Source organism: Balaenoptera borealis (assembly GCF_965194805.1).
Source record: "Balaenoptera borealis genome assembly, chromosome: 14".
In the NCBI taxonomy this organism is placed as follows: Eukaryota; Metazoa; Chordata; class Mammalia; order Artiodactyla; family Balaenopteridae; genus Balaenoptera; species Balaenoptera borealis.
The window spans coordinates 40,723,409-40,867,587 of record NC_138875.1 but is presented as its reverse complement, the minus strand read 5'-3'; the positions used below and the strand labels follow the sequence as shown (position 1 = coordinate 40,867,587).

At 38.1% G+C, this 144,179-nt stretch overlaps 3 protein-coding genes across 7 annotated transcripts; 2 read left to right on the top strand and 1 right to left on the bottom strand.

The window, feature by feature from the left end:
- The first annotated feature begins 28,562 nt into the window (after positions 1–28,562).
- Positions 28,563–29,951, top strand: LOC309611063 (heterogeneous nuclear ribonucleoprotein A1). Its single transcript, XM_082354917.1, has one exon. It carries the CDS (start codon positions 28,627–28,629, stop codon positions 29,587–29,589), a length of 963 nt encoding a protein of 320 aa, XP_082211043.1. The 5' UTR covers positions 28,563–28,626; the 3' UTR covers positions 29,590–29,951.
- A 6,344-nt stretch (positions 29,952–36,295) lies between these two features.
- RMP24 (ribonuclease MRP subunit p24) lies at positions 36,296–43,510 on the top strand. 4 transcript variants are annotated; one of them, XM_082354096.1, is made up of 6 exons: positions 36,371–36,459; positions 36,544–36,566; positions 38,272–38,354; positions 38,815–39,014; positions 40,590–40,789; positions 43,092–43,510. In XM_082354096.1, exons 3-6 carry the CDS (start codon positions 38,327–38,329, stop codon positions 43,243–43,245), a joined length of 582 nt encoding a protein of 193 aa, XP_082210222.1. In that variant the 5' UTR covers positions 36,371–36,459; positions 36,544–36,566; positions 38,272–38,326; the 3' UTR covers positions 43,246–43,510. The 4 variants fall into 4 exon arrangements, with proteins under 4 accessions (XP_082210221.1, XP_082210223.1, XP_082210220.1 ...); XM_082354095.1 differs by lacking the exon at positions 38,272–38,354 and having other exon boundaries at positions 36,296–36,459; positions 43,097–43,510; XM_082354094.1 differs by lacking the exon at positions 38,272–38,354 and having other exon boundaries at positions 36,297–36,459.
- Positions 43,511–63,695: 20,185 nt separating this feature from the next.
- Positions 63,696–136,218, bottom strand: RPRD1A (regulation of nuclear pre-mRNA domain containing 1A). Of its 2 annotated transcripts, none has more exons than XM_082354092.1 (7): positions 135,891–136,216; positions 104,001–104,130; positions 100,936–101,042; positions 100,759–100,856; positions 97,543–97,669; positions 97,258–97,433; positions 63,696–67,207 (listed from the first exon to the last, which is right to left on the bottom strand). In XM_082354092.1, the coding sequence occupies exons 1-7, from the start codon at positions 136,039–136,041 to the stop codon at positions 67,058–67,060; spliced, it is 939 nt and encodes a 312-aa protein (XP_082210218.1). In that variant the 5' UTR covers positions 136,042–136,216; the 3' UTR covers positions 63,696–67,057. The 2 variants fall into 2 exon arrangements, with proteins under 2 accessions (XP_082210218.1, XP_082210219.1); XM_082354093.1 differs by lacking the exon at positions 63,696–67,207 and adding an exon at positions 75,657–95,933 and having other exon boundaries at positions 135,891–136,218.
- Positions 136,219–144,179: the final 7,961 nt, after the last annotated feature.

The following is a 144,179-nucleotide window of genomic DNA, read 5'->3' as shown; positions in this document are numbered from 1 at the left end:
ACTGTTTAACAGGGGGCTCATAAAATGCCTGAATATTTAACAACTGCAAAGGTTCTAGCACACCACTGGAAGGCAACCTGAAAGGGTACATAAAATGCATCAAGGTAACATAAGCAAAAAGTAGGTGAAAAGGAAGGAATGAAACAAGCATAAAGGAGTAAAATGGAGCCAGGAATTAGTAAACATGAAAATGTATACTACAAAGCCCTATACACAGGTTGAAAACTCACATTTGGCTTTAAGAAACTTCCAACACTGTGAGAAGCTTACCTGATTCACAGTGTCCTTAAGATAAAAATAAGTCTCATGCTGAGAAGTGCCAGTTTCCTGTTCTTCAAGTAGGTCACATTTCTCCGGAGGGTGCCCATAAAGCAAAGACTGTGTCACATAGTGAATTCCCTCATCAACATCAGGGTGATAGGCTGACCTTGAGACTCCAGTTAGGTGAAAGCAACTCTGCAGGATGCTGGGCACAGTCAGGGTCCAGGACCAGCATTCCCACGTTCCCAGTTTAATCCCTGGCAGGTGGAGCTGCGGCTGCATTCCGCAGCCTTTGAGTAATCTTCCAGGCTTTTGCTAAAGACAGAGCGTGCTAAGTTTGAAACTGCTCTCCCAGCCAGATCTCCCTATCCAAGGGTCTTTCTAGAAATTCCAATGTTCACAATATTCATATGATGGGGCTTCTGCCTCTGGGGCATGATGAACAAGGCCCTGATCTTGGGTTGGGTCCCAAGAACCAGAGCTTCAACAAAGAGTCAGGTCATGTCCCAGCCTGATCAATCCAGAGCTATCTGCAACCCTTGGCACTGTAGTTTGAATGGTTGACCACTCCCTTTGAGGGTGAGCCCTCTATGTGGTCTGGTCTCCAGCCCCGACCTGCCCTTCCCAGTCCTCCCCTTGTCCTCCCTGGCACTCCTTGGCTAAGCTCAAGCAAGCACCCGCACAAACCTCCACCAACTGGCTCCACTTTGGGGGGGATTTGCCTTTGTTAACATGGGCCCGCAGCAATGTTTCTCAGGGCAAGAAACAGTCCCGTTCGCTCGGTTGTCTTGTGCCATCACCCAAAACACACTGGATTCAACAAAGGGCCTTTTCAAGTTCCTCATTTCTGCTTTTTTAGGTAGAAGTGAAGATGGGTGGGGAGAGGTGTTAAGCAGCTGACAGTAATTACTGAAGGGATGACAACAACACCTAGATTACATGCACCGATGCTGTTATATAGAGAGCCCTGGGCCACCTTGGCCTGGTTTTCCTCACTGAGGACAAAGCCACCAAGATTCATACTTCACTACAAGCCCCAGTGAGACTCAAGTACCCTGGCCTCACCCGGCAGCGAACAGGCTCTCAGGACACCTGGGTACAGAAATGGCACAGCTTGTCTGCTGGGGCAGGTTCCATCCTCCCCCAGCCAATATGCCCGTCCTTCTACCCTGGGTCATTTTACTCTCGGAACCAAAAGTATGTATGCCTGTGCTGCAGCATATGGCCAAGCCACAGCTCTGCAAGGGAACTTGAAAGCCACAGTGCTCATCCAAGAAAAGGCCTTTGACAGGGGCCATTGTCCTACCCTTAGTCCAGCAATGAAAAAGATGCTGGATGTAAAGGAAACAGTCATTTGTGAGTCAGGGTGTATGTGTACCTGCGTGTGCACTCATGGGGTTTCTTCTTTTCCGTAAATTCTGATGGTTCTCTATGAAATGCTTACTTCAGACATAAATTATAATCAGATATAGCAAAATATAGGAACTGGGAAAGAAAACGGTTACTTCTAAAAAGAAGTGAAATATTCCTTGGTTAATTAAGAGGAAAAGAATCCAGAACCCTTTTGAGCCCTCTTTGCAGAAGTGTATTAATTCCTCTAAGGATTTTTCTCCTATAAAGCAATTGGTGGACACGTTGAGCCAAGCACCAGTCTGCTCCCTGGGCACATGGAACCCGCCTCTCCTTCTCTGATGCACTAAACTCACATCTCAAATCCGCTATCAACTGGTTGATGGACCCTACAAAACTGCAAATGTCTGGTAGAGAAATGTTACCTATAAGGAATATAATTGCAGGAAGCTTTCCACCTGCCCCAATCTAGAGGCACTGCAAGACAAATTCTTTCTGGAGGCCAACAAAAGAGTGAGAGAGTTTTGATAGAATTTACAAGACCTGCCAAGGCACAATCTGGTATTGTTCATCCCAAAGAAATGCATATGCACACAGTTTTATAGTAGCGCTCCTCACAGTAGGTCCAAGTCCTTCCCTTGTTCTCTTTTCATCGGCCCTGTCAGATGGAGTGAGCAATAAACCTCCCTCTCTCTCTTCCACTCCACCCCACCCTACCATGCAGCCCCTGGGGAGTTTGTGTGGGGTCACAGCTGCAGGTAGGACCTGACTAGTCCAGCCCAATCAGAGCACCCCTATTCCTCTGCTGCAGTGTTTGGTTCAGGAATAGTCTCGCACAGAGTGTGGCCCAATCAGAGTAAAGCACAGGGCCCTCATCAGAGGCAGCTGGCAGCCCCTACCCCTACTGAATGAAGCCAGCCTCAAGAAAAAGCCAACACAGAGGCGAGCAATCTAGGAGAAACTAAGAGAAATAGATCCATAGGCAGAACCCTGATCAAACCGTGCCTGAAACCCATCAAGCACTTGGGTCACAAGACTCAGTGAATCTCCTCTAATGTTCAAGCCTGTGAAATAGATGGGATTTTCAGTAACCTGCAACCCAAAACATCCTAACTAAAATGTCATGTGTCTTCTGAATTATTAAACGATTAATAGATTGGAAACTACCACATCTTGTGTAACAGGCTTCAGAAATTCTGGCTTTGAAAGGTGCTATAATCAGGAAGACCAAACAACCAACAGTGACCGTATATTTTAATGGGGGCAATTCTAATAATTCACGCATCACTTTCTACTTATGCACTGCCTCTAGCAGGATTTGAGTCCACTTACAATACAAAGACCTATATAGGACTTCCCTGGTGGCGCAGTGGTTAAGAATTCACCTGCCAATGCAGGGGACATGGGTTCAAGCCCTGGTTCGGGAAGATCCTACATGCCATGGAGCAACTAAGTCCGTGCACCACAACTACTGAGCCTGCACTCTAGAGCCCATGAGCCACAACTACTGAACCCACAAGCCACAACTACTGAAGCCCGCATGCCTAAAGTCCATGCTCTACAAGAGAAGCCACCACAATGAGAAGACCGTGCACCACAACAAAGAGTAGCCCCCGCTCACCGCAACTAGAGAAAGCCCACACACAGCAATGAAGACACAACACAGCCAAAAATAAATAAATAAATAAATTTATAAAAAAAAAACGACCTATATATTAGGACAATTAAAATAAGAATTAAATATCCAGTGGAAAAGATAGATATATCAGAAAACAACAGTGAAGTATAAATTTTTATACTGGAACATACAATTTAACTCAGAGCATCATAGCAACCAAAGTTAAAAAAAAAAAAGTAGCTTAATTTTTACATAACTCTTATTATCTGAAAAAGAAAAACATCCCTGTTTGCCAGAAGATACCACAGTTTTTCCTAGCAGAAAGTAAGATCTAGAATGGTTGTAGTCAATTTGGAAAGTTTAGGCCCCTGAAAGCTGACATTAGCCAAACCACTTCACCTTATCTGTCTTTAGAAGGTCAACAAAAGTGTCGACACTAATCTAAGTCCTGGAAGTATTAGAATGTTACCAGATTCTGGCAGAGAAACATTTACATCAGCACTTGCAAGAAAGTACAGCGAGTTGCAGTGAATTTTTGAAGAAATTACAATGTGACACTAGCCCCACAGGGGTGCAGCCAGCAGCACCAGGAGGGCATGCTGAGGGCTTGAGCTTTGCAGCCCTTCTGTATCCAAACGACGAAGATGGCAGAAAAGTAGAGAAGTGGAAGGATGGAAAAGGAGAAAGGGGACCATGTCGGAGTCCTTGGAGAGGCAGCTAAGCTGCAAGACCCTGAGGTATGCGGCAGGAGACAGAAGGCGTGCTTCATCAGCGTGTGCTGACACAGGTCTCCACATTTCCCCGAGAGAAATATGGAAGCACAGAGAAGTTGTGCTCACCTTGAAAGAGAAAAGGGAACTCTGGACACAATTTCGACTAGGAGACTGTTGTTGGGTAACGATAGCTAATCTTTACTGAGCACAATACTCCATGAGGTACCGTAATAGGGAAGAACAAATCTGACTCCATATTAGATTTGTTTCTTTTAGTTTAACCTTTGTATTCTTATAGCATTTGCTTTGAGTTAAGAATGTTGCCTATAGCCTGAAATATACAGGATAGCCCATTCTCAAGGCTCTGACCTTTAAGGGTATAATAATACTTTTCCATTCATGTAGAGATAAAAAGTGGCAGAACAGAGAATAACATCTGTCTTGTGGGAGGTTTACAGGAACATCATGACCTGACCTACCTGGACAGCTGCAAGAAAAAGGATTCCTACACCAAGGAGGTAGCAACCAGCCACGCCCCTCCCTCATCTTGCCTTTAAAAATGCTTTGCTGAAACACTTGGAGGAGCTTGGGGTTTTCTGGGGCATGAGCCACCCATTCTCCTTGCATGGCCCTGCAATAAACCTTTCTTTGCTCCAAACTCCTAGGTTTCATTTTGTTGGGCCTCACTGTGTGTCAGGCACATGGACTTGCTTTCGGTAACGGTACTATTATTATCCCCAAGAGGATAATAATATCCGATGATGAAAGTGATGTTTGGTTTTTTGACCAAGATCTCACAGCTAATCATCGATGGAGCCAGGGATCTGATCTGAGGTGGTCTGGCTGCAAAGCGAGCCGCTCACCTCTGGTTACGATGTCCATCACATTCATCCCCCCTAATTGGAGGCGCAGCTGCAGGGGACGGTTTCACGTGAGCTGTGACAGGCCCTCCAGCTTATGCCGCATCTTTCCGCTTTCCCACACCATCCCACTCTACCTGCAGCCCAGAGATGCAAGGCAGGGAAGAGGCCCAGGGAGCCTTCAACCAATGGGCAACAGGAGCCAGTGGAGAAATGCTCTGGGCTCTGGACCTCGGTAGACAACTCTGAGAGGTGTTCAGACAGAACTGAGCCCTCTACCCAGAGAGAGAACCCCCGCTCCTCTCTGACTCACTCTCCCCTCTCCCAGAATCACCTCCCAAATGAACTGTCTGCAGCAAAGCCCTTGTCTCAGGCTCTGCTAGAAAGCAGCCTTAACCAGGAGAAGGCATCAGCATCTAGGACATCAGAGACTGGAAAGGACAATGCATCAAATTCTTAGCAGGTTCAGCCTCTCACTGTGAAAGCCATTGGCCACTGCCCTACTCTGGAGAGAGAGGTTTTCAGGGAAAAATCAGCTCAGTGCTCAGCCAAAGGCAAAGATTTCAATGGACAAGTATGTCTGACTGCACTATATATTTTCTGAAGATTGACTTGTCCATTTCAAAGTGAGTCATGACAGGAATCATCAGACCATGGAGTTGGTGGACAATGTGAGGCATTCTCAGATAAATGCATTTCAAAGTACTCTTTCTCTTGGGCAGTTGTACAAGGCTGATGAAATGGGTCTTTGTAGTGTCACTTGCCAGTTTTCTCATAAGTGGAGCATGTGCCCCTGATTTGAAACAGAGTAAAAAATGACACATTGACTTTTTTGCATATTCTTATGCTACAGGCACCCATTTAAAAAAAAAAAAAGAAAGAGAAGAAAAGAAACTTTGGTGCCTGGGAAGAAATCTAATCTCCAGGTTCTCAAAGGTGCCACATTTTTGCCAGCTGTTTGCAAAGCTTGAACAAATGCACGAGAAAGTGACCTTTCATGACTGCATTCAATTTATTCGACTGTATCCAATGGTTACTGCAGAACCAGGGGTTTGCCTGAAGACAGTAAACGAGTCTACTGCTAGACAAGACATGGGGCCCCCCCTGAGCAAGGAAAAAGTCTGAGCTTTTTTTTTTTTTTTCTATCCATCACTCTTACCTCAGTGATTCAACTTATGGTCCAAGCCATTATTCAGAATATCATTTCATGAGACATTTCATGCCAAAGTTCTCCAGCAAGGGAAGGCAAGTTTCCTCAGACACAAGAGGGCAAGAGCTGCTTCCACTGATGCTGGTGTTTCTGAGCTGCTCAGAGAAGTATGAGATCCAGACCTGGGACCCAAAACTCTGAGAAAGGGGCTCTGACCAGTTGGTGCTGGCATCTCTGAGCTTGGATGGAGGTCCCAGTGTGCCTGGAGCCCAGATCTCCAGGAGGAGACACTGGTTCTCACAGAGGAGCATAATGAGTGTAGCTTTGCAAGTGTTGGAAAAACTACAAACAGGATCCATCAGGATCCAGCTGCCTCTGTGGGAGGAACTGCCACCTCCAGGGTGACCAACCATTGTTGGAGTAATGTTCACAGGAGCCACAAGCCAAGAGAAGAGGGCTAGAGCATGTCCCTTCCTCCTGCAGCTTGCCCTTTCCATCTAGCACCCCCTATTGGCAGAGCCTGAGTGTCAGCAGGAAAAGCAAAAATGAGGTTTGCAGAGCCCCTGTACCAGCATCCAACCCAGGATGGGTTTGCAGCTAAGAGGCGACAGCTTAATGACTGGCACAGCACTCTATAAGACTTTCAGCCTCAGAATACTAAAGCCCTAGCTTTCAAATATTTCCTGTGCTTGGAATTCAGTGAAAAAAATAAAATATCGCGGAAGCTGTGGAGGAACTGTAGTCCTGTGTTTTGTCGGCAAAAGTGCGCTCAGCTGGGAAGGTGAGCTCTGGATAAAACCTGAAGATGGCGAGGGATGTCTCTCCTGCATGTTTTAGCCACTTCAATATGAGTGAGGTAGGCTGAAGAGTTGCGTTGTGTTAGAGGCATAAACAAGAGACAACGTTTGGGATACCAGTAGAAAATCAAAGGATGTGGATAATGGCAGAGAAAAAGGAAAAGGTAGAGTTTTCTGGCATTTAAGAAAGTGTTGGGCTTCCCTGGTGGCGCAGTGGTTAAGAATCCGCCTGCCAATGCAGGGGACACGGGTTCGAGCCCTGGTCCAGGAAGATCTCACATGCCGTGGAGCAACTAAGCCCGTGCGCCACAACTACTGAGCCTGCACTCTAGAGCTTGCAAGCCACAACTACTGAGCCCATGTGCCACAATTACTGAAGCCCGCGCACCTAGAGCCCGTGCTCCGCAACAAGAGAAGCCACCGCAGTGAGAAGCCAGCGCAACGCAATGAAGAGTAGCCCCCGCTCGCCGCAACTAGAGAAAGCCTGCGCGCAGCAACAAAGACCCAACACAGCCATTAATTAATTAATTAATTAATTAAAAGTGGTGCTGGGAATTCCCTGGCTGTCCAGTGGTTAGGACTCCATGCTCTCATTGCCGGGGTCCCAGGTTCAATCCCTGGTCAGGGAACTAGGATCCCACAATCCACGCGGCGCAGGCAAAAAAAAAAAAAAAAAAAGTGTTGTCCATTGTGGGGAAAGACTGCTTCTGCTTGTAACACATTACTTTTTGAAGGAAGGGGCCTCATTAAATTGCGTCCAGGTCTGCAGCCCCACACTTGCCTTTGCTTTTCTGTGAGGAGGCAAAGTGGAAAGCAGGCCAATGCTTGGAGCTCTTCTGAGCCCATCGATGCTCCTTCCCAAGGAATTAACCCACAGCAGTTGCTGGGGTCACTCCTCATCCCCTCAAAACAAAGCAGTCCATTCAGCTGAGTAAGGACAAAACATGCGTTTTGTTTCTGGAATGATTTCTGTTCAAAGGCACAGAATACGTGGATGTAAAGGATTGACATTTGTTAATCCAGGAAAGTCGTGTTCAAAGACCCTGGAGAGTCAAGGTGTTACTGACAGTTGAGAAGAGAATGTCGGCAAATCCTAGAGAAATGTACTCAGTGAGAAGAGTCAGGCTCACAGCCAATGCCTGAGAGGGTGAGGACTTTTTGAAAACCTCAGGATGGAAATCAAGGCCCCTCCATGGAGAGAAGGACCCTCCCACCACCTCCCAGCCTCCTTTCCCGGCCTCGTGGCTGTACCAGACCCAGACTCACTCACGGTCACAAGAGGGGTTCCTGGCCTCTGGTGCAGGTGCCCTGCAAGGCCTTTTCCTATCAAATGATGATAAAGAGGACGTTTAGGTTTAGGACAGGAAAACATGACAAAAGTATGGAATAAATGTACAAGAATGCCCTGAGGGTAAATGCATTATGCACCTTCTAAGAAGGACCCACAGCTCTAAATGCCTATGATGATAGTTCTGCATTCTGTTTGTTTTTGTCAGGTTTAACTCTGGCCACTTACTTCTGTGCAGGGTGGATGTTTTTCAAGTTCAAAGTGAAAACTCTGCCTTTTATCTTTCTTATAAGATTTTTCTAATCTTCACCTGGCATTCATGTGCTCTGGCAACAGACACTTCTATCCCCTGCCTCCTTACGGTTCCACTGTGACTCAAGTCAACTAAGTAAATGCTTTCAATGCTTTGTGGGAGCTTTAATTAGCTTTGGGGGGGGAAAGTAATTATTAATAGCTCCTCATGATCTTTCTGATCATGAGAAAGACTCAAACCCTGAGTCTTCAGGGTTCAGCCAGTTCCTTCCAAACGACACAGAAGCCAACGGTTGGTCTGCAGACCCATGTTCCCTGGGAGAAATATTCTGGGGAATAATTGGCTTCATCTAACACAACCCTTGACCTCATATACAAAATCCCCTTGAGCTGTGGGTGGGAAGGAGTTCTCAGGAAAGGACACTGACTCCTACATAAAGTCAGAAAGACAGAGAAAAACAGAAAGGGGTCTTAAGGGCAACTGTCTTAGATGGAAGTGGGTAAAAAAGGGGGGTAGGGTCTCTGACCTGTTGGGCACCTCTCATCCATGCCCAGGCTGAGCTTCCTGGCAGCAATCCCTACCCTAAGGCCAGCCCCAATACCTGCTATTTATATAAGGATACACACACACACAAACCACCACCACCTTCGCCTACCACCTTCTGAGGCCTGCCAGCTCTTGCAGACACTTTTATTCATTCCATCAGCCAACACTTTCCAACAGGCCCGGTTATGTGCCAGGCACTATACTAGGCTTTGGGGGTCAAAGTTAAGTAAGCACGGAGTCTGAAAAGATGGCAAACAGACAACCACATGGAGGTCATGGTGCAGCCCTGCAAGTGCTATCACCAAAGCAAGACTAGGGTCCTGGCAATGCACAGCTCCAGGGGCACAATCGTGGGAGCCTCTGGGAATCTCACTCCTCCCCCCATTGTCCATTCACCAGGTGAACGTGGCCCCTGGAGTTGTGCTACCCAGAGGCCCTGGATGTGACCCAGGGACACACAGGTAGGTGGAGGAGGTGCTAACGGTAGGCGTCACCATCCTACTGTGATAATGGCAGCTGCCCAGAGGATGGGAATCTACCCTCTGTCCACCACAGATCTGGTGCCTGCACTGCCTGCTCTGTCCTACTCCAGCCTTTGAAAGGCCACCACATTTAAACTTATTAACCACACGGGCAAAGGATATGAACAACCAACCCACATGCCTGTAATGAGCTACCCAGGGCCACTAGCTGTAAAAACAATGCAAATTAAAGCAATACCAGCAGATGGGAAAATGTTTTAAAGACTGCTAACATCCAGCACTGATGAGGATGTGGGGAAATGCACTTCTCATATATTGCTGGTGAGGGAATGAATTTTTACAATCTTTTGGAAGATATTCTGGCAATATCCAATAAAATTGGAAACTCATGCCACCTTTGACCCAAGAGTCACACTTCAGGGAATTTATCCTATAAGAATAAAAGCACCAGCATTGTTCATAATAGAAAAGGAAAATAAAACTGGAAACATCCTAAATATCCATCCTAAAACTAGAGGAATGGCTAAATTATAATATCCATACCAAGGAATATTGCACAGCCATGAAGAAAAAAAGTCACATTTATACATATTTCGCTAGACATATACCAGTGGTGAATTGGCTAGACATATACCAGGGGATAAAATAAAATTATGGAGAAATGTATATAGAAACTTCTTCTTGAACAAAAATATAAGGAAGAAACCCACGTACATTTCCATAAACACACACACAAACACACACACACACACATCTGAGGAGAGAGAAAGATGCAGAAGGTTACAAATCAAGCTGTTTAGATCAGTTACCTCAAAGGATACAATTAGAGGCAAAGAGATGATTATTGAGTTTTTCTTAATATCTCTGCTTTGTAACACTTGCTACAATGGACGTGATTTTTTCAGTAATTAAAAAAATTCTAGTCAAGAAAATGAGAAAACAAGCCACAGACTGAGAGAAAATATTTGCCAAAGATATACCTGATATAGAACTGTTAGAGAACACTTAAAACTCAACAATAAGAAAACAAACAACCTGATTTAAAAATAAGCAAAACATGTGGACAGATAACGCACCAAAAAGTTATTGAGATGGCAATTAAGCTTATGAAAAGATGCTCAACTTCATTTCTTGTTAGGGAATTGCAAATTAAAACAACAACAATAAGATACCACTACATACTCATTAGAATGGCCAAAATTCAAAACACTGACAACAGCAAATATTGGCAAGGGTGTGGAGCAACAGGAACTCTCATTCATTGCTTGTGGGAATGCAAAACGGTACAGCCACTTTGGAAGACAGTTTGGCAGTTTTTTACAAAACTAAACATACCCTCACCAAATGATGTAGCACTCCTTGGTATTTTACCCAAATGAATTGAAGATTTAAATTGTGCGCTGTTCTGAGTGGCGTGATGAAATCTTGTGTCTTCCTGCTCTGTGCCTCCAGGGACATGAATCATCCCTTGGACCAGTGTATCCACGCTGCATATGCTACCCATCCATCAGTATTGGAGAGAACTTAGTATATATAGGGTTTGACACTATTCAAGATTTCAGGTGTTCACTGGGGGTCTTGGAGCGTAACTCCTACAGATAAGGGGAACTGCTGTTTCCTGCAGATAAGGGGAACTGCTGTATATGACATTCTGGAAAAGGCAAAAACTACGAAGACTGTAAAAAGATCAGTGGTGACCAGGGATTGGAGGGTGGGGGAAATGACTAGGTCGAGCACAGAGCATTTTTAGGGCAGTGAAACTATTCTGTATGATACTATGGTGGTGGATACATGTCATTATACATTTGTCAAAACCCACAGATGTACAAGACCAAGAATGAACCTTAGTGTAAACTACAAACTTCGGGTGATAATGACATGTCAGTGTAGGTTCATCGATGGTAATAAATGTTCCACTCTGGGCATGTTGATAATGCGGGTGGGTGGGCAATGGAGGGGGGCAGGGGTTATAAGGGAAATCTCAGCACTTTCTGCTCAATTTTGCTACGACTCTAAAACTGCTATAAAAAAATAAGGTCTATTAAAGATTGTTTTAATAACCCTTAAAAAATTCTAGTTAAGTATTTAGTTTTAGATACAGCCTATTTGGAAATGGTCATCATATAGCATTGGTCCCTCACGGTCCTGCCATTGAAGGGTATACTGAGGAGCCATTATTAAGAATGAAACGGGACTTCCCTGGTGGTGCAGTGGGTAAGCCTCCACACTCCCAACGCAAGGGGCCTGGGTTCGATCCCTGGTCGGGGAACTAGATCCAGCATGCGGCAACTGAGACCCGGCAAAGCCAAAATAAATAAATTAACGAATAAATAAATAAAATATTGGGCTTCCCTGGTGGCGCACTGGTTGAGAGTCTGCCTGCCAATGCAGGGGACACGGGTTCGAGCCCTGGTCTGGGAGGATCCCACGTGCCGCGGAGCAACTGGGCCCGTGTGCCACAACTACTGAGCCTGCGCGTCTGGAGCCTGTGCTCCGCAACAAGAGAGGCCGCGATAGTGAGAGGCCCGCGCACCGCGATGAAGAGTGGCCCTCGCTCGCCGCAACTGGAGAAAGCCCTCGCACAGAAACGAAGACCCAACACAGCCATAAATAAATAAATAAAATTTAAAAAAAAGAATGAAACGGAGCTATATATGCTGCAGTGGAAACACATTCCAGGATTAGAGATAAGTTAAAAAAAAAAAAAAGATGTCATAACAATACATACAGCATGACACCATTTGTGTTAAAATAGAAACAAATCACACATGTGTATGTTTGTTAATGCACAGAAAATTGCTAATTGGAGAATGAGAGACTCTTAGTGGTTGCCTAGCTATGGGGGATGGGAGGGAGGTCTTATACCCTCCTGAGCTGTCTGAAATTTATAAGAGTAGATTAGCTTATAAATAAGTTAGAAACTAATTGTTTTAGGAAAAGCAGTTTTTCTTCCTTGCCTCATATCAATATAGTGCACTAAGATGTGAGTGTATACTCTGCCCGGTTACAGAGCCCATGTCAGCCTCAAGCTCACAAAATCAATCATCAGTTTCTACGTGTGGTACTACCTGACCCTCAGGTATTATAAAAAGACATGTCATAACCAAGTAAAGGTGTGCCCAGCTTAAAGAATGATACTGATACTTACATTCATATAGTGCTTCACGATCTAGGAAAGGCAAAAAGTCCTCCATGAGGAATTTGTCTATATGAAAGTAATATATAATGCAAGCAGTAAGTTTAAAGGTCTATCACAAGCAGAATGGCAAGCCTGTCCTCACTGTAAACAGCCACAAAAAATATCAAAAAACACATCAACAACCTGTAACATCCCTGCCTATAGCTATTACATAAGCAATTATGAGAAAATTCACTTTACAATATTTTTAAAACCCTCCCCACATGGAAGATCACACTTACCTTTGGTTAAGGCACAGCCTAAAACAAATTCAAAGTGTGTCTTCAAGAGCACCCAGACGTGACTGGTTTTTCTCTCAAGCTGCCTTTGTCCCAAAAGAGTAGTCTAAGTCCCACCCAAAAGCAGCATTGGGGGATCATGTAACACAGAACACAGAGGAACAAACACCCCATACTTCTAACCTCCTCACTTACCCCCGACAGAGCAAAACCAGGTACATATATTATGGAGAAACTTTGGGTTACCTTTGGTATATAATTAGATACTGTTCCTCTCAATTCATGATTTTGAAAAAAGTTTTGCAGTATTTTAAAAGAAGCTTTTAAATGTAGTAACAGCATTGAAAATAAACTTTTCAGTGGAAAAGGATTCTTGTTTTATGACAGACATCTATGGGAAGACATCATTTGATGAATAGCTAACTTTTCAAGATCATCAATTCCGCAAAGGGAGCACACAGTTGCTTATGTAAGTTAAAATAAAATAACAGTAATGGCTGCCATTTATTGAGCACACACTAGTATTCACATGCACTCTCTCTTTAATTTTCACAACAACCTTATAAATTGGGTACCATTGGCCCCATTTCACAGATGGGAAAACTGAGGCAGAACAATAAAGCCTGCTCAAGATCACACAGCCAGAAAGGGGGTGTAGCCAGGACTTGATCCAGTTCTTCCAGAGCTCAAGGGCCACGGCCTTCTCCTGACAGGGCTGGCTGGATAAGGGATAGAGGGATCAGGGGAAGGGATGTACAGCCAATCCAGAGCACAGCACTGACTGTGCAGTGGCCTGGCTGGATGGAGATCTGATTCGATCAGATCTCCTGTCTGAGAACAGGAGCCAGGCAGCCTGACAGCAGTGAGGAGCTGCCAGCTCACAATGTGCACAGAGAGGGGGTTGAGGCAGCCTGAGGTCACGCAGGACAGAAGCTTTGGAACAGAGGAAGAGGGTCGAGGCCAAACACAGAAGCACGGCCCACGTGCCAAAGTCTGAGAGTAATGATCCCATAGGACCTTGCTCCTGAGGTCCCATAGGTGCCTTTTCTGTTTCAAGCTGCCACCAGGTAACTGGCGGCTATGGACAACTGTTCCCCCCACCCAACCCCACCTGGGATAGCCATCCTCTTCCTCTATAATAACAGACTTCTACCACTTCCAATGCAGCCAAGGACCCAACTAATGAACCTCACTTCTTGGCCATCCTGGCATTTGGAGGCAGGGGGCCAACTGATTGTGTTTCAGCACAATTCAGCAATGATTATTATTTTTGACAATTCTGTAGGATGGCAGGGCTTAGCTGGGTGGTTCTTGTGTTCCACGTGGTATCTATCCACTGGAGCTCAGCTGGTGCTGGTACAACGAAGATGACTTAATGCACATGATTGATACCTCAGCTGGGGTAGCTGGAATAGCTGGGGACTGGCTGCGCCTCCCTTCAAATGGTTGCTCATTATTAAGTAGTCTAGTCCAAGTCTCTTTACATGGCAGCTAGATCCCAAGAGGGTAAAAACAGAAAAAACAAGGCCTAGTAAGGCCTTCCAATGCATTCTATTGGTCAAAGCAAGTCACAGGGCCAGCCGCCACACAACGAGAAAAGAAACAGACTCCACTCCTTGATGGGAAAAGTGACATGAGCATACAAGAATTATTGGCAGCCATCTATGTGGACAATATACCACAAAATATATCAAGGCAAGGTACTCATCACTAAATAGTGGAAGTTGTTAAATCTTACTCAGCTACCAGGTGCCCTCTGCCCTTCTCCCTTTCTTCTTTGCTCCCACCTAGAATTTGGGTGTGATGACTGGAACTTCAGCAGTCACCTTGCAACCATGAGGCAACCTGGAAGATGGACGCTACACACTGAGGATAACAGAAAGGAAGAAGGTTCCTGGTCAGATACAGGAGCTGCTACACCAGCCAAGGACTGCCTACTTCCAGAGTACTTACACATTTAAAAAAGATAGACCTTTATCTTACCTAAGCTATGATTATTTGGATTTTCCAGTGGGCAGCAGCTCAAATGTGAACAACCAACAGAAGGAATCACATAGCCCACAACACAACATTTCTTATTAAAAAAAATATAAATATATATGTGTATATATATATATATATATAACTAATAGCACATATCCTGATTAATCACTAAGTTCCATTAGAGCCATATAAAATATACTAAAGCAAAGGTAAATGTTTAGTGGCAAGTACCTTGTGCCTCTACGGTACTAGGCATCAGACCCTGGGGGCTTATGAGAAAATGTTAAGAGGTTCCTTAATACTTCCATGTAAACCGTGCCTGAGAAAAATATTTTTAATGTCTTTCAGCCAAAACGAAGCTTGAGTGCCTATTCTAAACTCCTCCCCATTTAGGAAGAAATAGTATGTAAAGTTCAAATGGGGTCATCATATCCTACCCCAAACCCCTAATTTCTCATTTCCCATTCAGTCAAATGATCCCTTCTCCAATAATTGAGGCTGATTTATGAGCCTTTCCTCCCCACTCCAAATTTTCTTAAATGTCAAGCAAACAGGCAAGTTTTAAAACACAAGAATGGGATTTTTTTTATTTTAACAGATGTGTATAGGAGGACCCTAGGACCGGTAAATTGAGAAGTGGGAAGGACAGTCAAGTAGTGCAGGCCTAACTGGGGCACACAGACCGAATCTGCAGTAACAAATAGCCCCAACCCTCAGATACAAAGACAGGGGAAATGGCTGCATCGTAGCATAATACATCTCTTCTGATAAGTAGCTGAACTTGGCTATGTTATTATTTCACTCATTTTCGTGTAGGGTTTGGCAAATGTTTTATTTGATGTTTGCATATATTTCAAATGATTGGAATATTTTAGATTCCTGTCTATTTAAAACTAGTAATTAGCTATCTTAAAAAAGGACACATTCTTGAAATATTTTTTTAAACATAATTAGAGTACTACTGCTGCTACATGAAGTATTATTAAGACCTAGAGTAATAAAATAAAAATTTGTTGTGCTGTTTTGCAACACTTTAATCCTACAGTCTAATTATTTACACGAAAGGCTTTTCCAGAGATTCCTCTTTGAGTGTTCATCAGGGTGTAGAAAAACAAAGCATCTGGCAATTTATCTCCTAATCCAATTAAATGTGTACACCTTATCATTTGACCATTTGTCAGAAGAAAACTTGCTGACATGGTGCACACGTTTCTATCCCTACCATGATAACCTTAAAATACCAGCGATAACCAGTGGGTTCTGAAACAATGACCTCCTTCCTCTGACTCCAACAATCTGTTTAGGGTCTGGCTCTCGACAGACAGACATCAACCCGGACGCACTCCTGCTGCTAACCTGGGCGCCTCACCGAGCTGCGGGGTCCACCCGGCTGTTTCCACGCGGTTCCTTTTCTTGACTTCCCATATCTTTGCTTCTGATCTTTCTGTTCTTTGCTTTCCGTCTCCAATCTCTCTCGCTGCTTCAGCACCCACTGACTTCCCATCTTAAAGATCTCGAAAGTGGTGGCTGTTTCTTTCCAGCCGCAGCTCATCATTTGCCCACGCATTTACTCTGGGGCACAGACCCAGGCTCTACGACTGGTCACCAGATACAGAGTTTAGCCCAGATCCTGGAGGGAATAGTTAACATTCAGCGCTAATAAAATAACCACTCTCCCGCCCCTTCCACACACAGCATCTCAGGAGCATGGTTTATTTTTAAGGCTAATACTGTGAACACACTTGGCAGGAGAATGTCCTTTCCAATCTCCTGATCCCCGCCCTGGAAGACACAATTGTGCAGGCCGGTATCTTGAATTACCAGCCGGCTTCGCTGTGCACTTCAACCCATTTTGCCCTCTGACTGCTTGAGTCCTATGACCCGACTCTGACCGGGACCCTAGAGTCGCTGCACGCGGGCTCACCTGGTCACCGGCGGACACGGGCGTACGCTCACCTGGCTCCCACTCGGACTCGGGCGCGGGCTCACCTGGTCACCCACGGAGCGGCGCGCGGCGCCACCTGGGTGCCCCTCCTGCCCGCGCCTCTGCGGCCGCTCTGGAGCAGGCTTTGCGCTGCTGCAGCCCTGCACGCAGGGATGAGCGGTCAGCAGGGAGTTCCAGCCAACTTATCCCGTGTGCCTGGAAAGACAGGGCTGCTGGGACTATGTATATTCTGTTTCGCGGGTCCTTGCGTTCCGAGTGACGGCTCTAGGCCAGTTCCCTCCGTACACTGACCGAGATCTCCCCGGAGCTCTTCCCTTCTTTCCCTTTGGTTAGGGAATTAGCTGCAAGGCTCCGGGATCCATCGGAAACAGAAAACTACTTTTTCCCCCTGCTGGTGACTGTCAGGAACTGCATGTGGTGGATTAAACCCGCAAACAAGGTTTCCTAACCTCCTAGCAGTTAAGATTAGGGTTCTTGCCCACCCCCAACGCCTGCCATATCAAAACTTTTGAAAACTTTCCTTTTTATTCATTTTACTGTATTTTAAGTGCCATATTAAGGGAAGGCAACTCATTTTTAGCCTTCAAATTAGTGAGAATTAGGAAAATTAAGACATCCTGTGCAATCCATTTTTATTTCCTTTTTCTGTAGTTATAGAAAATTGCTGGGCTTCCCTGATGGCGCAGTGGTTAAGAATCCGCCTGCCAATTCAGGGGACACAGGTTCGAGCCCTGGTGAGGGAAGATCCCACATGCCCAACTAAGGCCCTGCGCCACAACTACTGAAGCCTGCGCACCTAGAGCCTGTGCTCTGCAACAAGAGAAGCTACCGCAATGAGAAGCCCGCGCACCTCAACGGAGAGTAGCCCCCACTCGCTGCAACTAGAGAAAGCCCACACGCAGCAATGAAGACCCAACGCAGCCAAAAATAAATAAATAAAATAAATAAATTTATTTTTAAAAAAAAGAAAATTGCAAACATAAAAGTATGCAGAAGAGTATAATAGAGTCTAGCTTTTGGTAATGGTGGACTAATCTTCATGCAGATAAAATTTCTAAAATCTGAGCAAAACATTAAAAAAAATTATTTGAAGGCCTTGGAGATTGACCAAAAGAAGGTAGAAGCTGGAGGGGAAACCATCCTTGAAAGATGAATGGAAATTGTTGAGATTTGTGAGCTTGTGGATTTTTATCTGAGGGCAACCCCCAATCCATGAGCAGCTCCAGCTGAAGAGAGCCACAGCCTGACTGGCTTGAAGGAGACACAAGGCCAGTAGAAGAATGGGAAAGTTAGTGGGAAAATGCACGGAGGAATCTATGGAAAGGATGAACTCCAAAATATGTGTTGTATTAGTTTTCTATTGCTGCCACAACAAATTACCACAAGCTTAGTGAATTAAAAACAACACAGATGTATTATCTTACAGTCCTGGAGGTCAGAAGTCCTGTGCAGGTCTCACTGGACCAAAATCAATGTGTTGACAGGCTACACTCCTTTCTAGAGGATGTAGGGGAGAATTCGTTTCTGAATCATTCAGGTTTTTGACAGAATTCAGCTCCTCGCAGTTGTAGGACTGAGTTTCCTGCCTTGTTGCTGGCTGTCAGCTGAGGGTCATTCCCAGTTCCTACAGGCCTCTGCCACATTCCTTGACTTGAGCCTCCTTCCTCCTTCTTCAAAGCCTACAACTTCAGGTTCAATCCCTTTCACACTCTTCACTGTCTCATCTCTCTGACCCAGCCCAAAAAGTTTCTCTGCTTCTAAAGAATCATGTAATTAGATTGGGCACACCCAGATTATGCAGGATAATCTTCCCGTTTCAAGGTCAGTAAACTTAATCCCGTCCGTGAAATCCCTCTTACCATGTAAAGTAACATATGGACATGTTCTGGGGATTAGGGCATGGACATCTTCAAGGGGCCATTATGCTGCCTATGACAGTCTGCCCTGTGATCTCTCAAAGATGTCACATCTTAATATCAATAATTACATTAAATATAAATACACTAGGCATGCCAATTAAATGACAGAGATTGTAAGATTGGATTAAAAACTAAAGAAGACAAGACCCAATTGTATACTACCTACCAAAAAAAAGGACTTTAACTACAAAGACACACATAGATTGAAAGTAAAAGGATGGAAAAAGATACACCATGTAAACAGAAAGAATAAGAAATCTGAAGCGGAAAGTAAAAGGATGGAAAGAGATATGCCATGCAAACAGAAAGAATAAGAAATCTGAAATGGCCAGTGAGCACATACATGAAATGATGCTCAATATCACTAATAATAAGAGAAATGAAAGTCAAAACTGCAGTGAGATATCATCTCACATCCATTAAGATGGTCACTATTAAAAAACAAACAAAAAAACAGACAATGACAAGTGTTGGTAAAGATGTGGAGAAATTGGAACCCTTGTGTACTGTTTGTAGGACTATAAAATGGTGCAACTGTATGGAAAACAGTGTGGAGGTACCTCAAAAAACTAAAAGTAGAATTACCATAGGATCCAGCAATCTCACTTCTTGGTATATATCCAAAAGAATTCAAAGCAAGATCTCAAAGAGATATTTGCACACCCATGTTCATTGCAGGATTATTTAAAGTAGCCAAGTGGTAGAAGCAACCCAAGTGTCCATCGACAGACAAATGGTTAAAGAAAACCTGGTATATACATATGGTGGAATATTATGCAGCCTTTAAAAATAAGGAAATCCTGTAACATGCTGTCACATGGATGAAACTCAAGGACATTATGCTAACTGAAATAAGCCAGTCACAAAAGGGCAAAATACTGTATAACTGCACTCATACAAAATATCTAAAGCAGTCAAAGCTCATAGAAACGGAAAGTAGATAGGTGGTTTCCAAGGGCTAAGGAGAGGGGGAGGGGAAATTAGTGTTTAATGGGTATAGGGTTTCAGTTTTGCAAGATGAAACAGTTCTAGAGATCTGTAGCACAATATGAATATACTTAACACTACTGAACTTAAAAGTTGTTAAGATGATAAATTTAATGTTATGTGTTTTTACATCCCCCCCGCAAAAAAAAAAGAAATCAGAAGTGGCTATATTAATATTTGACAAAATAGACTTTAAGACAGAATATTATTAGAGATAAAAAGGGAAATTTCATAATTGTAAAATGGTCAATCCAGACAGAGAAAGACAAATACTGTATGATATCACTTATATGTGGAATCTAAAAAATACATACTGAATATAACAAAAAATAAACAGATTCACAGATACAGAGAACAAACTAGTAGGGAGAGGGAAGGGGGAGGGGCAATACAAGAAATTAAGAGATAACAAACAATTATGTATAAAATAAGCTACAAGGATATGTCGTACAACACAGGGAATATAGTCAATATTTTATAATAACTATAAATGGAGTATAACCTTTAAAAATTGTGAATCACTATATTGTACACTTGTAACTTATATAATATTGTACATCAACTAAACTTCCATTTTAAAAAGGGGTTAATCCATCAGGAAAACTTAACAATTATAAGTTTTTATGCACCTAATGTCAGAGCTTCGAAATAACCTTAAGCAAAACTAACAGAACTGAAGGGAGAAATAAGCAAACCCACAATCACAGTGCAAGATTTTAAGACCCTGCTTTTGATAATTGATTGAATTAGACACAAAAACTCAGTAAATATATAGAATATCTTCAAAACACTATAGTCCAGGGATTGGTGAACTATGGTCTCTGACCAAATCCCATGAATAAAGTTTTATTGGAAAATAGCTACATCCATTTGTTTATGTACTGTTTATGGCTATCTATGGCTGTTTTCATAGAACTGAGCAGATGAAACAGATCCAAATGGTTTGCAAAGCCTAAAAATATTTACTACCTAGTCCTTCATGGGAAATTTTGCTGTCTTTCTACTTTTCAAGAGTGTTCATGATTGCTTGTTGGAGCATTTGTACTATAGGTACTTTAAAGTCTTTGTCAGATAATTCCAACATCTGTGTCAATCTCAGCTTTGATGTCTGTTGATTTCTTGGCCATGTGAGTTGAGATTTTCCTCGTTTTTTTTAATATACCAAGAAATTTTTTATTGTCTCCTGGAAAATTTTAATACTGTGTAATGAGACTCTAGGTCTTGTTTAAATTCTATGGAGAATGGACATATTTTTGTCTTAGGCAATAGACTTGCTTAGGTTTGGGCTACAAGTTCACTCTGCCTTCCGTGGCTTGTGGGTTCAAATGTAAATTCAGTTTTCAAAGCCCTTGCAGTACCGTTTGGATAGATCCTGAACATGTGACACTCAGTCATCTGGAACCTGGTCGATTGTTAGTTCAGTTTTCAAAGTCACAGCTATGCTGATCAGACCCATATGTGCAGAGCCTAGTGGTGAACCCAGAAATTCATGTACAACTTTATGAGATTTTCCTATAAAATTAAGAAAGAGCACCTCTTTCTACACAATCTCCCCAGTACTGTGCAGTTTTCTACAATTCCCCCTTTTGATTCTATGGCCAGAAATTTACTTCACTCTACGTACTCCTGTGACTGCTCCCATCTTTGGCCAAGTGGCAGAAGACAGAAAGAGAGGGTAAAGAAGCAATAGGGATTGGTCAAATTGGGGAGGAATGTTCCCCTTCCTCAGAGTTTTGGCTCCTGCTGGTTCTTGTTGTGGCCTTTGCTGCTGTCACCACAGGAAGGCTTGGGGGCTGGGGCCCCAGAAAATTGGGAGAAGAAAAAACATGGAGAATTCCACACACACTCTCTCTGAGTGTTAGGAGTTTCCTGATAATCAGCCAGAACTAAAGGGCCTCCCCTGGAGCTCCCTCTACATGCATCCCAGGCTACATTGCATTCAGGCTAGTAAATACCAAAGGAACAAAAGTGATAAACTCACATCTAGCTCACTGGTACTTGAAGTTGTCTTCCCATTTAGCCTGCTACTATTCACTTTCAGTCTTCCTGTAGATGCCCTATGCATTCTGTCCAGGTTTTACAGTTACATTCAGTGGAGGGACAGAATGGCGTGTGCTCACTCAATCCTTACCCAGAACCACAATATCAAAGATTAAAGCGAGGCTATCACTACAGATTTTACAGACATGAAAAAGATAATAAGTTAGTATTATAAATAATTTTATGCCAATAAAGTTGACAGTTTAGATGAAATAGACAAATTGCTTAAAATAAAGCTTACCAAAACTAACACAAAAAGAAATGGAATATCTGAATAGCCTTATATATTTTTTTTTATTAAAGTATAATTAACTTCCAATATTAGTTTCAGGTGTACAACATAGTGATTCGATATTTTTATGCTTACTAAATGAGCACCACTATAAGTCTAATTACCATCTGTTACCAAAGTTGTCACAATATTATCAACTATATTCCTTATGCTGTACATTATATGCCCATGATTTATTTTATAACTAGAAGTTTGTTACTCTCTTAGAACCCTTGCCCTATTTCACCCATCTCCCCATTCCTTCCCCTCTGGCAACCATCAGTTTGTTCTCTGTATCTATGAGTCTGTTTCTGTTTTATCTTTGTTCAATTGTTGTTTTTTAGATTCCATATAAGTGAAATCATAAGATATTTGTCTTTCTCTGTCTGACTTATTTCATTTAGCATAATACCCTCTAGGTCCATCCATGTTGTCACAAATGGCAAGATTTCATTCTTTTTATGGCTCAGTAATGTTCCACTGTGTGTGTGTGTGTGTGTGTGTGTGTGTGTGTGTGTACCACATCTTCTTTATCCATTAATCTATCGATAGACACTTAGTCTGCTTACATATCTTGGCTATTGTAAATAATGCTATAATGAACATTGGGGTGCATTTATTTTTTTCCAATCAGTGTTTTTGTTTTCTTTGGATAAATACCCTTAAGTGGAATTGCTGGATCATATAGTAGTTCTATTTTTAATTTTTTGAGGAAACTCCATATTTTTTTTCCACAGAGGATGTACCAAATTACATTTCTACCAACAGTGCACAAGGGTTCCCTTTTATCCACATCCTCACCAACATTTGTTACTTATCTTTTGGATAGTAGCCATTCTGACAGGTGTGAGATGATACCTCACTGTGGTTTTTATTTGCATTTGCCTGATGACTAGTAATGTTGAGCCTCTTTTCATATACCTGTTAGCCATCTGTATGTCTCCTTCAGAAATATGTCTATTTAGATCCTCTGCCCATTTTTTAACTTGCTTGGGTTTTTTTAGGTTGTTGTTGTTGAGTTGTATGAGTTCTTTATATATTTTGGATATTAACCCCTTATTAGACATATCATTTGCAAATATCTTCTCCCATTCAGTAGGTTGTCATAGATTAATATAAGCGTGGGTTCACTTTGGGCTCTCTATTCTGTTTCATTTATCTGTGTCTGTTTTTGTGCTGTACCATAATGTTTTGATTATTAAAGCTTGGCAGTATAGTTTGAAATCAAGGAGCATAACACCTCCAGCTTTGTTCTTCTTTCTCAAAATTGCTTAGGCTATTTGGCGTCTGTTTTGGTTTCATATAAATTTTAGGATTATTCGGTCTAGATCTGTTGAAAAATGCCTTTGGTATTTTGATAGGGATTGCACTGAATCTGTAGATGCCTTGGGTAATATGGTCATTTTAACAATATTAATGCTTCCAATGCATGAGCCTTGTATATCTTTCCATCTGTTTGCATCATCTTCAAATTCTTTCATCAGTGTCTTATAGTTTTCTGAGTACACATCTTTACCTCCTTGGGTAGGTATTCTGTTCTTTTTACTGCAATTGTAAATGGGACTATTTTCTAATTTCTCCTTCTGATATTTTGTTATTAGTGTATAGAAATGCAACAGATTTCTGTATGTTAATTTTGTATGCTGCAACTTTACTGAATTAATTTATTATTTCTAATAGTTTTTTGGTGGAGTCTTTAGGGTTTCTATATATAGGATCATCATCTGCAAACAGTGACAATTTTACTTCTTCCTTTCTTATTTGGATGGTTTTTATTTCTTTTTCTTCTCTGATTGCTGTGTCCAGGACTTCCAATCCTATGTTGAATAAAAGTGTTAAGAGTGGGCTTCCTTGTCTTGTTCCTCATCTTAGAGGAAATGATTTCCATTTTTGACCATTGAGTATGATGTGTGCTGTGGTTTTGTCATAAATGGCCTCTATTATTTTGAGATATGTTCCCTCTATTCCCACTTTGTTGAGAGTTTTTACCATAAGTGGATGTTGAATTTTGTCAAATGATTTTTCTGCATTTATTGAAATAATCATATGATTTTTATCATCTCATTAATGTGGTGTATCACACTGATTGATTTGCAGATATGGAACCATCCTTTCAGCCCTGGAATAAATTCCACTTGGTCATGGAGTATGATCCTTTTAATGTATTATTGAATTCAGTTTGCTAATATTTTTTTAAGGATTTTTGCATCTATGTTCATTAGGGATATTGTCCTGTAATTTTCTTTTTTTGTAGTGTCTTTGTCTGGCTTTGGCAATGCTGGCCTTGTAGAATGAGTTCAGAAGCATTCCTTCTTCTTCAATTTTTTGTAGTAGTTTGAGAAAGATAGGTGTTGTCTCTTCTTTAAATGTTTAGTAGAATTCACCTGTGAAGCCATCTGATCCTGGGCTTTTTTTTGTTGGGAGTTTTTGGATTACTGATTCAATTTCATTACTTGTTTTTTTGTTTGTTCGTTTTTTGTTTTTAATTTATTTATTTAATTTATTTATTTTTGGCTGCATTGGGTCTTTGTTGCTGGGCGCAGGCTTTCTCTAGTTGCAGAGAGCGGGGGCTACCCTTCGTTGTGGTGTGCGGGCTTCTTATTGTGTTGGTTTCTCTTGTTGCAGAGCACAGGCTCTAGGCGCAGGCTTCAGTAGTTGTGGCTCACAGGCTCAGTAGTTGTGGCTCACAGGCTCAGTAGTTGTGGCTCGTGGGATCTAGAGTGCAGGCTCAGTAGTTGTGGCACATGGGCTTAGTTGCTCCACGGCATGTGGGATCTTCCCTGACCAGGTTTGAACCTGTGTCCCCTTCATTGGCAGGTAGACTCTTAACCACTGCGCCACCAGGAAAGTCCCAATTTCATTACTTGTAATTGGTCTGTTCAGATTTTCAATTTCTTCCTGATTCAGTCTTGGAAGATTGTATGTTTCTAGGAATTTAGCTTTCTTCTTGATTGTCCAATTTGTTGGCATGTAATTGCTTATAGTAGTCCCATGATTCTTTGTATTTCTGTAGTATCAGTTGTAACAGTTCTGAATCTATTTAAGCCCTCTCTCTCTCTCTCTTTTGATAAGTGTGGCTAAAAGTTTATCTTTATTTTTTAATCTTTTCAAAGAACCAGCTCTTAGTTTCATATATCTTTTCTATTATTTTTTAGTCTCTATTTCTGATCTTCATTATTGCTTTCATTCTACTAATTTTGCAGCTTTGTTTCTTCTTTTTCTATTCCTTTAGGTGTAAAGTCCAGTTGTTTATTCGATATTTTTCTTGTTTCTTGAGGTAGGTCTGTATCACTAGGAACTTCCATCTGAGAACTGCTTTTGCTGTGTCCCATAGATTTTGGAAAAGTGTGTTTCCATTTTTATTTATCACAAGGTATTTTTTATTTCCCCTTTGATTTCTTCATTGATTCATTGGTTGCTTAGCAGCATGTTATTTAGTCTCCACATATTTGTGGGTTTTACAGTTTTCTTCTTGTAATTGATTTCCAGTTTGATATCATTGTGGTCAGAAAAGATGCTTGATATGATTTCAATCTTCTTAAATTTTTTGAGATTTGTTTTGTGGCCTAACATGTGTTCTATCCTGGAGAACATTTCATGTGCACTTGAAAAGAATGTGTATTCAGCAGTTTTGGAATGGAATGTTCTGTATATTCCATCTAGTATAATGTGTCATTTAAGGACAATTTTCCTTATTGGATGAGTAGATGATCTCTCCATTGATGTAAGTGAGGTGTTAAAACTCCCTTACTATTATTGTATTATTGTCAATTTCTCTCTTTATGTTTGTTAATATCTGCTGTATATATTTAGGTGCTCCTGTCTTAGGTGCATATATGTTTACAAATATTATATCCCCTTCTTGTATTGATCCTTTATTATTATATAATGTCCTTCTTTGTCTTTTATTGTAGGCTTTGTTTTAAAGTCTACCTTGTCTGAAATGAGTATTGCTACCCCAACTTTCTGTTCATTTCCACTTGCATGGAATATCTTTTTCCAACTCCTCACTTTCAGTCTCTGTGTGTCTTTAAATGTGAAGAGAGTCTCTTGTAGGGAGCATATAGATGGGTCTGCTTTTTTTATTCATTCAGCCACCCTATGTCTTTTGATTGGAACATTCAGTCCATTTACATTTAAAGTGATTATTGATAGGCGTGTACTTTTTGCCATCTTGTTAACTGTTTTCTGGTAGTTTTTGTAGTTCTTCCCTGTTATTTTCTTCTCTTGGTCTCTTCCCTTTCTATTTGATGGTTTTCTTTATTGTTATTTTTGGGTTCCTGTCTCTTCATTTTTGTGTATCTATTGTAGGTTTTTGGTTTGTGGTTACCATGAAGTTCCTAAATACTGACTTATACGTATAGTTGTTTATTTTAAGCTGATAGTCCTTAACTTTGAATGCATTCTAAAAGCACCTAAAGTTTTACTCCATCACCGCCACAATGTTTTGTGTTCTTGATATCTTATTTTATATCTTTTAATTTTGAGTATCCCTTAACTACTTACTGTAGTTATAGTTGATTTTAGTACTTTTGTCATTTAACCTTCAAACTAGCTTTTTAAGTGGCTGGTCCATTTCCTTTACTGTATACTTGCCTTTACCAGTGAGATTTTTTCTTTCATATATTTTCTTTTTTTTTTAACATCTTTATTGTAATATAATTCATATATTTTCTTATTTCTACTTATGGCCTTGTCTTTTTTACTTAAAGAAGACCCTTTAACAAATAGCTTAAAAATACAACTTACCAAAACTAACACAAAAAGTAGAATATCTGAGTAACTTTATATTTATTAATGAAATTGAATTTATTACCAAAAACTCTCAGAGAAAACCTAAGCCTAAGATGGTTTCACTAGTAAATTCTATCAAACATTTAAGGAAGAAATAATATCAATCTTAAACTCTTTCAGAACACAAAGGATAAAGGCACACTTTCCAACTTGTTTTATGAGATCAGCATAACCCTGATACCAAAGACCTTATAAGATATGAATACAAAAATTATTCACAAAATATCAGTAAATCAAATAAATACATAAATCCGTCATGAAAAAGTACGGTTTAATCCTAGGAATACAAAGTTTGTTTAGCATTCAGAGACCAATCAGTGTAACCCACTATATTTAGGTAATAAAGAAAAACATATGACTATCTCAACTGATGCAAAGAAAGCATCTGACAAAATTCAATACCTATTCATTATGAAAAAAAATGTTTTTAACTCTCAGTAAACTGGGAACAAAAGAGAGTTTGTTTAATTCAATTGCAGGTATCTGTGAAAAACCTACAACTAATTAATTCTTAATGGTGAAACACTAAACACATTTTCCCTAATAATAGAAAGAAAGTAAGGTTTTCTGCTCTTGCCAATTCTATTGTATTGGAGGTCTTTGCCAGTTCAATAAGGGAAGAAAAAGAAACAGAAGGCACGTAGATTGAAAAAGAAGAACTATATATACCCCTATTTGCAGGTGGCATGATCATTTGTATAGAAAATCCTAAGGAATCAACTATAGGAACAAACCTTCTAGATCTAATACATGAGTTTAACTAGGTTACTCGTAAACTAATGCGTGAGCTTAACTAAGTCAATATATTAAAATCAATAGTATGTCTATATTGGGAAAGTGGAATTAAAAAATAATCTTGGGGACTTCCCTGGTGGTCCAGTGGCTAAGACTCTGTGCTCCCAATGCAGGGGGCCCGGGTTGAATCCCTGGTCAGGGAACTAGATCCCACATGCTGCAACTAAAGATCCCACATGTCACAATGAAGATCCCACATGCTGCAATGAAGATCCAGCGTGCTGCAATGAAGATCCAGCATGCCACAACTAAGACCCTGTGCAGCCAAATAAATGAGTAAATAAATAAATAAATAAATAATAAAAAAATAATCTCATTTACAATACCGTCAAAAGCATAAAATATTTGGAATGAATTTCATAAAAGACATGTAAGCCCTGTACACTGAAAACAACAAAACATTGCAAAGATAAATTAATGAAAACCTAAATAAATGGAGATATATACTACATTTGTGGATTTAAATTCAACATTTTTTAGATGTCAATTCTCCCCACAATGGTCTCCCTACAATTCAATGTCAATAGGCTCCATTTAGAAATTGGCAGGAAAATTCTAAAATGCATATGGAAAGGCAAAGGATCTGGAATAGCCAAAGTAATCTTGGGAAAGTAGAACAAAGCTGGAGCACTTATACTACCTGACTTCAAGGTTTATTACAGAATTATAGTAATTAAGACAGTATGGTATCTACATAAAGGTAGACAAATAGATCCATACAACAGACTAGAAAGTCCATAAATAGACCCACAGTTAAGTGATCAATTGGTTTTGACAAAGGTGTTAAATAAATTCAATGGCGAAAGGCTAGTCTTTACAACAAATGTTGCTGGAACTACTAACACCCTGCCCTCACACCACACAAAAATTAATTTGAGATGTCTCATTGACCTAAACATAAAAACAAAATTACCAAGCTTTTAGAAGACAATATAGGAGAATATCTTACAATCTGGGGCTAGATGAGCAATAACCATACAAGAAAAATAACAAAAATCAACAAATTAGATTTCATCAAAATTAAAACTTCTGCTCATCAAAAGACACCATTAAGAAAATGGGTAGTCAAGACTTTTATTAAGAATATATAATGGGCTTTCTGCCCGTGGACGCCGCCGAGTAAGCATCGTTGACGTCTCTCCCCCTCCACTGCCGTCATGTCTAAGTCAGAGTCACCCAAAGAGCCCGAACAGCTGCGGAAGCTCTTCATCGGAGGTTTGAGCTTTGAAACAACCGATGAGAGTCTGAGGAGCCATTTTGAGCAGTGGGGAACGCTCACAGATTGTGTGGTAATGAGGGATCCAAACACCAAACGCTCCAGAGGCTTCGGGTTTGTCACATATGCCACTGTGGAGGAGGTGGATGCGGCCATGAATGCAAGGCCACACAAGGTGGATGGAAGAGTGGTGGAACCAAAGAGGGCCGTCTCAAGAGAAGATTCTCAAAGACCTGGTGCCCACTTAACTGTGAAGAAGATTTTTGTTGGTGGCATTAAAGAAGACACTGAGGAACATCATCTAAGAGATTATTTTGAACAGTATGGGAAAATTGAAGTGATTGAAATCATGACTGATCGAGGCAGTGGCAAAAAGAGAGGCTTTGCTTTTGTAACCTTTGATGACCATGACTCTGTAGACAAGATTGTCATTCAGAAATACCACACTGTGAATGGCCACAACTGTGAAGTAAGGAAAGCCCTATCTAAGCAAGAGATGGCTAGTGCCTCATCCAGCCAAAGAGGTCGAAGTGGTTCTGGAAACTTTGGTGGTGGTCGTGGAGGTGGTTTCGGTGGGAATGACAACTTTGGTCGTGGAGGAAACTTCAGTGGTCGAGGTGGCTTTGGTGGCAGCCGCGGTGGTGGTGGATATGGTGGCAGTGGGGATGGCTATAACGGATTTGGTAATGATGGAAGCAATTTTGGAGGTGGTGGAAGCTACAATGATTTTGGCAGTTACAACAATCAATCTTCAAATTTTGGACCCATGAAAGGAGGAAACTTTGGAGGCAGAAGTTCTGGCCCCTATGGTGGTGGAGGCCAATACTTTGCCAAACCCCGAAACCAAGGTGGCTATGGTGGTTCCAGCAGCAGCAGTAGCTATGGCAGTGGCAGAAGGTTTTGATTACTGCCAGGAAACAAAGCTTAGCAGGAGAGGAGAGCCAGAGAAGTGACAGGGAAGCTACAGGTTACAACAGATTTGTGAACTCAGCCAAGCACAGTGGTGGCAGGGCCTAGCTGCTACAAAGAAGACATGTTTTAGACAATACTCATGTGTATGGGCAAAAAAACTCGAGGACTGTATTTGTGACTAATTGTATAACAGGTTATTTTAGTTTCTGTTCTGTGGAAAGTGTAAAGCATTCCAACAAAGGGTTTTAATGTAGATTTTTTTTTTTTTTTTTTTTTTTTTTTTGCACCCATGCTGTTGATTGCTAAATGTAATAGTCTGATCATGACGCTGAATAAATGTGTCTTTTTTTTAAATGTGCTGTGTAAAGTTAGTCTACTCTGAAGCCATTTTGGTAAACTACCCCAACAGTGTGAAGTTAGTATTCCTTCAGGGTGATGCCAGGTTCCATTCAAAATTTATTTACAACCTGCTTTGGTGGAGAAGCTATTGTCTTCCGAAACCTTGGTGTAGTTGAACTGACAGTTACTGCGTTGTGACCTGGAGTTCACCGTGAAAAGGGTCACCCAAGCAAATTCATGGAGTTTTTTGATTATTAATATGATTGTTGGCACATTCTATGCAATATATCTAAATTGGATTATGGTACCAGATATAGATGGGAATGAAGCTTGTGTATCATCCATTATCATGTGTAATAAATAAACAATTTAATACCCTCTTGAAACAAAAAAAAAAAAAAAAAAAAGAATATATAATGGGAAATTCCCTGGTGGTCCAGTGGTTAGGACTCCACACACTCACTGCCAAGGGCCCAGGTTTAATATCTGGTCAGGGAACTAAGATTCCATAAGCTGCATGGTGCAGCAAAATGAAATGAAATAAAATAAAATAAAATAAAATAATCTCCTACAATTTGATAATAAAAACAAACACAATTTTTTAAACGCGCAAAAGACTTGAATAGACATTTCACAGTGGAAGTCACACAAATGGCCAATAAGCACATGAAAAAGTGCTCAATATCATTATTCACCAGTCAAGTGAATATTGAAACCAAAAAGAGATATCACTCCATACTATTACAATGGTTCAAAAGTTAAAAGACTGACAACACCAAATATTAGCAAAAATGTGGAGCAACTGGAACTCTCATACACTCTTGATGAGAATCCAAAGTGGTCCAAATACCTTGGAAAAATATTTGCCCATTTCTTATAAAGTTAAACATGCTCATTTGACCAAGAAGTTCTACTCTTATTCACCCAAGAAAAGTGAAAATATAGGTTACAAAAAGACTTGTGTAAGAAGGTTAATCACAGCTCTATTTAAAATAGACAAAAACTGGAAACAGTCCAAATGTTCATCAACAGGTGAATGAATAAACAAAATGTAGTATAACCATAAAATGGAATGCCACCCAGCAATAAAAACTGTAAAAGAAGTACATACTATTTCAATCCATTAATGTGAAGTTCTAGAAAGTCATAACTAATTTATGTGAAAAGTGTATATCATATAATTCCATTTGTATGAAATTCTGGACAGGTGAAACTAATGTATGATAGAAGAAAAAGAAGAAGAAGAAGAAGAAGGAGGGGGAAGAGGAGGAGGGGGAGGGGGAGGAGGAGAGAAGGAGGAAGGAGAAGAAAAGTGGTGCCTCTTTGAGGGGCAGGTGACTGGGAAAGATCACTACGGGGACTTATGGGATGAGGAAAATCTTGATAGAGTGTGGTTCTTCTTCCAGGGGGTTGGAAATGTGCTATATCTTGATAGGAGTATACTCACTTTTTAAATTGTACATTTAAGATTTGTACATTTTGGGGCTTCCCTGGTGGCGCAGTGGTTGAGAATCTGCCTGCCAATGCAGGGGACACGGGTTCGAGCCCTGGTCTGGGAAGATCCCACATGCTGCGGAGCAACTAGGCCCGTGAGCCACAACTACTGAGCCTGCGCGTCTGGAGCCTGTGCTCCGCAACAAGAGAGGCCGCGATAGTGAGAGGCCTGCGCACCGCGATGAAGAGTGGCCCCCGCTTGCCGCAGCTGGAGAAAGCCCTCGCACAGAAACGAAGACCAAACACAGCCAAAAATAAATAAATAAAGAATTAAAAAAAAAGATTTGTACATTTCAACATAGGTACATTTTTCCTTAAAAATATTTACAATTGTTATTATAATTGAAGGGGAGTAGGGAGAGTTAGAGATGAAACAAGAATGCCAGGATGCTGAGAGTTGCTGTGTGATGTATATGTGAAGGTTCATTATATTATGGTGATTATTTTGTATATGTTTGAGATTTTTCATAATAAAAAGTTTAAAATAAATAAATAAACATAACAAATTCACTGCCAACAACTGTCAACTCATGGCCAATCTAGTTTTATTTTCAACCCCTTCAATTTCCTTTCCTTCCAGTATGATTTTGCAGCTCCTTATTGAGCCCCTGCTCTGTTGCCAGGCCCTGGGCTGGGGTCCACGTAAAGAGCAACAAAAAGGACAGACCAAGTCCTGCTGCCAAGGCATTCAGGAGGAGAACAGGTAAACCATGAATGAATAAGGCAATTTCAGATAGTGAGGTTACTATGACAACAATAAAAACTAGTTATGGCAGAGAGTGACTTGGTGGGTGGGCCAGGAGCAGTTCTTTATTGGGTGGTCAAGGAATGCCTCTCTGAGAGAGTGATATTTGAGCCAAGATTGAATGAGGAGGAAAAGTAGCCACGGAAAGGATCCTCATTCAAAGCCAAGGCCCTGGGGTGGGTCTGAGCTGGATATGTTGAGTGACAGAGAGAAGGCTGGCAAGGCAGGAGCAGTATGAGTATAGGTAGGTGAGACAAGGTGAGGTCTGCGGTGGGGCAGTGACCAGCCACACGGGGCCCTAGAGAGCAGGGCGAGGAGCTTGTGTTCCAAGCGCAATGAGGAGCTTGCAGAGGACACTCCATGTCCCCCCAAATGATTTACATTTTAAGAATGCCACTTTGTCTGCCCTGTGAAGAATGGACTGGGAGAAAGGAAGCAGGAAAAGAATGTAGGGGCCAAGGTAGGGATGCAGGCAAAAGAAGAGAGGATGGCCAAGGTGTGAGAAGAAGTGGGCAGAGTCGTGATTTGCCTCTGATTGGGAGCCCGCAGAGCCTGTGGGTGGAGTGGCTACAAGGGGTGGGAAGAAGAAGCAGCAATGGCTCTTTGGTGGGGGAAGCCAAGGGTGCTATCTGGGCCCCACGGTGCCTGAGAAAACAAGTTGTGATGCAAGCAGTGGTGCTGACGAGGCATCTGGATGTAGGAGTGCAGTGTTCAGAGCAGATAGAAGGAAACAGGTGAAGGAAAGTGTGCTGGGGGCCAGGGGAGTATGTACACATGTGCATACAGTGCGTTTCTTCTCATCTGCTTTACCGGCTAGTGAAACAGATAAAAAATCTAGAAGCAGATGCAACTTTATTTTAAAAAAAACTTATATAGATAAACTGACATTTCACCTATGCCACGGGGTTGTGAGGATGACGTGAATTAATATAAGTAAGACGCTTTAAAAAGTGCCTGGCACATATGCAGTATTCAGTGCATATTTTTTTAAACTTCAATTCCAGCAGAAAAAGACTAGGTTAGCTAGTAAGGGATCTTTGCATAACTTGCTGTCCATCTGGAAAAAATTCCAGTTATATGTTCTACCTCATACTTAAGTGTAAATATGGTTTAAAGATGTATATGGAAGAGGGACTTCCCTGGTGGCGCAGTGGTTGAGAATCCACCTGCCAATGCAGGGTACACGGGTTCAAGCCCTGGTCCAGGAGGATCCCACATGTCGCGGAGCAACTAAGCCCCACGACTACCGAGCCTGTGCTCTAGAGGCCATGAGCCACAACTACTGAGCCCACGGGCCACAACTACTGAGGCCTGTGCACCTAGAACCCGTGCTCAGCAACAAGAGAAGCCACCACATTGAGAAGACCGTGCACTGCAACGAAGAGTAGCCCCTGCTCGCCGCAACTAGAGAAAGCCCACACACAGTAACAAAGACCCAACACAGCCAAAAATAAATAAATAAATAAATAAAATTTATTTAAAAATAAAGATGTATATGGAAGAAACCAAACTAGAAAAGTATGAGAAAAACATTTGAATGAATAGTCAGTTGTCTAGCTAGCTTCAGCATAAACGAGGCCCTTTAACACTATACAGAAAACCCAGACCCAATCATGCAGATTTTGACCACATACAAAATCTTGTGTGGCAAAAATGCTATAAACCTTGCCAAGGATAAGAGCTAAGTAAGGAAACATTGCGTCATAAATGACAAGCAGAGGATGAATTTCACCAAAATACAAAGATTCCTAGAAATTGATAAACAACCCAGTGAAGATTTCTTTTCACAAAAGAAAATGCAAACCATCAAGAAATAAATGAAAAGAGGCTTTATCTCACTGGTATTTAAGTGAACAAATGACCTTCGCCTTTTCACTCATCCAATTTGACCCAGCTCTTTCAGATATTGATGCTGGGAGTGTGAATTGCTACAACCTTTTTTGGATGATCTAGCAAATTAAAATATGGATATCATTCCACTCAGTAATTTCTCTTTTAGGAATTCAGACAAAATAAATAAAAAGCATTAGCATATACAAGATATTTGCTGGTGTACTAGTTGAACTAGCAAAGCACTGAAAAAAAATTGAATGTTCATCAATAGGAAAATGGTTAAATTATGGTTCATTACATTTTGTAATATCGTCAGCTATTAAAAAGTACATGTGGGCTTCCCTGGTGGCGCAGTGGTTGAGAATCTGCCTGCCAATGCAGCGGACACAGGTTCGAGCCCTGGTCTGGGAAGATCCCACATGCCGCGGAGCAACTAGGCCCGTGCGCCACAACTACTGAGCCTGTGCGTCTGGAGCCTGTGCTCCGCAACAAGAGAGGCTGCGATAGTGAGAGGCCCACGCACCGCGATGAAGAGTGGCCCCCACTTGCCACAACTAGAGAAAGCCCTCGCACAGAAACGAAGACCCAACACAGCTAAAAATAAAATAAATAAATTTATAAAAAAACAAAACAAAACAACAAAAACTGTAAGTTTAAAAAAAAAAAAGTACATGTGAGAACTGTATATACTGGAGAGATGTTTGTGGCCTGTTGTTAAGGAAAAAGGCAAGTTATGTAGTAAAGGACTAACATTCTATTTTTGTTTTTTGTATATGTCTTGGTTTTTTGTTGTTGTTTGTGTGGTGATGGCGATTGGGGATATTTATACATTCATACAAGTGCTTACATGTGTAAGGTCATAGAAGGAGAAGAGACCCAACTGCTAATGTTGATCACCTCACAGAAGCAGGATGGAAAGGTGGGAAGAGCAGACGTAATAACTTTTCTTCTGAAAAATTAAAATATGTCTATACAGCGGTAAATATATAGTTTCTCTTTACAAACTTTTGCATCATTTGACTCCTTCATGAACTTAAAAATGAAGGATAAATAAGGGTCTAGTATCCAGAATATATTTTTTAAAAACTCTAACAACTCAACAACAAAAGGCAAATAATCCAATTTAAACATGGGCAAAGAAGTGGAACAGACATTTTTTCAAAGATATACAAATTGCCAACAACACATGAAAAGATGCTTAACATCATTAGCCATTAGACAAATGCAAATCAAAACCACAAAGAGATGCTACTTCACACTTACTAGGATGGTTAGAATTTTTTTTAAAAAACCCAGAAAATGAGTGTTGGTGAGGATGTGGAGAAACTGGAATCCTTGTTAAAAATGGAATTACAGTATGACCCAGAATTTCACTGCTAGGTATAAATCCAAAAGAATAGAAAACAGATACAGTAGCAAATACATGTTCAAGATCATAGCAGCATTATTCACAATAGCCAAAAGGTAGAAACAACTCACAGGTCTATCAACGGATGAATGGATAAACAATACATGGTACATACATACAACATAATATTACTCAGCCATAAAAAGGAATGAAGTTCTGATATATGCTGCAAAGTGGATGAACCTCAAAAACATTATACTAAATGGAAGAAGCCTCACACAAGAGATTTCATGTATGATTCCATTTATATGATATGTCCAGAATAGGTAAATCCATAGAGACAAAAAGCAGACTAGTGGTTGCCAGGGGCTGAGAGGGAGGGAAGAATGGGGAGTAACTGCTAATGGGGTACCGGTAGGCTGATAGAAATGTTTCCAAACTAGTAACAGTGGTGTTTGCACAACACTGCAATTGTACTAAACATCGCTGAGTCGTTCACCTAAAATTGGTTAACGTTATGTCATGTGAATTTCAGTTGAAGGAAGGGAAGGAAGGAAGGAAGCTCGAGGCCTCGCTTCTCCCAGCTGCCCCGCTGTGGACCGCGCTTCCGGCCGCCGCGGCCCAAGTCAGTACCCCAGCCCGCAAATTTAGAGGGCGACGGGGGCTGATGAAATGACAACAGGGGTATGGTAAAGGAGGCTACCAGACAAAGACGGAGAGGCGGGCGGCACCCTCGGCTCCTGACGCTGCCACCCCTGCCCAGTCAAGCTGCTCCGCCCAGACTATCGTCTGAGGTGATCGCCACCTTGCCCGCGGGGACGGGGCGGGACCCGGGGGCGGGGCCAACGGCGCGGGGAGGGCCGCCTGCGCGCCGGACCGGACGCGAAGGTACCGGAACCCTTGAGCTGAGGGCACCTGTTTCCGGAGGGAGCTCTTATCCCGACGTCAAAGTCCGCCACGTTGGGAAGCCGGTTTCCGGAGTCTTTTTTGTCCCCGGGTCTCAGCGGTGTGGAGGTGGCGGTGGCTATGAGGCAGAAGCACTACCTTGAGGCTGCGGCGCGGAAACTACAAGATAGCTGCCCGGGCCAGGCCCGCTATCTCCTGTAAGAGAGGGAGGGAGGGGGAGCGGGAGGCTAGCCGCTAGGGGGTGTTTCCTCATCCCTTATGAGTCTCTTTCTCTTTTGCAGCTGGGCCTACAGTTCGTCACACGGTAGGGAGGACGCCCGTTGGTTGTGGGTCAGGCTGTCGTCGCCCCGCTCGCCTTCATTCCCCACAACGCTCAGGATGATCCAAAAAATCGGATCGACCCACTGCCATAATAAACCCCCTCTAGAGGCTTCTCAGTTTCGTAAAATATCCAAATTCCTTAACGTGCCTTATCTTGCCTGACCTGTTAGCGGCGTTTGACGCATTGATCAGTCTACTCGAAATAGTTTCCTCACTTGGCTTCCGGACCATCACAAAGTTCACCTTCTACCTCTTTGGCCAGTACTTCTGTTTTGCTGGTTTCTCTTAATTTCCCCAACTTACAAATGTTGGAGTGTCCCAGGACTCATCCCTTGGACGTCTTTTCTAGCTACACTCAATTCCTTGGTGACAGTTTTTCATCTACTCTCATGGCCTTTAAATTCTGCATACTGAGGACTTGCAAATTTATATCCCCAGTCCAGACCACTCCCCCGAATCCTAGACTCATCCAGATACGTTGACAACTTTTTTTGAATATTATGTTAGGCGAAAATTCAAGCTTTATCCCCCAACACGACAACCCGCCTCCTCCAGTTATTCCTATTTCAGTAAACGGTAACCCCATCCTTAAGAATTAGCCCCAAAACCTAGGAGCCACTCTTGACTCACTAACAGCCTTCCTCCCCAAGCCAGTAGGCCAGCAAATCCCATTGGCTTTCAAATATATCCACTATCTAGCCACTTCTTTCCACATCCAACTTACCACCCTGGTCCAAGCCATCAGTTTCTCTCCTGGATTATTGGCAATAGCTCCCATGCATTTCTACAGTCCAGTCTCAATCCAGCAGCCAACGTGAGCCTAATAGAAACCTAAGCTAGACCATGTCACTTCTCTGCTACCAACTCTGAAATAACTGCCCATCTCAGAGTAAAAGTGAAAATCTTTTAAAGGAACTTCATGGCCCTATGTCATAGGTCTGCATTACCTCTCTGACCTGCTCTCCCTTTTGTTCACTGAACTCCAACCACTGCCAGGCCCCCGTGCTGTTTCACGGCCTTTGCACCTGCCCTTCCTTCTACCTGGAAATCTTACCTCACATATCTCCTTGGATTCTTCCCTCACTTCCTGCTGGTCTCTTGCAAATGTCACCCCACAAAGCCTTCCCTGGCTGCCCTATTTAAGATTATAGCAGCTCCATCGCTACGCCCCATTCCCCTCTTCCTGTATTTCTTTTTTCTCCCCAGCACTTAACATTTGGCATTGTTGTATTCATTGTCTCTCTGCATGAATTGTCCTTTGTTCACTGTGGTATTTCCCACACCCTGAACAGTGCCTGGCACTTAACTGTCACTCAGTAATTATGAATGAATTTTACATTTGGCAGAGCTGAGTTACGAACATGGTCTTTAGCTTTACACAGGGCTCACCAATAAATATTTATTGAATAACAGATAGTGTGCCCACCTTCCTTTTCAGCAGCATCACCTTCACACCTCACCTTTCCCTAAATAACCACGCTTGCTTTTTCACTGTACTTGTACCTGAAAGCCCATTACCAATAATAGATGCCATTTCGAAATACAGATAAGAGTTTACAGTCACCTGTGATGACTTGTCAAGCCTGTTTGAAGTGTTTCTGGCTAGTCTATGCAGAGTTTAATAATTTTCAGGGCATTTTAATCATATTCTGTTGCAGTTTTTACCAATCTTATCTTTATTTGCTTAGGGCTCCCCAAGAGCCTGAGTTCTATAAAGATAGCAACTCCTTTACTTCCATATTTATGTCTCCACAGCCTAGCCTGGTAGACGGTCAGTGAATGCTTTCTTGATTGCATAAAGGTCCTGGGGCAAGTCTGTTGTCCTGTTACCTTGTACTGCAGACAAAGCCCAGCTCACAATCACAAAATTGTGCTAATTGTTTAAAAACGAAAAGTCACAGTATAATTTGTTATTTTGTGATAAATGTGTTTGTAAAATTGCTGAGACATACAGCCTTTTTTACTTGGTAGCAAGTAAAGAACAATGTAGCAAAGGGTGGGGACTTACCTATCTGTTGCTAAAAGGAGTGAATGGATAGAATTATAGTGTTTTGTAAAATAAATTATTGCTGATTTATCTTTTTGTAAATTCTCATATTTTGAGTTTGCTTAAGGAAAATGTATATTTGCTTGTATTAAATAATATACTCTTTTGCATTTATAATATTGATAGTTTGCAGTAACAAAATATTCTGTTTGCTGACTCGTGAGTTTCATTTGTATAATTTTAGATGATAAAAGCACTTTTGAAGGAGCATGTCCATACTGTTTCCAGTTGCTGGTTCAGGATAAGTCTCGAGTACGTCTCAAACCCAAACCCAAACTGACACCCAAAATACAGAAACTTCTTAATCGAGAAGCAAGAAATTATACACTCAGTTTTAAAGAAGCAAAAATTTTGAAAAAGTACAAAGACTCCAAAAGTGTATTGGTAAGATTTCAATTCCAGTATGTATAAATAAACCAGAATTTTCTTTTCTTTCACTTAAGATGAGGTTAAGAATTAGCCTGAATATAACTCAGAGGTTTGTAGTAGTATATTTAGATTGTCAAAATATATACATAGGATTTCTTTCTAGTGATTACTGTGTCATCAAGAGTACAGCTTATTTTTGTTTTTCACAATTACCTAAAACCAAACATCATGAACTCTCAATTGCCCAGATCTTATTGCTGAGCACAATTATTTTCACAAAGTTGAGAATTTCTTGAGCTCACCAGTGTGACTTCACCTGAACTGCAGTCACCACTAAATTATTTTTTCAGCTAATGGTTCTTTTCTTCGAACAGCAGTATGTATTAGGTATACATAAGGCTCTTGCCTTATGTATTAGGTACCAGTGTTACTTCTTCAGTCACCTCGGCTCCATGTCAGAGTATGTATTTAAGTTTATGCCCAACAAAGGTAAGTGCATCTTATGTTCATTCATCAAACATTTACTGAGGATCTATCTTATGCCAGACAGTGCTGTGTATTGGGGATGTTAAGTGCAATAAAACAACCAAAAGCAAATTACTCTGGTTTACTATATAGAGACCAGTATCAGATACACTTTATCTGCATGTTCTGTGTTAACATTTATTAACTATTTGAGTGCCTGCTTACTACCAGGCACTGTGCTGGGCATTCTGGACATTATGAGAGATATGTCTGGCCCAAGACTACAGTCGGTAATGACTTAGATTGGAACTGCCATATTTAGGAGTTTACCATAATTGGACAGGTAAATGAATTTTGCTTTGTCATAAAATTGTTTGTATAAAGCACAGAACAACTTAAATAGACCTCTGTAAATGCATTTTTACCTGCTCATGAACATCAGAGTACTTCTCAGCTAAACTAGTTTCTGTTAATTTTGTTGAGGCCTGGGCTGAATCCTGTGCCTTGTGAGTCAGATATATAGAAGAAAAGCATTTAGCTATAAAATGAACCATGTCTTGAAAAATGAATCCTGAAAAGAAAGTCAACCTCTATCGCTAATGAAGTGAAGTATGAGAATGTGAGGATTCATTTGATTGGTTTTATAAATTGCTTTAGACCTGTATTTACAGAATCACTAAAGGTTTGAAGGAGTCAATTAAATTTTCAGTGATATTTTGCCATGTTTTATTGGGAAAAGCCTTGGAGTTTGTCTGCAAAAAAATGCTAAATGTCTACTATTATAAAGAACAACTTTCCAGATGTTAAGGGATATCATTCCCAGTCTCCTCCATTCCCCCCCGAACACGGTTTTACATTGAGAAAGTAAAGACTTTATCATCTTTAAAAAGGTGTTTTAAATTATATACAAATGTTTAGCCATTAACTTTTTATTGAAGATTTTCTTTTAAATTTGTGTCTTATCTGATTCCTGCTGCTAGTTTACAAGCTTGCTGAGGGCAGCCTTTGTTACTCACCCTGTAGTACCTGGTTTAGTCCCTTATGTATATGAATTTAATGAGCATGCAGTTTATTGGATTAAATTATAAGAGAAATCAGACCCACTATTTCTTCTTTTTATGGCAGTTGATTACTTGTAAAACATGCAACAGAGCAGTTAAACATCATGGTAAAAGTAGAAGCTTTCTATCAACATTGAAGAGCAATCCTACCACTCCTGCGAGTAAACTCAGCCTAAAGACCCCAGAGAGAAAGACTCTAAGTTCTGCAAAGCTAAATCATGATATGTCTGGTTCCAAAGCCAAGAGCCCAGCATTGATTTTCAGGTATCTTAATCCATTAAGCTATTTAAATTACCAGTGTTAACCCATGAGTTCTAATTTCTCTGTTAATACACTCCCTGAAATTGCCATGCAGTTGAGGAAGTCATCACTGCACTGACTTCCAGGTGTGTTCCTCTACTTCCAGTCTCTCCCTGGGCCTGTTCCCAGCTGCCTATTAAATATATCCACTTCCCACCCCTACATGTCCCCACAGGTAACTACTCAAACTTGCCCATCCTCCTAAGTTCCTTATTCTGTAAATGAACATGCCCTTCTAGACATTCTGACCTGAAATGGTGAGTATAGTTGACAATCCTACTCCCTCAGTCTTGGTTCAGTTAATCACCAGTTTCTATCCATCCTGCTTCCAAGGTGTCTGCAGCTATTCTTTCCTTTTTCTCCCTGCTGCTGCTATCTGTTCAGGTCATTATTCACTCTTTGCCAGGACTACTACAATAATTCCCTGAGTCTTCCTGCTCCTAGTTTCAAGCCCTTCTAGTCTGATATTTTTTATTTTTATTTTTTATAAATTTATTTATTTATTTCCTTATCTTTCACTGCATTGGGTCTTCGTTGCTGCATGCAGGCTTTCTCTAGTTTTGGCAAGCAGGGACTACTCTTCGTTGTGGTGCATGGGCTTCTCCTTGCAGTGGCTTCTCTTGTTGTGGAGCATGGGCTCTAGGCTTACGGGGTTGCTTCTCTTGTTGCGGAGCACAGGTGCTGGGCGTGAGGGCTTCAGTAGTTGTGGCACGCGGGCTCAGTAGTTGTGGCTCATGGGCTGTAGAGTGCAGGCTCAGTAGTTGTGGCATGTGGGCTCAGTAGTTGTGGCGCACAGGCTTAGTTGCTCCACGGCATGTGGGATCTTCCTGGACCAGGGCACAAATCTGTGACCCCTGCATTGGCAGGTGGATTCTTAACCACCATGCCACCAGGAAGTCCGAGTCTGATATTTTTTAAAAGCACAGTTCTGATTAGAAGCTTTAGCACCTCAGTCTGTAGCATATGGAACAAATACTCCAGCATGGATTTCCAGCCCCCACTACCTGGCACCAATCTGTCTGCCTCTCTTACTTGTCTTAATTCATCTTATGTGTCAGCAAAACTGAACCACTCACAGTTTACTTTCCTGCTCTAAACTTTTGTTCTTGCTGTTTCCTGTATCAGAAATTCCTGTGGAAATCTAACTGAATAGGGATTTGTGAAATGATACTAAGTTAGCTGTGTGACTGGGCACATGTTTTATTTTTAGTAATCCTCAGTACAATATTCACTATGCTAATCAATAAATTTAACTCCATAGAAACTGTGAAAGGAATTTTTAAACAAACATTTTGTTACAAAAGAGTCTGGTAGTTTCTTGAACATCAGTAACAAAATTCAGCAAGGACTGGATTATTTGTTTTTACTGAATTGAGGATTTTTATATTGGGTTTGACATTTAAAATTTCAAGTCCAGTTTTCTGTATATTCCTAATTATTTCGATGTTTGGTACAGTAGGAATTCATCATGGAAGTTTCTACGTTATTGGACACGTGCAGATAAAAGAACATTTGGCATATTTAAAATAATTCAATTCAGTTGCATTTAGACCAGACTCCTTCTTAGATATATGCAGGAAAGAGAAAGCTATTTCACATTTATCATGGATGGGGAGTCAGGAGAAGGATGAGACTGACAAACCCCAAATATTGTTTGGGGGGATGAATACAATTAGAAGGAAGGAAATAGAACGAGGCATAAATACACACATACCAGATGGGGAATCATCTATTCAGTTGATATTTTTAGAGGGCCTCCTCTATGCTTGGCACTGTTAAAAAGCACTGGAATATAGAGTTAGTCGTACAAAGTGTCTGCCCCATGGAGCTTATATTGTAGGGGCGAAAATACAATGGAATGGTACCTGTATGTGTAGGTTGATATTCTTCACTTTTGAGAAAGAAGTGGTCTTGAGCTGTGAAGAAAAAATATGTTTTTAAAGTCCTTGCTTAGAACTATCATGAATCTTGGTGTCAGACTTACAAGGAACTCAGACCTGATGATACTTTGCCTTTAGCTTTCTCTTTCAGGTGGTGATAGAAGCTTCCAGAACCACCCATTATACCTCCTAAATGTTGTCTGTAGCCTGTTTAGTGAGGAGATTTTTTAATAAAATGGGAATGACTTTGCTGGGTACAGCCACTGCTCATATATCACCATAATTATGGAAGAGTAGAAAATGATTCTAGTAGCAGGTATCTAGGCTAAGAAGGAAGAACTGTTGTTTGTCAGTATACCTAAGTGTGGCTTTATGTTTCTTTTCAGAACAGCTACATCTGGACAGTCAACACCCATTTGCTCCTCAAAGAATGTGAGCAAAACAAAGAAGCACTTCTCTCAACTAAAAATGTTGCTTAGTCAGAGTGAATCTGAAAAGAATCCAAAGGTGGACTTCAGAAATTTCTTATCTTCTTTGTAAAGGATGGACTATGAAAACAAGAAATGTTTAATGTAATTTCTGAAACTAAAGTTAGTCAGAAAACCTGCTTTTTAAAGAACTTATTTATCCTTAAAATACATGGAAACTAGGGTTCAAGACCAACTTTTCTTGGCTTTCTTCAGTGTTTGTTTATGGAGAAAATACCTCGTTAGAATGAAAAACTGAAACCTGCCTACCTCACCAGGTGATTGTGAGGATCAAAAATTATGAAAGGTCCTTGTAAGTAGTAAAGATATATATGGAATTGAGTGGTTATATTATTATTTTCTCCTCCCTTAAGTTTTCATTATTTATGTCATTTTCTTTCATAAGGAAATTGAGACGTTTATGAGAGGTGTGCTTACTCCTTTCTAGGTGTCTGTAACCTTATTGATAATTCAGAAAAAGTATAAAGTATAATATTTCACAAGTGGCATTTCATTTGCTCTGGTGAAGACTTATTTTTAGGTCCAAAACTTACATCAGAACATAACATGGGGAGGCAGAGTCAAGATGGCGGAGTAGGAGGACGCAGAGTTCGCATCTCCTCACAACTAGGGCACCTACCAGATGCTGGTGGGGGACCTCGGCACCCAAGGGTATGGGAGGAACCCCCAAAAGACAAGGTAGAACATGGGAGGGGGAGCGAGGGGCGAGGAGAAGTGGAGGTGGAATGGGACTGGCACCCCTGAGGGGTGGCGGTAGGGAAGGGGTTCCCACGCCTCGAGAGGCCCACTCACTGCAAGGGGATCAACAGGGATGGGGAGAGACCCTCGGGGGTTCAGAGGATTGGAAGGGAGCACAGCTAGCATTTCCCCTGCCCACTTGGGCCCCAGGGAGCCTGCTGGGGTCACGGGCCTGGTCCTCAACCCTCTGGGGCCCCCTCTGGCTGTGTGGGGGCGTTGGAGGATGGGGGAGGAAGAGTAGAGGTAAACGGGGAGGGATCCTCGGGGGTATGAGGATTGGGGGGGAACGTAGCTAGCGTTTCCCCCACCCACTTGGGCCCTGGCGAGCCTGCTGAGGTTCTGGCCCCGATACTCTGCACTCTGAGGCCAGAGGCACTCCAGGGCCCCATCCAGCTGTGCTGAGCCTAAGCCCCGCCCCCCACTTGGGCTTTTTCTGACCTCCTGGGTCCTGAGCATAGGCCCCAGCCCCCTGCCTAAACCCCAGCCTTGCCTAAGCCCCACACCCTCCCTAAGCCAAGGCCTTTAATTACTTTTTTTTTTTTTTTGCTATTGTGGTTCTGTTTTATCTTCCGGTTGTTTCATTTATACTTTTTTTTTTTTTAAAGATTTATTTATTTAATTGATTGATTGGTTGCTATGTTGGGTCTTCGTTTCTGTGCTAGGGCTTTCTCTAGTTGCGGCAAGCGGGGGCTACTCTTCATCGCGGTGCGCGGGCCTCTCAGTATCGCGGCCTCTCTTGTTGCGGAGCACAGGCTCCAGACGCGCAGGCTCAGTACTTGTGGCTCACGGGCCCAGTCGCTCCACGGCATGTGGGATCTTCCCAGACCAGGGCTCGAACCCGTGTCCCCTGCATTCGCAGGCAGATTCTCAACCACTGCGCCACCAGGGAAGCCCTCATTTATACTTTTATTGTTTCTAATATATCTGTTAGTTTTCTAATTTTATTTTATTTCTTATTCTTTGTTATTGTTCTGCGCCATGTTGTTTTTTTTCTTTTGCCATGTGGCTTGCGGGATCTTGGTTCACGGGCCAGGGGTCAGGCCTGAGCTCCTGTGGTGGGAGTACTGAGTCTGAACTGCTGGACTAACAGACAACCTCAGACCCCAGGGAATATTCCTTGGAGTGAGGTCTCCCAGAGTTCCTCATCTGTGCACCAAGACCCAGCTCTACCCAACTGCCTGCAAACTCCAGTGCTGGAAGCCTCAGGCCAAACAACCAGTAAGATAGGAACACAGTCCCACCCATCAAAAAAAATGAGACGACAAAAAAATATACTACAGATGAAGAAGCAAGGTTAAAAACCTACAAGACCAAATAAATGAAGAGGAAATAGGCAAACTACCTGAAAAAGAATTCAGAGTAATGATAGGAAAGATGATCCAAAATCTCAGAAACAGAATGGAGGCACATATTGAGAAAATACAAGAAATGTTTAACAAAGACCTAGAAGAACTAAAGAACAAACAAATAGAGATGAACAACACAATAATTGAAATGAAAAACACACTAGAAGGAATCAGTAGGATAATAACAGGCAGAAGAACAAATAAGTGAGCTGGAAAATAGAATGGTGGAAATAACTGCCAAGAAGCAGAGTAAAGAAAAAAGAATGAAAAGAATTCAAAACAGTCTCAGAGACCTCTGGGACAACACTAAACACACCAACATTCAAATTACAGGGGTCCCAGAAGAAGAAGAGAAATAGAAAGGGTCTGAGAAAATATTCAAAGAGATTATAGTTGAAAACTTCCCTAAATTGGGAAAGGAAATAGCCACCCAAGTCCAGGAAGCACAGAGAGTCCCATAAAGGATAAACCCTAGGAGAAACACACCAAGACACATATTAATCAAACTAACAAAAATTAAATTCAAAGAAAAAATATTAAAAGCAGCAAGGGAAAAGCAAAATATAACATACAAGGGAATCCCCATAAGGTTATCAGCTGATTTTTCAGCAGAAACTCTGCAAGCCAAGAGGGAGGGGCAGGACATATTTAAAGTGATGAAAGGGAAAAACCTACAACCAAGATTACTCTACCCAGCAAGGATCTCATTCAGATTCGATAGAGAAATCAAAAGCTTTACAGATAGATAGGCAAAAGCTAAGAGAATTCAGCACCACCAAACCAGCTCTACAACAAATGCTAAAGGAACTTCTCTAGGCAGGAAACACAAGAGAAGAAAAAGAACCACAAAAACAAACCCAAGACAATTAAGAAAATGGTAATAGGAACATACATATAGATAATTACCTCATGTAAATGGCTTAAATGCTCCAACCAAAAGACACAGACTGGCTGAATGGATACAAAAACAAGACCCATATATATGCTGTGTACAAGAGACCCAGTTCAGACCTAGGGACACATACATACTGAAAGTGAGGGGATGGAAAAAGATATTCCATGCAAACGGGAATCACAAGAAAGCTGGAGTAGCAATACTCATATCAGATAAAATAGACTTTAAAATAAGCCTGTTACAAGAGATAAGGAAGGACACTACCTAATGATCAAGGGATCCATCCAAAAGAAGATATAACAATTATAAATATTTATGCACCCAAAATAGGTCCACCTCAATACATAAGGAAAGTGCTAACAGCTATAAAAGGGGAAATCGACAGTAACACAATAATAGTGGGGGACCTTAACATCCCACTTACACCAATAGACAGATCATCCAGACAGAAAATTAATAAGGAAACACAAGCTTGAAATGACACAATAGACCAGATAGATTTAATTGATATTTATAAGACATTCCACCCGAAAGTGGCAGAATACACTTTCTTCTCAAGTGCACACAGCACATTCTCCAGGATAGATCACATCTTGGGTCACAAATCAATCCTTGGAAAATTTAAGAAAATTGAAATCATATCAAATATCTTTTCTGACCACAATGCTATGAGATTAGAAATCAATTACAGGCAAAAAACTGTAAAAAAAACCCACAAACACATGGAGGCTAGACAGTGTGCTGCTAAATAACCAAGAGATCACTGAAGAAATCAAAGAGGAAATTAAAAAATGCCTAGAAACAAATGACAGTGAAAACACAACAACCCAAAACCTATGGGATGCAGCAAAAGCAGTTCTAAGAGGGAAGTTTATAGCAATTCAATCTCACCTCAAGAAACAAGAAAAATCTCAAGCAGTCTGATCTTACACCTAAAGCACCTAGAAAAAGAACAAAAACAAAAAACCCCGAAGTCAGTAGAAGGAAAGAAACCATAAAGATCAGAGCAGAAATAAATGAAATAGAAATGAAGAAAAAAATAGCAAAGATCAATAAAACTAAAAGCTGATTCTTTGAGAAGATAACAAAATTGGTAAATCTTTGGCCAGACTCATCAAGAAAAAAAGGGAGAGGACACAAATCAATAAAATTAGAAATGAGAAAGGAGAAATTACAACTGACACAGCAGAAATACAAAGGATCATAAGAGACTACTACAAGCAACTATATGCCAATAAAATGGACAACCTGGAAGAAACTGACAAATTCTTAGAAAGGTACAACTTTCTAAGACTGAATCAGGAAGAATTAGAAAATATAAACAGACAAATCACAAGTAATGAAATTGAAACTGTGATTAAAAATCTTCCAACAAACAAAAGTCCAGGACCAGATGGCTTTACAGGAGAATTCTATCAAACATTTAGAGAAGAGCTAACACCTATCCTTCTGAAACTCTTCCGGAAAAACTGCAGAGGGAGGAACACTCCCACTTTCATTTTACGAGGCCACCATCACCTGATACCGATACCACAGAAAAAGAAAATTACAGACCAATAACACTGATGAACATAGACACAAAAATAATCAACAAAATACTAGCAAACAGAATCCAACAACACATTAAAAGGATCATACACCATGATCAAGTGGGATTTATCCCAGGGATGCAAGGATTCTTCAATACACACAAATCAATTAATATGATACAGCATGTTAACAAATTGAAGAATAAAAACCATATGATCATCTCAATAGATGCAGAAAAAGCTTTTAATAAAATTCAACACCCATTTATGATAAAAACTCTCCAGACAGTGGGCATAGAGGGAACCTACCTCAACATAATAAAGGCCATATATGACAAACCCACAGCAAACATCATTCTCAATGGTGAAAAACTGAAAGCATTTCCTCTAAGATCAGGAATAAGACAAGGATATCTACCCTCCACTATAACTCAACATAGTTTTGGAAGTCCGAGCCATGGCAATCAGAGAAGAAAAATGAATAAAAGGAATCCAAATTGGAAAAGAAGTAAAGCTGTCGCTGTTTGCAGATGACATGATACTATACATAGAAAATCCTAAAGATGCCACCAGAAAACTACTAGAGCTAATCAATGAATTTGGTAAAGTTGCAGGATACAAAATTAATGCACAGAAATCTCTTGCAGTCCTATACACTAACAATGAAAGATCAGAAAGAGAAATTAAGGAAACACTCCCATTTACCACTGCAACAAAAAGAATAAAAAAAAAAAAAAGAATAAAATACCTAGAAATAAACCTACCTAAGGAGGCAAAAGACCCATACTCAGAAAACTATATACTGTATAGCACAGGGAACTCTACTCAGTGCTCTGTGGTGACCTAAATGAGAAGGAAATCCAAAAAAGAGGGGATATATGTATATGTTTAGCTGATTCACTTTGCTGTACATTATAAACTAACAAACACAATATTGTAAAGCAACTATACTCCAATTAAATAAAAAAGAAAACTATAAAATACCAATGAAAGAAGTCAAAGATGACACAAACAGATGGAAAAATATACCATGTTCTTGGACTGGAAGAATCAATATTGTGAAAATGACTATACTACCCAAAGCAATCTACAGATTCAATGCAATCCCTATCAAACTACCCATGGCATTCTTCACAGAATTAGAACAAAAAGTTTTACAATTTGTATGGAGACACAGAAGACCCCAAATAGCCAAAGCAGTCTTGAGAAAGAAAAACGGATCTCGAGAAATCAGGCTCCCCAACTTCAAACTATTATACAAAGCTACAGTAATCAAGACAGTATGTACTGGCAAAAAACAGAAATACAGATCAATGGTACAGGATAGAAAGTCCAGGGATAAACCCACATACCTATGGTCACCAAATCTATGACAAAGGAGGCAAGAACATACAATGGAGAAAAGACAGCCTCTTTGGTAAGTGGTGCTGGGAAAACTGGACAACTACATGTAAAAGAATGAAATTAGAACACTCCCTAACACCATACACAAAAATAAACTCAAAATGGATTAAAGACCTAAATGTAAGATCAGATACTATAAAACTCTTAGAGGAAAACATAGGAAAAACACTCTTTTACATAAACCAGGGCAAGATCTTTTTTGACCCACCTCCTAGAGTAATGAAAATAAAAACAAAAATAAACAAATGGGACTTAAAAGCTTTTGCACAGCAAAGGAAACCATAAACAAGACGAAAAGACAACCCTCAGAATGGGAGAAAATATTTGCAAAGAAAGCAACGGACAAAGGATTAATCTCCAAAATATACAAACAGCTCATGGAGCTCAATATCAAAAAAACAAAAAACCCAATCAAAAAATGGGCAGAAGATCTAAACAGACATTTCTCTAAAGAAGACATACAGATGGCCAAGAGGGACATGAAAAGATGCTCAACATCACTAATTATTAGAGAAATGAAATCAAAACTACAACAAGGTATCACCTCACACTGGTCAGAATGGCCATCATCAAAATATCTATAAACAATAAGTGCTGGAGAGGGTGTGGAGAAAGGGAACCCTCTTGCACTCTTGGTGGCAATATAAATTGATACAGCCACTGTGGAGAACAGTATGGAGGTTCCTTAAAAAACTAAAAATAGAATTACCATATGACCCAGCAATCCCACTACTGGGCATATACCCTGAGAAAGCCATAATTCAAAAGGACATGTGCCCCAGTGTTCATTTCAGCACTATTTACAAGAGCCGGGATATGGAAACAACCTAAATGTCCAATGACAGATGAATGGAAAAAGAAGAGGTGGTACATATAAACAATGGAATATTACTCAGCCATAAAAAGGAACGAAATTGGGTTATTTGTAGAGATGTGGATGCACCTAGAGTCTGTCATACAGAGTGAAGTAAGTCAGAAAGAGAAAAACAAATATCGTATATTAATGCGTATATATGGAATCTAGAAAAATGGTACAGATGAACCTATTCCAGGGCAGGAATAGAGACGCAGATGTAGAGAACAAACATGTGGACACAGTCGGGGAAGGGGAGGGTGGGACCAACTGGGAGATTGGTATTGACATATATACACTACCATGTGTAAAATAGCTAGCTAGTGGGAACCTGCTATAAAGCACAGGAAGCTCAGCTCTATGCTCTGTGATGACCTAGATGCGTGGGGTGGGAGGGAGGTCCAAGAGGGAGGTATGTATACATATAGCTGATTCACTTCATTGTACAGCAGAAACTAACACAACATTGTAAAGCAATTATACTCCAATTTAAAAAAAAATAACATAGTAACAGTTTAACTATCTTAAGTCTTTCCTGGAACATAGATAGACTTTTTTTAAATGATAGGCTAGGATTGTATTCAACCCTTTAAAAGCTCTTTAAATAAGCAGTTTGATACTTTAAACTACAATACGTTTCCAAGCCTCTTTGCTGCTTAAAAGTTTAAAACTTAAATTTTCTTAAGAACATACAATGAAGAAAGGTTAGTTTCTTCAATAAATGGTGCTAGGAAAACTGGACAACCACATGCAAAAAAATGAAACTACCACGATCACACCATACATAAAAATGAACTCAAAATGGATTAAAGACTTGAATGTTAAGACCTGAAACCATAAAACTCCTAGAAGTTATCATAGGCAATATGCTCTTTGACATCAGTCTTAGCATTATCTTTCTAGATATGTCTCCTCAGGCAAAGGAAACAAAAGCAAAAATAAATGGGATTACATCGAACTAAGAAGCTTCTACACAGCAAGGGAAACCACCAATAAAATGAAAAAACCGGAATGGGAGAAGATATTTGCAAATGATATATCTGATAAGCGGTTAATATATAAAGGACTCATATAACTCAACAACAACAGCAAAAATAACCTGTTAAAAAAATGGGCAGAGAAGCTGAATAGACATTTTTCCAAAGAAGACATACAGATGGTCAACAGACACATGAAAAGATGTTCAACATCACTAATTATTAGGGAAATGCAAATCAAAACCACAATGAGATATCACTTCACACCTGTCAGAACTGTGAGTATCAAAAAAGGCAACAAAGTGTTGGCAAGGATGTGGAGAAAAGGAAAGACTTGTACACTGTTAGTAGGAATGTAAATTGGTGTAGACACTGTGGAAGACAGTATAGAGATCTCTCCAAAAATTAAGAATAGAATTACCACAAGATCTACCTATCCCACTTCTTGGTATTTATCCTAAGTATACAAAAACACTAATCTGAAAAGATGCCTGTACCCGCCATGTTCATCGCAGCATTATTTACAACAGCCAAGATATGGAAACAACCTAAGTGCCCATATCAACAGATGAAGATAAAAAAGATGTGGTAAAGCTGTTATTTAAAAACTGAAAATTAAAAATTACCTAGAAATATTACAGCGTATGTTGGCGGCAATGTAAATTGGTGCAGCCAGTATATAGAAAAGGGTATGTAGGTTCCTTAAAAAACTAAAAACAGAACTACCATATGATCCAGCAATTCCACTCCTGGGTATCTTCTGGAAAAAATGAAAACACTAATTTGAAAAGATACATGCATCCCAATGTTCATAGCAGCACTATTTACAATAGCCAAGACATGGAAGTAACCTAAGTGCCCATCAACAGATGACTGGATTAATAAGACATATATACACATACATATACATACAATGGAATATTAGTCATAGAAAAGAATGAAATACTGCTATTTACAGCAACATAGATAGACCTAGAGAATATTATGCTTTGTGAAATAAGTCACAGAAAGACAAATAATGTATGATATCACTTATATGTAGAATCTAAAAAATAATATAAATGAATGTATATGCAAAACAGACTCACAGATACAGAAAACAAACTTATGGTTACCAAAGTGGAGAGGAAAGGGGAAAGGGACAAATTAGGGGTATGGGATTAACAGACACAAACTACTCTACATAAAATAGATAAGCAACAAGGATATACTGTACAGCACAGGGAGTTATACCCATGAATCTTGTAATAACCTATAATGGAGTGTAATCTGCAAAAATACTGATAATCACTATGCTGTACATCTGAAACTAACACAATATTGTAAATCAAGTATACTTCAATAAAATAATTTTTAAAATATTACAGTGTAGATACTTAAGTGAAAATGATAGTCTTATAAAGAGAAGCAGCACATGTGCAATGCAGGGCTCAGACTATGAGCAGTTCTGATTCCTGGACCTCCATCTCGTTGCCATGGCACTTGTTCATATGCTGATGAATCCTCCCAGCTACCGCAGTGCTTCCTGAACACAGCTCACTTAGCTCTGGGCTACTTGTCTAGTCATGGGATGTGGAGACTGGAACATGTGACCAGAGAACCACTGATCCTGTGGACTGCAGCAAGCCTAACTGGAGGCCTTCCCCAGCCAGAGGGTTCTCAGGCAGAACCCTGAGAGAGAAAATCAAACCAACAGGAATGGGTGGGAAAGGGGCAAGGGGAGACAAAGATCTAATATTGCCTCATTTGTGTCCACAAAGAACTTTGGCACCAGATAGTTGACAATCTGTAGACCAAAATCATCTTCAATATACCCTGGTTCCATGCTGTCCACTATTGTCTCCCTCAGCACAGCTCCTGGGTCACAACTGCGAAAGCACAATGGTGACTTTTAATGTGATCCCTACTCAGATTTTAGGACCCTGAGTAATGTTCCTAGGTGGGTCACCCCTGAGAGGGACAGTGCCAGCGAATTAACTGGGAGTCAAAATACAATTGCACATTTGAGACATTGCTCTACTTTTAAGCTGAGTTCTCTCACTTTCTCACCAGTGCCTCTCTTGCTTCCCTCCTGTTCCAGAAGAGGCAGCCTTCCTCATCCCCAGCAAGGCCAGTCTGGCCATCGATCCTGGATTTCGCCCCTTCTCTGACCCAGGGCCATTGGCCAGTGGAATAGCCCTGCCTTCTTCATCTTCTCCCTCTACTGGATCCTTACTCTCAGCCTTTTAAATTTTCTTTTAGTAAGCCATTTATTGATGTGTAACACATAGAGAAATGCTCAAAGCCCTGATCACAAGCCTTTGCACAGCTCTTCCCACACAGGAGCCTGGTGAGACTTGTGCCTGTGTGCCTCCCAGTCTGAGCTGTGAGGGCTGTAACCCCTGAGTGTAACTCAGCTAGAATGTGCTTCCATCTGTCCTAACGTACAATTAAATATAAATAGGAATTTTTCTGAATAAAAATCAATTGCATATAATACTAGTTATTTGAAAAGAAAATCCCAGTTTTTCTATAGACTACTTGTTTTAATTAAGTATAGTTTCTATTTTGTATTTTGATGCTTAAATTGTTACATCTTGGCCAATGAGAGGCCCTTTTAAGCTGATTTCTTTTTTCTTTCAACCCCATCAGAACTTTGAAAGCATCCGCCTTGCTTTCTTGCAAAGAAAAGTTCCAGACCACCTTCATTCTCTCAGTCATAAGATGTGGAAGCAGCCCCTCTCCAAGAAACCCTGCTACTTTTGAGCACAAATTAGTAGTGATGACAGAAATAGGATGTTGGTGATACTTCTACTGAAGAATAGTAATAGTAACTAGACCACTGCAGAGGCAGAGCTGCAAAAGATAAATTCTTAAAAATCCCGAGTTCTTATACTTAAAATTTAATTCTAATATTACCAAATGCCTACTTGAATGTTTTAACCCTGCAACCAAATATAAGTATCTTTTCTTTTATAATCTGATAAGCCATATATTGTTCATTTAAATAAAATTAATTCTAAGAATTACTTGTTTGTTCTTAAAAACAAGTACGACCTTCCGGTTAAGACTGTAGTCTTTGTGGTCCTGCTGTGCAGAACCTGGCTGTGCCATTTATTAAATGTGTAATCTTTGGCAAATTCTTAATTTCTCTGAGTCTGTTTCCTAATATGTAAAATGAGGATAACGATAGTACTTACCACATAAAGGTGCTGTGAGGACTCCATGAGATGGTACGTGAAAAACACCTAAAAGAGTGGATGGCACGTTGAAAGTGCTCAAGAAATTTGTGGTATTATCATAACTGATCAAAAAAATTGAAAAACTATGAACACCAACAATAAAACCACTAGATGAATAACAAGATCTAGCATTACCCTGTGGTGGCTGTCCTTTGAAAGCACAAATGATGTAGGCAAATTGTTTAATGATGTAGGCAATTGTTTTGAGGTATTTGTAAACATTTTTTGGTTTTAATTATATGGACAAAGACCCTCTTCTTGACCAAACTTTAGACAAGCTTCTCTGAGCCCTCTTTTTGACTAGGCCTCATCCTTGGGCTTTGTATTTGGCCTGCCTAGCCCAGTTTTAGCAAGAATCCTGCTAAGTCAGTTTAGCAAGAATTTCCCCACCCTCAACATCTCCTTTTAGTAATTTTCCATCCACGGATCCTCATACTCTGCTCCTTGGCCATAAATCCCCAGCTGTCTTTAGCAGAGTTGAGCCCCAACTTTCTCCCCTATTGGAATAGTCTTGATACCTATCACAAAGGTCCTGAATAAAGTCTTTTAATAAGTGTTAGATTATTTTTTTCTTTAACAATATCAACACTTGTCTAATATATCTTCAGTCTAAGTTCAGGTTTAATTCAAGGCAATTTGGTGTTCTAACAAGTGACAGATTTACTTTGGTGACTGCTTTCTTGAGGTGGCATGTAGGTAGTGGAGGTTAATGGAAGTCTGACTTATGAATTCATTTCATGAAATGCAGAAAATCCAAGTGGTTCAATCTCCAGAGTTATGTACAAGAGGTCCTTACAGCCTCAACTGGGTCTTTCTGTAATGGCTCTATCCAAAGTTGTAAATACAAGATTTATATACATGTCTCCTTGGAATAATTCCAAATCATCTTTTACTTTTCTCAAGGACAGAAACTGTAGCAACACTTGTGGAATCAACATATTCTTTTATATATTGGGCACCCCAAAATGTTGGTTATAAATCTTGAGGTCAATTATCAATTGTCATTAAAGTTAACAGACAAAAGAGAACACAGTGGTACAGGTGTTTAAAGTATATAGTTTTTGATATATTCAATTCAACCTAAGTCTTTTTAACCTATTAGCTTTTTAGAGAATATTTTCTTACTAATTTTAATATGCAATCACACACACACATCAAATATACATATAATTTACACTATTTAAAGTATGTCTTTGAATCCTTAACTTTTAAAAATGTAAAATCACTAGTCATAACATTAGATCTTATTCATTTCAGATTAGTTATTCCAAAATTTCACTCTGAATTTAGGGAAACTTCACACAAAGATTGGGTAGTGGGCTTCCCTGGTGGCGCAGTGGTTGAGAGTCTGCCTGCCAATGCAGGGGACACGGGTTCGAGCCCTGGTCTGGGAGGATCCCACATGCCGCGGAGCAACTGGGCCCGTGAGCCACAACTACTGAGCCTGAGCGTCTGGAGCCTCTGCTCCGCAACAAGAGAGGCCGCGATAGTGAGAGGCCCGCGCACCGCGATGAAGAGTGGCCCCCACTCGCCGCAACTGGAGAAAGCCCTCACACAGAAACGAAGACCCGACGCAGCCAAAAATAAACATAATAAATAAATAATAAATAAAAAAATTAAAAAAAAAAAAAAAAAGATTGGGTAGTGGTGTTAAATATCTGTATTTGGGGTTTTCGTTTCAGTATCTTGGAATTACATTTACAGTGTATGGATCTAAATAATTCTCCCTGTATTACTAGCTAGCTATAGTACCAGCTACTTTTTTTCATATACCCTCAGGGGCACACCAGGCAGGATACCTGGTATTTAAATATAATTGATAATTATATGATTAATGAAAAGAGACAAAAGTTTTTTAGGTAGGTCTAAAATTTAACTTTTTAATTTTGTGGCCAAAAGCAGGACTATTTATTTAATAGTGACAGTTCTGGAGAGGTTTAAAGAAGTTTTTGTTGAACTCCCAAGTCAATACAGGCAATGCTTCTGAATTTTAAATATCTCCTAAACTTCTGCTGTTGTCTTGATGAAATACATGACTGTTTGACAAATGGAAGATAAAGGAGCAGTTGGGTGGCAGTATAGCTGACTTCAAACTTCTGTTTAAAAATCTAACTTGGGGGAGTTCCTGGTGGCCTAGTGGTTGGGATTCCAGGCTTTCACTGCTGTGGCCTGGGTTCAATCCCTTGTCGGGGAACTGGGACCCTGCAAACCATACGGTGTGGCCAAAAAATAAAAAAATAAAAATAAAAATCTAAGTTGACCTTTGGGTTTTGGGGAGAGCACATTCCACCGCTAAGGTTCCAATCAGTGCTGTGTTTCCCCCTCACATCAATTCAGTAAGAATTTCACTATTCCCCTGAGCTTAAGGTATCTCTCTCTAAGGTGCAGCATCTTGTCTAGGATAAAAGTGCTCAGAGAGAATGGTCTACCTAAACTATTGCTGGCATACCAATTCTATTCTAAAGAATTTACAGACTTTCTAACCACAGTCTTATATACGCACATCAAATATGCTAATACTCTCTCTAGGCACTTCCTCGAAAACTATAGTACCTGAATTCTGACAAGAGAAAAACACTTACTTACTCAGATCAGTAAGCCTAATGAAACCTGAGGTTATGAAACCTGGGGGAGTTTCATAACCTCAATTAAATATGTAAGCCTTTAGGCTCATGCAGGGGAATTATTAATTCAATAAAAGCACGAAAATATAGTAGATTCCAACAAATCAGTCCTTAGGTTAATCTGTGAACAGAACCTTCACTTGAGTCTTTAACTTAAAGGTCCAGGTCTGAGAGACACAGCCAAAGCTGGGTGAGGGATGCTCCTCCAAGGAGAATTCAAATATTTTACCTCAGCCAGTACGTAGTTCTGGCTGTTGCCTCAAATCCTTTACACAGTCAGAAACGGCATTCCTCAAATTATGTGGTTAAACTAACTAGCTGCTGCATTTACCCAAGAGTAAATCTAGCTAGTTGGCAGCAAGAACAAGTGGCATGCTCCTTGGTCTACAGTTCAGACAGATAGCTGCAATCTGTCCCACTCTCCCTGTCAGATAGTCAATCCCAGTCATGACAATATAGTGAAAGAAATCAGACTGCACATCATGTTTCATTTTTATATGCTAGAGTTTTTATTGTACTGGTCCATACTTTAACAATTGTTGCAATTCAGTTCAGACATAGAGTTGGGTTTTATGAAACTAAACATCATGTTCTATCTATCACAGAATTTCCAACAACATGAATAGAATAAAAAAACTGCATCACCTTTTTAGCCACAGAGAAATATGTGTGTGTATATATACACACATACGTGTACATACACATATAGCTGTGGCTTGGGGTTGGGGCTGGGGGGCAAGGAACAATCCTCAAGACAGCTTCTGTCGTTTGGCCCATGCAGCATGTGCTTGAAATCAGGTAACTACGTTCTTCCTTAAAATCTTACCCTTCTTTCCAGTAGACCTACCCTAAACTCAGCCATGTTATTCAACATGAGTAAGATCTAATGCCTTCAGATTTCCACTGAGCAAAAGGTATGTTTATATATACTATTTCATTTAATTTTCATTTAATTCATCAGTGTTGTTGTGTTCAGGTACAGAACACATTTTAAAAAATCTTTTTCATTGCTTATTTGACCCATGGTTAGTTGACAGAGATGAATTCAAAGGTCCTTCATCTTTTCTATAAAGGTCTAGCCAGCGGTTCCCCATAGACATCAACCATTCTTTTCTCAGTGTTCCACAACATTTTTCATACCACTTGTGTAGAACTTATGACATTATAATATAGTGAGTATCTGTTTCCCACATTAGATTCTGAGTTCTGTAAGGGCAGAGCTGCATCTTACTCGTGTTTGAATTCTCTCAGCTTCTGGTATGGTAACTTCCATATATTAAAGGCTCAACACATTCGTTCAAAAACCATAGAAACTACATTTGCTGTATTAAATGGAAAGGAGGTATTTATTCAGACACTATGCATCCCTATTAGTTGGGCTTCTGACAACTTAGGTCAATGAAATCTTGAAAAGCTGGACTGGGAATTTTGGACTGGGAATCTACAGTTTTCTTGGGGATCTACAAACTCTGAGACCACCTTCCTCTTACTAGTCACTACAGTTTAGTTGGCGCCATTTTTGAAACTGTAAAGAACTCATTAAACTTCTTCCTAGACAGCAAAGAAATGTATTTCAATTGCTGTTCCAACTCCAGCTGAATTTTGTTGGCTCTTGATAGTATGTCTTTCGAAATAGAAAGTAAGACTGCTTAATTTTTTTAATCTGAAGACCTCTGCAAACAATTACTGACAGTTTTCATCCTTTGGAAAAGTACACTGTGCATTCTTAGAGGACATAAAATACAAATTACAATTTCACTAAGGGGCATACAATGAAACAAGTCTATATATCCTTAATACTATACTTTAACAACAAATGAGATTTCTACTATAGTACCAAGAAATTATAAAGTGCCTACAGAATGCTATCATATCCATGTAATGCACTGAGTAATATAACAAAAATGGAAACCAAATCAATGTTCAAAAACAAATATGAAGGGGGCTTCCCTGGTGGCGCAGTGGTTGAGAGTCTGCCTGCCAATGCAGGGAACACGGTTTCGAGCCCTGGTCTGGGAGGATCCCACATGCCACGGAGCAGCTGGGCCCGTGAGCCACAGTTACTGAGCCTGCGCGTCTGGAGCCTGTGCTCCGCAACAAGAGAGGCCGCGATAATGAGAGGCCCGCACACTGCGATGAAGAGTGGCCGCTGCTTGCCACAACTAGAGAAAGCCCTCGCACAGAAACGAAGACCCAACACAGCCATAAATAAATAAAAATAATAATTAAAAAAAATTAAAAAAAACCAAATACGAAATAGAGGAATATTTTAACCAAATGATGCTTAACACTGCCTCTAACTTTTTATAATGAAAATAACTGTTTAGAATTTCTAAAATGACAGCAAACAAGCACTTGGGAAATCTCTTCATTATATCTAACCTCATCAAAGTATTCAAAGGTAATTATTAAGCTGCAAAATATATATCTAGTGAACATTTCATATATGACTATGATTAAGTAACATCTAAAAATAAAATTGCATACCTATTGCCCTGGGTTATTTGAATTACCAATTGTTACATTGTATAACTACAAGGATTTTTAAACTAATTTAAATAATATGGAGCTTTTTAAAAACGCCCTTAAAAACACTTCCACTATATTAAAATAATTAGGTTTTCTGTTTAAATATTATTTCTAAGTCATACATTTTGAAAAACATACTAGCCTTAAAAAAAAAAAGCTCTAAGCCATGTTGCAAAACCTGCTGGTTAAGAAAAAATTATATTTTAACCAATCAATAAGCTCCATCATTAGTAGTTCGCTTTTTATTGGTTCCTGGTGGGAAAATTGCACCCAACTAGAAAAAGAGCTTTGTTCTGTTGATGTAAAACTTTACCACAATTGTAATTGCTCTGTCCATCAATGCACATAAAAGCAAGGAAGAAAAGACACAGGAACTAGAAAGAAGTTAGTCTTTCTTCCTCATGCTAGCCATGGTAGGGAGAGACTAGTAACTCTAACAGGGAGAATGCTAAGCACTAATGACTAGGATAGGGTATCTAGAGCTATCAACTAGATAAAGGTACAAGGAACTGGACATGGACATGAAGTGTGCCTGAGGTCCTGCAGAGCTCAAATACCAGCTCAAAAAGAAGAATGAAAACTGAATTTCCCTCTGTTAAGCACACTTCAGCTGCAGTCTAACAGTTCAAATCACAAAACCACAACCAAAACCACAACCACCTTATGGCAGTTATCACCAAATTATGCAAAGACCCTTAAGAATCAAATAGCATTGTGAGCTCTCTGCTAGTAACTCGATCCCATAAAAGTATTACAAGATTTTATAACATAAATATCAAGAGCTGGAAAAAGGAGACACTAAATACTAACGTAATATAAAGCCATGTATTAATATATGATTTAAACGTCTTAGAATTTCTTGTTTAACTTGTATTTCCATAAACACATTTTATTTTAAAAAAATATTCCTTTGTATATTTGAAATATGACTTTAAGACAATCAACCACACTAAACAATACCAATACAACTGAATTTTTCTAGATACATCTGAATAAGCTAATGGCTCTGCATAACAATTTCACTTAAATTAATTCAAAATTTCAATTTTTTACCTTTTCCATGATGCATAGAACTCAAATGTGAAATGTGTAATTCTAAAATTCACTTTAGTCATTCCATTTTAGTCAGTGATCCATTTATAAAAAGGGCAGTAAAATACAGTTTTCATTTTTGATGGCATCCAACAAGTTGGAAATAAAATCACAGGGACTTCAGCAATTAAAATGGCTAAACCTGTGGCGGTGTAATTATACCAAGGGCTAATCAGTCTTCTAGATAAGGCAGATGATGGTCAGAGCCCAGACTGCATTACTGTTTCTCCTTCACTCTACTACCCTCAGAAGAATGACAAGAGATGCACTAGACAGAGAAATGAAATAAGAAAATATGGAGAAATTTGCCAGGGTGGACAGAGTGGGGTTCCTAAGAGTAGAAATAAGGCAGATAAAAAGCATTCCTTGGCTTGTCAGAAAAAGCACACTTTTTTACAATTGCTTTTGTTGGACCAAGTCCTTTTATTCCCTCTAAAGTTTTCCCATACTTGAGAATAAAGTGTTGAGGTAAGGTGTTGGATGTCTAGAACAGTGGTACAGAAAACAATCCTGGAACTTGAGTGTGCATTAGAATTACCTAGAGGGCTTGTTTAAAAGATACATTGCTGGTCCCCAACCTTAGATTTTCTAATTCAGTAGGTCTGGAGCCTGAGACTTCAGCACTTCAAAGAAGTTCCCAGCTAAGGCTAATAATGCTGGCCTATGGAACCACTGGCTTGGAAGAAATATGTTAGTTTAAAAATAAAAGCAAGCTTTGGTCAGTTCTAAAAATTGTTACTGTATACATTCCCACTAGACTGTAAATTTTTTGAAAGCAGCCATGCAGTTGAATAATCTCTGTATATCTCACAAGATTTAACACCATGCCTTAAACATAGTAGGTATTCATTAAAATGTTGTCTAGACTATCCCTATCAATAGTTCATTCTAACTCTACTTCGTTGATACGAATACAAATAATTGCTTTGAAAAAAGCAATTGGAAATCAAAGCAGGGACTTGCACAAATATTTGTACACCCATGTTTATAGTCGTATTATTCACAATAGTCAAAAGGTGGAAGCAATCCAGGGTCCATCAACAGATGAATGGATAAACAAAATGTGGATAAACAAAATATCCATTGGCTAAACAAAATATTCCATTCTATATCTATACAATGGAATACTACTGAGCCTTAAAAAGAAGGGAAATTCAAGGGCTTCCCTGGTGGCACAGTGGTTAAGAATCCGCCTGCCAATGCAGGGGACACGGGTTCAAGCCCTGGTCCGGGAAGATCCCACATGCCACGGAGTAACTAAGCCCATGTGCCACAACTACTGAGTCTGCACTCTACAGCCTACATGCCACAACTACTGAGCCTGCGTGCCACAACTACTGAAGCCTGTGCGCCTAGAGCCCGTGCTCCACAACAAGAGAAGCCACCTCAATGAGAGGCCCTCACACTGCCACGAAGAGTAGCCCCGCTCAGTGCAACTAAAGAAAGCCCAAACAGCAACAAAGACCCAGTGCAGCCAAAAATAAATAAATTAATTAATTTTAAAAAAATGTTTGTGGTGAGAAACTTTATTAAAAACAAAAAAAGGAAATCCTGACACATGATACAACATGAATGAACCTAGAGAAGAGTATGCTAAGTTTAATAAGCCAAGCACAAAAGAACAAATATTTTATAATTCCACTTATATGAGGTACCTGGAGAAGTCAAATTCATAGAGACAGAAAGTAAAATGGTTGCAAGGGGCTGGAGGGATAGGGAGTTATAGTTTAATGGGTAGTTTTAAATGGGGAAGATGAAAATGTTCTAAAGATGGATGGTGGTGATGGTTGCACAATGTTAATCATCAATGTATTTAATGCCAGAGTACACTTTAAAATGGTGAATTTTATGTTACATACATTTTACCTCAATAAAAACAACACACAAGACAACTGCGTAAAATATCTTTTCATAAGCTCCCCTCCTTCACCACACTTCTAGCTAAGATGTTACTTTTTAATTTGAATATTTGCATGTTATAATTTCACTATAACTTCACATGTTATGCAAAATGTGGATATGGTGATGATGGAGCTGCTACACAACATATCAATATAACAGGCAGCATTATGTAGTGGTTCAGAAGCACAGGCTCAGAGTCAAACTTGGAGCTGTGTCTGAATCCCAGCTTCACCGTTTGACTTGCTCAGGGTCACACAGAATTTACACTGTGTCTTAGCTTCCCCATATGTAAAACTGGAATAATCAGAGCATCTATCGCAAAGAATATGTGAAGTGCTTAGAGCAGCCCTGGTGTACAGTAAGTACCATAAATATGTGACCTACCATCGTTGTATGTTATAGACCATAATTTGCTTTGCAGGGCATTGTTTCTCAAAGTGCAGTCAAGAATTACCTGCATCAGAATCATCTTGGTAGCTTGTTTAAAATGCAGATTTCCAAATCTATCCCAAATCTTCTGAAACAGAATCTCTGGATACAGGTCCCACTGTATAAAACCTACTGCTGCAAGGGGGGAAAACTGGAATGGGAATGGGAAGCACCCGGATTCAGATAAAGTGACCAAAGGCCATCCAGGAATGGAGAACCAGGGGCACTAGCCTAAGGACTAGACCTCCCAGACTGTCTAGATAAGAATCACAGAGAATTCTGATTCAGGAGGTGTGTGCCCTTTTTGCAAATGTCCCAAATGAGTCTTATGAAAGGAGTTTGGCAAACACTGCCCTAGAGATTCCCTCAGATTTCTAGTATTTTCCAATTCTGTTTTAAATTCAAGATGTGGTGAGAGGACCTGTACTCCAGGGATTTCAAGGTACCAAGTGAATCTGTTCACTCAAAAGCACTACTTCTGTGCAGTAGGTCACAAAACAAGATATGGTCTCGTTCTCTGCCCAAAGGAACCTGCTATATACGGAACTGTAAAACCCATACTTTATTATCTTATTACTTGGAATTGCCTGAAATTACCTGGAATTTTAAATCATGAAGCAAGTCACGGACTTGAAAGTTATTCTAGAGCAGTGGTTGTCAAAATGTGGTCCCTAAACTCAGTGGCATTAGCATCAAATTGTTAGACATGTAAACTATCAGGCCTTATCCCAGAACCTCTGGGGGTGGGGCCCAGCAACCTATAGTTTAATAAGCCCTCCAGGTGATTCGGATGTTCGCTCAAGTTTGGTTCCCATTGACCAAGCAAGTAGAATCTCCTTTGGCAGTTTCTCCACGGTAACATTGCTGGACACTTCCAGTACTTTGTTTCCCTCCCAGTCCATCAATGTCTCCCCCCGCACCCCATATCCAATTAAACAAATTCACAAAAATAATCTACACATCTCAAAAAGAACGTAAAACTTTATTAAGAACATCTTATATTGTCATCAGATACCACCAAAGAAAAAGGGGTAAAGAAATAGGGAAATTTCATCTTCCCGTGTGCTACTGCCACCTCAGAACAGACTCATGTGTGGATGGCTGGAATTACAGATGGCAACAAATGCTCTGTATAAATAAATTCAGTAAGTAACACAATGCTCCCTTTCTATACAGAGAAGAATTGGATTTACACTTTAAAAAGCTTTGATACAGTGCAACAACTATTAAACAAGACTACATCTTAGGAGCTACTTCTTAATAGAATACAAAGCAGTATAGAGCTTTATGTTATTTCATATAATATAAATTTTTTGAATGGAAAATTCAGAAAGGACATTCTAACTTTCCTAATTAATTTGTACTTCTGAGTGTTTTCTTTCTAAAGATTTCTCAGAACCAGTTCAATAATGATAATAGATGAGTTGCTCATCTACAGTGACAATTGACAACCTAGGTTTGTTATTTTAATTTTGCAGATCAGGATGACAACGTCATCCCAGCTGTTGCTGATCCTGAAGGAGTTCTTACAGAAAAACCCTGATTCAGAGTGCATGTGAGAAGAGGTACCAAAATAGCTGCACCTGGACTGGTTTTCCTAGAAAGGGAGGTTGGCTGTTAAGCACAGCTGATTTTCTCAGACTCCCGGGTTCCCCCATGTGGTTCTTTTACTTACTGTAATGATGGAAGGAGCAGAGGGAACGCCAGGGAATCTGTTCAAACTGCCACTCCAGACAGCTCTCTGCACTGTTTGTGGAGAAAAGAGTGATGGTATCCATTCAAACCAAAATACCCCTACTGCAAGTATGGCGACATGCTTTTCTCTTGAGGGGCCAGGCCAAGCTGCACTCAAAAATGCATGATTTGCCTCACGTACACAGTGAAGAAAATGCTCATGATTTAGAATCTGGTATTATAGTACCCCCAGCTAGCCCCATTTCTTGAGAAAATGTAGTCTCCCTTTTAGAAAGGAAAGCTATTTACTGCTAAGGCTTACCATGTTAATTATCATAAGGCTGAAAACATAACTTCTAAACCAGACCATATCATTTGTGTTTACAGTCAGTAAATCAACCAACAACTGAAGGCTTGTGGAGGATTGGTCAAAGGGTGAAACTGGGAGTAGGATTCAGGTTGCGTACTATCACTTATCACAAATCACATCAAGCTCTTTAAAAAATAATGCATTTTTATCATAAATATTTAGGGCAGATACTGGCATTAAAATCAGTATCTAAGTCAGAAGTCTGTCTTAAATGGTGAAAATATTTCAACAAACTTCTAATTGGTTTCAAATCTTCCCAGGAGTACATAGTTTATAAATTAGTTTTAAATGGAAAAAAAATGTATTTTGAATAGATAAATCAACACTTCAGCAGATCATAAATAAGGTCAAAATGCTGAAAATAAATTAATACACAAGTTTTTGTTTTCACTTTAACAAAGATTAACTTGCGTGGCATACTTTTACAACAGGTATAACCAGGTTTTAATAATTGTGCATTGGTTACACCCTCCACCACCATGCTGAATCTTTTTCTTACATATCCTACACCTAGGGACAGAAGTACACAAGACAGACATACACCCCAATGTGTAAGTCTGGCTGCTATACACCATTTTCTTAGCGACGTTACAAATGTTGGTCAGGATCTACTACCAGTAATTTGTCAACCACATTACAAGTTAAGTACATTCATGGTTAAGTGGATTAGATTCCTGGGTGAGCTTTCTGTGGTAGTGTTCACAGGGAATCTAATTACTACCGTTCCTGTGAAAAAATGTGCCCCGAGTTCCAAAAGTTGACTAAAAAACCTTGGAATATAAGCCATATGTGGGAACTACTTCTCTGTGTTTCTGTTTCGGAGAGGTCAAACTGTTAAAAGCACTGTTCCCAAAACTACTGGCTACTAAAAATAAATATTTGTCTTCTCCTTCACATATAGATTCATTTTAGCTATAATCTCTAATACTGAGAAAGAGTGAAGCCATTCAGACTAGTGAGACATAACTGGCTTGTGGGATTTAAAAGATGTTTTATTGACTATCTAAGTTGAATCTTCTTACAATGAAAAGAAAAATGTCTAATATGTAAAGTAATGAATGAAAAAAATGTTCATCCTAAGTCATCACTGAGTACAAACTCCACAGCTTAACAATGTGATTTAAAGAGAAAGCAGGAGAGCATGCAACTGCTCTAACACACAGGGTTAGAAATAAAAGGTAAAAAAAAGTACATTTGTTTTGGTAATTCTAAATATACAAATATAATATTTACCAGATCTACCCTGTAGTGTAGCACTGCTTAATTTCCAAATATACAGTCATTCAAAAACCTTAAGGAAACATTAAAAATGTTCCAGGCTACTTTACTGAACATTAATGAATATTGTGTTCTTGAAATATTAAAGCTAAAAATACTATTGTTTTTAAAGTTAAATGACTAAGAGAATAATAAAGTATCATTATTTTACACTTCTTTTAATCCCACAGATGGCTTTATGTTGAAGGGATCAATTATGTTAAAAGGAGCCTGATTTGACAACTAGAAATCAGTTCTAGAATCAGAGTTGTTCTCTTGGTACAATGTCAAAATTTATAACATTTCCAAAGCATTTTCATATTAATCTATCCAAATAATAATAAAGTTTATTCAAGGGGGTCCCTATTTAACACTCCTTTTATTCTACACTGTGGCAGTGGAATGGAACCCCTATAGTGCTATTGTGGAAAAGTTCTCTAGGTTCTGATCTGACTCTCAAAATGACATCCATGTTTACTGTTAAATTACTGACCTCTAGGAAATAGGAATCAAAGGCATTGAGAGGCACAGAACTGATATTTTGGTTGGGAAGAAGGGTGAAAATTAAGTTGGAACACTTAGTCCCTTCTACAATCAAGTCCTAACTATACCATAATAAATTCTCAACGAACTCCTGATTAGTTCTTACTCTTTAGGAATTACATACTATACAGTGATTAGATACTGAAGAAAATAAAGAAAATCATTTGAAAATACATGAAGAAATAGAAACATGGAATTTCTCACAAGGCCCTGAATCAAAAAAATTTACAAAAGATCTTTTGAAAATAATCACTATTTGTGAGCTTATTAATACACAGAGATTCACTTTGTTTAAACTAAGTCATGTTAACTTACCAATAAAATAGTAAACAAACCAACATTTTAAACAATTTTATAAATTACTTATTTCTTTTTGTTAATGTCACTCTCTCAACAATATACAAAAATAACACTACAGGACTATCCACCTAACCTGTCTCCATCTCTTGCAAAGTCCTGGGCCCTGGAAAGAGACTGGTCATCAATCTTCACTGTAGATGTCCCCCGCAAAGGGCAGGTGCATGTGGCTGCCAGTGACATTGGGCAATCGAGATAAGTCCGGCAGGCTCTGGATCCGGGACCTGAGTTCTTTTCGCACCAGGGAAACTCTGGCTAACTTGCGCTTGTATTCCTGTAACATCAAACCACTCTCATTAGCATTTCTGGGAGTTCAGAGAAGAGCTATCTAGCTAATGCTCTGCATTAAATCTGGTAAAACATTCAGTTTATGCTGAATAACGAGATTATAATGTGAGCTTTAGATCAAAAGAGGGACTTGGGAAATACTCAAGTAGGTAAACTCATTATTATTATTATTATTATGAAAAACCACAATCGTAAGCTGTTGTTTCACACCTGTAAAAAGAAGACTAAAATATTAATATACTTAACCGCAGCATATAAGATTTTCAGGTATACAGGAGCTTGGATAAGAAAAAGTATATATTTATTTTCACAAACTTAAACTGAAATTTAGCACCGTTTTCAATTGTGAATGTTGGCAGCAGACCACAGGAGCATTATCAGTATCTGTGAGTTTAACAGAAACCAGTTGCTTCAATATTACTTTACAGTTTTTCACATCTATCTTAAAATATTGTTTACATTTATGACTACTTTGAAATTATTAGACCAACTGCTACATGTAATTTAATATATCAGTAAAGAAGCATATATTACTGTACAAATTTTATTATTTCAATAATTCTACTTCAATATAACTTGTTTCCATTGTAATGCTATGCATTTTATTTTCTACATTTAAAATATTTAACTTGAGAAGGGGTCCAAGGCTTTGCCAGATCACCAAAGGATTACAATGGCACTAAAAAAAAGGTTAGGAAACCCTGCAAACAGCAGCCTAAGGAGTCAGAGACTGGAAACTAATTAAGATCATGTTTGGCTTAGGAGGGAAACAGCCCCCTGTTCTTTGTAGTGGAAATATCTTTTAACTGAAGTTTCCAGACTTCAACAAGGAGAGAGGAACCTTCTTTATTCCATCACCTAGTAGAGGTGGGATGTGAAGAGGGACCCTAGAAACTGGGTATTATTCCTTCTATAAAGCCTACAACCCTCTCCTTCCCTCTGACCAAGGGTGATCTCAAACAAGACAGACCAGGTGAGTGATAAGCTTTCATCTGGGGTAGAAGGTCTATCCACAAAGAGCCCTTCTTCTTTAGCTGTTTCTCAACTCTGACTGAATCACCTAGGAAATTTTTGAAGAAACTCAGAATTTTCAAGAGAACTCCAGCCTCACTATCTATCAATTAAATGAGAATCTCTGGCAGTGGATCCAGAGCTCTCAAATTTTGTAAAAGCTCCCCCAAAGGATGCTAATACACAGCCAACTTGTGGCTACTTCTCTACAGTTTTTCTGTCTAAAATGAAATCAGTTAGCGAACTTTCTTTGTGTTACTGAGCCTCCTCTTTTAAAGAATAACTACACCTGGGGAAAGGAGTTTGTCAGAATTACTATATCCCAAGTGCTCTAAGGGAATGGGGGAAAGGAGAAGATTTCTGAAGCATGGGGAACTGGGCACAATGGCAGACAAAGCAGGCAAGGTTGAAAGCTGGACATGTTCTAGGATAGCTTTGGGCACATAAGAGAGGGGTCAATCCTTGCCATGTCTGCCTGTTCCTGAATTTCTAATCCATTATGAAGATCAAGGTTGAGTAAAAGAGAGTTTAATTGGGATCTATAACCTCAAGGTAAGATTTTCCTGTTCCCTTTCCCCCTTTGCCAGTGACACACTGGAACACCAGGTAGGTTTCAGCATAACAGCTCAGAGTGGCAAACAAAAGAGAGGCACCAGAGTATTTCATTCTAGATGCATACTTTTCAGTCGGATCTCCATACACATCTCATTTAGCACACGTGTCTTCCTCAGAACATGCTGATAGGGGGGCAAACACATATCTCCATCTGTCCCACTGTTCTTACTAAATCATTCTTTAATACGTAACACCTAAAGTACTCTGGGGTCAGCATGACATATCCAGATGCTGTTCAAACATGCTCAAAAGTAATTACTCTCTGCTCCTCTCGAGGCTAGATGTTTTGAGAAATGTCTTAGTGGTGCCTTTAGTGGTCATTACTGCTCACCCTAATTTCTAGTTTCTAGCATCCAGATAGGCTGTACTTCAATTATTAAGGTTTATATTAATCCTTTGATTCAAAGGATCTGTGGCAATTATTGATAAAAGCCTTCTACCAATTGGCAACACTGCATACAAAAAAATTGGTAAACATCAAAAGCTGCCATTTATCGAATGCCCATAATATGCCAGGCATTAAAATATGAACTCATTTAATCCTCTCAATAATCCTGTGAGAAGAGCGGTTATCCTTCCTAAGCGAGTAAAATCGTGCTTTACTAAATTAGGAACAAAAGTAGTAATCAAAAGCTTTCTAATACAGCCACAGGCAGACTTTCATCTGAAAGACAAAAGATTTAAGTAGCTCTGGTTAACTATTTGATGTTAGCCTGAAGAAAAAACCAGATGAAACCTGACTAACTACCCAATTCTATGATCCAGGCCACAGTCCCAAAACTTTTCAATTGCCTCACTGGTGGTCTAGAAAGAGGCTCCAAGATTCCACAAGTTGGCTTCCTATGGCAACGATGCTTACAATAAGATGTGTATATTGTTTTGATTCTGATGTACAATAATGATAGTAATTCTCTTAGGTCAGAATCATCACAGCACCATGAATGCACTCTCCTCTTTCACAGCACCTTTAGAAAAATGTTGCTGTCTATTTACAATCCTCCTCTCTGCCCTACAAGACTGCAAGTGTTGTGATGGCAGTCCCCAGCATATGGCTAGTATATATTTATTAAGCACTGGAGATAACAGTGTTAAACAAAACAGATGAGGTCTCTTGCCTTTACAAAGCTAACATTTCAGGGGGAAGGAGGCATAAAAAAACATAGATATCAATATTATTTCAGGTATAAATACAATGAAGAAAATAAAGTTGGGCAATAGGAGAATAAAATACAGCAATGTGGGGGGGAACTCAAGGCTACTTTACAAGTAAACAAAAAAAGAGAGGATTAAGGGTTCAAAAATTTTAAGTTTAAGAGCCTGAGGGTGCCCTTCTTCTGCTCAGCCCTACTCCGTGAAACACAGGCTCTACCTTAGACGCGGAAGCTGAGAATACTGGGGCACGGATAACCCTTGCCCCCGATTCAGGAGGTGGTGGTCTTCACAAGAAGAGGCAAGCCAAGAGGAACACAGGTTCCTGCACCCCTTCCCTTCACCAACAGCTCAGCTCCTATAGCAGGGGCATCACTTAAAGAAAAGCTTGCCATTGTCCCCACTCCTAGTTCCACAGACCTGACTCAAAAGATTTTGCATGAGAAAGCAGCCTCCTGGTGTCATAACAAATATCTAACACTGACCTCAAAACAAAATCAGTGTCTGGAAGAGATACCTGCACTCCCATGTTCATCGCAGCATTATTCACAATAGCCAAGATATGGAAACAACCCAACTCTTTGTCAACAGGTGAATGGATAAAGACGTGGTACATATATACAATGGACTATTCAGCCATGAGAATGAAGGAAATTCTGTCATTTGCAACAACCTGGACAAACCTAGAAGACATTACGTTAACTGAAATTAGCCAGAGAAAGACAAATACTATATAATCTCACTTATATGTGGACCCTTAAAAAAAAGATGAACTCACAGAAACAGAACAGAATGTTGGTGACCAGGGACTGGGGTGGAGGGGGTGGTGGGAGATGGGGAGATACTGGTCAAAAGGTACAAGCCTTCAGTTATAAAATGAATATGCTCTGGGGATCTAATGTACAGATGGTGATTATAGTTAATAATACTGTGTTGTACACTTGATAATCTGCTAAGAGAGTAGACCTTGTGTTCTCATCACCAAAAAAAAAGTAACCATGTGAAGTGATGAATATATTAATTAACCTGATTGTGGTAATCATTTCACAAAGAACACATGTGTCAAATCATCCCGTCGTAGACTTTAAATATATACAATTTCATGTGCCAATTTTACTTCAATAAAGCTGGAGTGGGAGAAAAGAAATATCTCTTTTTATTCTCAGTAAACAAAAAAAATTACCCTAAGCATGAAAGAGAAAACACAAACGTGGATCCAGTGGCATGCACGTATCAGGGAAAGTCAAAGGTGTGGTAGTCTAATCAGATAAACGCATCAATAGGTAAGGCCACTAAGTCCCTTTCAGTTTTCTCATTCTTTTCTAACTAAACCTGAATTTTGCAAAAACAGCTTTCAAAAGACTTTTGTGTTTTAACCCAAATAACCTTTTTTTTTCCTAAAAGAATTTACCTCTGTTCCAGCCCCAAAGAAGGGGAAGGACCTGAAATTTAAATTAAAAAAAAAAACTGCTGAAAAGCCAAAGCATTAAAAAATTAAGCCCCTTCCCTCAGCAATAAATACTGAACTGCTTTTACTGCAAAGGTATAGTGTTCTGACTATTCTGTGTATTTAAAAGTCTTTTTTATAATTTTTATTTTTTAATTGAAGTATAGTTGATTCACAATGTTTCAGATGTACAGCAAAAGTGGTTCAGTTATATATAATATATAGATAAAGAATATATCTATATATATTCTTTTACAGATTCTTTTCCATTATAGGTTATTACAAGATATTGAATATAGTTCCCTGTGCCATACAGTAGGTCCTTGTTATCTATTTTATATATAGTAGTCTGTATCTGCTAATCTAGAATTCCAAATTTATCCCTCCCACCCTGTCCCCTTTGGTCTCTTTCTTGTTTTGTTCTCTTCTCCTGTGATCTGATGACTATTTTTAGTATTATGTTTGGATTCCTTCTTCTTTTTTGTGTTTATATCTATTATAGATTTTCTGGTTTGCGGTTACCTTGAGGTTTTGGAATAGCAGTCTATACATATACGTGATTGCTCTAAGTTGCTGATCTCTTAATTTCAAATGCATTTAAAATACCCTGCATTTGTACTCTCCTCCCCTCACAATTACTGTTTTTGATATAATATTTTACATCTTGTTTTGTGCATCCCTTACCTCTTTATTGTGGACAGATAATTTTACTACTTTTGTATAATTTTACTACTTTTGTCTAACTTTCCTACTAGCTTTGTGTATGGATGATTTCCTACCTTTACTGTATGTTTGCCTTTATCTGTGAGCTTTTTCATTCTGTAATTTTGTTTCTAGTTGTGGCCTTTTCTTTTTCACCCAGAGAGTTCCATTAACAGCTGTAAAGCTGGTTTGGTGGTGCTGAAATCTTTTACCTGTTACTTGTCGGTAAAGCTTTTGATTTCTCCATCAAATCTGAATGAGTCTTGCTGGGTATTCTTGGTTGTACGTTCTTCCCTTTTGTCACTTTAAATGCATCATGCCACTCCTTTCTGGCCTGCAGAATTTCTGCTGAAAGATCAGCTGCCACTTTGGGAACCAATGCTTCACCTCACTTCCTGTTGACTGTTTACATGAGTCATTTTACTTCTCCCTCACTATTGCCCCCTCATTCAACAAGGTCTGTATTTTTGTTCTTAATTTACTTGCCGGTATCACCACCACCAACACCCTAAAACTGCAAACCCTCGTCTGACTATATTTCAGCATTAATGAATCAGGAGGTGTTATCTATCTTGCATGTAGTTAGAGTGGGTTAGAGCTAGGTTGAAATCTGAACCACCACTAGAAATGCTTTTCTTTACAGCTAATGCTGAGTATATATTGTGTCCAAATCTCCATTTTACAAGACCTATTTTAAGACCAAACTTTGCCATAGAAACTTTTCCTACTTTAGTTTCACACTAACTTTCTATGATCTGCTACTATTCAAGTTATTTCTCAACTTAAATACTACTATACTGTTTTCTAGTTTTCATAATTAGGGGGAAACACACCTTGTGTGTATCTATATTCCTTACAGTGTTCAGCAGAGCACTGGGTGTGAACAGGTCCCCAGTCAATTCTCCTGGGCATTAGGTCAAAAGATCTGGATACAAGTACCACCTCCTCAATTTACTACCTGTAATCTTAGGCAAGGGTGCCCTAAAATTATCTAAGCCTCAGCTGCTTCCTTTGTAAAATATGGGTATCTATTTTATTGGGCTGTGAGGCTTAAATAAGTTAATGTGGAAGTTTTCAAATTATGAAGTGCCATATGACTGCAGTTATCATTCTGGGATGGTATCAGAACCATCTCGCACCAAGAACAGCTAAGAGGATAAATTTCCTAAAATTTGGAGATCTTATTCATTTTAGGGCTGATCCAGATAGTTGTTCTAATATTTCAGTTGCTTAAAATAAACAGCTTAACTATTTCTGAATTTAAATAAATATATATATATATATAAGGGCTGCCTTTATCTTGCACATGCTACTAATAATTCTGCTCTCTTCTTTCATACATGACTCTGACTTAAAAAAAAAAAAACTTGGAGAAATTCAACTGTACCCACATGTACATCTTTAGTGGCCATTAAGGGCTGTGGTCAACAATTTCAAGCATCATGCCTACCATATCACAGCCCCTTCCTTCCTACCCACTTCCTGAGAGACAACTGCTGCAGCAGAAAGAGGAATATATCAAGTTAGGAAGCCCAATCCCGATTCTAGTGAGCAAGCTGTGTAGCTTTTGTAGGAATCAAGTTTGAGTGTAATCCAGATTCCAGAATGCTCTGAAAACAAGGCTTTGATAACTCATTCTCTCTCAATTTTCATTTGTGAAATCAATGTTTAGGGTGCCTTTCAAGTATAACAATATGGGCTGGACAACCCCCAGTTTTAAAAGACATATGAGGATATTTTTTTCAGCCAAGAAAACATGGACATCCTAGCATTACAGTTAAAGACTTTCTCCACAATAGCATTTCTTAAAGATGGAGAGAGTGATGTAGTATTTCCATATGATACCTTATTTCCATAGTATTCCACAAGCTGTGTCTATGCAAACACCTAAGCAATTTAACTTCTCCCTTTGTATCTCACTGTATGTATCCTTAGTCTGAAATCTGGTTGATTCAGTTTTGGCTACTTAAAATTTACCTGTTACATCATTTTTTATCAGTTGTCATAGTAACTACATATTTGAGAACAAAATAAGTTGGTCCTTGGGTCACAAAAGCACAAATTAACTTTGAAGGTGGAGCTAGTTATCTTCATTCAAAATAGTATCAAGACATAATCTTCAGAACATATTATAGAACCCCTTAGGTTGATGGTAATCTTCATAATCCTGGTTCCTTCTATTTGTTCTTCTGCAGACCCCTAAATGGGTTTGTTCTTTGATATGTATTTCATTATGTCTTCTGCCTCTCTTTAGATGTTAACAAGTCTTTCTTAAGTGACTTTCTTCAATATAACTATTTAGAAGCTCTCATTCTCATTTTTCAGGATCCATCATAATTTACTTCATTTTGCTTACCCTGGGGTTGGGGCTCTTTGCTAGACAGGAAAAGTTAATTGAAGTATCAATCAATATTTTAAAAATACCACTTATTTTCTTAAAGAAGACCAAGAAATTCCATGATGTCGGGGAGATTAGTTAAGTCTGTTGCCATCTCCAGATAACAGAGTGTAAAGCAGGTAAAGATCTCAGTGGTTTGCCCTAAGTTGTCTTCTAGAAAACAAATACCCAAACTTAGCTTGGGATCTAGTCCTGCAATTGTTAAAAACTATTGTATATATAATTAAAATATTTTAAAAGTAAAATATCGAATCCTTTCTCATTTCTTTTCACATTATCCCACACATCTCTGATGGAACCATTTTTCCTTGACCATCTGCAGAAAAGTTACCTTTTAGTGGGAAACACTTTAGTGCAAATGAATGTCATCTAACAGACTGTCTTATATCTTGCAGTTCCTTTGAGGGCTTACTATCATTCTCTTAAATAACTATTCTACAATAAAAGCAGATTTTACTTCTAAAATATTCTTGAAATAGGTAATTCCCACCTGTTAATAAGTTATAATTCTATTACCATGAAGGCTCATTAGCCTTCTGGATTAACAAGTAGAAAAAAAATTTAATATTTTCTCAGGGACTTAGTTTTCTGCAAGGAACCCAATGCCTACCTGGCTATCGACTGGGTTTTTAAAAAATCAAAAATGCTAAATTGTAATGAGGGTAGATACTGTTATAAATAAGCTTTATACATGTCTAGATTGAGTGTGACCCTAACCAAGATTCTGATGTGCTTACTAAATGCCAAATGCTGTTCTAAGTGGTCCATTGAATCTTCATAGGTAGAGACTCATTATCCATGCATTACAGATAATAAAACTAAAGCACAATTAACCACTAATTAAGAAACTTCCTCTTAAGTCAACAGACAGGGTCAAAAAAGCTTGAAACCTAGACAGTCTGGCTTCAGAGTCCTCACGCTTAACCATTATGCTATCTTGCCTTTTGTATCTTGGAATTGTTATTGGGATGGGTATTCTTTAGAAGTGTGTTATCCAACTGAAATCTACCTTACATGAAATATAGGATCACCACAGTCACAGGACTAACGGTTATGTCCCTAAAACTCAAAATCCAACATGTTTAGGAAACAAACTGTGACTTGTATTAGGTAGTCTAATTCTGCCATTAAAACATCTCTGGAATCCCCAGTAATGGAGAGGAGCTGTCATTTTCTCATGAATAACAGCATATGGGCCTAGAGACATTAAAAAAAAAAAAAAAAAAGGACTAATAATAATAGCAGCAACATACAGAAGACACAAGGGAAAAGAAACAAAAAAAGGCAAGGGGCTAGTCCAATCAGGAACAATGACCAATATTCCAGGAAAGTTGAACCTATCACTAATCATCAGTTTTGACCTTGGAGGGGTAGGGGGAGCCAGGAGCTGATAGGCAGCGTATCACTGAGGTCATTTCTCTGTAAGCAACTTCAAAATCAAGTGGGAAGAAGGAATTTAAGGAAGTGAGATATAACAAATTAATTTTTCTACTTGTCTGATATTTAAATTAGGAAGTACACTTAATTATGCTTTCTATAAATTTTCATTTTGTGTGACCTTTCAGCCTAAATTATTTTCATTTTCTGTGTGACATTTTAGTCTCCCTTAGTATGTATTACCCAATTACTAAAGAATCACACTATTTCAGGATCATGGAGGTCAGCCAATTTGGTATTTCCCAAATTGGGTGTCCCATGGAACATTGTTACACAAGGCTTTAATAGGCAGGCCATAAATCAGAGGTTCTGGGCTGTTTGGGAGCACACATAGTTTCTCTGCTACATCCCTGCTCCAATCTCCAATATGCTCATGTCCAGAGTGAAGCTCCAAGAAGGGAATCTGGTTTGTAACATTCCTCAAAAACCTGAAATACATGTTTGCTGAATATATACTACCATCTCCCATAGCCAGTTGTTTACATATAGAATAGTGAGGCAAACATTAGACCCAACATTTCTCTTGTCCTTGTCATTCAACCTCTTCTTGACCACCTTCAGTAACAGCAAACACTACTTTACCCTTCACTTTTAAAGAACAGTTTCACTGGATATAGAACTTTAGGTTGGTGTTTTTCCTTCAACACTTTTCACCCCACTCCCTTCTTGCTTGTGTGGTTCTACTGAGAAGTGCACTGTAATTCTTAGCCTACAGGTAAGATGTTTTTCCCCTCTGGCTTTTTTCAAGGTTTTCTCTTTGCCTTTCATTTTCTGCAGTTTGAATATGACACGCCTAAGTGCAGACTAGATTTTTTGATATCCTGTCAGGTGTTTGTTCTGTGTTTCCTGGGTCAGTGGTTTGATGTCTGTCATTAACTCTGGAATTTCTTGGCCATTATTACTTCAAATATTTCTTCTGCTTCATTTGTTCTTCTGGTATTCCAAGCACATGCATGTTACACTTTTCCAAACTGTCCCACAATTCTTGAATGTTCTGTGTTTGGTTTTCGTTTTGTTTGGGAGGGGAGGTTGTTGCTTGTTGTTGTTCTATTTTCTTTTTGCATTTCAGTTTGGAAAGTTTCTACTATCAAGCTCATTGATTTTTTCCTCAGCAGTGTCCAGTCTACTGAGGTGATCATCAAAGGCACTTTTCATTTGTCAGTGTTTATTTCTAACATTTAAAATTTGCTTTTGATTCTTTCTTAAGCATGTTCACCTCTACTTAAATCTGTTCTTGAATGGTGTCTACTTTTCATTAGAGCTGTTAACATATTAATCAGTTATTTTAAATTCCTGAACTGGTGATTCCAGAATTTGTGTCATACAAGAATTTGTTTCTGATCCTTGTATTGTCTCTTCAGGCTGTTTCTTGCCTTTTGGCATGCTTTGTAATTTTTTCAAAAGCTGAACGTGATTACCAGGCAATAAAAACTGAGGTAAATAAATCTTTATTGTGAGGTTTTACATTAATCTGGCCAGGATTGGGGCTGTATTTAAGGTTTGCTGTAGATGTAGATAGCTGAGGCTGAAACATTAAGTAGTCCTTTCACATTAGGCCAGTTCTAATTGCCAGAATGGTCTTGCTTGTCACCTGGAACATATCCACTGGTCCTAGGTTCTGCCTTCTTATGTAAACCCAACTCTTCTCTTCTGATAGCTTTCAAAGCATCTGAAGACAGGTAGCACATAAATTATGCCTGTCCTCAAGTCTAATCTCTGATATCCCCATTTGTTCAACTGTTCTCCAACGCATTTTGTTTCCATTTCCTTTGCCATCCTGGCCTCTGCCTCTGAATAAACACTGTGGTAAGTTAATTCCCTTTACTAACGCAGAATCCAGCATACATAAATTTATGTTCAATACATAAATCTGGCTGTTGTTTAACCAGCATCCAATAAAATAGAACGTACTTTCCATATTCTGAACACTTAGTGCAGCTTAACACTGTTTGTTACCACAGCTATGTCACCATGCTAACAGCTACATGACTGCTGCTTTCTTCCATGAAGTGATGCCAAGCCAGGTCCTGATCATGTTGATGCAGTTAGCTTAAAGGAATCTAAATGTAGGAACTGACAGTAGAAATTTTTAAGCAGAGAAAAGTGATAATGAAAGCAATGCAAGATTCACATTGATTCCCATTCAATTTGCACTAGTTATGGACCAATGGTTATTAAACTGTGAGCCAAAGATGCGTATTAGAGGCAGCCCTAATTCAACTGAAGTTGTAAGCAAATTTGTGCGTGTGTGCATTTTTCAAAGCTGTTGGCAACTCAAAAAAGGTTAAAAAGGGCCATGTTCTCATATTTCTGCAATCTTTCTGATGTTTCATGAATACACCTTTTTAATCAAAGAAAACTGAACACATTTAGCTATGGCCCCAAAAGTCAAAAGGTAACTAAAATCTCATTAGGAATTAGAATATAAAGCACATTATTGTAGCATACTGTGTTTAGCATCTAATAAGTTATCAAAATTTATCAAATTTTCTGATAATGACCTGCCTAGTTAATATATGTGCATTATCATTGTATGTAAATTACCTCAATTTTAAAATGTACTAAGTTTATTAATCTTAAAAAAAACCCAAGACTATTACTTTATATTGGAATAAGATCACTGGATATTAGAAAGATTCCAAGAATGGAACTGGCTTTACTTTGAAGCAGTGCCTTTCTCCATAACCTGATCTAAGCATGACTAAATTTGGGAGATACTTTACAAAGAATTTTTGCTTTAGGAAGTTATGCCTGACAGAATTCTGTCTGTGAGATTGTTAGTGTGAATGACATAAGGCTCTCCTTAAAATTTTGATTAATTTAACTAAGAGGTTCACATTTTACTTTATCAAATCTTATGTGTGCAATGATATCAAAATTACCAAGATAAATTCTAGTTCTAATATGAATCTTACTTCAAAAGTAAGGAGTGGATAAATTAGAAGGTATAGCTATCAAAAATACCACTCCCCCGATAAATTACAATGGTGTACTGAAGGACTTAGAGAGACAATGAGGACTTGTAGTAAATAGATAACTTCCAATATTCTTGATAGTAAATATCTCCCCCCCACCCCAATCTGTCACATGGACCTAGTTCTTTCAGTAAATCCAATAAGTACAACTTATTTATCCTGATGTGGATAAATGGACCTTTTTTAAAGTTCCACCCGTTTGAAATAAAGGAAACAAAAGATACAATAAATGCTAGCCACCTATAATGTTGTTAAAAAATCACTTTCACAAACATTTTTTAAAAGATGAGACTGAATATACACAACTATTTAAAACAAACAAAAAAAAGAGTGGAGTGCAATACATTAAAATATTAATAATAAGTGTTTTCAGAGGTTGGTGTAAACTTTTGAGTTGGGTTTTTTTTTCAGTATTTTCCAAATTTTCTATAATAAACATGTATTGTTTTTATGATGGGAAAGTGTTTTAGGAATAAAAGGCAAGGAAAAAAATTTAAACTGCATATTGCTTTCAAAAGATGAATTTCTAAAGTACTCAGAAGTTTCTAACTATAAGAAGGGAATAAGGGAAAAGTCAAAAGCACTGAATTTTAGAACTTAAATAGATCTCACCAATCATTAGGTTTGATATCTACATTTCGAAGATGAGGAAAAAAGGGCTTGCTATTGCACAGTTTCTTCAAGTTCACACAGTAAGTTCTAGAACCCATAACTCTCAGTTCATTATTCTAATCCACACTCCATACTCACTGAAGACTAACCAAGATAAATACTTCAGTTGGATGTAAATTTGTACATACAGTATGGCTACAACTGTCTAACATTTTTTATAATTATGCTTACAATGGTGTTTTTAATATATGATTTTTATAAGATCAAGGAAATACGATGAAGTGTTATCAGGAGCTAAGTGGTTTTAATGTATTCATTTTAATGTAATTAATGTACTTTTCAAATTTCCTTTGAAGATAATGTTAATACTTCTGTGCCTCAGTGTTCTCATTCATAAAACAGGTATAATAATAGTAATCCACCTCATACAGTCACAAATAAAAATATGATCAGTACCTAGAATGGTACCTGCACACGGAGTAAATGCTAAGTATCAGTTATTATTTTATGACAAAAATTTAAATCATCTCCCTTACAATGGAGTTTAAGTGCAATAGCAGGTATCAGGTTAGGCACTGGTAATTTTTCACCCACATAATGTATGGAAATGTTTCCCTTATGCAGGATTGGGATATTGCATTCAAGAGGCCAAAGAATTCTGGGAATCTAAAAACTAATAATCTCTTAGAGGCTTCAAGAGCAGGGTTTCTTGATGAATAGGAGTTTTTGTTGTTGTTTTCATTATGAGTGTAGACACTCAAATGAAGGAAAACTGTGCTCACTGATGAGTCAGGAAGGAGTAACAACATGCGATTGCAGAGAGAATGAAATCTAGCAGGCAGAGCCCGAGCTGACGTCCTCAAAGTCAATCTACCTCACTAGCACTAGTCATCCAGATGCTCCACTCCTTCCTACAGATAAATTCTCGGACAGGTCTAGGTAGCGAGCTGAGGAAAAAGAGTCATCTGGCAATACCAGCTGCTGGATGGGAACCAACATTAAATTCTGGCAGGTGTGAAGAACGCTGTACTCTTTGTTCCTATCTTCTTTCTTTTTCCCAGTTCTCCTTCTTTCCATCTTTTTTCTCTCCTCTGTTTTTGTTCCTTTGCCTCATGCTGAGTTCTACTGTCAAAGGAAACTCTTAACTCTGTTATCATTTACAACACAAAGTTCATTTTGTGTGAAATGTACATATACTATATACCAGTATACCTAATACTATGTATATACACTATATACAGATAATCCTAAACAGCTTTTGTGACACCAAATTCAGATTTTCACACATTGGTTAGCAAACAGGTCAAAGCTACCCTATCATGATACTACTGTCAACATTTCAGTTTTGTACAGCAGTCTGAGGAGTTACGTGGGTGCTGATACTTGCGATAAAAACAAACAAACAAACAAACAACAACAAAAAATACAAGGATAGAAATCAGACATGCTAAGAGTGGCAAATACTTGCCACACAGATACTCCCTGGACTTTGGCTGGCTTGCTGTATGTTCCATGCTAAAAGATAATGAAAACAGAATTTTACTATTCTGAATTGGGATTCAACATCAAAAACTCCAGTAATCCAAAAGTAAAGGGAATTTCACAGATCCAAAGAGAAGACGATAATGCTTCTTTACATTTCATGAGAAAGCAAGAGAAGATGGCAAATTGTTACACATTTTTTGCTTGACAGATTGAAGTTGATGAGACTGCTGTCAAAATCAGCACTGCAATATCCAGTTCAATAAAAACTAAATCCTTCAACTTGAAGATCAGTTCTTCCTGACTATATTATTTTTAAATTGCATTGTCTATATTTAATAACTTATGTCCTTACTAACTTTATATCTCAAATAATACATGGGGGCTTAAAAAACATCAATAACTACAGCAAGGAAGTTTGTAATTTTAAAAAATCTCTCTGGGCAAAAACTGTCCCTCTTAATATATGCTTTTGTTGCTAAAATTTAGTATAATTTATTTTTATTCACATTTTTAGGAATGCATCACGTGCCAACAATGGAGCACTGACTTACTACACTACGTTTAAACTTCATCAGCACAATTTTAGTTTTTCAAAATCTCACAAAGTATCTCACCTGTTCGACTGTTCCACTCTCACCTACTCTCATTTCATAGCCATTGAGGTTTTTATGTCATTGCTTACATTGTTTCCTTGCTTACTTGCCTAGAATTCCCAAACATTCCTTTGTTGATCAGAATAAAACAGTACAGAGCTTTTCATAACATGGCTGTGAGGACACCCTGTTTTCTGATCAATACTAATTAGGGATGGGACAGGATCTCGAGGTGTTTAGGCGTTTTCAGTCGTTTACATTACTGTGCTGAATTCTCTATCAACTATTTCCTAGGAGAAAAGTTCTTCCCTCTGAATCTGCTGTCTTACGTACTGTCCTTCCAAAAATGTTTGATGGTTCCAGTGATGTTACTATCTTTATGTAATTAGACTGTATGTACAACCTACTTGGGGTTGTCAGTAAAGTGGACAAGATCCAACATGAATTATCCCAGGGAATGGTTTTCCAGATACAGATGATCCGCATCCCTCCTGGGCCTCACCAGCCTGGAGGAGACACTACCCTTCTCCCCTGTTCCAAGCTTCTACAAAGACACAGACACCTCACCACTGCTACCTGGCCCAGGAAGGGGGGGAATGCACAGGAGTCGACCTCCCTGATTGTTTCCACTGCAGCACCCTTAGTCACTGTGTGTTGTTCCAACTTCCTTCTTCCCAGTGTTCCACTTCTGAGCATAGAGCATTTGTGTAAATGAGATGCTCCCCACCTTTAAGAGGGCACATGCCAGGATGTGGTTTATTTCTTCAATTCAATTCCTGTCAGTAATCCACCTTCTAAGAAGACTGCCATTTGAGGGAGGGGGGCACCTACAGCATTCCTTCTCTTATTAGAGTGGAGTTATTACATACCTCATATGTAATAAATATAATTTCTCCACTTTATCTACATCTATCTTTTAAGCAATCTTTATCAATCATTATGAATAGAACTTTCTGTGACAACGGGAATGTTCTGCATCTGCACAATCGAACAGAGTAGCCAAGAGCCACATGTGGCTACCAAGCATCTGAAATATGGCTAGTGCTGATAATTTAAACTTTATTTAATTGTAATTAATTTAAATATCACTGTGGCTAGTGGTCACCTACTGAGCAGTGCAGCTCCTTATCTCTACATTTCACCTCAACCCTCCCATTTCATCTCTCTCCTTCCATTTCATTTCTCTTCCTGTTTCATCTCCCTCTCTTCATTATATCTTTATATTTTATATTTATGTAATATATATGTAACATAAGATGTACACATCTTTATTATATAATTATATGATAAAGACAGACTAACTAGGTTTTATAATTTCTTTAATATATATTATCTTTTCTATAAGTTCTAGGAGGTGGAAAAAGCTGCCACTCAGTCTAACATCGTAAAAAGAAATCTATTCTGCTTTTGTTTTCTCTACAGAATAGAGTGAAAATCTAAATCAGGCAAGGAAATAATGTGAACACCACACTTTAATTAAGTCCAAGTCTCTTAACAGAATCAATTACATTCCAGAACGCTGGGGTAAAAGGTAAAAAACACTTCAGACCAACTTGATTTCTGAGACAATTACATCTCAGATGCCATGAAGAACTACCAAGAAGGTACACACCAGCAAATACTGTACCTAATTCTGAAAAGAGGTAGACTCTATAAACAACAGAGAGGTAGGCCTGGTGCAGATTAAGTCAGAATCTTAGAAAATGATTCAACATATTGTATAAAAGAACTTAGGAATCCAGCTGCAATCACTGAGATGCTAAGAATATAACTAGGAATATAAACACTTCTTGAGAGGACTATAAACGCTTTTTGACAGGACTATAGATATAAAAACATTGCAGACATCTTATACTCTTTTTAGAGTATCCCTATAAATAAAACATAAATTCACTGGTTAAATGATAGAACAGATATAAACTAGTTAGAAAACCTCCAAGTCTTTTTGTTTTGGGCTGAAACTTCTGAGGTACTTACTATATGCTGGGCAGTTTAGCACCCAACTCATTTAAATCTCATAATAACCATATAAAGCAGGTGTAATTATTATCTCTATTTTACAGACAAGGAAACTGAGGTACAGAGAGGTCAAACGCTTTGCCAAATGTCACTCAGCTAGTAAGTGGTGAAGCCAGAATCTAATCTCAGGTAATCCAGTTCCAGAGTCCCTACTCTTCAGCACAAGGCTAAAGTGCCTCTCGATGTGTTCACTAATCCAAGACTAAGACAATTAACAGAGAAAAATTTCTAACCACAGGCATGTTTTTAGCCTTATCTCTCGAACACATAAAAAGATCTTTATCTATAATTTAGAATATATCCTTAAGAAATCTGAAGAAGAAGCAAAGCCAAGAGAACCAAAACAAGAAATAACAAGTCAAGTTTTTTTTAAAAACTCTACAGGCTTAAACATTGACTCAATTAATTAATATAGACATATATATTTCAAAAACTAATTACATAAGAATCTGACAAACAACTCCAAGATTAAGAATGGCTGACGTGGACTTCCCTGGTGGTGCAGTTGGTTAAGAATCCACCTGCCAATGCAGGGGACACGGGTTCAAGCCCTGGTCCGGGAAGATCCCACATGCCGCAGAGCAACTAAGCCCGTGGGCCACAACTACTGAGCCTGTGCTCTAGAGCCTGCGAGTCACAACTACTGACCCCATGTGCCACAACTACTGAGGCCCACATGCCTAGAGCCTGTGCTCCACAACAAGAAAAGTTACCAAAATGAGAAGCCCGAGCACCACAACGAAGAGCAGCCCCTGCTCGCCGCAACTAGAGAAAGCCAGCCGGCGCCCAGCAAGAAAGTCCCAATGCAGCCCAAAATAAATAAATAAATTTTTTTTAAAAAGTAAAAAACATAAAAAAGAATGGCTGACGTTTAAAAAGTTAGAGGTAGTCCCAAAATTAGCATGAGCAAAAAAATGCCAGTGCTACACTGTCAAAAATATACGCCACCAAAAAAAAAAAAAAACACCCTCAGAGCCTACAAAAAAGCTCTACGTTATTTATGTTGTAATAAATATTTTATTTACTGGAAATAACTTAAATATTCTTTACTTAAAGAATAAAAAATATAAAGACTCATTATATAATTATTTACTTTGCTTACTGAAATGATCCTTAAGATCCTTTCTCAGAGCCCATTACTTTCACCAAACATATACTTTCAAATACCTATTTACTTGCACAATTCCTAAACCCATGGATTAGGAAAAGTAATCTAAAAGCAGGGAGAGATTGACCCACCTCCCAGAATAATGGAAATAAAAACAAAAATAAACAAATAGGACCCAATGAAAATTAAAAGCTTTTGCACAGCAAAGCAAACTATAAACAAGACGAAAAGACAACCCTCAGAATGGGAGAAAATATTTGCAAATGAATCAACGGACAAAGGATTAATCTCCAAAATATATAGACAGCTCATGCAGCTCAATATTAGAAAAACAAACAACCCAATCAAAAAATGGGCAGAAGACCTAAATAGACATTTCTCCAAAGAAGACATACAGATAGATGGCTAAGAGGCACATGAAAAGCTGCTCAATATCACTAATTATTAGAGAAATGCAAATCAAAACTACAATCAGGTATCACCTCACACAGGTTAGAATGGGCATCATAAGAAATCTACAAACAACAAATGCTGAAGAGGGTGTGGAGAAAAGGGAACCCTCCTGCACTGTTGGTGGGAACGTAAATTGATACAGCCACTATGGAGAACAGTATGGAGGTTCCTTAAAAAACTAAAAATAGAATTACCATGTGACCCAGCAATCCCACTACTGGGCATATACCCAGAGAAAACCATAATTCAAAAAGACACATGCATTCCAATGTTCATTGCAGCACTATTTACAATAGCCAGGTCATGAAATCAACTTAAATGCCCATCGACAGACGAATGGATAAAGAAGATGTGGTACATATATACAATGGAGTATTACTCAGCCATAAAAAGGAATGAAATTGTGTCATCTGTAGAGATGTGGATGGACCTAGAGACTGTCATATGAGTAAAGTAAGTCAGAAAGAGAAAAACAAATATCAGATATTAACACATATATGTGGAATCTAGAAAAATGGTACAGATGAACTGGTTTGCAGGGCAGAAATAGAGACACAGATGTAGAGAACAAACATATGGACACCAAGGGGGGAAAGTGATGGGCCGGTGGTGGTGGGATGAACTGGGAGATTGGGATTGACAATATATACACTAATACGTATAAAATAGATAATAAGAAGCTGCTGTATAAAAAAATAAATAAATAGGGCTCCCCTGGTGGCACAGTGGTTAAGAATCCACCTGTCAATGCAGAGGACACAGGTTCCAGCCCTGGTCTGGGACGATCCCACATGCCGCGGAGCAACTAAGCCAGTGAGCCACTGGTGGCTCAGTGAGCCACTACTGAGCCTGCACTCTAGAGTCTGCGAGCCACAACTACTGAAGCCCGCGCGCCTAGAGCCCATGCTCCGCAACAAGAGAAGCCACCGCAATGAGAAGCCCGCGCACCGCAACGAAGAGTAGTCCCCACTCACCGCAACCAGAGAAAGCCTGTGTGCGGCAACGAAGACCCAACACAGCCAAAAATAAATTTTAAAATAAATAAATAAATAATGAATTTTGCTACAAAAATAAAAGTAGGGAGAGAAAATGCTTTAAGCACTCATTGCTAGCAATAAAAAATATATGAAGCTAACCTACAAAGAAACACATATGAAGGTTTATAAAAAGTAGACAGTAGCGAATTAAGCAGTATTTTACATTTATATTAAATAGGTCCAAACACTCCTGTAGACTTCACCAAGCTCTGGAGGCAGGACTATTTTACAGTCGTTACACATATTTATACTACAGATTCTCATGTGTGTCACTCTAACAAAGCAACCTGCGCCTGTGGGGACTCCCAGCAGCACGGAGAAGGTCCAAGGACCACAGTGACTAAAGGAGTACTGGATGGTGTGGCTGGTGGGCTGGCAAAACAGAGGCAAAGCTCCAGTCAGGTCTGGGCTGACTGCGCAAACTCACAAAACTCTGGCCCTAACATCTCCTCTGACTCTGATTTCCTATGCACTTGCCTCAGAGTTGCAGGGTAAAAGCTGTAATAAATCTCTCTTTTTCAATAGAGATCAATAAAAAACGGACAAAACTCTCCACTCCCACCATTAGACAAGCATGCTGCGAGGAAGGACAAGTACAACAAAAACAACAGCAACATCAACAAAAACTCATGGGAAAAACTGAAGGAAAATAACAGAAAGGAGAAAAAGTGATGAAAAAAGATAAGCAATGTGGAATAAAGATTCAAAAGATTCAATATATACGTAATAGGAATTTAAAGAGAAACTATAAAAAATTAACAAAAATAAAAGGCAACATGCATTTTTCTGATAAAAGGGCATATCAGTGTCAAGCCAAATTAATGAAAGGCCAATATCCTAGATATATGACAGTCAAACTGTTAAATGTGTATGAGAAAGGAAAAAATACAGTAATTAGGCCAAAAGAAAAAAAGTGACCCAAGAATTCTATATTCAGCCAAGCAGACATTCACAGGTGAGCAGAAAGGAAAGGCACTCTCAGACACGCCAGGAGTTGCACTATTTTGTTATTCTTCATGACTTCCACATCTCTGTCCTTTATTTTGACATAGTTGACTGGAATAGCTTTTCAAGTAAATTTTTTAATGACAAATAATATATGAATAATGTAATAAAATTTAAAAATATGATTCTCTACAGACCACTAAAAGGATCTAGGATTCTATAAATAAAACTGGTCGGTAAGGAAGAAAGAGAAGAGAGGGAGAAACTAAAAGAGGGCTACTATTTCAAATTATGCAATTTCAATATCAGTAGTAGGCTGTGGTTTTTATCTACCATTCTAGACTTCTGGTATATTCCACGTTTTCCCCAACAAATAAATGTGAATGTACACACACACACACACACACACACACACACACACATATATAGGTGAACAAATACTTTTGTGAAATTTCATAAATAAAAGTATATAATAAACTTCTAGCAACTGTCCAGAAAATGGAGAAGACTACTCTCAAAACCGTATGCTCCCTTTACATCAGAAACATTCAAGCAGATAGATTAATCTATCTTTTGGGAAGAAAGATTAACCTATCTTTCAGGAAGTGTGCTAGAATAATTTCCAGCACTGGGTAGGTTAGATGATCTTCAAACTATTTTGAGTAACAAATATCAATCTAAGACTATAACCATCACTTTTCAATGAAAAAACAAAACACTCATTTTAAAAAATGGACAAAGGATTTCTCCAAAGGTGGTAAACAAATGGCCAACAAGTGTATGAAAAGATGCTCAATATCACTATTAGGAAAATGCAAAGCAAAACCACAATGAGATACCGCTTCACATCCATTAGGATGGCTACTGACCAACAGAAACAAGTGTTGGCAAGGATGTGGAGAAATTGGAACCCTGTGCACTGTTGGTGGGAATCTAAAATAGTTGTCATTATAGATGATATAGTATGGTAATAACATTTTCCCAGAAAAATGGAAAACAGAATTACCATATGATCCAACAATCCCACTCCTGGGTATACACCCAAAAGATGTGAAGCAAGAAATCAAAGAGATATCTGCTATGAACCCATGTTCATAGCAGCATTATTCACAATAGCCAAAAGGTGAAAGCTACTCAAGTGTCCACTGATGGATAATTGGGAAAACAAAATGTGGTATTATATATATTATGAAATACTATTCAGCCTTAAAAAAGAAATTCTGGCACATGGTATGACACGGATGAACCTAGAGAACATAATGCTAAGTGAAATAAGCCAGTCACAAAAGGACAAACACTGTATGATTCCACGTATATTAGATACCTGGCATAGACAAATTCATAGAGACAGGTAGTCAGGGGCAGTAGGGAATGGGGAGTTGATTAATGGGTATAGTTTCAGTTTTGCAACATGAAAAGAGTTCTGGAGACTGGTTACACAAGAACATGAATATACTTAACACAAACACTTTTAAAAATGGTTAATATGATCAATTGTATGTCTATCTTAACTACAATTTTTTTTTTTAATGTAAAAGAAAAAAACACTATACCATCACTTTAAGTGCTCCCAGAATTTGTCCCACTAACTACTTCTAGAGTACTATGCAATTTAAAATGATCTGGTAGAAGGCCAAAAGCAGAAAAAAATCATTATGTAAAATAAGGGCTCTGGTACTTATTGCCAACTGTCCTTCACATAGAATGGGTGATATACGAATTTATATCAACAATGTAGGAGTCCCCACTGCCACCTTCCCTTGCCATCACAGAGGATGTTCATTTTCTTAAACTGTAGCTGACTTGATCATGAAAATCACATCGTTTATTACTTTTTCTTGTTTTCCCCTACTCCTAGGAATTTGAGAAAATTATCACAGATAAGCAAAGATTTTTAGCTAAAAGGTGATTTAAAACAATGTTTTTCAATGGCAAGAAACTGGAAAAAACAAATGCCAAACAGGCAGCTGGCTAAAGAAATACTTCTTTAAAGCAGAATATGATCTAGCTATTAAAATGAGAATATCTGTAATCATGGGAAAACGTTTACAGTAAATGTGTAAAAAGGACAATGTGTAAAAATGTCACTAGATGCTAACGTAATAACTGATTCCATCTTCCAAATCTTGTCAAGGGTTATTTAAGGGGTAATGAGACTTTAGGTGGTCTCTGTGCTTACCAATGGTTTCTAAACTATGAGGAGCACATACTACTTCTACAATTTTTTTTAAAGAACTAAAATTTATTGACCTACTTAAAACCAAAATCATCCTTTCCCCCCCCGCCACAAACTAGTTTCTTAGTTTAATATCCTCTTAGTCAGTGCCAGAATTATTTGCCCCATCGTTTTCAATATCTCATTTATCTGATTCCTCCTACTTCTCAGACCCAATTAACAAATTATGGTGATTCAATTGTTCCCCATACCTGCCCATTCCTTTATTTTCTCACTGCTATCATCAACTATGGTTCAGGCCTTCATTACCCACAATATAAAATTTTCCAATTAAGTCATATCTTGGTCTCCCTATTGTAAATCTCTTGCCATTCTAATCCACTTAGCAACCATAACCAGGTCTCCAAACACTACTACCAGTCCTCTCTGTCCTTTGGACTATTATAGCCATCTGCTCGGCCAGCCATTCACTGCCCTTCACAATTTGGTTCCAACCTACTCATCAATCTCATCGCACTCCTAGTAATTCTTAGCTGCTACAGCAGCAACAAATAATTGTAGTAGCTGTCAGTTATTGAGCACTTACTTTGCCTCACACAGGGTGCTAACTGCTTTATATGCATAAATTCCTTAATCACAATGCCTCTCTTGAAGGATATTACTATTATGAGTTCTATTCCACAAAGGAGTTAACAAGCAGAGCGCAATTAGAGCCTAATTAACAAACACAGGCTTAAGGACTGATTTCATTTGTAGCTCCAGTTCTTCCACCAGGTAGCACTGTGACGCTTACAAATTCTGCACTTATGGACTCATGAGTACTACTGTTCATTTGTCATTCATGTTTTCTAACATGTTGTTAATGTGTTATTCTACTAAAGGAAAAAAAAGGGTAAACTGGTAAAATAATTTTAAAATTTCAAAATGGTCATTCATTCTTTTGTTCAAAATGCTCAGCTGCAGTTCTAGAATTCACAGTCCTTGAACACACAACCACTTTTTTTTTTAAGTACTGGGCTATACTAATATGACTTAAAATTAGTTAACCTATTTTGTGCTGGATACGACTTTCTTCAAAAACCTCAAGTATCTTTAATCATTTTATCAAAGCATCATTCTTTTGTAACTTAATTACAAAAGAAATCAATTTAAAATATAAACATTACATACTCCTTGCAAACTACATTTGTACTAGCATTCATTCATTCATTCATCATTCGATGGCCAACTATCATTTACTCACTCAACAAAAACACCAGACTGCCTACTAGGAGAAAAGTACTGCTCCAAGCACTTAGGATAGAGCAATAAACATGAAAAACAAAACAAAGTTCTTCTTCTCATGGTGCTCACATTCCAGGCAGGTACAGATGATAACTAAGTATACAAAGTTTTAAACTTCAAACAGTGGTAAGTTCCATGAAGAAAAAATTTAAAAAACAAAAAAACAAAAATGACAATGTAATACAGTGGTAGGGAGCAATGTATTGGCATGAATCAGCAATGTAATACAGAAGAGTAGGTGGAATCAAATGAAATGGATAGAGAAGGGCTCTAAAGAGGTGACAGAGGAACTTAAACCTGAATGAAAAAAGGAACCAGCTAAGTAAAGATTAGGAGAGAGCACTCCAGCCACCTTGTTAGCAATCAGTAAAGCAAAAGCTCTGGGGTGAGAACTTGCTTCATCTGCTTAAAGAGCAAAATGGATGCCTTTGAGATGGTTACAAGATGAGGTTAAATGGAGACTCAAGACTAGTGATCTCATAGACCATATATGGAGTTTAAAATAATATCCAAAAGTGTAATGGGAAGCATTGGAGAGTTTTACATAGGGGAATGATGAGACCTATTTTCTTAAAAGATCAATCTGGCTGCAGTGATGTAGACAGTTAAGAGAGGGAATAGGAATATCAGTTGTTAACAATCCAGGCAACAGACAAGAGTAATTTGGCAGGAGTTATGAAACATATTATTAGTTCTATTTAATTAGACACAAAAGGTCTTCCATTTATATAACAAACTGAACTCATGTTTATCTCCACACCCTCCCAAAAAGTCACTAAAATAATAAAACAATTTATAAGGGCGGAAACCCACAAAGACAGAGAAGAGGGAACCACAGTACACAAATGTCCTGAAATTTTTGGAAGATGGAAAAAAATGAAACAGGGATAATGACCAAAAATAATGTAATTCATCCTGAGTAATTTTGGATAGTCTCAGGACTTTGGGGCATCAACCTCCTTGAAATGTAACGGTGAGTCTTAAGGTTGACAATGAAGAGCAAATAGATATCTTTACATCAATCTGTTAAAACTCATCCCATAGAGCCAAAAAATGAGGGATAAGAAACTAAGCCAAAGATCTGCATTTGGAGATACAAATCACACAGATAAGAGGTGAGGCCCTGTTCTGAATACAGATGCCGTATCTTAGCTACGCAGCAAATTTAAAACATTTTCTCTAGAGAAAAGGAATGGCTCAGAAGAGAAGACCTATACAGAGAACGATTATCTGGGAATCATCGAAGACAATGATCTAGTATAATACTATTGAAAATCTTTAACATGAATCAGCAATTTCATCTTTAGGAATTTATCACAAGAGATGATATAAGTGAGTAAAGGGGGCTTCCCTGGTGGCGCAGTGGTTAAGAATCTGCCTGCCAATGCAAGGGACACGGGGTCGATCCCTGGCCCGGGAAGATCCCACATGCCACGGAGCAACTAAGCCCGTGCGCCACAACTACTGAGCCTGAGCTCTAGAGCCCGCAAGCCACAACTACTGAGCCCATGTGCCGCAACTACTGAAGCCTGCATGCCTAGAGCCCGTGCTCTGCAACGAGAAGCCATGACAATGAGAAGCCTCCACTCGCCACAACTAGAGAAAGCCCGCGCTCAGCAATGAAGACCTAACACAGCCATAAATAAATAAATAAATAAATAAATAAATAAATTTTTTTTTTTTTAAAAAAGTGAGTAAAGGGTTAATAAAAGAGAGATGTTCACTGGGAATTCCCTGGCAGTCCAGTGGTTAGGACTCGGTGCTTTCACTGCTGAGGGCCCGGGTTCAATCCCCAGTTGGGGAACTAAGATCCCACAAGCCGCGTGGCATGGCCAAAAAAACAAAAGACGTTCACTGCAATACTGTTTATAGTATCAAACCAATGAAAGTAATTAGTCATAAAGAACAGATAGCTATGATATAGCCATACATTAAAAAGGAAAACACTGACATAAGATGAACATAAAATATTACATGAAAAGGACAATATGCAAAATAATACATGGACCCAACACATGGCGCTAAGCCTTTTGCTTATGTAGCTTTTTTCCTATGATGAAAATAGCTTATTTGCATAATAAATAAAAATAATTAAAAGATTACATGATTCTTGAATAATGGATAAATTAACCATAAAGTTTTTAGACTTAATGATATTTCGATCTCAAAAAATTATCTAAGAAATCATTAAGAAACTAGTTATCATTTGCTTCTTTAAAAAATCCATATAGCTCCATCTTATCAAATTAATTTTAAATTTAAATGAAGTCAATATGATTTCAATGGAAAAACAAAGTAAAATATAAAGAAATAACTGAACCACAGATGAAACATTCCATAAGCTGTTCTCCATATTCTTCCTACTATCCCCTTGAATGATATTTGTAATTTGATAAATCAATAACCATCAAAAAAGCTACATGAAAACAACACCTTCAGCAACACACTTTTAAATCTGCATTTTCAGTGCTATATATTTAAAACATTCTTATATCCTATATTAGGAGATGACATTAAGCATTTCTAATCACTAAATGTCTCAGGCAAAGCAAAATTTATCTTTAAGCATTTTAAAAAAATGGAAATTGAAATTTTTGGAAAACAAAATTTTATAAAAGCAAGCACTCTTGAAAAGACCAATTAAGAAATGTCTACTTAGCAAAACGTCATTTAAAATATTAATTATGAAGGCAAATATATATAAGATAATAAGTGGGAAGAAAATATAATTCATATGCACAATAATCATGATTAGCTAAAATTACAGACATGAAAAATACCGAAAAGTAATAAAAACAAAAATCTACCAAGTAGCTAAATGTGGGTAAAACAAATGAGCCAGTAGAATAGAAAACTGACCACATTCATGTATACACATGTATATATACAAATAAATGACAGAAATGGCATTTTACAATATAGTAAAATATAGACTGTCATTAATTGACTAATCGTTAATCAATAAATGACGGGACATTTACTATCACTTTCAGACAATTAGTTATATCCCTACATCATATATACCATGAACAAAAAAATCCTAATGGATAAAATTATTAGGAAAAAAAAACTACAGAAAACTTGTATTTTTGTGGTTATGAATTGAGAAGGTGATCTTAAGTATATCCAAAAAACCTAGAATCTATAAAGGCAAAGACAAATATTAATTTGTCTTAGAACCATAAACTTAGAACCAAACAGAAAAGTAGCCAAAGGATATAGGAAATTCGCAGCAGAAATAAAAAGGCTAATAAATATTTTTAAATGAGCAATCTGAGTGAATAAAAAAAATTTTTTTAACCTATCAGATATGCAAAAATTTTAAAGATCACTGACATTCAAATTCAGTGTTGGGTGAGGTTGTGCAGGAAAAGATGCACTTATACTTCAAGGAGTGTAAAAAGGCAAAACCTTTTGGAGGGCTTGAGTACATTATCAACATTTAAACAGACATTCTTTTTGACCCACCTATTCTATTCTACTTCTGAGAATCAATCCAACAGATATACTAGCACAGCTGTACAAACCTGCATCACCAGGATGTTCTCTCTGGTACTACCTATAATGCACAAAACTTAAAGCAACTCAATGGATGCAATCTGACACCATGAGAAGGGACTGACTTAAACAAACAACATTCATACAAAGATTATGCCCTCATTTTTTTTTTAATGAGGTAAATCTGAATATACTGATGTAAGACTACAAAAGATAAACACTATCCTTTCTGACAGCTTTCCCATCCTGACTTCTAGAACTTGGAACTATGATTTGATTTCTCCTTTTAAGAGCCATCAAACTTTGATTTCCAATTTTCTATGGCGGTCTAAACAGGGATTTTATAAAAGCATGTTTTCTTATACCAATTGTATCATGAAAAGAAGTATTAAAAATTGAGCGACAAAATGTTATCATGGCGAATGATTCCCATAGCAATCTATGAAATAGATTTTTAAACATAAATTAGGTTTATTAATTAGGTTTATTAGTCTATTTTAAGTTATCTGCTTTAATAACCAGCTGAAGGCAGTTACAAGTTTAAAAAATGATTCATAATTTTCAAAAATTTTAAAAACACTTCATGTTTTCATTCATTACAAATGCTTTAACGGTGGCCTGCTTAAGAAATATGAAATAGCCAATTCCTGAACTGATACTTTAAATTTATGTCCTTTTTTTTTTTTAAAGAGCAATTAATGACATGTCAATACCTGGTCAATCACAGTTGATGTTCAAAGATGCCTGATAAGTGAAAACTATGTGATGCTATCACAGCTGATATGGTAAGTATAAATCCTGACCTCTCAGTCTCAACTTCAAAGGGATGCCACCTACTTGGTACAAATAAGCGTCTAAATAACTCAAATCATTTTCACATCTTCTGACACAAGAATCACCTAGTTATAAATGATAATTTACAAAGAGTTCTATGGAATAACTTCCTAGTTTATTAGAAATCTAAATATTTTTTACTTGTAAGAAAAGTTTGACATAATTTAGGTGGTTTATTTATAATATGAAAATCCAGTCATGCTAAAAAACAACAAAAAAGTTCCTAGAACACTTTGAGAAAGTGATTACCTCCAAGGAGGGAGGAAACAGAGCTGGAGAGAGAGGGCTTTAGCTGTTGCTGTAATCTTACATTTAAGCAAAAACTGAAAGCGAAATTGTCATTTTGCAGGCAGACTCCCTAGGTTCTAAACAACTCACTGCCTCTTTGTGACCTTTAGCAAGTTATTTCATCTCCCAGTACCTCAGTTTCCTTTATCTGTAAAATTTGGATAATAACATTACCTGCTACATAGGTTTAATGAGTTGATATATGTGAAGTGCTTAGAATAGTACCTGACACATGGTAAATTTTAGTGCCATTATTATCATCAGCCTCACCACCTATAATTATCAATCATGAAATCCAGCTGGTACCTGACACATGGTAAATTTTACTGCCATTATTATCATCAGCCTCACCACCTATAATTATCAAACATGAAATCTGGCTGGAAGGCACTGGGAAAAGAGGGGGTTAAGGTGGGATGGTATCTGATCTTTTTTCTACACGTTTCAAATATAAATGCTATTTTTGTAATGAGTGATATATAACCAGTTTAAGTGAGAAAGCAGTATGAAGGAGAATAACAAAGCTTCAGTCTTCAATTTTCAAAAACATGAGACAATTCAGGCTTTGGATTTTGATATTTATTTTTAGCAGGAAGAATATGCTAATGATGATGACATCGTTAGAAGATACGCCCATGTCCAATACCTGCAACAGAAGCTCAATAGAAGTTAAAGAAACCATACCAAAGACTAAAGACAAAAATTGTATGACATTACTTACCCTTAATTCTGCTAACAATAAAACAAGTAACAGTATATTTAGGATTGAAGTTCCATCACAAGATCAAAAACTGGCAAGTTAACTATGAAATGTATTTTTTTGAAAAATTCTATCTTTTCCTTTCTATGTAAAATTGGGCAGCCTCTCTAAAAGTAGAGTACAGTGTCAACAACTATGAGTGTGTATATGTGAGCAGAGGAGGGGCAGACTGAAAAGGTGCAATGCTAAACAATGCTACAATTTGGGGTGGGAGAGCTCTGCTGCTGATACTAATTAACTGCTATCACAGGTAGAGATGGCAATCATCTTTGGCACAATTAGAGACTGCTGAAACAAGAACTAAACGCTAATAAATAAAAGCAACTTAACAGAGGCAGCATCATAACATACCTACAAATTTAAAGAGAACTGTCTTAAAAAAGGGATCCAGACATATGAGAAATTCTCCTACATATTATTAGAAAAAGAAATTGCTACAGCAGCAAACAATTTAAACAAGAACTAATCAAATGCAAGATTCTTTTAAATAAAACCAAATCTGGTTCATCCACCCCTGACAATGGCTACTCTGTTCAAAGGAAATTTGAGAGTGTTTCTTTTTTTAACCCCTGCACCTCCAGACTTCTCATCAACAGTATCAATCATCATTCAATTTAAAGAAGCAATAATAACTTTCTACCTAAGGGTGTGTCTGAGCCAAGAGTGGGGTAGGAATATGTTAAGCATCAGAATCAGGGATGGGAATAAAGGAGTAACTTGAAGACTACCTTCCCAAACAAAAATGATGTTCAGGAACAGGGAGACTGGGGATACCCATAACAAAAAGTCTTTATTTCATAACTGTATACCCAAAAGACTGCATGTACTCAGACAGAAATTAAATAAGTCCAACCATAATTTACTGTAGTTGACACCAGACTTTATACCAACTGCTATTTTCCCATTATTTTTGTTCTTGAAGATAAAGGTTTAAGCTCAGAAGACGAAATACTATTACTGGAATTTCACGTGAATAATTTTAAAATGCAACCAATTCTGCTAATTCCAAATTTCTAAATTTACTTAGGCAGATTGATTTGGTTCAAATAAAAAGAAACCAATTAATGCAAGGAGTAGCTTACCTGGGCCATTGTCTAAAAAGGTCTATGTCCAAAAAATGCAAAATGTTCAGGAATATTAAGCTATTTTTAAATTCCTACCAAAAAATAAATTAAATAAATAAGCACTAAATAAGGAAAAGGTTACGCACTTCCAATTTATGTTCTTTCTCTGCAAGGGCTTCCTTTTGACAACGAAGAAAATCTGCTAACATTCGAGTGAGTTGCTTCCTATCATCTATTTCAGCCGCCAATCTGCCATTGTAATCTGCCAGCAACATACAAGCATCCTCTACCATTTTAGAAAGTCTTTCTCCAGATTCTTTGTCTAAGAAAAGCACAGAATAACAAAATTATTACACAACAAAAACAATGCCATATGTGGTTTCCTTACTCCAACTCCCAAAGAAGTTCCAGATCACATTTTCTTTTCTTACCTGTTATTTTATCTAGTAGGGATACTTCTTGAACTTCAACAGGCAAAGAAGCTATCCTTTGATGAACCGCTGCATCACCAGAAGCTGCATTTTCTAGATCTTGTAATGCTCTAACGAGATCTAGAGTCTAAAAAGTTATACAACTTTAGAAGCAAAATTAGTGAAGCTTAAACAAATATAAAAGACTTGAAATTTATTTCATATTCCTTAATCCTTATGGGCTATTTATTAGTTTAAACTGCTTTCAGAGACAGTCCATTTCTTTCATATATTAAGAAAAAAGCTACACTATACTAGGTATTGGAAATATATAATTTGGAAACATATAGATATTTCTAGTGGTGGAGACAGATAGTGTAAAAATAATTATCTGACTATTAAAATGATATGATTCATTTATAAGCCAAATACATACAGTGGTAAAAGGCAGGCTATAATTTCAACCTGGAGAATACAAGTTTTATGTATGATATAGTCATTGTATTATCATTATACATAAGAATTTTTTGTATTAAATTGGATATTGGGGGATGGGGGATACAAATCATCATCTACCACAACAAAGAAGAGCCCCCCAAATTCCATTTCTCAATAAAGTAGTTAAAGCATAAGAGAAATGTAGTTTTGGAATATGTATGTTCAAATATGGCACCTTAACTATTCTATGGTTTGTTACTAAGATCATTAAAATATTACAAAGTTCCATATATCTGATGACTAATATTTATATAATGCTTAACCAGTATTTTATCATCAGAATATTTTAGTTGCACTGTTTTCATACCAGCTATAATTAGGAGGGAAGGGCAAGTCTCTGCTGATGATTTCACAATTCATAATATATCTAAAGTTATTCCAAAGAAAATGGAGTAAATTTTCTTTTTACTAGTCTCCATTCCCATCCCACCTCCCTTTTTCTTTTTTCTTTCTTTTTTTCATCTCTAAGCCTAGATCCTAGAACACTAGGAAATTACACACATACATGAAAAATATAGGATATTCAAATTCTGTGTATATATTCAGATGACACTAACAGCCAGTAACTGATTTTTCTTTAAGCTATTCCCTTATAAAAAATGCTATCAATGGGGTCTAGCACATAGCAAATGATCAAACATGATAAGAATGAATGGAACCTAATAAGAAATATACTATCCCAAGTGTGCTTTTAATTCACCACTACATGTTTAAAATACCAATATTTAAAAAAATAATTTTGTTATATTTCCCCTCTACAATGAAAGTGAGCTTAAGAGCAATGACAATTACTGGGAAGCTTGTTTCCCATGGTGCCCCAAATAACTTATATATTTTTAATTTTTAATCACTTAGGAAGTTCTAAAATTTTCTGGAGTTCTAAGAAGAAACCTGGCTTTACGGTTTTGACGATGTACGCATGCTTTAATTACAACCTACTCTCATTGCACCTTCACACTCCTACATGAGCTAATTCTAAGTTCCCAAAGCTCAGTCAAGGATCCAGATAAGAAAGCAAAGTTGTCTCGAACAACACTAGCCTAGAACTTCCTGATAGAGGAGAATGAAATGTGTTCAACTACATTCTATAAAGAGAAATTTTAGCCATTCTTATAAAGAATGACATATATAAAATGGTAACTATAAAGCTGAACCACTGAGAATTACGCAGTACAACTAATCTGAAAACGGTCATTATAAAACAAAACGCGATAGCATTTTACACAAGTACTAGGGAAGAGTCAGGTGGTTACTCAGAAACTCCTAGGAAGTACAACTTAGGTTACTCTTTCATCAGGTAGAATAGGAGAGGGTAAGACCCTATATTTAGAACTGGGGTAAAATACTGTTCATGGAGTCATTACGGGGCTCTTAGCAAAAAGTGATTCCTTGTCTTGAATTATTACCAAACAGAGAGAAATATAAGCCTTAGTGTTTGGTTGTTCCAAACGTTATGTTCCTATTACATTTCTATTCAAGCTCTTATCCATGGTGACCATATGGGCTTCAGCATTCCTGTCATTAAGCCCCAGTAGGGGCTTGACTCAGGTACTAGCTGAGACCCTCAGTCAAATTCTTTCTGCCTCCCAAGTACTAACACTGATATAAATCCACAATTCCAGGCAGTAATTGGTTGTATCTTTATTTCAAGCTCTTTTCATGGCGACCATATGGGCTTCAGCATTCCTGTCATTAAGCCCCAGTAGGGGCTTGACTCAGGTACTAGCTGAGACCCTCAGTCAAATTCTTTCTGCCTCCCAAGTACTAACACTGATATAAATCCACAATTCCAGGCAGTAATTGGTTGTATCTTTATTTCAAGCTCTTTTCATGGCGGAAAGAGCTTCATCCAGCTTCAGGTTTCATGCAGTGAGTTCTGGTCCAGGTCTCCAACTCCTTAAGTTCTTGTTACTCTACAGGATACTACTTTCTGCAAACCATGTCTGCTTCCAGACAAAAGCTCAGCAGGAACCATACTCTGGCTCACATTTTGAGTTATGTTTCTGTACCATTTGTAGCCCATGGCAATATTTACCTTGTTTTAAGAATATGGCTATGTCTTCATTTTCTCCTTTAAAATTTTATCTGTCCCTCCTATATGTTTGAAACATAGAAGCAGGAAGCTTTAAGACTCAATGCCCACATAATTAAGGTAAAAATGTCTTTTTGGAATCATCTGATGGTTAGAAAATGCTATATTGTATCAACCTGGGAGGACATGGAGTATTAAGATAATGATTCTGATTCATCTTATTTTATTACCATGGAACTACATGGTTTTATATAGTTACATAGAACTGTATGAATACATACTCGTTAACTCTAACATGCATTTTTACATGTTTAAAAGCAAAAATACTTAAAAGAGTGGTGCTTATCTCTAGGCATGGAATTTTTAGCATACTTAAATCAAACAACAGAATAGTCTTATCATATAATGTTTTATTTATTTAAAAGGAAACTGTTTAAATGGTAGATATCTCATCAGACCTAATCATACTTAGCAATCAAATACTCTTTCTACGCAAAATGTAAGTGCCTAATATACAATATACAACACACTACATTAAACATAAGCAATGTATTAATCAGAAAATAAGACTTATTCACATAGCTTCTTTCTTGTACCCAGAATTATAATAAAAGTCAATTTACAGAAGTAAAACATTGAAATTAGTAAAGCTTGATGGCTACATGAAGTACTAGCAATTAACTCCCTTAACAGAGAAAAACCACTACCTGTGGTGGTTCACTTGGAGATCCTAGAGAGGAACAGTTTTCATTCTCATCCACCTTTATCTGTTCATATGTTCGCTTCCTAGGCTTCTTATCGCCATCTGAATTGAAAGAACATTTAAGTATTAATGAGAGAATACATTTTAATGAAGAGATAATGATAAAAGATTATATACTTACACAGAGCTTGCTTAAGTTGTTCTAATACATCATTTTCATAAACAGACCTTTCTTCCCAAATAGATAACACTCTTCCAAGGTGCTTCTTACAACTTTCATCAGTTTCACTAAAGAAAGATAAAAATATTAACAGTAAAATGCATAGTGCTATTGCAAAGATAATGGTGATATTAAATACAATGACACTCATTCCCTGAAAAAAGCTCCCAAATGTTTACTAAGTTCCACTATGTGACCAGCAGTTCAGGGGTGAAGTGACCAAGACAGACATATTCCCTGCTTCCCTTAAAGAGCTTAGAGACATATTATTAAACAAAAAATGATGAAAGTGTTAGTACTGGTGACTAGGGGTTATCAAGAAGGTACCCCTAACCTAATGGGGGATGAACATAAAGCTAAGGAAGATTTCTAATGGGTGATTTTTAAACTTATTTAACAAATATTTATTGATCAAGGTACTATCTCTGACACTGGAGATACAAATGGAGCTTATGGCAGCTGTATTTTTATAAGTGCCACAAAAGAGAACAGGGTGTTAAAGACAGGCTTAACAGAGAGACACGGTCCACTTCAAGAGAGACCAGGAAGGGTATGTGAGGAAGGGTATTTGAGGAAATGATGTATTTAATCTGAGTTCTAAAGACTGGATATACAGGGAAGTGGGAAACAGACTACTTCCAACCACTTCCCACCGCCTTCATCACTACCACTGTAGACTGAGCCACTATTATCTCTTGCCTGGATTTTTTTTTTAAAGATTTATTATTTATTTGTTTATTTAATTTATTTTTGGCTGCGTCAGGTCTTAGTTGCGGCATGCAGGATCTTCGTTGATCTTGCCTGGATTTTGGTAACAGTCTTCTCATTGGTCTCCCAGGCTCTACTCCTTCATTCTATTCTCTACTAAAGTAAATCATACCATACTGCTCTCAGTTCTCTAAGAACCACCAATCATACTGAGAATAAAAGCGAAATTCTTGTCCTGGGCCACAAAGTGGACATATTCTGCTTCCTGGCTACCTCTCAGTCCACATTTCCTAAATACAAATCTCCTTGCTGATCCTCAAACATGCCCAGCACATGGCTATCTCACTGCTCTGCCAAGTTTTTTCTCTACCTAGGATCCTTTCCTCCTAGAGTCAAATGGCTTGTTTCATCCCTCCCTTTAGTCTCTGTTCAAATGCTAACTCCCCAAAACAGTCAATCTTTATCTCATAAAATAACTGAGCACCATCACACTCTCTAGCTCCTTCCCTGCTTTACGTTTCTTCACAGTACTTATCTTTTGACATTTTAATATATATTCACTTGTCTATTACTTTGTCATCCACTGAAATGTAAGCTCCACTAGAACAGAACTTTGTCTCTTTCACTACTGTATCCTCACTGACTAGCACATAGTAGGTGGTCAATAAATATTTTATTGAATTCTAGGGAGGAGCAACATATATTAAAAAGCCTAAGGCAGAAAGAACTAAGAGATTCAGTTAGCTTAAACTGTATAGTGTATAGAGTGTGTGTGAGAGAGTGTGGTGGTTGCAGGATGGCCATGGGGAATGTGAGACAGGAGACTGAAGAGGTAGCCTGGGCCATGAAGGAACACCTGAAGTCTTACTCAGGACCTGAGACTTGATCTCTAGGACAAACGAGAACCACTCAAAGGCAAGAGAGCGTTGTATCAGCTCTGCAACTCTGGCTACAGTTTCCTAAATGGATTAAACAATACTGGAGGCTACTGTAATTATACAGAAATGACATTACGGTAATTGGAATGGAAAGAAATCTAAAGAACCGAGGGAACTATATGTACTATGAGGGATAAGGGGCGTGAAGGAGAAAAGACAGTTGATATATTATAAATCACTATATCACAGAGAGTTCAAGATAACACCTAGTTTCTCACATGGGCATCTGGATAGATGGAGTTACCATTCATCAACAGAGTGAACCCAGAGAGGAAGCAAGTTTGACAGGGAGGAAGGACACAGTGAGTTCAATAACAGACACAGTGAGTCTGAGATGTTTGGAGGCATACAACTAGAAATCAATAGGCAATTGGATATACAGGACTAAAAGGAAAAACATCTGGACTGAAGCATAAGATTGCCAGTTTTTAGATTATGGATAATAACTAAATACATGTAATGTATGAAATCACCCAGAGGGCTAGTAAAGAATATGACACCAGAAGAAGGCCCAGGACTAAACTCTAAGAAACACCAGCACCTGAAAAGATGGTAAGAGTATCTAAATTGAAGGATGAATAATATTAATTTAAGAAAGCAATATACTGCAGTGTTTCACACTCTGTAATTTTTTTTTCCACACTCTATAATTTTTTTTAAAAATGCATCTACTGTGACTAAACCTGCAGGGCATGTGGGAAGTATATTTTCATCCTTAAATCATTCAACACAGATCATCATTCACCACTGATTTCTATAATTTAGATTGATTTAATCGCCTACCCCAATAATGTTTACCCAGTAATCTACCAAATATTTGCATATAATGTTTGGAAATAAGCATTTTAAAAGTACAGATTTCTACCTTCAGAATTTTTCTGTAGCAAAATTTTCAACAGGCTTATGATTATTTTAAATATTCTGTATTTCCAAAGCATTTAAAAATGTTATGACATACACCCACACACTAGAAAACCTTAAAATCATTAGAAGCAATATGAGAGAAAGGGGTACTAAGTTTTTCCAGAAATATTAGTTGGAAGATTGATAGTTTTATAAGCACACAAATTTTCAATTCAACACATTCATTCATTCTTAATGAATTTCATTCCAAAATGGCAGTTGCTTTTGGTTACTTAAGGAAAAGGTGAAATTCAAATACTCCAAATGCCCACCTTAGTAACAGCTCAAAAAATTTTTCCTTCACAGCAAGTATTTAACACATTTACAAATGCCATTACAGGTAAGTCTTTTCAAGTGAAAACTTCAAAGAAATATATACTTTGTTTTTTTTATTTTAATGTCTTAAGGCAAGTTTTAGCAAAATGACACATTAGGCATTTACAACAGGTTACCTAGTACCCAAAACAATTATCATACCTTGAAACATGCTTAAAAGCCTCCACTATAACTGGTGCAAAATCTTTTGTAAACTCTGGCCCCTTCCTTTTGCTGTTCTGAATGACATCATTAGCTAGGTAGAGAAAAGTAAGCTTCCTGTTTGGTTTGGCTGAAAAAAAAAAAAAAAAAATTTAACCTAATTAAAATATCCTCACTTAATTTAGACAAACTTTCTCAATACCTGAATTAAGCAGTTTGAGAACTACGACAAACTTACTAACCTCTGTGTATTATGTTCAACCCTAGCTTCTCATTCTACTACCAAACTTAGCAAGTCATTATTCTTTAAAAGATAACTACTCTGGTTTCTGAAGATCACTCATGTGAGGAAAAAAGAGAACTTAAGAGGCAGAGCTAGTCAATGAAATATCTGTTTCCTTACAGTTCTAAGTCGCCCAAACCACTTATCCTTGATTAGTCTTTTTTTTTTTCCCAAAACAAAATTATTTATTTAATCCAAAATTAAAAAGAAATTGGTGGTAAGGAAATAGACTGTTAAATGACACAAGATAAAAAGCCTAATTCTATATTAAAAAAAAAAAATCAAACCTTAAAAATAAAAATACTACCACCTCGTGTCGTGCATATGAGCACCACAGGGCCAGGGATGGACCAGCTGTCAGGTGGGCAGGCGGGCAGGGAGGAGGCAGAGGCCGCAGCTTGAGGGAGGCCCTGGCCCCTCCTCGCCTGTGTCTGGCAGAGCCGGTGTGAGACGAAGAGACTGTTAAGGGAAAGACTGACCAAAACCGCCTGCCCTGGCCAGGCAAGAGAGTAACCACTTGCATGAGTTATCTTACAACAGAAGGTCCTGGTTTGGAACGTGGAACAAGTTACCACAAACCAGAAGAATTTGGGAAAGGTCAAAAGAGAGAGGAGATGCCAGTCCATACGTCCTGCCAACCTCCCAGAATCCTTCTCACTGGAATCGATCTTGGCTGAGCGATCCTTGATTGCTAGTCTTAATTATTTCCAAACTAATAGTTTTATACACAGAAATCCTCACATCTGACTATCCTGTACTAAATTTTATTAAAACTATTAAACACTACATGAAATACAGCCACTTAAGATGGTGATTGGTCATGTTATTAAAATGGTACCTTAAATCTTAACTGAATTTATGACTATTTTAATACCCATGTTGATTTAAAACTCAATATTACTGTCAAACAAAAGAATACAAAATGTAAAATAGGTTGAAAGAGACATCACTTCAATCAATTACATATTTTTTGCTTATGAGATAAATATTTGCCAAGCTAATAAAGTAAATGTTAGGGAAACCAAATGGACAAAGTTTAGATTTTTTTCCCCCTTTGGATTACATGGCCTTAAATAACTGATTCATCTTGACAAAAATATGCCCCTACTCACTATATTCTGTGGGTATAGTCATCCTCCTAAAAGAGCAGATAAGATTTCACGAATTGCTGACCAGAATCCATTTTTTACTGGTTACAATGTTAAGTGGCATAGTAGTATTGAATATGACTTAAGATTCATATATAAAAGGAAAACCTATTAGTTGAACACAATCTTTTATATTGACTATTTTCATAATACAATTTTACTAGAATTAAAATGGAATCATTCAAAGTTGTACAATTATATTCAGAAACAACATACTTTGTGGCATCACATTACGATGGTGTAGGCGACTTATGATCAGGACTGATAATCCAGTGCACTATTCATGTGGGCCAGTTTATTGGATTTAAGACAAATATTTGGGCAAGGTGCGTTTGGTCCTCAAGATTTGAGTACTCAATTTAAAATTTAACCCACTTTTGAGTTCACATTTTTCTTTTAGGGGAAACTAGCATCCCAACCTTCTCATAAGAAACTGTAAAATACTGAGTCACAACTGATCAGACCTTACAAACCTGTGCCGCCCACTGCATAACCTGGTTTGCCTGTCTAAAGCTGCAGCCCACCAATTTTCGTGCTTTTGAAAGTTGCTGGCATAGAATAAAGATAAGGGAGAGATGGCAATAACAGAGACCAATTTCTGATTCTTCTCGCTTGTCTGGTTAGTCAAGCCATAGAGTGTAACTGGTTAAGATACCAGGACCCTTTCCCATGAAAATGATAATAATGGTAACTTTCCCAGTATTCAACCCTATCTTTTTTTTTTTTTTGTACCTACCCCTGCCTCTGCCCACAAAACCCCACACAAAGAAAAGGTCTTATTTAATCCAAGTATTAAAAGTATTATTTAATCCAAGTATTTGCCTTCTTAGCATCAAAATGAGTTTAAATACTCAAATCTGTTCTAAGCACTTTATATATATATATAGATATATATATATATAAAACCTAACTTAATCCATATAATGTAAGGTACCATTATTATCTGCATTTGGCAGCTGAATAAAAATAGACATCAAAAAGGTTATCCGCCCACAGTGAAATAGACAGGAAGGGATCAGCCATGATTTGAATCCTAAAAGTCCAACTCCAAAGCATTCCCTCTTTACAAATGGACTATGCCTACTGTCATAAATGAAAGAGGATATTACCTTTAGAGAAGATTTAGTAGCAACTCAACCAAAATATTTTAGAATGTTAGCACTATTATTCACAACAGCCAAAAAGTGGAAGCAATCCAAGTGTCTGTCAAAAGATGAACGGATAAGCAAAAGGTGGTATATACATACAAATAGAATACTACTCAGCCTTAAAAAGAAAGGACATTCTGACACATGCTACAATATGAATGAACCCAGAGGACATCAAGTTAAGTGAAACAAGCCTGCCACAAAAAGACATATACTGTATGATTCCATTTATATCAGGTGCCTAGAATAGTCAAATTCAAAGAAAAAGTAGAATGGTGATTGCCAGGGGCTAGGGTGAGGGAGATATGGAGAGTTACTGTTTAATGGGTATAGAGTTCCAGTTTTATAAGAGGAAAAGAGTTCTGGAGATGGATGCTAATGATAGTTGCATAACAGTATAAATGTACTTAATACCATTAAACTTCACACTTAAAAATGATTAAAGTGGTCAATTTTTTGTTATGTTTATCTTACCACAAACATTTAAAAGTATACATTTTACACTGTTTTTAAAATTTGTGAGCTACTAATCTCTTGAAAATAATTCAGAATCATTTCTGCAATGTACACTAAAGTAAAAATTTTCAAGATTTCAACATACATTTCCCAGTATATTCCAAAGAATGAACTCTGTACCAGGAGCATGGCTTTAGTATGGAATCCAAATACCAAAACATCATTTTCATTTCTTTCCTTGTGGAACCCAGGCTAAAATATGAGAAAAACTAGAAATTGCCATAAATTATACCCTTCTCCAAATTTTCAGGGAAAAAAGTTTACTTCCATTTAAAACTTTACGTAGAACAAATAATAAACTAATGCAACAAATCACAACAAGCAATTCCAGAAGAAAATCACAAAAATGATTTTCAAATAAATTTTTATAAGTTATAAATAACAGAGCCATAAATTGTTACTAAGACATGCAAAGTTAACAGAAAGGGCAAACAAGCCATTTCATAATTTCTTAAAGAAATAACTCTATTGGCAACATAATATAAGGCTAAATAATGGGTCTGATGTAATCAACTTCTACGTTTTTACTGTTCACAGGTTTTTACTGTTCACAGGTTCCTTATAAAGACACCTATTTTCCCAATCTTCCATTCAATTTAACTAGCGTTTATTTAATGTTTGCTATGTGCCAGGGACCATGCTGGGCACAGACCAAAAATAACCCTTCCTGTTCAATCAGGAGTTTGCAAGCACCATACAATCTGGCACATGATAGGTCACATGACTAAGTATGTTAGTTCTCTTTTTTTAATTCTTTCTCTCCACTAATATATGACACCACCACTGAAAGCAACCATAAATTCAATATTATATCCCTGTTAGTCTGTGTGTATACTGCTATGTTTGTACCAATATAAGCCAAGTAAGGACTAGTCAATGTATTGTGAGAAACCATTTTCTTATATCTCACCTCACTGAACTAAATTTTAAGCTCCTGTAGGTACTAAGTATAGCCCTGTTCCAGGGGCCTTGTATATGAATAGGTACATCAAAACAAATAATAATAATAATAATAATATCTGGCTGGCTAATATAAGAGAACATAGTATTACCTAAAAAGTTGAGCATACTCCCCAAAAAGGGCGATACAAGTTTAGTTCATCACACAAGTAAGAAATGGATACACAATAATTCACAAACAATTCAAATAAGGATCAATTACAAAGCTTCAGAAAGAAGAATCCAGACTAGTAAACAATAGGAAACAAACTTATTCAAAGGATTACAGAAATGCCATCTAGTCTCACTAATTCATACTGAGTTCATAATCTAGTTTTACTTCTTCATAATCAGAAAGTGATAGGATCATTACTTATTTTCTTACCCTGTTCAGACCATATGCCTACTTGTTTTGATATGATACAGAATATCATAATCTAATTTAAACACTGTGTTTTTATGTAGATTGAAATTTACAACCACAGTAGATGATAATGCTGATAAATACAACAAATAGCTAAAAAAAATTTGTTTTATCTGTAAACACAGGAACCTTCTTTCCAAGGGAAGCATTCTATATAGAGAGGCAGCAAAAAAATTTAATAAACAAATATATATATATATATATATATACACACACACACATGCACGTACACACACACACCAATGAGCATTACTGCAGTTCTTATAGAAGGACATCAGAAGAAAAGCCATTATCTTGAAACAAAATTTTATTAAGGATTTATTAACAACTGTTGGACAGCCTTATTTATTTATTTCCCTGATAAACTGAATCACAGACTAGAAAACATGTTCATATGGATGGATAGGTGGCTGTAAGGCAGAAACTGCTTTAACTTAGTTATATTCTTTGCCACAGAAAATGCATAATCAACAGATGGTTCTTGAATGGATTCTATCGATCCTGGACAGGACAAACAGTTCAGTCAGACACAGATGGCTGCTTCTTAATGGCTGAGGTGGGTGAAAAATGGATAGAGCTGGCATACTCCTGTATCACTGCCAGGATGCCTCACACTTTTGGTAGCCCATCCCTTGCTTAAAATCCTTCAAAGATTTTCTACTGTTCTCCAGATAACATTTTAAATCCTTAACATGAACCAAAGGCCCAAAAAGGTCTGTCTCCACTTCTACACTACTCTCTCTTCATGCCCAGCACTACTACTCCTCCAATTTCCCCAACTCCTACCCATGCTTTAGACCTCAGTTAAATGGTTTCCTCTAATTTTTCCCTGACCACTCACTACACATAGGTTAGGCAGCCCTGATATGCTCTCTCATACCACCTCATACTTTTCCTATGGAGCATTTACTCCAACTATAATTGTTTTTATTTAATCTGGTGCTTCCCAACTAAATTCCATCTAAAGCAACAATTGTCAGTCTCATCTACTAATCTATGGAATCAAGGCCAGTAGCTGATTCATAATTTGCTCAACATTTACTAAATCAATAAATTTTGGCCTAACCTATGTCTTTAATTATTTGTTCTACTAATTTAGCTTCTGGTCTTAACCTCACCCAGCAGCTGAAAGGGGAACACATGTAAAATTAACACTACTTTCAGAAACCTCAACTTCAAATTCTGATTATGGAAGACAAACTTTCTTACAGATCTAGCACTCTTTCTTATTTTCAGTGTATTGAGTTCAAATATTTTCCTTTCCCCTCCTCCATTCTAGAGTTCTCACAAATCATAACCCCATAGAAAAATACGCAAGTAGTGTGAAGGGGAAGGCCAAAAAGTACAAATGTTAAGCAATTAAAACCAACTATCATTTTCTACCTGTTAAATTGATCAAGATGAACGTCTGAGACTAACTAAAGTTGGCAAGAATATGGGTAAGATTATCACCTTTAGATACCTTCAGACATTGTGATTAAAATATAAATTAGTGCGACTTCTTAGAAAAATAATTTGGCAATATCTATGAAAAATGTAAACGCACAAATCCCTTGATCCTGCAAATTTCACTTCTAGGAATTTATCCTATGGGTATCTTCTCATAAATGCACAAAGAAATCACTAAGGATATTAATGATAAAACACAAAAGAGAGAACTAATTAAATCATGGTACATTCATACAATCCAATACTCTATAGCTGTTAAAAAATGAGATAGATTTATATAAAAATATAGAAAGGTATCTAATAGTATTGAATTACACACATCCAAACAAACACACACATAGTAGATAGCTTTACTCTGGGGGAAGATCAAGAAAGAATTTAAGGGGCATCAAGAGTTACCAACAAAGAAGTCATAACAGGGAAACATATGAGCTATATATTAAATGATTAACTTGAGCCTCCATGCTGAAAAGGGCTTCTGGGTAGTACTGCCTTGGAGCTCCACCAACTGACTTTGTCCTGCAAGTCCATTTACCCACGATCTCTCCTGTCTCAATGTCTGGTTTAAAAAACAACTCCACCTAGGCCCAGACAAATGGACATCTTTCCCATTCTAAAAGGCCCAAGGCAATTCTGCTTCCTCAAATTTTAAAAACCTTCATTTTGGTATATGCAACAAATGAATTCTTAAAATCTTGAAAAGCACAAACTTCATCCCGGACCATTACACCACTATAAAAAAGACACTGTGAACTGGAAGAGTTCTAAAGAATACACATCACATTGTATATTCACATTATGCTTATAGACTGGAACTGAAACTAAAACTTTTTTGGCCTATTAAGAATATCTTTAAAATAATATTGACTAGTTTCTTATGACCTAGGCACTGTTCTAAAAGTTTATTACGTATCTCATTTAGTCTTCAAAACAACCCTACAGAATAAGTTATTATCCCCATTTACCAATGAAAGAAGTATTAAAGTAATTAAATGCACTCAAAGAAATGCACTGAAATCAATCAACACATACTACGGTCCCTAAATAACATTTTGTTAATAAAAGCAGGAACTACGTAAGATGAGCCTGTAACATCTCGTCGTGATAGAAAGTAAGAAAGCTATTTTAAAAACTACCAAGGTTGTATCCAAAGGACACAAGTAATGCCCCAAGATGCTGCCACTGGCAAAAGAGTATCAAAAAGAACGACTACAATGGTCTGAAACACAAACAGCTAAAAATCCATAAGTTCATAAAAAAATACTTAAAAAAAAAAGTTGCTAAAGAACTAATTCAGCTGGCAAGGGGGAAAAAATAAGCCATTTATCCTCCTTTTCCTGGATGAACTGTATTTCAGAGTCAACAATGGCTGATGAAGAAAGTTCTTATGCAACAAATGCTCAAACTGCAGCATGCCTCAGAACCACTTAGAGGGCTTGTTAATACACATATAACTGGTTCCTACCAATAGTTTCTGATGTAGGTCTGGGATAGGACCCAAGAATTTGCATTTCCAACAAATTCCCAGGTGATATTGATGCTGCAGAGGCCTACACTTTTTGAGAACCACTGTTAGAAAAGAATTCTGCATAATAAACACAGAAAGAATAAAAGAATTAGAAATTCATAATTTTGCAACTCCTGGTAAAATAAGGAGTCTAACCAACCACCATCAGAAGCTGCTAAAATCACTGGGTGAAAGGTGATGAGGAACTTTATAATGGATTCATAATGATAACAACTGAATCCACTGATCAATCTCATCCCTAAATATAGAACAACTTGACATTAGGTATCTCTTAATGTGATGCAGCAGGAAGTGCATAACACAGGCAATGCAGTATGCTTTGGGAATGACACCGTAAGGACGGAATTACCCAAATGCCTAAGGAGGGAAATTCTATAGTCCATGCGACACAGTCTCCTCAACAAGTAAACTGCATGAAAAAAATGTGGGGGGAGAGGGGACACAAATTAAAGAGAACTGTTAACCAAATGTCATGAGTGGACCTTTTTGGATTCTACCTTGAACATTAACTGTAAAGAGACATTTTTCAAGGAAACTAGGATACTGAACATGGACTAGGTTCAAAAAAAATCAAAAATCAAAGTTAACTTCGTTAGGTGTGACAGAGCTCTTACAATTACATTAAAATTTTAATATAAGGCTTAATTTATCTATTATAAATATATACTGACATATGTGTTTTAAATGGTTTGAAGTGTGGGTTTTGCTTTAAGAAAAAAAAAAAAAAGGAAAAAAAGTAGGTATCAGGGTAGGAAAGATTTAGGTAGATGAAACCAGAAAGGTATAATGTTAGTAACGCTGCAGCTGGGTGATGGGTTCATGGAAGTTCAAAATCTTATTGTCTTTACTTACTTTTGTATATAATTTTAAGTCTATCATAAACAGTTAATTTAAAAATTAAATAAAAATTGAGCATAAAAAGTGAAATCTCCTTTCATCTCCACACCCTCACCATGAATGAGTTAATTATTCAGTATGTGTATCCTTTTCATACCATTTAATGTGCCTTTGCAAATACTATATACTTATTCACATATACACAGATACACACATACACAGAATTTTTTCTTCAGTAAGATCATGTTACACATAACGTTTTACAGTTTTCTTCACACTTCATATATCCAAAGCATTTTTGTGTTCATAAACAGATCTGTTACAAACTCTCTTTAAGAGCCTCATTCCTTTTAATAACTACTTAGTCACATGATATATATATATATATATATATATATATATATATATATATATATTGTTTCAAATCTTTAATACCTTTATGTTTATAAACCTGAGCAAGTATTTCTATAGGATAGATTCTGACAGGCAGAGGTGATAGGTTGAAAGGTATGCAGTTTAAATTTTGACAGACATTGTCAAGTTGCCCACCAAAAAGGCCAACTGTTTGAACTCCTACCACATGAAAATGCTCATTTCCCTACATCAACATAATACTATTAATATTTAAGATCTTTGCAATCTCTCGGGAGTAAAATGACCCTGTTTTTATTTGCAATTCCCTATATATTACTAAAGCTGATTTCTCAGTCATTTATATTCCTTCATTTCTAAATTGAAGGAATTCAATTCAAGTTCCCCACTCACATCATGTTCCCCATTTTCCTACTGAGCTGTTTGTTTTTTATCAACTCACAGGAGCATTTTATACGTTATGCATATTAGCTTTTTCCTGTTTTAGGTAGTGCAAATATTTTCTCCAAATCTGTTGCTTATATTAAAATTTAATATTTTCTGCATTCAGGGATTTTATAACTTTATGTAGCCAAATCTATTTCCTATATGACTCATGGCCTATATTGTATTTAGAAAGTCCTTTCATGATCCAAAACTAGAAATGATTATACATATGTATTTTTCTTACATGACTCCATAGTTGATTCTTTTCAATGTTATATCTTTAATTCAACTGGAATAATTTCATATGATATTAGTTAGGAATCTAAGAATCATTTATTAATATTCCATCTCTTATCACATGAGTTTCAAGTGTCTAATTTACCAAATGCCCACATAAAATACGTCTTCTCACAAATCTCTCTGTTCCTTTCATATATATATTTCTCTTCCTCTACCAACATCATACTCTTCTAATTTCAATGTCTTTACAGTCTGCGTGGATACCTAAAAGGGCACACTACTTCCATTATTGTTTTCCCTTCAAAACTGTCAAAATTCACAAGACAAAGATTGCTTTGGCTCTTCCTCCACATTCACTTTTCCCAATGATCTATAGATAAATTTCTTACAGACTGCCCTGAATTTACAGATTAATCTGGGAATATCTGGCCTCTCTGCAATCAATTTTTACTTAGCAGTTTTACATACTACTGTACTTTAAAACACATACAACAAATGTATGTTTTAAACCGATAAAAAGTAAAATTTAGTGTCTAGCATACAGTTACATTAAAATAAGCTTGTTAAAATACTAACACAACAGGCAAACCTGAAAATATCCTATAATATCAAAGACAAGAAAATACTGGTAGAAAACACTAGTCTCAGAGATCCAAATGATGTGTACCAATTCCAATATAAAGCCCAATTTGTAGAGGACTTCTGCTTCTGAGAAGATAGAGCAGACATACTTTTCCCTATTCCTCCTGCAAAGCACAACTACAAATCCTAGACATTATAAATAAACCAAACATAGGAAAAGAAAAGGTAGCAGACTGGCTAGGGACCTTGGGAGTTCAACACGAGGTGAGTTCCCAGAGTTTTCATTTTGCCTCATATATCTCAGATTCAAAGTTGAAGAGGCCAGCAACCCAGAAATCCTAACAGGTGCAGATATTAAAAGTTCCAACAAAAGCCTTCTCACTCTTGTCAAAGGAGCAGGAAAAGGGCAGCCTAGCAAGACAGAAAACTTTTAGAAAATACCCTATCTACTCCAACCAAACACACCGCAGAAAGGAAAAGAGAAAAAAGAAAAATCTGTGACCCCACTCACATCCACACCAGCAAAGGCTGTAATGTGGAAGCCCAACACCTCTCCAGAGTAGTGTCAGAGAAGGCAAAGGAGGGAGCCTGGGCTTCTACCCCACCCAGCAGTAAGGAGGCACTCCTCACTGGGGTGGTGTCACAGAAGGCCTAGTGGAAAGTCAGCACCTCCACCGTGGCCCAGCAACTCTGTGGTCTCAGTGGAAGTCTCATGGGGAGCCAGAACTCCCACTCACACCCAACAGTAACAAAGAACATCTCCTTCCCCTGATGGGGTAGTGTCAGAGAAACCCAGCTAAAACAGGATTAAGTAAGGTCCAGAGTCTTATAACATAATATAATACAAAAAAATCTATGGATCAAGCAAAATTTCCATCATACCAAGTACCAGGAGTCTCTCAAACTGAACGAAAAAAGTCAGTCAACAGATGCCAACACTAAGATGACAGAGATTTGAGAATTATTGACAAAGATTTTAAGGCAGCCATCATAAAAATGCTTCAGCTAGCATATGCAAATATGTTGAAAATACAAAATTTGTGGGATAAAGCTGAAGCAGTGCTGAGAGAAACTTGCAGCACTAAATGCACACACTAGAAAAGATGAACAAGTCTAAAATCAATAATCTAAGCTCCCACCTCAAAAACCTAGAATAAGAAGAACAAAATAAACACAAGGAAGCATGAGGAAATAATAAAAGTAAAAAAAAAAAAAAATGAAATTGACACATAAAAATAAAGAAAAAGCTGCTTCCCCCACCCCAGTTTTTTGAGATATAATTGACACACAGCACTTTATCAGTTTAAGATGTACAGCATAATGGTTTGGTTTACATATACTGTGAAGTGATTACCACAGTAAGTTAACTATCATCTCGTATAGACGCAAAAACAAAAAGATAAAAAAATTTTCTTCTCCTTGTGATGAGACCTCTTAGGCTTTATTTTCTTAACACTGTCATACATATCATACAACAGTGTTAATTATAGTCATCATGTTGTACATTACATCCCTACTACTTATTTATCTTAGAACTGTTAGTTTGTACCTTTTGACCACCTTCTTCCAATTCCCCCTCCTACACCTCGACCTCTGGCAACCACAAATCTGTTTTCTTTTTCTGAGTTTGGGTTTGTGGCTTTTTTTTTTTTTTTTTTTTTAAGATTCAACACATAAGTGAGATCGTACAGTATTTCCTTCTCTGATTTATTTCACATAGCATTACGTCCTCAAGGTCCATCCACATTGTTAAAAATGGCAGCATTTCCTCACTTCTTTAAGGCTGAATGATATTCTGCTCTGTGTGTGTGTGTGTGTGTGCGTGTGTGTGTGTGTGTATGTATGTATACGTATATATCTCACAACTTCTTTATCCACTCATCTCTCGATAGACACTCAGGTTGTTTCCATGTCTTGGCTATTATATCAGTTGTATTTCAATATATTAGAAATAAATATGAGAAAAATAAAATTAAAAATACAATACCCCTTTAAATTGCTCAAAATAACTGAAATACTTCAGTGTAAATAAAACAAAACACGTACAGGACTTGTAAGCTGAAAGCTACGTAATACTGATAAAAAAGAGTCAAAGAAGATCTAAATAAATGGAGAAATATACCATGTTCATGGATTAGAAGATGTTACATAATAAAGAGGTCAATTTTCCCTAAACTGATATGCAGGATTAAGGCAACTCTTATCAAAATCCCAGCAAAATAATTTTTATTGATATAGACCAGATTATTCTAAAGTCTATAGACAAAGGCAAAAGAACCAGAGTAGCTAAAACAATTCTGCGAAGGAATCAATCTACCCAATTTCAAGACTTATCATATAGCTATCAAGATTACCTGTGGCATTGGTGGAGGGAGACACACATGGATCAATGGAATAGGACAGAGAACCCAGAAACAAACTCACACAAATACGCTCGTCAATTTTTTTTTTCTTTTTAGATTAATTTGTGCTTTTATTTGCCAGTATAACTACAGTAACCTGCAAACTTTTTTATTCTAAAAATCACATTTTACATCACAGTCCAACAAACACACACATATATAATGTGTATACATATATAAAAGTGAAACAAAGGTTTTGCCAATAACGTCTACCCTGAGTGTTAATTCTTTTTAAGACTTTTTTTTTTTAACTAAGGCTGAACTGCACTGACACATCATAATCACCAAAATCCCTAGTTCATCTTAGGGTTCGCTTTATGAAGTGAATAGTGTTGCACGTTCTATGGGTTTGGACAAAAGTATGACGACATAAAATCATTATAATGTCATACAAAGTATTTTCACCGCTCATAAAAACTTCTGTATTCTATGTATTCATCTCCCCTCCCCCCCAAACTCCTGGCAACCACTGATCTTTTTATTGTCTCCATTGTTTTGCCTTTTCCAGAATGGCATATAGACAGAATCTATTTTTCTTTCTTCCTTGAAGAGAGGGGTTCAAAGCCTTTATGCCTGTAACACCACTCATGGCCCAGCCACACGTGGACCGGACAGGCTCCAGGTGGCAAACAAACACCCCCACTAAATACTGTAGCTTTCCTTCCAGTACTGAGCCCCGTCCCACTGGTCCTGCCCAGCAGCCACGTGGAGGTGAACGGGGGACACGTGTTGGGTATATGTTCATAGGAAGGCCACAAGTTTTGTGCCCCTTGTCACAATGAACCCTGATTCCTGTCGGGTGTGTTGTAAACAGACGAGTCATTTCTTCAGACCCCCTGCTCTGAGCACACCCCCTCAAGTCAATTTTGACAAAGGAGCAAAGCAATTCAATAAAGGAAAGACAGCCTGCCTTTTCAACAAATGGTGCTGGGGCATTTGAACCTTGACCTAAATTTCACACCTTATACAAAAATTAACTCAAAATGGATCATGGACTTAAATGCAAAACTATAAGTATTTTAGAACAAAACACAGGGAAAAAAATCTTTGGAATACAGGGCTAAGCAGAGTTCTTAAACTTGACACTAAAAGTATAACACATAAAAGAAAAATTCAATCAACTGGGGTTAAATAGGGGTGTGCCGGGATTGAGGTGGATGTGGCTATTAAAAGGCAACATGAGGGTTCCTCGTGGTGATGGAAATATTCCATATTTTGACTATATCAACGTCAATATCTCAGTTATGATGTTTTGCAAAATCTATAATTATAGAGATTTTATTTTAAACTAGTTTTCCATGATGCTATCATTGGGGGAAGCTGGAAATGGGTAAACAGGACCTCTCTGTATTATTTCTTACAACTGAATGTGAATCTGTAGTTATAGAAAAATAAACAGTATTTTTAAAAATTTCATGTTACGTCCTCTAGTTTTGAAGCTAAAAAATCACTACAAAAGCACTCCCAGAAGAGGGTGGTTGAAACAAAATCCAGTGTTCACTCTACATATTTATTTATAAACATTAATATCAATTTCAGTGACTTAGCTCCAAAAGAATCTGAAAGCTAAAGCTTTAAAAATGAAAACAATTACTACATTAACCTAGGCAAGACAGAGATGGACTAAAAGAAAATTAATGCAAAGTACCCATGGTCTCTGTTAATCTGAGAACAGCTCTCAAACTTTCTGGTTTCAGGACCCCTTCATACTCTTATAAATTCTTGAGAACCCAAAAAAACTTTTGTTTATCCACCAATACTTACCTTATTAAAAATTAAAACAGAGGAATTCTTAAGACATGCACTAGTTCATTTAAAAACAATTTTTAAAATATGATAACATTTGTTTAAAAAATATATTTCCACCAAAAAAATTTTAAGTGAGAGGAGTCATACTGTTTTATGTTTTTGCAAATCTCCAGTTCAACAGAATACAGCTGGATTCTCATATCTGCTTCCCTATTAAACATACCACAGTATACTGTTTTAGTAAAAGTAATGTAAAAAAAGAGCAGACCGCACCCAAATATAAACTTGGTAAGAGAAAAGTGTTTTAACAGTCTTTACAGAGAATTATGGATATTCTTTGAAACTACACCAAAATCCAACAAGTTGTAGTTTTTAAAAAGATTCTAAATTGTAATATGGAATCTGAAAACATATCAATGAACTGCTAAAACTCTCTTACATTAAAATACTTTAAGCTACCAGGCTCTTTGAATGGATCTTTGACTCCTGTATAATTTTGTAACATTATGCATTAGTCTTTTGAAAAATACTGATTTGCTGAGTTACACAAACATTCCAACTGCTGAAACATATTATTAGGCAATATAAAAAAATCACATTTGTAAGTATCACTATTGATTTCACTGGAAAAGTGTTTAAAAGCATTGGAAAGTTGTAAGGCTCATGAAAGCACATTTGAGTTTTTCAAAACTAATTTTTGCTTGAAAACTTGAATTTTATAATGGGCAACAAATACTGTCAGTTGTCTTCCTTGATGAAACAGGTTCATTATATTCATTTTTTTGAGAAAACATCTGCCAAATATCCGTGTCTGAATAATCACAGTTTCTCTTGTCATTTTTTCAAATAAAATGGTGCTCCGTGAAAAAAGCATCTGGTTTAGCTCACAACTCAATCACACAGGCGTATTTCCTCCAGAATGTTCAGTATACGGTACTTTATGTAGACTTCTCATTTTGTCACACAGATTATTAAAAAGATATGTAATCACCTCTAATGCAATACTCAATAGTCAAAGACTGACAGCTTTTCCCCTAAGATCAGGAAAAAGAGAAGGATGTTCAATTTTACCACATTAATTCAACACAGTATTGGAACTTCCAGCCATAGCAGTTAGGTAAGAAAAAGAAATAAGACATCCAAATTAGAAAAGAAGAGGTAAAATTATCTCTGTTCACAAATGTTACTTGTATAAAACCCTAATGAGTCCAAAAAAACTGTTAGAGCTAATAAATGAATTCAGCAAAGTTGCAGAATACAAAACATTCAAACATGAATTGCATTTCTATAGATTAACAATGAATGATCCAAAAAAGAAACTAAGAATTCTACTTACCATTATATCAAAAAGAATAAAATACTTAGGAATAAGTTTAACCAAAGAGGTGTAAGATTTGTACACTGAAACCTATAATAAGAAATAAAAGAAGATACAAATAAATTGAAATACATCCCATTTTCATGGATTGGAAGACTTAATATTGCTAAGATAACACTGCTCAAAGCAACCTACAAATTAAATGCAATCCCTATCAAACTCCCAATGGCATTTTGGTAGAAATCGAAAAACCCATCTTAAAATTCATATAGATTCCCAAATGATCCCAAATAGCCACAACAATATTTAAAAAGAAAATTAAAATTGAAAGACTCATACTTCCTGATCTCAATACTTACTAGAAAACTATCGTAATCAGAATAGTGTAGTATAGGCGTAAGGACAGACATATAGGCCAATAAAATAGAAGAGCGAGCCTAGTGAAAAACTCTTGCATATATAGTCATCACTAGTCATCATGGAACCGCAAATTAAAACCACAGATACCACTCCATTCCGATTAGAATGTCTTTTTTCAAAACAAAAAAGAAAAAAACAGAAAATAACAGGCACTGATGAAAACGTGCAGAAATTGGAATCCTGGTGCACTGCAAGTAGGAATGTAAAATGGCACAGCTAGTATGGAAAACAGTACAGCTGTTCCTCAAAAAATTAAACATAGAGGGCTTTCCTGGTGGCACAGTGGTTAAGAATCTGCCCGCCTATGCAGGGGACATGGGTTCGAGCCCTGGTCCAGGAAGATCCCACATGCCGCAGAGCAACTAAGCCCATGTGTCACAACTACTGAGCCTGCCTGCATTCTAGAGCCTGTGAGCCACAACTACTGAGCCCATGTGTCGCAACTACTGAAGCCCACGCGCCTAGAGCCCGTGCTCCACAACAAGAGAAGCCACCGCAATGAGGAGCCCGAGCACCACAACGAAGAGTAGCCCCCGCTCGCTGCAACTAGAGAAAGCCCGCACACAGCAACGAAAGATCCAATGCAGCCAAAAATAAATAAGTAGAATAAATTTATTTTTTAAAAAATTAACATCGAATTACCATATGATTTACCAACTCCACTTCTCGGTACATACTCAAAAGAAGAAGGGACTCAAACAGATATTTGTACAACCATGTTCATACCAGCATTATTCACAATAGCCAAAAAGTGGAAGCAACCCTAGTGTCATCAACAGACAAATAAATAAAATGTGGTATATACATACAAGAGCCTTTTAAAAGGAAAGAAGTTCTGACACATGCTACAGCATGGATGAACCTTGAAGATATTATGCTAAGTTAAATAAGCCAGTCACAAAAGAATAAACTGTATGATTTCACTTAAATGAGGCAACTAGAGTAGCTGAATTCAAACTGACAGGAAGTAGATGGGTGGTTGCCAGGCGTTGGGAGAGAAAAGGGAATTACTGTTTAATGGGAATGGAGTTTCAGTTTGGGAAAATGAAAAAAGTTCTGGTGGTGGATGGTGATGACGGCTGCAAAACAATGTGAATGGACTTAACTGCACTGAACTGTACACTTAAAAAATGGTTAAAATGGTAAATTTATATTATGTATATTTTACCACAATAAAGAGAAAGAAAAAAAGGTTAAAACGTTAAATTTTATGTTATGTATATTTTACACAATGAAAAAAGTGCACGTGCACACACACACAGAGACACATGCACTCAAGGGTCAAGAGTTAACAAAATTAGTAACCTGAGCTACGTTGATGAGCACTGTCAGGTAAGTGATATTATATTTTTTAAGCTGTGAACGTGTGGTGTGAAAAATACAGTGATTACTGGTACAGTCTGGTGTCTCTGCCTTGACTAATGATTAGACGCTACCAGTTTTCACCTACCTTTGCTTTTACACCACCACAGAACATGCCAACACAGTGAAAAGGGCCAGGGGAGAGAGAACATCTTAGTAGTAATATGAAAACATTTTTTACCTTGTTCCATATGCCTCTTAAAAGGGTCTTGGCGATCCACCAAGGGGCATCCAGTCACCACACTTTAAGAACTACTTCTCTAAAGATGGATAAATATGGCAAGGGCAGAACAACATGACAGACTGAAAAAGCTGGAAATTTTTCAAGTCTTTCTCTCAATCAGGTAAATGTTCATAAATGGAGTTCAATATTTGCCTTAAGATGTCAGGGTTTCCCTGGTGGCGCAGTGGTTGAGAGTCTGCCTGCCAATGCAGGGGACACGGGTTCGAGCCCTGGTCTGGGAAGATCCCACATGCCACGGAGCAACTGGGCCCATGAGCCATAATTACTGAGCCTGCGCATCTGGAGCCTGTGCTCCGCAACAAGAGAGGCCGCGATAGTGAGAGGCATGTGCACCGCGATGAAGAGTGGCCCCCACTTGCCACAACTAGAGAAAGCCCTCGCACAGAAACGAAGACCCAACACAGCCATAAATAAATAAATAAATAAATAAATAAATAAATAAATAAATAAATAAATAAATAAATAAATAAAAGATGTCAGACATTCCTAATTCAGGCACTACTCTTAAAAAAAACAGCAAAACATTCTGCAATACTCCTTCTAGCTCTAAAAGTCTCAGATTCTATATACTTTGCAACATTCATTCAGTAACTCCCTCAACACATACTTACTGTGTATCTACTGTATGCTACGTTGAGGAAACAAAGGAATAGGCTCAGTCCTCCACTAATAAGAAACTCAACACAGAACCACTAAAATACTATATGTTAAATGCTATAATAATAGCAATAAAAAGTACATGGAGGTGACACCACAGAAAATGCCAAGGATAAAGAGAACTGGCAAATATGAAGATAAGACCATTGAAATGGAGTCTGGGGACCAGAAAGAAAAAGAATAAAGGCAAGAGAACAGAGTAAAATGGACCTGTGGGACACCACCAAGCCAACAAACACACATTATAGGAGTCTGAGAAAGAGAAGAGGGTGCATAAAGAATATTTGGAGAAATAATGGCCAAAAACTCCCCAAATTTTAAAAAAGACATGAATCTACTAATCTAAGAAGCTCAATGAACTCCAGGTAGGAATAACTCAGAGACCCACACTGAGAAACATTATAATCAAACTGTCCAAAGACAAAGAATTTTTGAAAGCAGCAATTAGCGACTCATTGTCACGTAAACACAAGGGAGCCTCAATAAAATTAACAATTTCTCATCAAACTGTGGAGGCCAGAAGGCTATGAGATGCCATATTTAAACCCCTGGGGGTGTGGGTGAGGTGGGGAATGTCGACCAAGAATTTTAAATCTGGCAAAACTACCTTTCAATAATGAAGAAGAAATTAAGACATTTCAAGGTAAACAAAACCTGAAGGACTTTATTGGTAGTAGATGTCTCCTACAAGAACTGCTAAAGAGAGTCTTTCAGACTGACATGAAAGGACACTAGATCTTAACTAGAAGCCATATAAAGAAATAACGAACATCAGTAAAGTATCTACATAAGTAAATATAAAAGCCAGTATTACTTTATTTTTTGGTTGGTAACTTCTCTTTTTGTTTCCTATGTGAATTAAAATAGAAATGTATAAAATAATAGTAAGTCTGATGATGGGCACACAACATATATAAGATGTAGTTTGTGGGATTTCCCTGGTGGTCCAGTGGTTAAGACTCCGCGCTCCCAACGCCGGGGGCACGGGTTCGATCCCTGGTCAGGGAACTAAGACCCCGCATGCTGCATACTGCACATGGTGCACTGCACAGCCAAAAACAAAAAAACAAAAAGATGTAGTTTGTGACAACAACAGTATAAAGACACATAAAAGTGCAATGTGTTTATATCATCTTTTTTAATTTTTATATTTTTTATTTTTATTTTTTTGGCCACACTGTGAGGCTTGTGGGATTTTAGTTCCCCAACGAGGGATCAAACCTGTGCCCTTGGCAATGAAAGCCTGGAGTCTTAACCACTGGACCGCTGGGTAATTCCCTATATCTTTTTTTTAATTGAGAGAAAGTTCACATTACATTAAATTAACCATGTTAAAGTGTATAATCCAGGAGAATTTACCATATGGCTGTGCAACTATCACCTACATCTATTTCCAAAACACTTTTGTCACCCCCAAAGACAACTCCATACCCATTAAACAGTCATTCATTTCCCCTTACTCTTCTCCACCCAGTCTCTGGCAATGACTTTCTCTCTTTGTGGATTCATCTATTCTATTGGTATCCAACAGATATTTCATACAAAATGAAATCCTACAATATGTGACCTTTTGTGTCTGGCTTCTTTCTCTTCATTTTTTCTTTTTCTTTTCGCTGCTGTTGGGCCTTCATTGCTGAGCGCAGGCTTTCTCTAGTTGCAGCGAGCAGGGGCTACTCTTCGTTGTGGTGCTCGGGCTCCTCATTGCAGTGGCTTCTCTTGTTGTGGAGCACGGGCTCTAGGCATGCAGGCTTCAGTAGTTGTGGCACGTGGGCTCAGTAGTTGCAGCTCATGGGCTCTAGAGCATGGGCTCAGTAGTTGTGGCGCACTGGCTTAATTGCCCCGCAGCACGTGGGATCTTCCTGGAGCAGGGATCGAACCTATGTCCCCTGCACTGGCAGGGGGATTCTTAACCACTGGACCACCAGGTAAGTCCTCACTTCATGTTTTTTAGGTTCATCCACATTGTACCATGAATCAGTATTTCATTCCTTTCTATGGCTGAATAATATTCCATTGCATGGATATACCACATAAATCTATTCATCCACTAATGGACGTTCAGGTTGTTTCCACCTTTTGAGTATTGTGAATAACACTGCTACGAGCATTCTTGTATAGTATTTGTTTGAATACCTACTTTCAATTCTTCTGAATATATACCTAGGAGTAGGATTACTGCAGGAGTGCTAGTAAAAGATGAGGAGCTGGGCAATGGGATGGGATAGCAGAGACAAACAGAATACTGCTAAAATAGCAATAAAAAAGCTGCAGGTGAGGCATGTATGAAGAGAGGGGTCAAGATAATCTTGAATTTCTGAAATTAGGCAACTGGTAGACAGTAATCCCTTTCACTCAAATAGGAAATACAGGAAGAGTAACAGCGAAGTGGGACAAGAGTGGGGAAAGATGATTAAGTGTTGCATTGTACGTGCTGAGTTTGAGGTGCTCAAGAAATACAGTGACATTGAGACTGCTAAAAAAAAAAAAAAAGAATGTTGAATCATCAGCATATTGATGGAAGAAAGCAAAAATTACACCTGAAGTGTCAATTACAAATATATAAAGTGGGACTTCCCTGGCGGCGCAGTGGTTAAGAATCCACCTGCCAATGCAGGCGACACGGGTTCAATCTCTGATCCGGGAAGATCCCACATGCTGCGGAGCAACCAAGCCCATGCGCCACAACTACTGAGCCTGCGCTCTAGAGCCTGTGAGCCACAACTACTGAAGCCCACGCGCCTAGAGCCCGTGCTCCACAACAAGAGAAGCCACTGAAACAAGAAGCCTGTGCACTGCAACGAAGAGTAGCCCCCACTCGCCACAACTAGAGAAAGCCCGCACACAGCAACGAAGACCCAATGCAGCCAAAAAAATAAATTTAAAAAAATTTTAAAAATAAAATAAAATAAATATACAAAGTGAAATTATTCTTAATCATTTTAAGCGTTTTCTATGTGCTAGTTATAGCACATCAACTGCATTTTTAAAATTCTAAAACAATAACTTGGATTAAATCCACATTATTAGTTGATTTACTAATTAAACTGTTGTAAATCTGGATTACGTACTACATTACTCAGGGTTTTCCAGAGAAACAGAACTAGTAAAGTGTGTGTGCATACACAGAAAGATATTATAAGGAACTGGTTCATGTGATTATAGAGGCTGTCAAGTCCCAAGATCTGCAGTCAGCAAACTGGAGACCCAGGATAGCTGATGGCATAGCACTTGTCAGAAAGCAGCCTCAAGATCCAGGAAGAGCCCATGTTTCACTTTAAGTCCAAAGGCAGGAAAGAAGGCAGTCAGGCAGGACAAATTTCCCTCTTACTCACAGAAGCATCAGCCTTTTTGTTCCATTCCAGCCTTCAACTGACTGAAAGAGGCCCATCAACATTAAGAAGGCCAATCTGCTTTATTCACTCTACAGATTCAAATGTTTTATCTCAGCCAGAAACATCTTCACAGACATACCTAAAATACTGTTTGACCAAATATCTAAAGCCACCTGTGGCCCAGTCAATTTGAACACATAAAATTAACCATCACAAGTGCTGTTCAAGATAACTCATGATTTTCTACTAAGAAAACTGAATTTTTTAGTAGTTCAGGAAAAATATGGTCCTTAACTACCCAAACCTCCTTGTTTAAAAGAATAATCTATAAAATAGAATACAGTACACATTATGATTTATTCCAATACTAAAGAGATGAAAACAGCATGTTGAATTAAATAGACAAGGATTTTTTTAAATTGTCGTGTAGTTGATTTGCAATGTTGTGTTAATTTTTGCTATACAGCAAGATGATTCAGTTATACGTATATATACATTCTTTTTTATATTCTTTTCCATTATGGTTTATCACAGGATAGTGAATATAGTTCCCTGTGCCATACAGTAGGACCTTGTTGTTTATCCATTCCATATATAATAGTTTGCATCTACTAACCCTAAACTCCCAGTCCATCCCTCCCCCGCCTCCCTTAGCAACCACAAGTCTATTCTCTAGGTCTGTGAGTCTGTTTCTGTTTCATAGATAGGTTCATTTGTGTTATGTTTTAGATTCCACATACAAGTGATATCATATGGCATTTGTCATTCTCTTTCTGACTTACTTCACTTAGTATGACAATCTCTAAGTCCATCCATGTTGCTGCAAATGGAATTATTTCATTCTTTTTTATGTCTGAGTAGTATTCCATTGCATATATGTACCACATCTTCTTCATCCATTCATAAATAGATAAGGTTTTTAAACCATGCTCTTGAAGAAGAATATTCCTTGAACTGGACCAAAACGTCATCACAAAAATCAACCAATGCAAACCATTTTCCCAATTTACAAAAAAACCAAAAACAAACAAAAACATAATGAATATAAATGTTTTCAGTTTTAAGTGCTTTTGCATAACATGACAATCCTCTGACACTTTCTTCTATTAGCCTGTACTAGAATTAAATGAGATACATTTAGTGCAAAGTTATACAGTTATTGTAAACTTAAATGTGCATTTCGTGATGGTCTTCACAGGGCTTTACAAGGCATCATGAACTAATACCTGAACAAGTTTGAGAACCACTTACTTAAACAATTACAACAAATACATTTAGAATAAGACTGCACGGTTCTCAGCCTAAGAAGATTAGCCATCATAAAGATGTAAATTCTCAGGAATTTCCTGGCAGTCCAGTGGTTAAGACTCTGAGCTTCCACTGCAGGGGGCACAGGTTCAATCCCTGGTCAGGGAACTAAGATCCCACATGCCATGTAGAAAGGAAAAAAAAAAAAGATGTGAATTCTCTTTGAGCTAATAAAATACCAAAATAATTTTTTTCTTGCAAATGACAAGTTGATTCTAGTGTTTATATGGAAAAACAAAACAAGAAGACACAAGAAAACTCTGAAAAAAAAAAAAAAAAAAGAAGAGCAATTTGCAGGCCAGCGGGGGGTTGGAGCGGGATGTCCTACTAGATGTGAAAACATAATAAAGAGTGTGACAGTGATACATGAGTAGACCGATGAATGGAGCAGAATGACAGTCTACAAATATGCCAAACACATATGAAAACTGAGAGTATGTTAAAGGAAGCATTTCAAATGTGTGGAGGTAAAAAGAACTTAAAAAAAAATGGTGTGATAAACCAATGCCTACCACTTCTATCAGCTGAAACCGTTAAGAAAATAACAAGAATATTTAGTAACATAAATGAATATTTATAAACTGTAAGATAAACTGACACATCCTAAATGTTCATCAATAGAGTAACAGTTATATAAATTTTGGTGCATCCATAAAATGGAATACAGTGCAGTCATTTTTTTAATTGAGGCAACATAATATATATAAATACATCATAATCTGAAAGATATATTAAAAAGAAAAATAAAGCAAAAGCACAGAGAAATCTATATAATATCCAACCATTTGCCTAAACATGAAAGAGAGAAAGAAATTGTAACATATGTAGATGACTATATATGCATAGAAAATTCTGGAAGAATAAACTTAACAGATTGATTCTGGGTAAGGAAAATGGGTGGTGGGGGGAAGAGTGGAAAGGAGCCTTTGTGACTTTTCAATTTCGTATTACATGCACGTTATTACCTACTAAAATATACTGTATTTTTAAAAATACACCTGGAAAGTATATAGAATGGTAATTTTTTTCTTAGTTTCTCAGTTATTATAGATATAAAAGGGACTAAGGAAAAGCTATAAAAAGAAGAACAGACTAACAGGTACCTGATAAAAGCCAAGAGTTAAGCTAGAGAACCAAAAATGACCAAATAACCTAGATGACTGCAAGGTGACTACATAAATAATTCATTATTATAATCCTCTTCATACATTTTTACAAACAAAAGGATTTTAAAAATCTTAAATCACTTAAAGTTCTTTGCAGACATAAAACATTAAAAGTCTACCTAAAATATTTACTTTATTATCCTGTCTAGTTCCAAAAAGGAGTTGTGAACTGAAATGTTACATTTAAAATGTCAAATAATCTTTGTTTGACATAAAACCACATTCAAACGATTAAAGCAACAGTAAAAACTATGTCTACATACTTTGTACAGCTCCTAGTAAATTCTTTACTTCAAATCTCAAATCAAAGAAGCCTTTCCTGATTGCCTAAACTGAGCTAGTTTCCCAATTATATTGATATTTCTCTTTTGTATCACTATGAAGTTACTAATTTAGCAGAGTCTGTTGCCCTGACTGATGTGTAAGCTGTCTCCCTTATCCACTGAATCATCCTTGTCTAGCAACAGAGCAAGAGCTCAATAGGTATTTGCTGAGTAAAGGAAACCAACAGGAGAAACTTTTACATATCAAATGAAAATTTCATTTTATTCAAAAATACACTTGTAAAATTATGAACTATAATTATGTTTGTTTAATGTAGGTGCATACCTTTATTTTTCTTGGAAATTTAAGGATAATTTGCTTAAATTTTGGAGCCGTAAAAACAACAGCAAATCATCGATTTTTTTAAAAGCTGTATGTTATAGGAAAGAGAACCTAAAGAAAATTATATTATAACCCAAAGGGAAATTTCATAAATTTGGTTTAAGTTCACACTGAGTAGGAATTAACATTTTGGAAGGAATATGTCTGCTTAAGGCAAAGCAATGTGTGCTAGCCTCTTGACCTAACTACCAATAATAGGAAATGGTCTAGCTCTTAGTATCTGGTTTGTGAATTGTTGGTGGGTCCTCAAAACCCTTTCATGGAGTCCATGAACTCAGAACTATTTTCACAATAATACTAAGACATTATTTGTCTTTTTCGCTCTCATCCTCTCACCTGTGTACAGTTAGTATATTCCTCAGGTTATGTGATATACATCACAAGAAGACTGAATGCAAAACCTGACATGAGAATTCAGCTGTCTTTAATTAAGACAGGCATAAAGATTTGCAAAAATGTAAAGCAATCACTCCTTTCTCTAATATTTTTAACTTATTTTTCATTAAAAACATCATTTTATGTTAACATAAAATCAATTTAGTACCACAGTTTTAAAATAATAGTTATTAAATAAATATTTTTCAATGTTTCACTTTCTAATATAACTCCCAATAAATATAAACCACATAAATGAAAGATCTGGGGCCTTTAATAATTTTTACAAAAATAAAGGGATCCTTTAATCATACAGTCGATAATCCCTGGTCTAGACCCTGAGAATATCTATGGAACAACCAATGTGATTTTTTCAAAGAATAAATTTAAAATAAAAGAGGGAATCCATAGACGTAAAGGAACTTAAATATAATAATCAAATGCAATGAAGAAACTTTACTTGCATCCTGATTCAAATAACTGGCTAAAAAAAAAAAAAAAGTGAGACAATCAAGGAAACAAATACTAGCTGGATATTTGATGATATTTTAAGAAATTAACTTTTTTAAAGTTGTTAACAAAGAATATAACTGTTACAGCTGGATGACGACTACACTGGGGTGCATAAAAGTCATACAGATTTGAGAAAAACAAATTCTTAGTGTAACTAACAAAATATAAACACTGTCTAACTTACTTGTTTAATTCTAGCTACAAAAAAGTATAATAGTATTGTCCAAAATAACAGTATTAGACAATATAAAAGCCATTGAATTGTCAATTCAAAAACAGAATCTCTTCGTTTTAAGGATTTATATGACTACATGTTTTTAAAGCAGATGAAAAATGTTCTTTAACCTTTTGTATTTTTCTAAAACCAAATAGAGCATCTAAGAATATACGGTACTTATTTTAGCACCACTTACAAACCTAAAGCCATATTCATGAATATAAATGTTAATTCGACATATTTAAGAACCTTTATCAAAGGCAATATGTTGAGATTATGCAGGCTAAAACTTGGAAAAGGAAAACAACCACCTATAGGAACCCACTATCTACTTCATAACCAACACATAACCCCCCAGTCCATAATACAATATAAAGTGATAATTAGTTCCCTGAAAGATGTCTAATACAGTTTATTGATAACAAAGTACTGATTTTAACAAGTGATTACAAATAGAAGGAAAATCTAAACTTTAGGCAGTTTAATTGTTGCCAGTTGGAGAAAAACCGTAACAAGCACTCAAGGGCTGAACATTCCCAGGTTTGGTTCTTTGCATTCCAAGCTATTTCTTGCCTCAGCATCTTCACATACCCCAGTAGCTGAATACCTCCTCCCCACTTACGGAATAGCTGGTTCAGAGAGGTCTTTAATTGAAGGTCACCTTACAGAGATCATTTCCCTCACCATCTAACTACTTAAGGTTCTCCTCCCTTAAATGCACTTAATACAAAATTTATATTTACAATTTTCTTGTTCATTGTTTGCCCTCCCCATGAGACTACAAATTCTATGAGGGCAGGGACCAACTTTCTTTCTTTTTATTTATTTTTTTAATTGAAATATATTTGACATATAAATATATCCCTGCCGGTCCAGTGGTTAGGACCTGGCACTTTCACTGCTGTGGCCCGGGTTCAATCCCTGGTCAGGGAACTAAGATCCCGCAAGCCACGCGGCATGGCCAAAACAAAACAAAACATTGTTTTATTACTGGAATATATCCAATGCTAGACATATATAAGATAATAAACACAGGGTGAATTAACATACTCTAAAGGGTTGAGGCAATTATGATTTTGTTAAGACTCAAATATGAATAACATACAAGAGGCAAGTGTAAAGGACTCAATCAACTAGACTACTGAAAGCAGCAACTCTAATCAACTGCAAAGAACTTCCTCCTACCTATTCTCTTTCTACACCTCTTGCAGAGATCTGTTGTTCTTGTACTTGCATGTAGGCAAGAGCCTAGTGTTTGCATGTAGGCAAGAGCCTGTCAGTGTTGTTTTGTAAATTCTGGTACATTCATGGATGATATTTCTACAGCAATTAATGCAACATATAATTTAATTAGTGGTCTAATTTATAATTTAGCCCACTACTGAGAAGTTCAGAGTTTAAAACAATCACCTTCAAAAGACAGTATTAAGAAAGTGAAAAGACAACCCAATGAATGGGAGAAAATATTTGCAAGTCATGGATCTGATAACAGACTTGTATGTAAAATACATAAAGATATATGTATAGCTGATTCACTTTGTTATAAAGCAGAAACTAACACACCATTGTAAAGCAATTATACTTCAATAAAGATGTAAAAATAAATTTTAAAAAATAAAAATAAATTTAAAAAATAAAATAAAATAAAATACATAAAGAACACTTAATAATAAAAGACAACTAATAAGAGCCTGTTGTATAAAAAAAAATTCTAAAATTAAAAAAAAAAAGACAATGCAATTTTAAAATGGGCAAGGATCTGAATAGACAGTTCTCCAAAGATGACATACAAATGGCCAATAAGCACATGAAAATATGCTCAACATCATTAGTCATCAGGGAAACACAAATCAAAACCACAAGACACTTTACACCCAACAGGGTGGCTATAATCAAAAAGACAGATGATAATAATAAGTGTTGTTAAAGATGTGGAGAAATTGGACCCCATACACTACAGGCAGGAATGTATAATGATGCAGTCACTATGGAAAACAGTCTGGCAACTCCCCAAAACGTTCAATGTAGAGTTCATATATGACCTAGCAATTCTATTCCTAGGTATATATCCAAGAAAAATTAAAACACATCCACACAAAAACTTGTACACAAATGTCCATAGCAGTATTGTTCATAATAGCCAAAAAGTGGAATCAACCCAAATGTCTATCAACTGATGAATGGATAAATGCATACAATGGATTATTATTTGGCCATAAAAAGGGATGAAGTACCAAATACATGCTACAACAAGAATGAGCCTAGAGGACATTATCCTAACCAAAGGAAGCCTAGTCACAAAAGACTATGATTCCATTTAAGGCAAATCTATAGAAACAAAGTAAATTAGTGGTTGCCTAGAGGTGGGGAAGCGGGAATGATGGCTAAAAGGCATGGGTTATGAAAATGTTCTAAAATTTATTGTGGTGATGGTTTTACAACTATATGATATACTAAAAACCAAATGGGTGAATTGTATGGTATCTTAATTATAACTCAATAGAGCTGTTGCAAAACAACAAAATGGTCACTTATGTTTTTGGTTACACTCTATTGCATTTATCAGGGAAATTATAGCTACTTTGGTCTTCATAAGGGCCATGGGGTATATCCCTCCAAAAAGAAATTATCTTTCTTTAAAGGAGACAAAAATAAGAAAAGTAGACAAAGGGGAAATCTTCACAACTGCATGATTACCATAACTGATGTATCATTTTACCTACTCATTCTCATATTTTGAGCAGTAACTTTTCCTACCAATGTCACATTTTTGTCGTCTTTAAATACTTCAAGAAACTAAAGAATGCCTAGCTTAATACAAAATGTTCAACTAATTTTCCTTAGTTTATTTCTTGACATTTCAAATTTGATCAATTCCTTTCAAAAATACTTACTTTGCAGAGATAATGTGAGGAGTCAAGATATCACAGTAAGGTGTCTAAAACAATGCCTTGTACTCAGTAAATAACTGTCATTATCATTATGCTAAAGGAAACATAGGATCCTAAAGTTGATGAGCAAAACTGCAGAGAATGGGGAAGACATAATGGCTACACCCTACAAAGGCACAATCATGTGTCAAGGAAAGGAAACCCTTGGCAGAAAAGCCCACACCACACTGAGGACTGCAGCAGCAGCAGTAGAAGCATGATCATCACCTCCACTATTACCACCATTTCTATCATCACCATCATCATCCAACACTACTCTCCTCCTAAAGCAGCTGTTTATATGCCTTTAATTCTTTCTATTTATGAAACGTTTAAACATATGAAAGCATCCCCCAACTCAGCTAATAGAACATCTTATCATTTTCCATTTGTTTCAAAAAATGTTTCATATATATGTACTATAAGTTAACACAGATCCATTTTCATTCCCTCTCTTCCTTATGGTAGCCACTATCTTGGACTATCGTGTTAATCATTTCTATGCATGTTCTAGCTACAGATATCTGTAAACAATATAGAGTATTGTTTTGCATGTTTTCAAACTTTCACTATATAGCATATTGGTCTGCACCTTGCTTTCTTAGCCCAACATTCATGTCATGTTGTTTCATGCAGCTCTAGTCATTCACAAAAACTGTTGGACAGTATTATATTATATTGTATGAAAGACAAAATATATTTGTCCATACTCTAACTAATGAGATGTTAAAAGTGTTTATCTAATTTTCTTATTATGAGGCTACAATAAACATAATTTCTTGAGTTTCCAGGATATATTCATGGAACTGGTAGGCCAAAGGACATATACCTTCAACCTCATTAGAGGTTGCTAAGTTCATCTCCTTTTTTACACTACAATCAGCAGTGTAAGAGAGTTGTTTCCTGTCATCCTCACCAATCCTTGGTACTGTCACACCTTTTTTTCTTTTCTTTTTTTTTGGCTGTACCCCACGGGATCTTACTTCTCCAACCAGAAATCGAACTGGGGCCCCAGGCAGTGAAAACGCCGGGTCCTAACCACTGGACTGCCAGGGCATTTCCTATCATAATTTTAATTTTGCAAACCAAAGGGTCTAAAGTGGTACTTCATTGATTTATTTTTTCTTGATTAGTAAGATTGAGTATCATTTATTGGCCTTTCAGGTGTTTCCGCTTATGTAAAATGCCTTTAACAGTATGGCGATTTTCCTACTGATTTGTGGTAGTTCTTAAGAACAATCTGGGTACCAATCCTTATGCTCTTTCTCCCCTCCCCACCCCACCCCCAAATATAAACCTGTTGCTGATTTTCATATCTAGTAAGGTAGAAAAGCAAAGACAATTTCTGCCTTCTCAAAGTTCACAGCTATTTGCCAGACATTTATATCTGTGTTTCTCAAACCTTTTCGGCCACTCACAGGTGAATTCCTCCATGAGAGCCAATACACATACACTTACATATGAAGTGAAAAACAGGGCTCTACATCAACTTCTTCTAAGGCAGGGGTCCCCAACTGCTGGGCCACAGACCGGTACTGGTCCATGGCATGTTAGGAACTGGGCTGCACAGCAGGAGGTGAGCAGTGGGCAAGTGAGCGAAGCTTCATCTGTATTTACAGCCGCTCCCCGTCACTCGCATTACCACCTGAGCTCCACCTCCTGTCAGATCAGCAGCAGCATTAAATTCTCATAGGAGCATGAACCCTACTGTGAACTGCGCACGCTAGGGATCTAGGTTGCATGCTCCTTATGAGACTCTAATGCCTGATGATCTGAGGTGGAGCTGAGGCAGTGATGCTAGTACTGGGGAGCGGCTGCAAATACAGATTACCACTGGCAGAGAGGTTTGACTGCACAGAGACCATAATAAATCAACTGCTTGCAGACTCATATCAAAACCCTATCAGTGAGTGGCAAGTGACAATTAAGCTGCATCTTACGGAGTAGACTGGACATAAGCAACACACTTAGGGCATCACTGTCTCCCATCACCCCCAGATGGGAGCATCTAGTTGCAGGAAAACAAGCTCAGGGCTCCCACTGATTCTGCATTATAGTGAGTTGTACAATTATTTCATTATGTATTACAACGTAATAATAATAGAAATAAAGTGCACAATAAATGTAATGCTCTTGAATCATCCCCAAACCATCCCACTCCCCCCCAGGTCCGTGAAAAAACTGTCTTGCATGAAACCAGTCTCTGGTGTCAAAAAGGTTGGGGACCACTGTTCTAAGGGATTAACCACAAGCAAATACACAAGAAAATATACAGAATGTCTCCATTCTATATAGCCAATGCCACATTCTGGCTCTGATATTAATACATCATGTGGCTTTCATACGGATCAGTACACAAGCATCTACTTGATTAATAACGGCTTGTTAAAACAATTAATAAATAACCATCATATCAGGTACATCAAGATGTCTGAAACAACAATTAAGAGTGCCCATTCTCTTTATCCAATGAAATAAGAATTAAGGTACAAATTCAGACTAAGCAAATGAAATATTTTAATTTTCAGTCGTACCATCATACAATCAGTTCTTACGGATAAATCTGCTCTGCAGTAGTGAAATGATTTTTCTAGATATTTTAGTGACAGCAGACTACAGCTGAAAAAAAGTTAACTTTATTTACAGGAGCACTATAGAATGCTTTGTAAAATAAAGACGCTGCCCTAGAGGCATCTAATCATAGAGCAAGAAAGGACCTTGGATCAACTTAATCTAATTCCCTCATTTTCAGGTGAGGCACTTGCAATCCAGAAATTAAGAAATCTCCCTAATCCATCTCCTCTAAAATCTACAAATTCAGAGTTCTTTCTATTGCATCACGCATCTTATTTTACACTCCCCAGCTCTAAAACTATGATTCCCCTTAATTTTACAAGTTTGAGTTGATGTGTTACAGAAATAATGGAAGTACCTCCCCATACCAATCTTTCCCCTCCTCTATCCTCCATTATAACGTACCCAGCGAAAACACCTGACTGCCTAAATTTCTGACTGTAATTAGGTGCGGAGTGCAGAGCCCCTGGCTACCGTTTCCGCGTTAAACCAATAGAAATGTTAATCCTTTATACAATACCTTCTTCAACAACACCTACTAAACGTCGACTTTGCAGGAAGCGCAGTACACGCCGCTCCTCCTGGCCCGCAGACCACCGACGCCAGGGAGCCCGGGGCGCTGGGGAGGCGGGGTGCGGGGCAGCCGGGAGTTGGGGTCGCTAAGGGAGTGGGGCTCCCAAGGAGGGGGGTGGTCCCGGGGATGCCAGGGAACTGGCCGGGTGGCGGGGAGCGGCGGGGAGAGGCCGAGAGGCGCGGCCGACTCACCTTTCCGCAGCTCCCGCTCCCACACGGTGACGATGGGCCGCGAGTGTTTGCGGTGGTGGATGAGCCACAGGGACAGGGTCTGCACGCTCTGCTGCGAGTTGCTCAACTCCGACAGCTTCTTCTCCAGCGCCGCCTCAGAGAAGGCGGACATCCCTCCGATACCGCGCTCACGCCGTCCCACGCGGTGGGGCTGAGGGGGAGGAGAGTTTCACCGCCCTCGCCGCGGCCTCGCCCCCTCACCCCACCCTTCCCCACGCCCTCACCACCCCTGCCGCCACATCCAAGATCGGCTGCAAACCAGCAAGATGGCGTCCAGCCGGCAGTGACGTCACGGCCTACCCACGCCCCGCCCACCGAACAGGCTCAGCCGAGGCCGAGCGGAAGGGGCGGGGAAGAGACGCGCGCTGGAGAGGCGGTCGGGGGGCGTGCCCCCGGGTCTGGGCCGGAGGCGGGGCGGGGTTTGCCAGGCTTAGGACCCGCCTCCTGGGAGAAACTATCTTTACCAAGGGGTAATTAAAAATCCTTTGAACACCAGCGTGTTTGCACAAGGCGCCAAATGCTAGTTGTGTGGTCCAGCTCAGTAACAGTGAAGAGTTGGGACTTTCTTCAAGTAAATGGCTAAATCAATTGTGATACTTCATCTTACCGAATACATGCAGCAGTTTAAAAGATTCATAAATCCAATGGTGGATTGGTTTTTTTTTTTTAAGTTGCAAAAAAAAAAGTACAGTATAACGTTTGTTTTATAAAATATATATTTTATAAGAATTCATAAGTATGTAAATAAGAGAGGATAAGAATTGGTGCCCTTAAGCTGTGTCTGAATTGTTTTCATTTTTTACAAGAACATATTCATATATTACATAGTTAAAAATTAATTTCAGAAATCTCATAATTAATTCAGCACATTTGGACATAGCACTTGTCTTAACTATGATAATTCACAAAAGAAACAGAAGACAGATACTGTCATATTCTAAATATTAATACAAGAAACTTCGAGAAAGGTATATAAGAAACCACAGGAATTCCTAAGCCATCTTTTGGGAAACACTGTTCAAGAACTTTGCACAAGGTAGACATCAAATATGCCTATTTATTTGTTTGTTTGATTATAAGTATAGCTTCTCTTTCCCATTTTTAATGTCACTACAGCTTGAGGTTCAGAGATACCTCAAGAGGTGAGGTAACTCTCCTTCCTCTTCCTCTCACTACAATATCAATTCCTATCTCTACATTCTTCTCTTTCCCTCATTTTACATCCTTTTCTTTATCCAATCTGCTTAGTCTAGTTCTAAGCCTTAACTTAGTCCAACTTTAACCTGTCTCCCAAGACCTAACAGTATCTTCAACACTATTCCCTGAGCCCTGCAGCCACCAAAATTGCTTCATATCTTCCCCCAAGTTGTCTTCACCTGAGATTCCAGCTCTTCCCACTCCCTGCTTCTCTATCTCAAGTCTACCTTAACTTTATTTTTTTATTTTTTTAATTAATTTATTTTATTTTTGGCTGCGTTGGGTCTCTGTTGCTGTGTGTGGGCTTTCTCTAGTTGCAGCAAGTGGAGGCTACTCTCCATTGTGGTGCACGGGCTTCTCACTGTGGTGGCCTCTCTCTGTTTCAGAGCATGGGCTCCAGGTGCATGGGCCCCAGCAGCTGTGGTGCGTGGGCTTCAGTAGTTATGGTGCACAGGCTTCAGCAGTTGTGGCGCACAGGCTCCGTAGTTCTGGTGCACGGGCCCAGCCGCTCCACGGCATGTGGAATCCTCCTGGACCAGGGCTCGAACCCGTGTCCCCTGCATTGGCAAGCGGATTCTTAACCACTGTGCCACCAGGGAAGTCCCAAGTCTACCTTAACTTTAAAAGACCACCTTAAATTCTACCTTCTTTTCTTTCCCAACCAGTCCAATACATGTGAGAATTTCCTTTCTATGTCATTAACTGACTTGAATGACTTATTTAGTACTTACACCACTAGTCTATGTTATTTATAATTATACATATCTACATATATGTCACTGAGCAAAATCTAGCAGGGGAGAGAATATATATAGTTCATATGTCCACTTTATTGGGAACGGGTGCCCGGGTGGAGAGCAGCAGGGTAAGGGAACCCAGGAGAACTGCTCTGCCACGTGGCTCACAGTTTCAGGCTTTATGGTAACAGGGTTAGTTTCCGGGTTGTCTCTGGCCAATCGTTCTGACTCAGGGTCCTTCCTAATGGTTCGCGCATCACTCAGCCAAGATGGATTCCAGCAAGAAGTCCTCAAATTTAGAACAATGCATTTTTTTCCATAAACTATCTTTGGCTTTCTTGGAATGGCCACCAAGTAACAAGAAGATATGCCCCTTCAACTTAAAAAAGGAAGACTGTCACAAGAAGACACTGTAGACCAATATCACTTATGAATATGTGGAGTACAAGGAATACAAAATCCTTAACAAAATACTAGCAAACAAAATCCAGCATCTTATTAAAAGATTATACATGAAGACCAAGTGGGATTTATCCCAAGAATGCAAGGGTGGTTCAAATACAAAAATCAATCAATATAACACAGCATATAAATAGAATGAAGAAGAAACACATGATCATCTCAGTTAGTGGGGGGAAAAAAGCATATGACAAAATCCAGCATCCTTATATGAAAAGAAAAAAAAAAAACCCTCATCAAAGTAGGAATATTTTCATTCTCAACATAATAAAGACATGTATGGAAAAACCTACAGCTAACACTATATTTAATGGTGAAAGACTGAAAGCTTTCCCCCTAAGATCAGGAAAGACAAGGATACCTACTTTTGCCCCTTCTTTTCAACATTATACTGGAAATTCTAGCCATAGAAATTAGGCAAGGAAAAAGAAATACATGGTATCGAAATTGGAAAAGAGGAGGTAAATGTATATCTTTTTGCAGAAGATATGGTCTTATATATAGAAAATTGTATATATAAGGAATCCATAAAAAATAGTTAGAGCTAATAAATTAATTCAGCAAAATTACAGGATACCAGATGAACACACAAAAATCAGTTGTATTTCTATACACCAGCAATGAAAAATTTGAAAATTAATTTAGGAAAACAGTCCCATTTATAGTAACATCAAAAATAATAAAATACCTAGGAATACATTTAACCAAGAGGATTTTCAGGGTATACACTGAAAACTATAAAATACTGTTGAAAGAAATTAAAGACCTAAATAAGTAGAAAGACAAATCTTATTTATGGATAGGAAGACATACTGTTAATATGGAAATACTACCCAAAGCAATTTTCAGGTTCAGTGCAATTCATTAAAATCCCAATGGTCTTTTGTGCAGAAATAGAAAAGCTGATCCTAAAATTCATATGGAATTGCAAGGGACACTGAATGACCAAAACAATCTTGAAAAAGGAAAGCAAAGTTGGAGAGCTCACAGTTTCTGATTTCAAAACTTCCTACAAAGCTACAATAATAAAAACAGTGTAGCATGTTATTAAGCCATAAAAATGAATGAAATAGTAATGCATGCTAGAAGATAGATGAACCTCAAAAACATTAAGCTAAGTGAAAGAAGCCAGACACAAAAGATCACATATTTATGATTCCATTTATATGTAAATATCCAGAATAGGTAAATCCAGAGACAGAAAGTGGTTGTTAGGGTGCATGGGGGGTGGGGGATGGGAGTGAGTGTTTAATGTGGATTTTCTTTTGGGGTGATAAAAATGTTCTGGAACTAGACAGAAGTGGTGGCTGCAACACACTGCAGATGTACTAAATACCATTAAATTGTACATTTTCAAATGGTTAATTCTATGTAATTGAGATGTTAATTCTATGCATCTTATTTCAGTACAAAAAAGAAAAAAAAAGGAAACCTAATAGAAATAATTAAGTTTATTTCACATTCTCCACATTGTAATGGACCCAAAACTGCTATGAGAGCTCTTATGTTTACCAAATTTAGGATAAAAGAAAACTTACAAGCTAAAAAAGTTCAGTCTTTTGAAGTTAAATTTTGTGTAAGTTATTTTTTTTACTTTAAAAATTTTTTAATTTTTAAGTATAAGTGATTTACAATATTATATTAGTTTCAGATATACAGCATAGTGACTCAGCATTTTTGCAGATTATACTCCATTATAAGTTATTAGAAGATGATAGCTATAATTCCCTGTGCTATGTATAAGTAAGTCATTAATATACATATGTTTCTTTTTTTAATATTTATTTATTTATTTATTTATTTATTTATTTATTTATTTATTTATTTATTTTGGCTGCACTGGGTTTTTGTTGCTGCTCACAGGATCTTTGTTGCGACATGTGGGCTTCTTAGTTGTGGCATGTGAACGCTTGGTTGCGGCCTGCATACGGGATCTAGTTCCCTGACCAGGGATCGAACCTGGGCCCCCTGCATTGGGAGAACGGAGCCTTACCCACTGGACCACCAGGGAAGTCCCTACATATGTTTCAATAATGTATTTCTCCAGTTAAAAAAAGCATACTAATGTTCATATACAAAGACTGTACTATAACAGTCTACAAAAGATTTTACTTACAGATTTCCAGGTTTAAATGTTCTTGCAACTGATAGCGTGTGTAATACATTTTATGAACTAAATTAAAGACTATGGAGTTTTTTTCGATGCCCTTAGGATAATTATGAATTAATCCTCAATAGAGTATACTACTCTCCTCTATTCTGATAACAGTACTAAATATAATAAATTAGGGAAAGCTGTTTAGTCTTGCTACCAAAAGGTATGCATGGCCATTGTCCTCACCAGTCACCTAATCAGCTTCTACATAATCTTAGACCAGGAGTTTTAGATTATGAAGAAGATCAGAGAACAATTTCAATAGAAAGGACCTTAGCAAGTGCTGTTATCAAGTTACATGACAGTAAAATTCCAAGGTACTGAGACCCGGATTCAAGTCTCTCAATTAGATGGAAACAAGTCATCATCAATTCATTGTGTTCTGGTTGTCTCTTGGAGCATAACAAACCACCCTAAAAGAGCGACTTCAAACAATAACAACCATTTTATTTTGCTCAAAAATCTGGGGAATTGGGCTTCCCTGGCAGCACAATGGTTAAGAATCCGCCTGTCAATGCAGGGGACATGGGTTTGAGCCCTGGTCCGGGAAGATCCCACATGCCGCGGAGCAACGAAGCCCATGCGCCACAACTACTGAGCCTGTGCTCTAGAGCCCGCAAGCCACAACTACTGAGCCTGCACACCACAACTACTGAAGTCTGTGCACCTAGAGCCCATGCTCTGCAACAAGAGAAGCCACTGCAATGAGAAGCCCGTGCACCGCAATGAAGAGTAGCCACTGCTCGCTGCAACTAGAGGAAGCCCACGCGCAACAGCGAAGACCCAACGCAGCCAAAAATAAATAAATAAAATAAATAAATTTATTAAAAAATCTGGGGAATTAACTGAGCTCAGCTAGGCAGTTAGCATTTAGAGTCTCATATGAGGTCACAGCCAGATTGTGGCTAGTGTCATCTCAAATGTTTCTTCACTCATGTTTGGTGCCTGGGCTGGGAAGACTCAACCAACTGGGAGTTGAAAGAGCTAGGACCCTCAGACCCATCTCTTCTCCCCTCCCCTTCCCTGTCCTCCCCTCCCCTCCCCTTTCTTTCCTTCCCCTCTCATCTCTCCCCCTCCTCCCCTTCCCATTCTTCTTCTCCCTCTTCTTTTTCTTCTTCTTCTTCTTTTTCTCCTCCTCCTCCTCCTTCTTCTTCTTTTCCTCATCTCTCTCTCTCCTCCCCTCCTTCCCTCCCTCTCATCTTCACATGGTATCTCCACATGGCAGCCCCAAGATAAGCAGGTCCCTTAGAGAACTGCAGAAGTCTCCTAGACTGAGTGCCCCAGGGACAACTGGAAGTCATACAACATTGCTTCTATCTTATTCTATTAGACAAGATAGTCAAAGCCCACCCCAGTTCATGGGTGTAGGGACATAGTCCCCACCTTTTGATGGAAGGAGTGCCAACAACTCACAGACATGTTTTGGAACCACCACACTGGAAGAATGTTACAGGCAAAGACCTTCATCTGAGGAGTCTTAGGAATCCGCAGAAGTAGAAAACTCCAGATAGGAGAAACATCCACCCAAGCCCTTCAGATCAAGTTAAAAACTGCATGAAGTAAACAGCTCCTACTCAAGACCCACAGAACTAGACCCAAATACCAAGAACCACAGATTATCATGCTTTAATATGTATGCTCTTGTTCTTTATTTTTCTAGTTATTTTTCTTCTTCTCTTTTGGTTTAAGACTCTGGGTACCTCTTGACCACAATACTTGTAAGGCCCCATTCTTAATATTGCTCTTTTTATCTTCAGTTAGTCCTTGGTATGAGTCTAATACCTAATGAGATTTTCATGTGATTTAGCTAAAACATATAATAAAACTAACTGTTGGGTTTGTAGCCACTTTCCTTTGAGTGCTACACAGTTCCCTCTAGTATCTTTCCCTTGTAAAAAATCAGTTGATTCCCTGGTTAATTAGATTCAATTCTAACAACTTTTTTTTTTGTTTTTGGCTGCACCTTGTGGCTTGCAGAATGTAAGTTCCCCAACCAGGGACTGAACCCATGCCCCCTGCAGTGGAAGTGCAGAGTCCTAACCACTGGACCACCAGGGAATGCCGCACTAACAACTTTTTATATGGCTTACACCACAACAGTCAAGACATTCAAAAGTCTAAAATCCCTATCATTTCACACCTAGGAAGGGATGTTTCTGTCTCCACCAAAAAGTAGGATGGGGGATGCTATGTGTTAGTGTAGGGAAGCAACAGGAAAGGTAAATGAATACCACCAGTCATAGACCCCCTCTCTCAAAATTTCATAAGCTTGGATAGGCAGTGATCAAAATGGAGTTGCTCTAGATATAATATTGACCTCTCAAGGTGGAATATATGTTATCTTAAAAGAAAAATGTACTTACATTCCTACAGACTTCTCTGGAATCTTTAATAGTACCAAAATGTTTCAGGAAACAAGAAATTAGGTCAGGTACTTTGGCTGATTTTCCCATATATGTAGATACTGCCATGCAGCCATTGTCACCTCAGATGATTCAACAGCTCATCTTCTAACAAAATATGAAGTACTGACTTTAATTCAACAACAGATAGTGTCTCCTAAACAACCTTTTGATGAATGGAATCTTGACAGTGGATCTGAATTGCACAGAATAAAATATCCTGCAGGCTGACTTCATCTGCCCTTGATTAAAACAGGGAACTGAGAGATGAACCAAGATGGCGGAGTAGAAGGACGTGCTCTCACTCCCTCTTGCAAGAACACCAGAATCACAACTAGCTGCTGGACAATCATCGACAGGAAGACACTGGAACTCACCAAAAAAGATACCCCATATCCAAAGACAAAGGAGAAGCCACAATGAGACGGTAGGAGGGGTGCAATCACAGTAAAATCAAATCCCATAACTGCTAGGTGCGTGACTCACAGACTGGAGAACACTTATACCACAGAAGTCCACCCACTAGAGTGAAGGTTCTGAACACCACGTCAGGCTTCCCAACCTGGGGGTCTGGCAAGGGGAGGAGGAATTCCTAGAGAATCAGACTTAGTGGGATTTGATTGCAGGACTTTGACAGAACTGGGGTAAACAGAGACTCCACTCTTGGAGGGCACACACAAAGTAGTGTGCGCATCGGGACCCAGGGGAAGGAGCAGTGACCCCAGAGGAGATTGAACCAGACCTACCTGTTAGTGTTGGAGGGTCTCCTGCAGACACCGGGGGTGGCTGTGCTTCACCATGGGGACAAGGACACTGGCAGGAGAAGTTCTGGGAAGTACTCCTTAGTGTGAGCCATCCCAGAGTCTGCCATTAGCCCCACCAAAGAGCCCAGGTAGGCTCCAGTGTTGGGTCACCTGAGGCCAAACAACCAACAGGGAGGGAACCCAGCCCCACCCATCACCAGTGAAGCAGATTAAAGTTTTACTGAGCTCTGCCCACCAGAGCAACAGTCAGCTCTACCCACCACCAGTCCCTCCCATCAGGAAACTTACACAAGCCTCTTAGATAGCCTCATCCACCAGAGGGCAGACAGCAGAAGCAAGAAGAACTACAATCCTGCAGCCTGTGGAACAAAAACCACATTCACAGAAAGATAGACAAGATGAAAAGGCAGAGGGCTATATACCAGATGAAGGAACAAGATAAAACCAAAGAAAAACAACTAAATGAAGTGGAGATAGGCAACCTTCCAGAAAAAGAATTCAGAATAATGAGAGTGAAGATGATCCAGGACCTCAGA

Bases quoted from the DNA above. Each gene is read 5' to 3' on its own strand.
- LOC309611063 (XM_082354917.1), top strand. From the start codon at position 28,627: ATGTCTAAGTCAGAGTCACCCAAAGAGCCCGAACAGCTGCGGAAGCTC.
- RMP24 (XM_082354094.1), top strand. From the start codon at position 36,383: ATGAGGCAGAAGCACTACCTTGAGGCTGCGGCGCGGAAACTACAAGAT. The intron at 36,460-36,543 runs GTAAGAGAGGGA...TCTCTTTTGCAG, and splicing joins GGCCAGGCCCGCTATCTCCT to CTGGGCCTACAGTTCGTCAC. The intron at 39,015-40,589 runs GTAAGATTTCAA...TTTTTATGGCAG, and splicing joins AAGACTCCAAAAGTGTATTG to TTGATTACTTGTAAAACATG.
- RPRD1A (XM_082354092.1), bottom strand. From the start codon at position 136,041: ATGTCCGCCTTCTCTGAGGCGGCGCTGGAGAAGAAGCTGTCGGAGTTG. The intron at 100,857-100,935 runs GTAAGTATATAA...CTTTCAATTCAG, and splicing joins ACAACTTAAGCAAGCTCTGT to ATGGCGATAAGAAGCCTAGG. The intron at 67,208-97,257 runs GTGCGTAACCTT...TTGATGTTACAG, and splicing joins AGAAAGAACATAAATTGGAA to GAATACAAGCGCAAGTTAGC.